The sequence below is a fragment of the Dendropsophus ebraccatus genome, chromosome 11 (assembly GCF_027789765.1).
Source record: "Dendropsophus ebraccatus isolate aDenEbr1 chromosome 11, aDenEbr1.pat, whole genome shotgun sequence".
In the NCBI taxonomy this organism is placed as follows: Eukaryota; Metazoa; Chordata; class Amphibia; order Anura; family Hylidae; genus Dendropsophus; species Dendropsophus ebraccatus.
Window position 1 is genome coordinate 3947161 of NC_091464.1, and position 144179 is coordinate 4091339.

The 144179-nt window shown below is 50.6% G+C and overlaps 1 protein-coding gene across 1 annotated transcript; it reads right to left on the reverse strand.

Annotated features, from left to right (window-relative positions):
- Positions 1 to 59884: 59884 nt before the first annotated feature.
- KCNC4 (potassium voltage-gated channel subfamily C member 4) lies at positions 59885 to 111396 on the reverse strand. Its single transcript, XM_069945553.1, has 3 exons — positions 110676 to 111396; positions 106351 to 107281; positions 59885 to 60325 (listed from the first exon to the last, which is right to left on the reverse strand). The coding sequence occupies exons 1-3, from the start codon at positions 111297 to 111299 to the stop codon at positions 60069 to 60071; spliced, it is 1812 nt and encodes a 603-aa protein (XP_069801654.1). The 5' UTR covers positions 111300 to 111396; the 3' UTR covers positions 59885 to 60068.
- Between the last annotated feature and the right edge of the window lie 32783 nt (positions 111397 to 144179).

Genomic DNA, 144179 nt, shown 5'->3' on the forward strand with positions numbered 1-144179 from the left:
AGTTACTGACATGGACAAAGGTGGCAGCAGAGAGCGTGGTGTGAGGCTGTAGAAAATACACCACTTCCTGCAGGACATATAGCAGCTGATAAGTACTAGAAGACTGGAGAGGATACACCACTTTCTGTAGGACATACAGCAGCTGATAAGTACTAGAAGACTGGAGAGGATACACCACTTTCTGTAGGACACACAGCAGCTGATAAGTACTAGAAGACTGGAGAGGATACACCACTTTCTGTAGGACATACAGCAGCTGATAAGTACTAGAAGACTGGAGAGGATACACCACTTTCTGTAGGACATACAGCAGCTGATAAGTACTAGAAGACTGGAGAGGATACACCACTTTCTGTAGGACATACAGCAGCTGATAAGTACTAGAAGACTGGAGAGGATACACCACTTTCTGTAGGACATACAACTCTCTGACACCAGTTGATTTGAAAGAATAAAGTTTTCACCGGAGTACCCCTTTAAGAAGCAGTAGCGTCCCTCCCTGCAGTCACATAAGTCTCCCAGGCTGTTCTATGATTACAGTATATACAGGTCACATGGGGACTAGCTTATATACTAACCCACATAGGATACTATGGAGAATATGCCAGTGTTACGTCCTAATTCCTAGAAATAATCGGCCTCTGGGTTAGTGTTCTCCTTTAATAAATGATGAGTGGTTCTGCGGCTCTTAGTACGTTTTCCTTGGGCAGATAATGGCGGCAGCAGCGTGTCAGGGGACGTTCTCCGTCCCTCCATTACCAGATGAATGGGAAGCACCTGTTTAAGGACGAATGCATTAACCAGCGGCCTGTACCGCTCCATGTATATTAATGGATGGAGACCGCCCCCCCCCCCCCCGGATCTCCGGCACTTTCCGAGAGGCCATTCATATTGATGAGAGACAATGGACTCTCCGTATCATTACCAGGTATGAACGTCCTAATGGTGAGATGGTTCCTCTAAGCTACGCGGGTTATTTTCCCCCATAGACTTTATTATTGCTGCGGCGCACACTCAGAGCCTCTCCTTACATCTTAAAGGGGCACTCCGGAGAGTCATGATTTTTATTATTATTTTTTATACATTACTTTGATACAGTTGTATGTGGAATCATTATAATAAACCGTATTCCACCTCCCCGTGCTGTGTTGGACGGCTGGTGGGCTCGCTACGTCACGGCCGCACAGTGGGATGGAGTGGTAAGATACTGTCGGAGGTCCCGGATCCGGCCAGGGTCCGGAATACAAAAAAAGTGGTCAAAGTGGATCCGTTTTTTTTTTTTTTTTTTTTACATAAACAACGTGATTGACTGTACTTTTCTGTCCGTTTACTGCTCGGACCTCAGCTTTCCAGCATGGCTCCTCTTTTCTTTGTCGCCATTTCCTAGAACTTTAACCCTTTCCCGCATATGGACGTACCGGCACGTCCAAATCTGCATACAGTTCCTGCAGATGGACGTGCCGGTACGTCCACGGGATGACAGGGGCGCAGGAGCTGCACTCCTGTCATCCTCGGCAGGGCCCGGCTGTCAGTGATAGCCGGGCACCCGCCGCAACTGCCGAGATCCGGGCCGTGCCCGGATCCCGGCAGTTAACCCCTTAGTGGCCGCCGATACGGCGGTCACTAACGGGCCGGCGCTGTACTGCATTTCATCTCCCCCCACCGTGAATCCACGGCGGGGGGGAGATGAAATAAGTCAATCAGACCCCAGATCAGCCCCCCTAGTGGGCTGGTCACTAACCCTCTCCCTCCCCGCGGCGGCCATCAGATCCAAGATGGCCGCCGCAATCACTGTGAACAGACTAATGTCTGTTCACAGTGATCAGAAAATAAAAATGAATGAAAGCCCCATGCTCTCCGCCACCGGAGGTAGCGGAGAGCATGGGGCAGTCATCGGGACCCCCCCTGCGGGGTCCCGGTACAAGCGATCAGCGGTATATACTATATACCGCTGATCGCTTGTGCCATGTGGAACCCGGCACTTTTTATCCCCTGTCACCATCAATGATTGGTGACAGGGGATAAAAAGTGTCACCCTGCCCCCCCCCCCCAAGTCGACCACCCCACCCCCCCCCCTGTCACCCTTGTCCCCCAGTCACCCCCCCCCCCCCTTCCCCATATACTCACCTGCTCCTGGAGCTCCTTCCTCCTCGACGTCCTGGCTGGTTATGAAGTGCGCATGCGCTCCACAACCAGCCAAGCTCTGAAAATTTAAAGTGACAGAGACCAATTTGGTCTCTGTCACTGAACTATGATTACTGAGATAGAAAATATCACAGTAATCATAGTAATACAGTGAAAATGAATGTGCAAAGTACAAAAAGTGACAAACATACAAAAAAATAAAACACACACTTTTTATTATAGTAATAATTGCAGTTTACTCCCAAATTACCCTTAACCCCCCAGATTACCCGTAACCGCCCCAGGTTGTCCGTAATCACGCCAGATTGCACGTAACCACCGCATGTTGCCCGTAACCACCGCCTGTTGCCCGTAACCACCGCACGTTGCCCGTAACTACCGCACGTTGCCAGTGACCCCCTCCAGATTGTCCATAATCACCCCAAATTACATGTACCCACCCCAGATTACCTATAAACACTTCAGTTTATCCATAACAATGCCAGATTGTCTGTAACCCCCCCCCCCCCCCAGTTTCCTGTGACCACCCCAGGTTGCCGTAATCATGCCAGATTACATGTAACCCCCCCCAGATTGCACGCAACCACCGCACGTTGCCTCTGAACACCGCAGGATGCCTCTGACCACCGCACGTCGCCTCTGACCACTTCACCTTGCCTCTAACCACCCCAAATTGCCAATGACCGCCTCCAGATTGCCCGTAACCACGCCAGATTACAGGTACCCACCTCAGATTACCTATGAGCACTTCAGTTTATCCGTAACCACCCCAGATTGCCCGTAACCACCCCAGATTGTCCGTAACCACCCCACGTTGCCCGTAACCACCCCACGTTGCCCGTAACCACAGCAGGTTGCCTGTAACCACCCTAGAATACCCGTAACCACCCCAGGTTGTCTGTAACCACAGCAGGTTGTCCGTATCCATGTCACGTTGCCCGTAACCACCCCAGGTTGCCGTAACCACCCCAGGTTGCCCGTAACCACCCCAGGTTGCATGTAACCACCCCAGGTTGCCTGTAACCACCCTAGGTTGCCTGTAACCACAGCAGGTTGTCCGTATCCATGTCACGTTGCCCGTAACCACCCCAGGTTGCCGTAACCACCCCAGGTTGCCTGTAACCACCCCAGGTTGCCTGTAACCACCCCAGGTTGCCTGTAACCACAGCAGGTTGTCCGTATCCATGTCACATTGCCCGTAACCACCCCAGGTTGCCCGTTACCACCCCAGGTTGCCCGTAACCACCCCAGGTTGCCCGTAACAACCCCAGGTTGCCTGTAACCACCCCAGGTTGCCGCGACCACCCCATGTTGACCGTATCCACCTCATGTTGACCGTATCCACCCCAGATTACCCGTTACCACCCCAGGTTGTCTGTAACCACAGCAGGTTGTCCGTATCCACCCCACATTGCCTGTAACCACCCCAGGTTGTCCGTGACCACCCCATGTTGACCGTATCCACCCCAGATTACCCATAATCACCCCAGGTTGTCTGTAACCACAGCAGGTTGTCCGTATCCACCCCACGTTGCCTGTAACCACCCCAGGTTGCCGGTAATCACCCCAGGTTGCCCGTGACCACCCCATGTTCACCGTATCCACCCCAGATTACCCGTAACCACCCCAGGTTGCTTGTAACCACCCCAGGTTGCCTGTGACCACCCCATGTTCACCGTATCCACCCCAGGTTGTCTGTATCCACCCCAGATTACCCATAAGCACCCCAGGTTGCCCGTAACCACCCCCAGATTACCTGGAACCACCCCAGACTGTCTGTAACCACCCCACGTTACCTGTAATCTCATTTTTTTTATTGTATTTTAGTAACTGCGCTATTCTAATAACCATTACTAGCTGCGGTTTTGCTCCAGCAAATTGGCACTCCTTCCCTTCTGAGCCCGGCTGTGTGCCCATACAGTGGTTTACGCCCACATATGGGGTACCGTTGTACTCAGGAGAACCTGCGTTACAGATTTTGTGGTACGTTTTTTCTCCTGTTTCTTGTGAAATTTAGAAATTTTAAACTAAATGAACATATTATTGGAAAAATTCGAGTTTTTCATTTTTACTAGCCAATTTTGAATACTTTCCTCCAATACCTGTTTGGGTCAAAATGCTCACCACACACCAAGATGAATTCTTTGAGGGGTGTACTTTCCGAAATGGGGTGACTTTTGGGGGGATTCTATTCTGCTGACACTACAGGGGCTCTGCAAACGCACCTGGTGCTCAGAAACTTCTTCAGAAAAATCTGCACTGAAAATGCTAATTGGCGCTCCTTCCCTTCTGAGCCCCGCTGTGTGCCCATACAGTGGTTTATGCCCACATATGGGGTACCGTTCTACTCAGGAGAACCTGCGTTACAGATTTTGCGGTGAACTTTCTCTCCTGTTCCTCAAGAAATTTAGAAATTTCAAACTAAAGGAACACATTATTGGAAAAATTCGCGTTTTTCATTTTTACTGTCTACTTTTGAATACTTTCCTCTAATACCTGTGGGGTCAAAATGGTCACCACACCCCAAGTTGAATTCTCTAAGGGGTGCACTTTCTAAAATGGAGTGACTTATGGGGAGATTTTACTTCGCTGGCACTACAGGGGCTCTGCAAACCCACCTGGCGCTCAGAAACTTCTTCAGCAAAATCTGCATTGAAAAAGCTAATTGGCGCTCCTTCCCTTCTGAGCCCTGCTGTGTGCCCATACAGTGGTTTACACCCACATATGGGGTACCGTTGTACTCAAGAGAATCTGCTTTATAAATTTTGGGGTAATTTTTTCTCTTGTTCCTCGTGAAATTGAGAAATTTCAAACTAAACGAACATATTATTGGAAAAATTCGAGTTTTTCATTTTTACGGTCTAATTTTGAATACTTTCCTCTAACACCTGTGGGGTCAAAATGCTCATCCTACCCCAAGATGAATTCTTTGAGGGGTGTACTTTCCAAAATGGGGTGACTTTGGGGGGGTTCTATTCTGCTGACACTACAGGGGCTCTGCAAACGCACCTGGCGCTCAGAAACTTCTTCAGCAAAATGTGAACTGGAAAAGCTAATTGGCGCTCCTTCCCTTCTGAGCCCCGCTGTGTGCCCATACAGTGGTTTACGCCCACATATGGGGTACCGTTGTACTCATGAGAACCTGTGTTACAAATTTTGGGGTGCTTTTTCTCTCATGTTCCTTTTGAAAATTAGAAACTTTACTCTAAACGTATATATTATTGGAAAATTTTAATTTTCCATTTTTTTACGGCCTAATAGTGAATACTTTGCTCCAGCCCCTGTAGGGTTAAAATGCTCATTATACCCCTAGATTAATTCTTTAAGGTGTGAAGTTTCCAAAATGGGGTCACTTATGGGGGTTTCCAGTATACAAGCCTCCTAAATCAACTTAAGATAAGAACTGGTCCCTAAAAAAATCAGTTTTGGAAACTTTCACGAAAATGTGGTAATTTGCTGATAAATTTCTAAGCCCCGTAACACCCTAAAAAATTAAAATATGTTTATGAAATGAAGCCAGAATAAAGAGGACATATCGGTAATGTGACTTAGTAACTAATTTATGTGCTACGACTTTCTTTTTTTAGAAGCAGAGAATTTCAAAGTTCATAAAATGCAAATTTTTTGAATTTTTCATGATATTTTGATGTTTTTCACAAAAAACACACAAAGTAGTGACCAAATTTTGCCACTAATATAAAGTGCCATATGTGACAAAAAAATAATCTCAGAATCGCTAGCATACGTTAAAGCATCACTGAGCTATAAGAGCATAAAGTGAGACAGGTCAGATTTTGAAAAATGAGCCTGGTCATTAAGGCTACAAACACACACACCGCATACGCAGCAAATACGCAGCAGATCTGCAGCAGATTTGATGGTGCAGATTTAATGCTGTGTTCAGTTATTTAGATCTAATCTGCTGCGTATTTGCTGCGTTTTGCAGCAGTAAATACGGTGCGTATATGGTGTGTGTGTTTGTACCCTTAGGCCCAAATAGGCTTAGTCTTGAAGGGGTTAATCAGAGTGAAATATGTAAATGAGCAGTAACGATCTAAGGTGCAGCTCACCTGTATCTAATTTGGCTGAGGTTAACTGGAATACACCAGCCAATGTACACAGTAACTAAAAAATTCTTAAACATACCAGTCCTCAAAGCAAAATCTGATAATATGTGTCAATTTATTGTAACAAAATGTAATAAAAATATATATAAATATATAATAAAAAGAAAAAAATAAATAAATCTTAAACCTGAAGTGTCTTTCTGTCTAGTCCAGGATAAAATACTCATAAACACATTAAAAGCATAAACCACACAAATACATAAGCCCCGGGGCCCTTATAGTACAATAGATGAACACAGAGGGTTAGGGAATGCGGTACAAAAGCATATGAAACAAATGGAAGAAAAAAGAAAACAAAACATAAAGGTGTAAAAGTGTATAAAACAACTAGATACTCATATAAATAGCCATATAGTCATTGTACTGCAATGCTTCAAATATATAATCAGCACAAAAAGTGGTAGAACTGGTCTTTTGGTTCAGACCAAGAGGGGGATTCCCATCATCCTCTCACTGACTTGCAGTAGAATCACACAGTGAAAGCAGGCAGATGGGGGTAGTAGTCCTGGCTCACTGGACTGATCCCACTTTGATGTTAAAATTCAAAAGTCAGTTCGTTTGTAGATTACGATCCAAAGTGAATGAACTCCTTGTGTGGAGTGTATAGTTATTAGACCAGTATAATAGATATCACTGATCCCTGGTGTTCTGTCTGAGAAAGCACTGGATCTGAGATGTACTGCAAGCACTGGATCTGAGATGTGCTGCAAGCACTGGATCTGAGATGTGCTGCAAGCACTGGATCTGAGATGTACTGCAAGCACTGGATGTGAGATGTACTGCAAGCACTGGATCTGAGATGTACTGCAAGCACTGGATCTGAGATGTACTGCAAGCACTGGATCTGAGATGTACTGCAAGCACTGGATGTGAGATGTACTGCAAGCACTGGATCTGAGATATACTGCAAGCACTGGATCTGAGATGTACTGCAAGCACTGGATCTGAGATGTACTGCAAGCACTGGATGTGAGATGTACTGCAAGCACTGGATCTGAGATGTACTGCAAGCACTGGATGTGAGATGTGCTGCAAGCACTGGATCTGAGATGTACTGCAAGCACTGGATCTGAGATGTACTGCAAGCACTGGATCTGAGATGTACTGCAAGCACTGGATCTGAGATGTACTGCAAGCACTGGATCTGAGATGTGCTGCAAGCACTGGATCTGAGATGTACTGCAAGCACTGGATCTGAGATGTACTGCAAGCACTGGATCTGAGATGTACTGCAAGCACTGGATCTGAGATGTACTGCAAGCACTGGATCTGAGATGTACTGCAAGCACTGGATCTGAGATGTAATGCAAGCACTGGATGTGAGATGTACTGCAAGCACTGGATGTGAGATGCACTGCAAGCACCGGATGTGAGATGTACTGCAAGCACTGGATGTGAGATGCACTGCAAGCACTGGATCTGAGATGTACTGCAAGCACTGGATGTGAGATGTACTGCAAGCACTGGATCTGAGATGTACTGCAAGCACTGGATCTGAGATGTACTGCAAGCACTGGATGTGAGATGCACTGCAAGCACTGGATGTGAGATGCACTGCAAGCACTGGATGTGAGATGCACTGCAAGCACTGGATGTGAGATGTACTGCAAGCACTGGATCTGAGATGTACTGCAAGCACTGGATGTAAGATGTACTGCAATCACTGGATGTGAGATGTACTGCAAGCACTGGATGTGAGATGTACTGCAAGCACTGGATGTGAGATGTGCTGCAAGCACTGGATCTGAGATGTACTGCAAGCACTGGATCTGAGATGTACTGCAAGCACTGGATCTGAGATGTACTGCAAGCACTGGATCTGAGATGTACTGCAAGCACTGGATCTGAGATGTGCTGCAAGCACTGGATGTGAGATGTACTGCAAGCACTGGATGTGAGATGTACTGCAAGCACTGGATGTGAGATGTACTGCAAGCACTGGATGTGAGATGTACTGCAAGCACTGGATGTGAGATGTACTGCAAGCACTGGATCTGAGATGTACTGCAAGCACTGGATGTGAGATGTACTGCAAGCACTGGATGTGAGATGTACTGCAAGCACTGGATCTGAGATGTACTGCAAGCACTGGATGTGAGATGTACTGCAAGCACTGGATCTGAGATGTACTGCAAGCACTGGATCTGAGATGTACTGCAAGCACTGGATCTGAGATGTACTGCAAGCACTGGATCTGAGATGTACTGCAAGCACTGGATGTGAGATGTACTGCAAGCACTGGATCTGAGATATACTGCAAGCACTGGATCTGAGATGTAATGCAAGCACTGGATCTGAGATGTGCTGCAAGCACTGGATGTGAGATGTACTGCAAGCACTGGATGTGAGATGTACTGCAAGCACTGGATGTGAGATGTACTGCAAGCACTGGATCTGAGATGTACTGCAAGCACTGGATCTGAGATGTACTGCAAGCACTGGATGTGAGATGTACTGCAAGCACTGGATGTGAGATGTACTGCAAGCACTGGATCTGAGATGTACTGCAAGCACTGGATGTGAGATGTACTGCAATCACTGGATGTGAGATGTACTGCAAGCACTGGATCTGAGATGTACTGCAAGCACTGGATGTGAGATGTACTGCAAGCACTGGATCTGAGATGTACTGCAAGCACTGGATCTGAGATGTACTGCAAGCACTGGATCTGAGATGTACTGCAAGCACTGGATGTGAGATGTACTGCAAGCACTGGATCTGAGATATACTGCAAGCACTGGATCTGAGATGTACTGCAAGCACTGGATCTGAGATGTACTGCAAGCACTGGATGTGAGATGTACTGCAAGCACTGGATCTGAGATGTACTGCAAGCACTGGATGTGAGATGTGCTGCAAGCACTGGATCTGAGATGTACTGCAAGCACTGGATCTGAGATGTACTGCAAGCACTGGATCTGAGATGTACTGCAAGCACTGGATCTGAGATGTACTGCAAGCACTGGATCTGAGATGTGCTGCAAGCACTGGATCTGAGATGTACTGCAAGCACTGGATCTGAGATGTACTGCAAGCACTGGATCTGAGATGTACGGCAAGCACTGGATCTGAGATGTACTGCAAGCACTGGATCTGAGATGTACTGCAAGCACTGGATCTGAGATGTACTGCAAGCACTGGATCTGAGATGTACTGCAAGCACTGGATCTGAGATGTACTGCAAGCACTGGATCTGAGATGTACTGCAAGCACTGGATCTGAGATGTACTGCAAGCACTGGATCTGAGATGTAATGCAAGCACTGGATGTGAGATGTACTGCAAGCACTGGATGTGAGATGCACTGCAAGCACTGGATGTGAGATGCACTGCAAGCACTGGATGTGAGATGCACTGCAAGCACTGGATGTGAGATGCACTGCAAGCACCGGATGTGAGATGTACTGCAAGCACTGGATGTGAGATGCACTGCAAGCACTGGATCTGAGATGTACTGCAAGCACTGGATGTGAGATGTACTGCAAGCACTGGATCTGAGATGTGCTGCAAGCACTGGATCTGAGATGTACTGCAAGCACTGGATCTGAGATGTAATGCAAGCACTGGATGTGAGATGTACTGCAAGCACTGGATGTGAGATGCACTGCAAGCACCGGATGTGAGATGTACTGCAAGCACTGGATGTGAGATGCACTGCAAGCACTGGATCTGAGATGTACTGCAAGCACTGGATGTGAGATGTACTGCAAGCACTGGATCTGAGATGTACTGCAAGCACTGGATCTGAGATGTAATGCAAGCACTGGATGTGAGATGTACTGCAAGCACTGGATGTGAGATGCACTGCAAGCACTGGATGTGAGATGCACTGCAAGCACTGGATGTGAGATGCACTGCAAGCACTGGATGTGAGATGCACTGCAAGCACTGGATGTGAGATGTACTGCAAGCACTGGATCTGAGATGTACTGCAAGCACTGGATGTAAGATGTACTGCAATCACTGGATGTGAGATGTACTGCAAGCACTGGATGTGAGATGTACTGCAAGCACTGGATGTGAGATGTGCTGCAAGCACTGGATCTGAGATGTACTGCAAGCACTGGATCTGAGATGTACTGCAAGCACTGCAAGCACTGGATGTGAGATGTACTGCAAGCACTGGATGTGAGATGTACTGCAAGCACTGGATGTGAGATGTACTGCAAGCACTGGATCTGAGATGTACTGCAAGCACTGGATGTGAGATGTACTGCAAGCACTGGATGTGAGATGTACTGCAAGCACTGGATCTGAGATGTACTGCAAGCACTGGATGTGAGATGTACTGCAAGCACTGGATCTGAGATGTACTGCAAGCACTGGATGTGAGATGCACTGCAAGCACTGGATGTGAGATGTACTGCAAGCACTGGATGTGAGATGTACGGCAAGCACTGGATGTGAGATGTACTGCAAGCACTGGATCTGAGATATACTGCAAGCACTGGATCTGAGATGTAATGCAAGCACTGGATCTGAGATGTGCTGCAAGCACTGGATGTGAGATGTACTGCAAGCACTGGATGTGAGATGTACTGCAAGCACTGGATGTGAGATGTACTGCAAGCACTGGATCTGAGATGTACTGCAAGCACTGGATGTGAGATGTACTGCAAGCACTGGATCTGAGATGTACTGCAAGCACTGGATCTGAGATGTACTGCAAGCACTGGATCTGAGATGTACTGCAAGCACTGGATCTGAGATGTACTGCAAGCACTGGATCTGAGATGTACTGCAAGCACTGGACCTCTTGCTCTATCACTGTTAGTTGTCATAGGGGAGGATTTATACACATTCACATAGTTTGGTGCATGTGCACCGCTCACCCATACAGGATCTGCGTCTTCTCCGGCGTCCCGGTCTGCCCACGGTGAATACGGTGACGTCACCAGTCTTGTTCCTGGTCTGTGTCAAAGCGTGGCTCTGCTGCCAGTAGTGCAGTAGACAAAGTCACTGTTGAGCCAGCTCCTCCCAGACTTAGAGAGATGGGGAATAGATCCAGGGGTATGTTCAGGAGACTGTTGAGGGGTGTAGGCCAATGTTAGGTGGTCACCGTATTCACCGTATACATCTCAGATCCAGTGCTTGCAGTACATCTCAGATCCAGTGCTTGCAGCACATCTCAGATCCAGTGCTTGCAGCACATCTCAGATCCAGTGCTTGCATTACATCTCAGATCCAGTGCTTGCAGCACATCTCAGATCCAGTGCTTGCAGTACATCTCAGATCCAGTGCTTGCAGTACATCTCAGATCCAGTGCTTGCAGTACATCTCACTTCCAGTGCTTGCAGTACATCTCAGATCCAGTGCTTGCATTACATCTCAGATCTAGTGCTTGCAGCACATCTCAGATCCAGTGCTTGCAGTACATCTCACATCCAGTGCTTGCAGTACATCTCACATCCAGTGCTTGCAGTACATCTCACATCCAGTGCTTGCAGTACATCTCACATCCAGTGCTTGCATTACATCTCAGATCCAGTGCTTGCAGTACATCTCAGATCCAGTGCTTGCAGCACATCTCAGATCCAGTGCTTGCAGTACATCTCACATCCAGTGCTTGCAGTACATCTCACATCCAGTGCTTGCAGTACATCTCAGATCCAGTGCTTGCAGTACATCTCAGATCCAGTGCTTGCAGTACATCTCACATCCAGTGCTTGCAGTACATCTCAGATCCAGTGCTTGCAGTACATCTCACACCCAGTGCTTGCAGTACATCTCAGATCCAGTGCTTGCAGCACATCTCACATCCAGTGCTTGCAGTACATCTCAGATCCAGTGCTTGCAGTACATCTCACATCCAGTGCTTGCAGCACATCTCAGATCCAGTGCTTGCAGTACATCTCAGATCCAGTGCTTGCAGCACATCTCAGACAGAACACCAGGGATCAGTGATATCTATTATACTGCTCTAATAACTATACACTCCACACAAGGAGTTCATTTACTTTGGATCGTAATCTACAAACGAACTGACTTTTGAATTTTAACAACAAAGTGGGATCAGTCCAGTGAGCCAGGACTACTACCCCCATCTGCCTGCTTTCACTGTGTGATTCTACTGCAAGTCAGTGAGAGGATGATGGGAATCCCCCTCTTGGTCTGAACCAAAAGACCAGTTCTACCACTTTTTGTGCCGATTATATATTTGAAGCATTGCAGTACAATGACTATATGGCTATTTATATGAGTATCTAGTTGTTTTATACACTTTTACACCTTTATGTTTTGTTTTCTTTTTTCTTCCATTTGTTTCATATGCTTTTGTACCGCATTCCCTAACCCTCTGTGTTCATCTATTGTACTATAAGGGCCCCGGGGCTTATGTATTTGTATGGTTTATGCTTTTAATGTGTTTATGAGTATTTTATCCTGGACTAGACAGAAAGACACTTCATGTTTAAGATTTTTTTTTTTCTTTTTATTATATATTTATATATATTTTTATTACAATAAATTGACACATATTATCAGATTTAGCTTTGAAATATGTAAATGAGCCTGTTAGGAGCCCTGGGGGAGGAGTCTCCTCCATACTCTCACCTCCTGCTATTGTTTCTTTTAGAATGGAATACGGAAAACATATCCATACACTGAATAGCTGATTTCTGGAGACTCTTCTGGCTGGCAAACTGTTATTCCCTATGGAGGTCCTTAACTAACGGCAGCAGCACATCCCCATAGAAAACTGCTCCTGCCCTGGACAGAGGTGGCAGCCGACTGGAGAGAATACACCACTTCCTGCAGGACATACAGCAGCTGGTACGTACTGGAAGACTGGAGATAATTCACCACTTCCTGCAGCACATACAGCAGCTGGTAAGTACTGGAGATGTTTATATAGAAGTATATTACAGATGAGTATAACTTCCTGAACCCTGTTGATTTGGCCTAGAGATGGAGCCAATCCACAGCCGGGGACTCATACTGTACATGAAACCTGGTCATAATTCTGGTAACAATTCACGTCCGGTTTCGGCCTCCGTGTCTGGGCGAGCAGGCTGAACTCTTGGAGACAATGCTGACACGACCAGTGATTTCCTTCGTTCTGTGACAAGATGATTTGTAGTTTGGATCCGGCCTCAGGAGACGGCTGTCACTAAGCTGCCAGTTGTTATGGTGGGCTGCGGCCGGCGTTCTGCATGGTGCACGTACAGAAGCATCGGGGTTCCCACCAAATCTATGAGCAGTGAGGGCCGAACCTTGTGCTTTCCCTGAGGTTACTCTGTCCATACAGCATACAGCAGTGAGATGATACTGAACCCCGTGAGCCGCATTATTTTACTCTAACCAAGGTACCAGACGGATTGTAAATAGACCCAACCGGTAAGGATTTACTCTCATAGAACAGACGGTGATAGTGGTTTGGTGGGGTGGTGGATACAGAGTCACTTTATTTCTTCTTTCTCCTTCCCCCAGTTCTGAGCTGCTGCTTTCTGCTGAAGACACAAAAATCTGTGTGTGAGCTTTTCCCTCTGTCTCCCCCTCTTCTCCCCTCCCTTCTGAGACAGATGATGTAACCAAGTCCCTGGCAGGCTGTATCTGCACTCTATAATGCAAGAGGGTAATCTGAGTTCAAGATAATTGGGACCGTACTGTGATTAACCCTCTTGAATTTGTTGGGTAACCCTCCTGGCATTTCAGAGTGCACAAACAGCCTGCCAGGGACTTGTTTACATCATCCGTCTCAAAAGGGAGGGGGGTGGAGGAGGAGACGGAGAGAAAAGCTCACACACAGATTGTGTCTTCAGCAGTAAGCAGCAGCAGCTGAGAACTGGGGGAAAGAGACAGAATAGATAGCAACAAGTATGGAAGGAATTGTTAGTCTCCAGGAGGGGGACGGTTCAGCCTGTGTTTTACCCCTTTAGGGTGCCTTCACACCTAGCGACTCGCAACGTAAATTACGCTGCGAGTCGGGTAGGTCCTGGCAGATCACTTTCCCTGCCGCAGCCACTGATTGGCCGGGCGGGAGAGCAGTACGCCAGGTAATGTATACAGCGGAGTGGGAGCCAGGCGGTAGCTGAAGGGGTTAAGCTGCCGGCAGAATTACATACACGCAGCGGTCGTTCAGACAGGTAGTAGTATGTAGTGAAAGTGATCTGCCAGGACCTACCCGACTAGCCTAGTCGGTATGTGTGAAGCTACCCTTAATGGGAGGGTTTTGTGTACGCTGAATGCTGTCCAATCCTACAGAAATGTATTATATGTGTGTGGTGTATTGCGGCAGGTTACTGTACCCTGTGATGGAGTCTTCACCTCTCATGTGTAGATCATTGTTAACACTCAGACCTCCTGGGGTCACCTCCTCCTTTCCGCTGTTTATCCCGGTGATGCCGTCGTCCGTCTCCATTTATTCCCTTTTCTTACAGTCACAGAAAGTTTTGTTGATGTATTTGTAGCAGGCCGGAGAGGGGGAGCGATCCCTGATACCGATGACCCATCTGACATCCGCTCGGCTGGGATTCAGCCTTCATCATATCGTACCTGGAAGAAGCAGCTTCATCCGGCCCAGGCCTCGTCCCCTCCAGCAGAGTCGCCATGGTAACCGCAGCTTCTCAAACACTGAATGGAAAGTGCTGGCAAAAGAAGCCGTGCTTCAGGAATACTGATTCATCCCGAGTCTGCAGACGCCGACATTACCCAGACGCACGCCGCGCGCAGCCACAGTGTTGGGCGACAGCCATCAAAATCATTTCCTCAAACATATGCTGCTAAACTATGAATAGTGGCCGTGAGGGTTCAGATCAGGAAACACAAATAGCCGACTCCTCGCCGCACGGCCGTGTGGGTTCTTATCAGGAAACACATATAGCCGACTCCCCGCCGCACGGCCGTGTGGGTTCTTATCAGGAAACACAAATAGCCGACTCCCCGCCGCACGGCCGTGAGGGTTCAGATCAGGAAACACAAATAGCCGACTCCCCGCCGCACGGCCGTGTGGGTTCTTATCAGGAAACACAAATAGCCGACTCCCCGCCGCACGGCCGTGAGGGTTCAGATCAGGAAACACAAATAGCCGACTCCTCGCCGCACGCCCGTAAGGGTTCAGATCAGGAAACACAAATAGCCGACGCCTCGCCGCACGGCCGTGAGGGTTCAGATCAGGAAACACAAATAGCCGACTCCTCGCCGCACGGCCGTGTGGGTTCTTATCAGGAAACACAAATAGCCGACACCTCGCCGCACGGCCGTGAGGGTTCTTATCAGGAAACACAAATAGCCGACGCCTCGCCGCACGGCCGTGAGGGTTCAGATCAGGAAACACAAATAGCCGACTCCTCGCCGCACGGCCGTGTGGGTTCTTATCAGGAAACACAAATAGCCGACTCCCCGCCGCACGGCCGTGTGGGTTCTTATCAGGAAACACAAATAGCCGACTCCCCGCCGCACGGCCGTGTGGGTTCTTATCAGGAAACACAAATAGCCGACTCCCCGCCGCACGGCCGTGTGGGTTCTTATCAGGAAACACAAATAGCCGACTCCTCGCCGCATGGCCGTGTGGGTTCTTATCAGGAAACACAAATAGCCGACTCCCCGCTGCGCGGCCGTGAGGGTTCCTACCAGGAAGCACAAATAGCCGACTCCCCGCCGCACGGCCGTGTGGGTTCTTATCAGGAAACACAAATAGCCGACTCCCCGCCGCACGGCCGTGTGGGTTCTTATCAGGAAACACAAATAGCCGACTCCTCGCCGCATGGCCGTGTGGGTTCTTATCAGGAAACACAAATAGCCGACTCCCCGCTGCGCGGCCGTGAGGGTTCCTACCAGGAAGCACAAATAGCCGACTCCTCGCCGCACGGCCGTGTGGGTTCTTATCAGGAAACACAAATAGCCGACTCCTCGCCGCACGGCCGTGTGGGTTCTTATCAGGAAACACAAATAGCCGACTCCTCGCCGCACGGCCGTGTGGGTTCTTATCAGGAAACACAAATAGCCGACTCCTCGCCGCATGGTCGTGTGGGTTCTTATCAGGAAATACAAATAGCCGACTCCTCGCCGCACGGCCGTGTGGGTTCTTATCAGGAAACACAAATAGCCGACTCCCCGCCGCACGGCCGTGAGGGTTCTTATCAGGAAACACAAATAGCCGACTCCCCGCCGCACGGCCGTGAGGGTTCTTATCAGGAAACACAAATAGCCGACTCCCCGCCGCACGGCCGTGAGGGTTCTTATCAGGAAACACAAATAGGGGGGCGGAGCCTGACATGGAGGAGGAAAGACGTGCTCACTAGGAGCTCCTGTGCTGGCCGGCGGAAAACGGGGGATCTGCTGACTATTCATGGGGCTGAAGAGAGCCAAATCGGCCAAGAAGAAGCTGGGGGTCCCCCTGATGCCAGTGACCCCAATCTCCAACTACTTTTCGCCAATCGCGGCGCACCAGGACGAGTTGGCAAGCGAGCCGGAGTAGCCCGGCTCTCCCTCGGCGACGGAGAAGCAGCTAAGCCGCTCTTAATCTGCCCGACGGGCGCCGCGTCCGCCCCCTTGAACAACAACAGCTGCCCAGCCGAGGCAGGACGACAGCTTCAGGGCCAAGCAGGGCGCAGTGAGAACCAGGAGCCCCCGCCAGTGAGGAGAGGAGCCCCCGCCAGTAACTGTGAGTGCCAGAGAGTGCCAGAGACTGTGTCACCACACACAGCCCACTGTCCCCCTGCCTGGTCCCCCAACCTTCTCTGACTGCAGGCATGAAGGACAGTGCATTGTCAGCATCAGCCCCTATGTCTGGCCCTCCACAGCCCGCTGACTCGGTCAGCACTGCAGACACGCAGCACTTCCCCCTTTGCCTCTGCCAGGGCAATCTGCCCCTAATACCCCACATGAGACCCGGGCCCCCTCTTACCAGCATTTTTCCAGCGCCTCACCAAGGCCCAGCTGTGCTCTAGCGCCACCTATGGAGACTGTGGATACTGCACCCTCCAAGAACACTGTCTCACTGCAACATCAAGAGGCTGCCGCCATCTTGAGGGCGCACCCGGAACTGCAGGCCCTGCTTACCTTGCTGCCCCCTAAGATGGATCTAGAATCAATGGCCTCAGATTTTAAGGTGGCCTGGCGCCAGGACTTGGGTGCGGTTAAATCGGACATCACTGTTCTGCAAGCTAAAGTGCGGGACCTGGAGTCCTTTAAAGCTTCGGTTCATCAGTCTCTGTCAGCTCTACAGACTGTGACGTCTCAAGCTACTCAACGTCAATTATGCTCTCAAATAGATGATCTAGAGAACCGCAATCGGCGGAACAATATTAGGATTAAAGGCCTACCGGAAGCCACCCGCCTGCCGGATCTTCACGCCACACTTACTGGTATCTTCAATACTTTGTTGGAGAAACCTCCGGATGCTCCACTGGAAATCGACCGAGCGCACAGAGCGCTGCAACCACAAAGCTCTGACCCTAATAAACCAAGGGACGTGATCTGCGGGGTCCACTACTATGCAGTGAAGGAAGAGATAATGAGGCGGGCGCGACCACTTCCAGAAATTGACTTTGATGGAGCTAAAATACAATTGTTCCCAGATTCGTCAAGGCGCACTCTCAGATTGCGCGTAGCCTTACGACCACCTCTCAGCCTGCTGCAAGCACGAAACATCCCGTATAGGTGGGCCTTCCCATTCGCACTGTCCGACAAGGCTCTACCGTGGCTACGCTGCGTACCCCGGAAGACCTGGGCCCATTTCTCACAGCGTTTGACTTACCTGCTGTCACCCTCCCTGAGTGGGAAAGCCTACTGAAAGATCCCAACACCGCTGCCTGGCAGGGGGAGTTTGCCAACCCCGGGACTGCTCCTAGATGGTCCCCTCCTTGCCCACAACGCACGAGGCGAAGGAGACGCAGTGGTTCTAGAACAGACTCTGAAGTCTGATGTGTTTGCTCTGCTCATGAGAGGACTCACGATTTTCTGAAATGTTATCTCTATATGTATGTTGTCCTAAAGCCGGCCCTCCACAATGTAGAACCTCACTAGGCCGACCACCATGTATCTGCCCCCAATAGGTACACTGGCGGGTTCTTACTGCCTGTTAAATGCAGACTTAATGCTGCTATTGTTAGTTGATTTGCTACCTCTCTCAAGGTGCTGTTCTGTCTATTTGTTGATGTTCTTTTTCTTCCCTAACTTTATCCTTTATCTTTACCAGCACAGTCCCATCATCCCTCCGGGGATCTTAAGGGTCCGTATCGCCACACGACCATGGCGCTGACGAATATTGTGTCCCTGAATATTCAGGGCTTCAATGTTCCGGAGAAGAGAGCGAAGGTCTTCTACTCTATGCATAAACAGAGAGCGCAGATCCTATGCCTTCAGGAGACCATTCCAGTCAGGCCAGTATGCCTACAATTTCTAATCCTTATTATCCCACCTGGCACCACAGTAGTAACCCTGACGGTAAGACCAAGGGGGTGGCGGTCTTTTTCCATAAATCCTTGCACTGCCAAGTTACGCGGTATATATTCATTAGATGCCTCATAGCCACCCAACCTTATACGGTGGCCAACATATATTCCCCTAACCTAAACCAACAGAGCTTTTTGGTCAAGGTGTTATATGGCAATATACGCTCAGGGTGCTATTATCCTGTGTGGCGATTTAAATGTGGCCCTGAACCCGGATGTGGATACATTGAATAAGATTTGCAGAGCCCTTCATAATATGCGACGTCTGGCGTCTACAGCACCAGAATGATAGAGACTATTCTTATTACTCCCGCCCACACGATAGGTACAGCAGACTTGATTATATTTTTGTACATCATTATCTCCTGCCTAGGGTTTCTTCCTCCTCCATTGGTCATATTCTTTATTCCGATCACACTCTGGCAATGCCAAATCTGCATAAGGGATCGTTTAATTGGAGGCTGAATGAAACTCTTCTGCGGGAGTCTCTCTGCCTGACTGACTTACGGACTGCTGGAGCTAACTTCCAACTAGACCACGCAAATGACCCCACTACACCCCAACTGAAATGGGATGCGCTGAAGTGTGTATTGAGAGGGGTGTTGATTAGACATGGGGCACGTCTCAAGAGGGAGGCGGCGGCGAAATTAGCGTGACTTCTATCTGACCTGCACTCTCTCAAAGTCTCGCACAAGGCCACACTGCGAGAGGAGACATATAGAGATTTGTTACGAGTGCGTCACAAAATCACTACCCTTTTAAATAAAAAACAGCAGAGATTTCGACAGGTCTGTACTAGTAGATTCTACGCGGAAGGCAATAAAGCGGGATGTATGCTAGCTCAAGCCTTGTGCGATGCCCTGACCCGTGAGGGCCACTCCGCAGTGCAGGTGTTACTAGCAGGCAGGAACCGGGGCAGCTGCAGGGTATAGAGTTGTCACGGTTAGGGCACGAGGGTGGCACAGCTGGAGGCCGGTCTGCGGTACTATGCGGGATACTGGCCATGCGATTCTTCGCTGTACCTAGTCGGGGCACCAGATATTGGACACCAATGCCAGGGTTCAGTAACAGCGGAGGTTACACTTTTTTTGTAACTGAGGTGACTGGTAGCAACAGTCTCTTCCGGATGCAACCGGGTATATAGCAGACTTATATAGACAGAGCTAAGGTGGTGCTGCATAGGCTGAGGTGAAGCGTGCCGGATGATGGGAGTAGTAGTGATAGAGGAATAGAGATGCTGGGTGGATTAGAATACTTGCGGTGAATATCTTGAGTTGATGAGGAGATAGAGAACAGGAACGACACCCAGATGAGAGGATACTCCTGGCACTTGAGCAGGCGGACAGCCAGGAACTGTTACAGCAGAGCACCAGCCACTCTTCTGCAGGTGAAGGGGGGGATACAGGAACACATCTGTCCTCTCTGAGATAGAGAACGGAACTGCCCAGCAAGGGGAAGTCACATGGTACTCCTGGCCAAAGCTAGACGGCCATTGGAGGAACCATGGTTACGGGGCACGATCACGGGATCACCAGCCTTTGCATACCACTGCACAAAGTTATACATGCAGGATATACACATGAACCTGAGAGTAATAGGGACTACACAGCAAACAGTTGTAGTGCATATAGTTTCCAGGACAGGCATGGCTATAGTAATAAAAGTAGACCCATAGTGAGAAGCAGACAGCCTGTTCTGGGACACTGCACTTGCGTGACAAGAGAGCTGTCTTATACATACAATCTATCAAGAACAGAGAGGGTGTTATTCAACGCTATACCTCTGAAATCTTCGCTTCCTTTAGATCCTACTACGAGACCTTATATAACCTAGAGCCATCTCCCGAGGCTACAGCAGACAGGGTATGGGACTACATAATTTGCAGCAAGCTGTCCAACCTAGACCCTGATTCGCTTGTGGCACTGGAGGACCCCTTTACTGCGGAGGAATTAGCTTACACAATTAAGAAAATGCCGTCCGGGAAAAGCCCAGGCCCTGATGGCTAGACTGCAACATTTTTTAAAGTAATGCAAGAGGTCATAAACCCATGCCTACTGGCTGCCTTTAATAATATATCTGCTACGTCCCCCCTACCCCCGTCCTTTCTATGTGCACATATGGTGGTCATACCAAAAGAAGGGAAGGACCCTAATATTTGCCCCAGTTACAGGCCCATCTCCCTTATCAACACGGACGTGAAATTATATGCGAAACTATTGGCCAATAGACTGGCTCCCCTCCTGGGATTCGCAGTCCACCCGGATCAGGTGGGATTTGTCCCCTTATGGGAGGCCCGAGAAGACCTTCTCCTTGATACATCATGTCCGCTCTATCAAGCTCCCATGCGTGATGCTCTCAGTAGATGCGGAGAAGGCATTTGATCGGGTGGGCTGGGCGTTCCTGGAGGGGGTATTACCTGCTCTGGGACTGGGGCCGTTAGCCTTGCACAGGATTCTAGCCTTGTATGACAACCCTTCGGCGCGGCTTAGAATTAATGGCTCCATGTCAGGCCCGTTTACAATAAAGAATGGCACTAGGCAGGGGTGCCCACTGTCCCCTCTGCTTTATGTCCTAGCAATGGAGCACCTCATGCAGGCTATACGACGGGACACGAATATCACTGGTGTACGCCTGGGTAACCTGCACTTTAAGTGTTCAGCGTTTGCTGATGACCTTTTATTGTATGTTACCCAACCCAACAAATCCCTGCCAGCCCTTATGTCGGTCCTGCAGGAGTATAGCTTGGTAAGCAACCATAAAATCAACCTTACTAAAAGTGTGGCCCTGGGTGTGACTCTCCCACCTGGTTGACGCTTCCCTTTTGTGTGGTCGGAGACCTGCTTTAAATACCTGGGAGTCCAAGTGCGAGCTGACCTAGCCCGCATTTATGACCTTAACTTTACCCCACTCCTAAATAGCTTTAAAGGTGACCTTACCAAGTGGGACCGCAAGGATTTTTCTTGGTTGGGGCGAATAAATATTAAGATGAATCTAATTCTGCGCCTCTTGTATCTATTCCAGACAATACCAATTGTCCTCCCGTGAGCACTTTACCTCACAATTACTAACTTGTTCTCACGCTTTGTTTAGGGGAGGGCCCAACCCAGGGGTACTCTCGCTCTGGCTAAGGTGAATGGTGGTCTGGCGCTTCCTGATCCGTTCTAGCACTATCTAGCAGCAGTTGCGGCCCGCACACTGGATGGATTTCATCATTCCTCAGCCAGACTGTGGGTCCAACTGGAAAACTCTATATCAGGGTATGCCCTTCCTGCAGCCCTGTGGGTTAGGCTCGGGGCCTGGCCAACTACTACCCTTAGACGAATGCCCTTGATTACACGCACTTCACTCTCTATAATGTGCAAGACACAGGCGCAGAAGCTCCTGTTTACCCCTGACGGACCCCTAACACCTCTCATGAACAATCCGGATTTCCCCTCCCGGCATTGATACGGATTTTCTAACGCATTCAGGGGGCAGCAGGTTTCTATTCGGCCAAGTCACAATGGCTTCAGCACTACTGTCTTATGAGGCACTGGTACCCGAAACAAGTCGTCATCAAAGATACCATTGGCAATATCTGCAACTGCAGCACTATTACCAAGTATCAGTCCGAGCACTTAAAATTCATAGACAGCTGCTGCCTTTTGGAGAGCTCTGTGTGTTGAGCGAAGCGCCTACTCATGTAGTGCCGCCTTCTGATGTCAAACTCCCGTACCAGGTCGGTTGGGAAACGGAACTGAACTGAACTTTTACGCGACTAGACTGGGATAAATCCTTTTTTCTATGTCATAAGGCGTCAGTGGCTACTAAGGCCCAGGAGACTGACTATAAGGTGCTCTCTCGGTGGTGTAGGGTTCCATCCTTACTGCACTATTTTACCCAACAGTGTCGGAGCTCTGTTGGAGAAGTGGGGATAGTCGAGGGACCATGAGCCATATCTGGTGGGAATGTGCGAAACTGAGAAGCTTTTGGGTAGCGGTGGTGGACTTAATTCAGTGGATCGCAGGTGTGACGTTAGCCGACCAGCCCTCTACCTTATTATCTATGATTCCAGGCACACTATCACCATGTAAGAAAAGTATAGTGCGGTTCCTCTTATTGGCAGCTAGAACTGTGATCCCTCGTAAATGGAAGTCGGAGACTCCTCCCTCTATCTCAGAATGGTTTTCGGAGATTCAATACCTTCACTGCATGGAGGAACTCAGAGCGGAACATATAGGTGCCCCCCCCAGCGGCTATGGCTATGTGGTCGCAATGGGTAGCGTTTATGGATACTTCCGTGTACCGCTCCTATACAACACCTTACACTATTGCGCCCCTACTGTGTGTGCCAAACGAGTGCCGGATTTAGGCTGGACGATAGCCACTACTCTCTACTAGCCGATAGCCACTACTCTCTACTAGCCGATAGCCACTACTCTCTACTACTCTGAAGGCTAATGCTCTCTCTCCTATCTGTGGGACTGTGCTGGTCTCTTCCTTCTTTCCTCTTCTTTTCCCCTTTCCCTAGTTTATTGTTCAGTTTATTTTGTTGTTGATTGTTATTTAGCATTGCTATGGTTGCTCAATCTGGGTATGTGGCTATGGACTCTGATGGTGATGGATGATGTATGTATATATATATACACACTACCGTTCAAAAGTTTGGGGTCACCCAAACAATTTAGTGTTTTCCATGAAAAGTCACACTTCTTCACCACCAGACGTTGTGAAATGAATAGAAAATAGAGACAAGACATTGACAAGGTTAGAAATAATGATTTGTATGTGAAATAACATTGTTCTTCCATCACACTTTGCTTCCGTCCCAGAATCCTCCTTTTGCAGCAATTCCAGCATTGCACACCTTTGGCATTCTAGCTATTAATCTGTTGGGGTAAGCTGGAGAAATTGCCCCCCACGCTTCTAGAAGCAGCTCCCACAAGTTGGATTGGTTGGATGGGCACTTCTGGCGTACCATACGGTCCAGCTGCTCCCACAATGGGGTGGTGATCTGGTGACTGCGCTGGCCACTCCATTACCTATGATAGAATACCAGCTGCTGCTTCTGCTGGAAATAGTTCTTGCACAATTTGGAGGTGTGTTTAGGGTCATTGTCCTGTTGTAGGATGAAATTGGCTCCAACCAAGCGCTGCCCACTGGGTATGGCATGGCGGTGCAGAGTGATAGCCTTCCTTATTCACAATCTCTTTTACCCTGTACAAATCTCCCACCTTACCAGCATCAACCCCAGACCATCACATGACCTCCACCATGTATAACAGATGGCGTCAGGCATTCTTCCAGCATCTTCTCATTCGTTCTGCGTCTCACAAACCTTCTTCTTTGTCATCCAAACACCTCAAACTTGGATTCATCCGTCCACAACACTTTTTTCCAGTCTTCCTGTCATGATCGCGCCTGAAAAGGCATCAGTGCCACCCTCTGCTGCGAAGATTAGACCTCTGCGCCAAAGACTGCGATTTTGGCCATAAGCTTCCATTTATTCTGTGTTTTGGTTGCCTTTGTTTTTGCCAGTCTGAACTGTGTCTTATTTCTTCTGGTCTGCTAATTGTTTTCCCTGCCCCACCCGTGTCTGTGCTGCAAAGTTTCCTCTGGTCATGTAACAGTTAACCTGCCTTGCCTCAGTGATTGACAGCTGGTCCCTCCAATCATCTTCTGGACTTGGTTCCTGGTGTCCTATTTAAGATTTCAGCTTCTGCCTGTGCCTGGCCGGTTATTGACTTAGTCTCTGCCTGCTTGTGGTTCTGTTTCTTTGCTTCTCCTGATTTCTGCCTTGTATCTTTTGGATCCTGATTTTGTACCTTTGCTGCCAGACTGTTGTGACCCGGATTGCTGACCATTCTCATTGTGTTTTGTCTGTCTGTCTTGTCTTTTTGTCCCACCTAGCCAGTGCAGGGACCGCCGCCCAGTTGCTGCCCTAGGGTTTAGCCTAGGGGGGCAAGTAGGTAGAGTCAGTGGGCGGGGCTGAGCTTAGGGCTCACTGTCTCTGTGTGTCTGGTGTCACCGGTTCCTGACATAATAACCGGCCCTACAATATTTTTTTAACTCCTTACCTGTGGCCAGTAATGGACTCAGCACAGGAGTTATCTGTCCGTTTTGAGGGTCTTGCTAACCTTGTTTTTGAGCTGGCCAAACAGGTCCAGCTATTTGTCCAGCAGCTACCAGCTACCACTCCTGCCACCCAAGTGGCCACACTCAAGGAGCCTGACAAGTGTTCTGGGGACCTGAACATATATGTGACGTTCAGAGATGCTTGGGTCAGTCACCCCACCCCTAGCTCCCTTGAAGAGGCCATTTCCCTGGAGATTACCATTGATCGCATGCTAATACCACGCCTAGACCACCCCTGTGTCATTAATCTTCCTACTTCTGTCCCCTCCAAACCTCTGCCTACTATGTCTCGTCCTCTGGTCACCATGGAGGAACCTTCAGAACTGGGCAAAATTAAAAGATCCCTGGCCCGTAAAGAACACAGAAGACTGAATGGACTATGTTTTTATTGCGGTGAAAGTGGACACTTCATCAGCTTTTGTGCCAAGCGTCCTTCAAGGCCAGATCATCAGCGTCCAGATGACTACCAGGAGGGTCATCTGGGCACCCAGGTGGGTGTAGTTGTTGTGCATTGTCCCGCTGATAACAAGTCAGTAAGTTCGGGCAATGTGGAAGTTGGCTCTGTGTGTCCCGCCGAGGATACCATGTCTGCTAATTTGTGTAAGGTGGAAATTGGCTCTGTATGTCCTGGTGATGGTACTAGGTCTGTGTCCTCATGTAAGGCAGAATTTGCATCTGTGTCTGGTATTGATTTGAGCAGTTATGGGAGATCTGTCAGACCGGTTACCTATCTCTTGGAGTCAGATTCTGATGAGTGGGAGACGGACGACGATATTTCTAGCGATGTTGAGACATGCATTGTAAGAGGTCCTTTCCCTCCTAGGTCTGGTTCATCTTGTGAGGGTCCGGAGGCCCCTCATAAAAGGGGGGGGTAATGTCATGATCGCGCCTGAAAAGGCATCAGTGCCACCCTCTGCTGCGAAGATTAGACCTCTGCGCCAAAGACTGCGATTTTGGCCATAATCTTCCATTTATTCTGTGTTTTGTTTGCCTTGTTTTTGCCCTGTCTGAACTGTGTCTTATTTCTTCTGGTCTGCTAATTGTTTTCCCTGCCCCACCCGTGTCTGCGCTGCAAAGTTTCCTCTGGTCATGTAACAGTTAACCTGCCTTGCCTCAGTGATTGACAGCTGGTCCCTCCAATCATCTTCTGGACTTGGTTCCTGGTGTCCTATTTAAGATTTCAGCTTCTGCCTGTGCCTGGCCGGTTATTGACTTAGTCTCTGCCTGCTTGTGGATCTGTTTCTTTGCATCTCCTGACTACTGCTTTGTGTTCTGACCATCCTTGCTTGCCGCCTGCCCCTGACCATATCGCTTGTTTGTTGACTCTGATTATAGGATTGTGATTTTGTACCTTTGCTGCCAGACTGTTGTGACCCGGACTGTCGACCATTCTTTATTGTGTTTTGTCTGTCTGTCTTGTCTTTTTGTCCCACCTAGCCAGTACAGGGACCACCGCCCAGTTGCTGCCCTAGGGTTTAGCCTAGGGGGGCAAGTAGGTAGAGTCAGTGGGCGGGCTGAGCTCAGGGCTCACTGTCTCTGTGTGTCTGGTGTCACCGGTTCCTGACACGTCCTCTGTCCAATCTCTGTGTTCTTTTGCCCATCTTAATCTTTTTCTTTTATTGGCCAGTCTCACATATGGCTTTTTCTTTGCCACTCTGCCCTGAAGCCCAAAATCCTGCAGCCGCCTCTTCCCTGTAGATGGTGACACTGGTGTTTTGCGGGTCCTATGTAATGAAGATGCCAGTTGGGGACCTGGGGACCTGTGAGGCGTCTGTTTCTCAAACTAGAGACTCTAATGTGCTTATCTTCTTGCTTAGTTGTGCAACCCGGCCTCCCACTTCTTTTTCTACTCTGGTTAGAGCCTGTTTGTGCTGTCCTCTGAAGGGAGTAGTACACACCGTTGTAGGAAATCTTCAATTTCTTAGCAATTTCTCGCATGGAATAGCCTTCATTTCTAAGAACAAGAATAGACTGTTCTCTTCTCTTTTTCTGGCTATTTTGAGCGTTTAATTGACCCCACAAATGTGATGCTCCAGAAACACAATCTGCTCAAAGGAAGGTCAGTTTTGTAGCTTCTGTAACCAGCTAGACTGTTTTCAGATGTGTGAACATGATTGCACAAGGGTTTTCTAATCATCAATTAGCCTTCTGAGCCAATGAGCAAACACATTGTACCATTAGAAGACTGGAGTGATAGTTGCTGGAAATGGGCCTCTATACACCTATGTAGATATTGCACCAAAAACCAGACATTTGCAGCTAGAATAGTCATTTACCACATTAGCAATGTATAGAGTGGATTTGTTTAAAGTTAGGACTAGTTTCAATGTGACCCCAAACTTTTGAACGGTAGTGTATATATGCGACCTGACATCCGCTGCAGATCAGTCACATGTGAATTTAGCCTCAGAGCAGTTTCATAATATTAGGAGCTGGCAGGTCAGCACAGTATAGGGGGGGGGGGGGAGTCCATGAAAGCCCGTGTAATGGCACAGCTAAGAGCCCGTGTAATGGCACAGCTAAGAGCCCGTGTAATGGCACAGCTAAGAGCCCGTGTAATGGCACAGCAAAGAGCCGAGGGTGGCACAGCTGTAGGCCGGTCTGCGGGACTATGCGGAACACTGGGCATGCGATTCTTCGCTGTACCTAGTCAGGGCACCAGATATTAGACACCAATGCCAGGGCTCAGTAACAGCGGTGGTTACACTTTTATTGTAACTGAGGTAACTGGTAGCAACAGTCTCATCCAGATGCAACCAGGTATATAGCAGACTTATATAGACAGAGCTAAGGTGGTGCTGCATAGGCTGAGGTGAAACGTGCCGGATGATGGGAGTAGTAGTGAGAGAGGAATAGAGAGGCTGGGTGGATTAGAGTACTTGCGGTGAATATCTTAGTTGATGAGGAGGTAGAGAGCAGGAACGACACCCAGATGAGAGGATACGCCAGGCACTTGAGCAGACGGACAGCCAGGATCAGGGAGGGCGAAACGGGCGCAGTATAGTGCAGCCCGTACATGACAGGGTGGGTAGGAAGGGGTTAAGCTAAGGAAGCTGACGGCGAGCAGGGTTGCTATAGTGAGGGGGCAGCAGCCGGTCAGAAGTGCAGGGCTTTAGGAACGGACCAATAGGGGTAGTGTTGGGAGCGTGGGGGAGGGCCATGGCTGGGGGGTAGAAATAGGTTGGGGGGGGAGGAGTTACCTTAGTCAGCAGCGTCCGGACCCGAGACAGGGAGCACCATGTCACGTCCATCCGGCGCAGAAACTTCCTTCCAAGCATCCTTGAGGGATGCTGCGGCACGTCACGGGGCTACCTGGCTGCAGGAGCAGCTCAGACAAGCCATTCAGGAGGCGGGGGTAGGTCCGGGTACCGGGGGGGGCCGACCGCCCGCACGCCGCCGGCGCCCGCCGGAGCGGCTCAGTCCTGATGCGCCCCGCCGCTCCCGGCGTGTAGGGAGCCCTCCACAGGACCCTCAAGCCCCCTCTGACCAGCCTGCAGCTCCTGGGCCCGGGAGGGAGGCTGGGAGGAATCCCTCAGCACGTCGGGCTTCCGGCCGGCGGGGGGGGGCTCACCCTGCTCCCTCCTCCTCCTCTGTGCCGGCATCACCACCCGGAGCAGTTGCGGCTGGCCCTTCACAGCAGCGCCAGCAGGGGGCAGTCCGGCATGTGATTCGCAGGGAGACTGGCTCCCGGAAGCAGCACAGGCAGGGGAGGCGGGGCTTAGCCCGGTCACGTGATCCCACCTTCCCTGTGCCTGTTCCTGAAAGCCGGGGGGTTAATATTCCGCCCCTACCGACAGTGCCTGCACGAGGGGGGGCCCACAGATCTGCAGCCCGTGCAGAACAAGAGCGACCTCCCACAGCCCGCTCTCCTGTCAGCGTCCGCCCAAATGTGCAGGCGCAGGGGCGGCGATCTGCTTCTCCTGGCGCGCTCGACGTCGGGGTTGTCGTGGGGCCCGAATCCGATGGAAGTGGCTCTGAGAGCCTGGAAGAAGGCGAAGTTTCGCCCAGTACCGTCCCGCTGCTGGATTCCACGGTCGCGGCTGTTCCGGCTCCTGTCCAGAGTCAGCCTGGTGAGTCTCTCCCTATGTCCGTGTCTTCTGTCTTGTCTTCAGCTGTGTCTGGAATGAGTGGCAGTGGTGTGCTAGGAGGTCAGGGGGTAGTGAGTGGGGGTCTGTTTCCGGGTGTGAGTGAGGCGGTGGTTCAGTTTTTGGCAAGCATGCGTGAATTGGTGCAGAATGCTAACCCTCAAGCTAACTTGCTAGTACCTGGGGGGAGTGCGCAAGCAATTCCTGGCGTGCCGGTCGTTGTTGGCGCGAATGTGGTGTCTGGTGCGCAAGCGGTGTCTGGCGCGCAAGCGGTTCCTGGCGTGCAAGCGGTGTCTGGCGCACAAGCGGTTCCTGGTGCGCAAGTGGTGTCTGGCGCGCAAGCGGTTCCTGGCGTGCAAGCGGTGTCTGGCGCGCAAGCGGTTCCTGGCACGCAAGCGGTGCCTAGGGCGCAGCTGTTGGCTAGTACGCAGGCAGGTCCTGTTGCACAGGCGGCTTCGGGGCAGGCGGTGTCGGGTCAAGCGACACCGGCTTCCGCGTGGCTCGGGGGTAGTGCGGTACCGGGTTCGGCGGTTTCGGCGGCGCCCGCGGTTTCAACTACGGGAGCGGATGCTTCACTCCGGCTGGATGATTCGGCCAGGGGTGAAGTATACGTTTGCTTTGATGGCCCCTTGGGGGCGCACCTAAAGCAAGAAGTCCGCGAAAAAATCTGGCGCGATGAATATGTAGAAATATTCTCCCTTCTCCCACTGGAGAAGTTTAACATCGACAAGGGCAAGGCTGACGAAAGCAAAAAGGAGGAGGAGGAGAAGCGCCGGTATCGCTTGATGCCTCGCACGTTCTCCAATTGGTTGCAGGCTTTCGCCATCCTCGCCAGTGTCGTTGGTGAAAGGGCCCCTCAGAATTGCTCGGCTCTGTTTTGCTACATGGATTCGATAGGCGAAGCCTATCGAGTCTATGGGGGTACAGCCTGGCTGAGATACGACGAGCAGTTTCGGCAACGAAAAGCTGTTCGCCCCTCGCTGCGCTGGGACCATAAAGATATTGCTTTATGGATGCGGCTCATGGCGGCGGCACGCGCGCCGTCCCAGCCGTTTCGTTGGGGGACCGGGGGATCGGCCACTTCGGCCGGGAACTCGGTCTCTCAGCGTCCAGGGTGCTGCTGGCAGTTCAACGAGGGCCGCTGCCGCTTCAACGCAGACTGTAAATTCAAACATGACATCTGCGGGGGTAATCACCCCCAGTCCCGCTGTTTCAAGAGACCAAAGGGGCGGCCCACTGAGGCTTCGCGCAAAGGGTCGGACGCCAGTGAATATCGAGGCGATGCTGCCTCATCTAAGTAGGTACCCCGACCGGTCGGCGGCCCTACTCTTGCGTGAAGGATTTCAGTTTGGCTTCCGGATCCCTTTCTCTCCTGGAGCACCAATTTTCCGCCCACCAAACCTGAAGTCGGCCAGGGTTCGGCCCGACCTGGTGAGTGAAAAACTGGCAAAGGAGGTAGCCCTGGGGCGTATGGCGGGCCCATTTGTGGATCCGCCGTGGCCTCACCTGCGGGTTTCTCCTTTAGGCTTGGTCCCCAAAAAAGAGCCCAACAAGTTCCGGCTGATTCATCACTTGTCCTACCCCTCTGGGGGGTCGGTCAATGACGGTATTGATCACGACACTTGTTCGGTTTCATATGTCTCATTTGATCGGGCGGTTGCCTGGGTGCGGCGGTGCGGACCAGGGTCACTAATGGCCAAAACGGACATTGAGGCGGCTTTCAGGTTGTTACCGGTGCATCCGGAGTGTTTTCACTTGTTGGGCTGTATGTGGGAGGGGCAGTATTATGTGGATTGTTGTCTACCAATGGGGTGCTCGATTTCTTGTGCTTACTTCGAGGCCTTTAGCACTTTTGTCGAGTGGGTCGTACGCGAGGAGTCGGGTTTGCAGTCCGTCTTGCATTACCTGGACGATTTCTTGTGCGTCGGCCCGGCAGGGTCTACTGTGTGTTCTGTTCTGCTACATACAGTCGAACGTGTGGCGGCTAGATTCGGCATTCCATTGGCACCGGACAAAACCGAGGGCCCGGCGACAGTTGTTCGTTTTTTGGGCATCGAGATTGACTCGGTTGCAATGGAATGCCGCCTACCCCAGGATAAGCTGAGGGACTTAAGAACGGTAGTGGGCTATTTTTTGGGTTTGCGCAAAGTGCGCTTGCGCCAGCTTCAGTCCTTGTTGGGCAAATTTAATTTTGCCTGCCGCATCATGCCGATGGGGCGCATATTTTGCCGCCGCTTGGCCTCCGCGACGGCGGGCGTCCGTTCCCCCCTTCATTTCATCCGGTTAACAGCTAATCATCGCGCTGATCTGCAAGTGTGGTCAGAGTTTTTGAAGCGCTATAATGGCCGTTCGATGTGGATGGATGATTGGGTGGAAAATGTGGATATGGAGCTGTTTACGGACGCGTCAGGTTCCGTCGGTTTTGGTGCTTACTTCGCGGGAGAATGGTTTGCAGGAGAGTGGCCTGTGGTTTGGCGTGAGTGTGGCTTCAGCCGGAACCTGACTTTGCTTGAACTATTCCCGATTGTGGCAGCAGTGGAGGTGTGGGGATCTCGGTTTCACAGCAGGAAGGTTCGTTTTTGCTGTGACAACCTCTCGGTAGTCCAGGCGATTAATAGCTTGTCTGCCTCCTCTCCGCCCGTTGTTAACTTATTGCGCCATTTGGTTTTGCGTGGGCTTGAGTTGAATGCGTGGCTTTCTGCTCGTCACCTGCCGGGTGTTCAGAACTCCATTGCTGATTCGCTTTCTCGTTCACAGTGGGATCGTTTCCGCGAGTTGGCCCCGGGAGCGGATCAGCAGGGGAGGACCTGCCCGGATTGCCTGTGGAGCATAGTCTCAGGAACGCCTTCTGTCTGATTGAACGTGCGGTTGGCAGTTCTACATGGAAGGGTCGTGTGTTGGCATGGCAAGAATGGTTGCGTTTTTGCAGTACGGTGGGATCGGATGGTCTGAGTGGGGATCTTGTGCCGCTTTTGTTGATGTTTGTGGGAGATGCTTTTAGTGAAGGGATTTCGGTCTCAGGTTTGGTTCGAAAGCTTTCAGGTCTGTCTTATTGGTTTCGTTTGCGGGGAATGCATGATGTGACAAGGGACTTTGTGGTGCGGCAAGCGGTTGCCGGGTACAAAAAATCTAGAATGTCGCGGGATGTTAGACGACCGGTGTCTTTTAGTATTTTGGTGAGTCTCCTGGGCGTGTTGGATGGCTTGTGTACGAATGGTTTTGAGAGTGCGTTGTTTCGGGCCGCTTTTTCTTTAGCCTTCTTTGGGGCATTTAGAATCAGCGAGCTGATCAGCCGGTCGTGTCTGTCTGATAATGGTATGTTGTGTGCGGATGTTTCCTGGGCATGTGATCGGGTGTCCTGCTTGCTTCGCCGCTCCAAGACTGACCAGGCTGGGAGAGGTAAGACGGTGGTACTTTACACGGTTGACGGCTCCCCCGCCTGCCCAGTCCGTTGTGTGGGTGATTACTTGGGGTTGAGGCCCCGGGGGCGGGGCGGCTCCTTGCTCGTCCATCAGGACGGCAGGGCTCTGTCCCGTTTTCAATTTATTGCAGTATTCCGACAGGGTCTGGAGCGGCTGGGCTTGCCGTCCCGTGAGTTCGCCTCCCATTCCTTCCGGATTGGAGCGGCGACAGAGGCAGTCAGATGTGGTCTGGACGAGTGTGTGGTTCGGCGAATTGGGCGGTGGGAATCTTCACGGTTCCGCTCGTATGTTCGTCAGGATTTGCTGTGATAGCTTTGTGTTTTTTCTTCCCCATACTTGTATTCGTGTTGTGTGTTTTGTTTTTTAGATGGTGCCTGCTTGGTGTGGATACTCGGTCACTCATATGTGCGTCGTGGGGCCCGGCGTGCTGACATTCGACCCGGGGGCCGGCAGTTAGGCTTCCCACGAAGCGAGGCGCACATTCGATGGATCGGTATCGGGGGGATGTTGTGGCGGGGGGTTTTACCGGAAATTCATTTTTATGCCCGGTTAGATCGCGCCCCTGATATTTTAACATTGCATGTTGGAGGGAACGACTTGGGTGCCCGTTCCTCCAGGGACCTCATACGAGACATCAAATTTGATCTGCTTCGGCTGTGGTCCCTGTTCCCGGGTATCATCGTAGTATGGTCCGAGATGGCGGCGCGTTTTGAGTGGCGCCAAGCCCGGTCCGTGGATCGGCTCAATAGTGCTAGGGGGCGGGTAAATAGGGAAGTATCCCGCTTCGTGGCGCGTAATGGGGGAATTCTTGTCCGGCACAGGGACTTTGAGGTCCCAAAATGGGGATTTATGGACGGGGATGGTGTTCACCTCAACGAGGTCGGCATGGACCTCTGGTCGTCTAATCTCCAGGATGGCATTGAGGCGGCGTTAAGGGTGTGGAGGGACTCGCAACCCCAAGGAGTCGGGCTTGCTCGCGGTGGCGGAGGGGTGGTCACGGATGGCCCTGAGTGAGTTGGCTTCAGGGGCTCATTTAAAGTGATGGGAAACCCCTGTTTTGTTATCTGCAGTTCGGTTTGGGATTTGGTGCAGGTGGTTACCGCTTAAGCGGTTATTCTGAGGTTCCATAGGAACCAGGTGGATAGCAGTACATGGCATATTTGCCATCCCTGAGCCGGCGCGGTGCGACTGGGGGTTCTATAGATTACTCCGTTACCTCCCTATTTTGTGGCTATGTTTACAAAGTGCAATTGAAAGTTATATATATATATAATGTTTACAGTTATTTATGTTTTCTACTTAATAAAGAGGCTGCTGTGGCCAGTATTTTCCAATGTTACTCAGTGTGGTGTCCGTTATTGGGGTGGGGGTGGGCAGAAAGGGAACTGTTAAAGTGTGGGTAATGCTGGGTATGGGGTTTGTTCTTCTACCCCGTAATCTGCCTTACCCGGGTCATGTTACAGGAATCAATGAGAAAAGGATGCTGATGTGCAGCCCGGCGTGTGACCGACGGCCCCATTGACTTGGATGGGCAGGAAATACGTTCTGTTCATCTGGCCGGCAGATACTTCTTTGTGCAGGATCGGGTCTACCACGCTTCTGAGTCCTGTACAAAAGAAGTATCCGCCGGCCAGATGAACAGAACGTATTTCCTGCCCATTCAAGTCAATGGGGCAGTCAGCCACACGCTGCACCTCAGCATCCTTTTTGCACTGAGTCCTGATGTGTAGCCCGATGTGCAGCAGGACACCATAGTGCCGCAGCAGGACACCATAGTGCAGCAGCAGGACACCATAGTGCAGCAGCAGGACATCATAGTGCAACAGGACATCATAGTGCAGCAGCAGGACACCATAGTGCAACAGGACATCATAGAGCAGCAGGACATCTCGGTGCAGCAGCAGGACATCATAGTGCAGCAGCAGGACACAGTGCACCAGCAGGACATCATAGTGCAGCAGCAGGACATCATAGTGCAGCAGCAGGACATCATAGTGCAGCAGCAGGACACAGTGCAGCAGCAGGACATCATAGTGCAGCAGCAGGACATCATAGTGCAGCAGCAGGACACCATAGTGCAGCAGCAGGACATCATAGTGCAGCAGCAGGACATCATAGTGCAGCAGCAGGACACCATAGTGCAGCAGCAGGACACCATAGTGCAGCAGCAGGACACCATAGTGCAGCAGCAGGACACCATAGTGCAGCAGCAGGACATCATAGTGCAGCAGCAGGACATCACAGTGCAGCAGCAGGACACAGTGCACCAGCAGGACATCATAGTGCAGGACATCATAGTGCAGCAGCAGGACATCATAGTGCAGCAGCAGGACATCATAGTGCAGCAGCAGGACACCATAGTGCAGCAGCAGGACACCATAGTGCAGCAGCAGGACATCATAGTGCAGCAGCAGGACATCATAGTGCAGCAGCAGGACATCACAGTGCAGCAGCAGGACATCACAGTGCAGCAGCAGGACATCATAGTGCAGCAGCAGGACATCATAGTGCAGGAGGACATCATAGTGCACCAGCAGGACATCATAGTGCAGCAGCAGGATATCATAGTGCAGCAGCAGGACATCATAGTGCAGCAGCAGGACATCATAGTGCAGCAGGAGGACACCATAGTGCAGCAGGAGGACACCATAGTGCAGCAGCAGGACATCATAGTGCAGCAGCAGGACATCATAGTGCAGCAGCAGGACATCATAGTGCAGCAGCAGGACATCATAGTGCAGCAGCAGGACATCATAGTGCAGCAGCAGGACATCATAGTGCAGCAGCAGGACATCATAGTGCAGCAGCAGGACATCATAGTGCAACAGGACATCATAGAGCAGCAGGACATCTCGGTGCAGCAGCAGGACACAGTGCACCAGCAGGACATCATAGTGCACCAGCAGGACATCATAGTGCAGCAGCAGGACATCATAGTGCAGCAGCAGGACACAGTGCAGCAGCAGGACATCATAGTGCACCAGCAGGATATCATAGTGCAGCAGCAGGACATCATAGTGCAGCAGCAGGACACAGTGCAGCAGCAGGACATCATAGTGCAGCAGCAGGATATCATAGTGCAGCAGCAGGACATCACAGTGCAGCAGCAGGACACAGTGCAGCAGGAGGACATCATAGTGCAGCAGCAGGACATCATAGTGCAGCAGCAGGACACCATAGTGCAGCAGCAGGACACCATAGTGCAGCAGCAGGACATCATAGTGCAGCAGCAGGACATCATAGTGCAGCAGCAGGACACCATAGTGCAGCAGCAGGACACCATAGTGCAGCAGCAGGACATCATAGTGCAGCAGCAGGACACAGTGCAGCAGCAGGACATCATAGTGCAGCAGCAGGACATCATAGTGCAGCAGCAGGACACCATAGTGCAGCAGCAGGACATCATAGTGCAGCAGCAGGACACCATAGTGCAGCAGCAGGACATCATAGTGCAGCAGCAGGACATCACAGTGCAGCAGCAGGACACAGTGCACCAGCAGGACATCATAGTGCAGGACATCATAGTGCAGCAGCAGGACATCATAGTGCAGCAGCAGGACACCATAGTGCAGCAGCAGGACACCATAGTGCAGCAGCAGGACACCATAGTGCAGCAGCAGGACACCATAGTGCAGCAGCAGGACATCATAGTGCAGCAGCAGGACATCATAGTGCAGCAGCAGGACATCACAGTGCAGCAGCAGGACACAGTGCACCAGCAGGACATCATAGTGCAGCAGCAGGACATCATAGTGCAGGAGGACATCATAGTGCAGCAGCAGGACATCATAGTGCAGCAGCAGGACATCATAGTGCAGCAGCAGGACATCATAGTGCAGCAGCAGGACACCATAGTGCAGCAGCAGGACATCATAGTGCAGCAGCAGGACATCATAGTGCAACAGGACATCATAGAGCAGCAGGACATCTCGGTGCAGCAGCAGGACACAGTGCACCAGCAGGACATCATAGTGCACCAGCAGGACATCATAGTGCAGCAGCAGGACACAGTGCAGCAGCAGGACATCATAGTGCAGCAGCAGGACATCATAGTGCAGCAGCAGGACATCATAGTGCAGCAGCAGGACATCACAGTGCAGCAGCAGGACACAGTGCAGCAGGAGGACATCATAGTGCAGCAGCAGGACATCATAGTGCAGCAGCAGGACACCATAGTGCAGCAGCAGGACACCATAGTGCAGCAGCAGGACATCATAGTGCAGCAGCAGGACATCATAGTGCAGCAGCAGGACACCATAGTGCAGCAGCAGGACACCATAGTGCAGCAGCAGGACACCATAGTGCAGCAGGAGGACATCATAGTGCAGCAGCAGGACATCATAGTGCAGCAGCAGGATATCATAGTGCAGCAGGAGGACACCATAGTGCAGCAGCAGGACACCATAGTGCAGCAGCAGGACATCATAGTGCAGCAGCAGGATATCATAGTGCAGCAGCAGGACATCATAGTGCAGCAGCAGGACACAGTGCAGCAGGAGAGGTAACAAATATACTTTATTTACTATGTACAGCAAGGTCTACACGGACATCACTAATGATATAAAGCACAAGGGCTGCCTGTTCTCCTAATGATACATGGAAGAATGATGGGATTGGAAAAGAGATTCACATATCAGATGGAACAATGTGCAGGGAAGGAAGCTAGATAACCAAACTCCATCACTAACAATGGGATGAAGACAGAGAATGGGAATTGCTGCCGATTATCCGCAGTACAGATGAGGAAGCACACAGCCTGGAGCGTGCGGATAACAGCACATAATGGCCAGGAGGAACAGCCATCAGTCTCTACATGATTTTTTTTTTTTTTTTTTTGCTGGACTCCCCCTTTAATGATAAAGGGGGAGTCCAGCAAAAAAAAAAAAAAAATCTTTGAAATTATCTGGTGCCAGGAAGTTATACAGATTTGTTTTTTACTTCTATATAAAAATCTCCAGTCTTCCAGTACTTCATCATTATCACAATCTATATCACCTCAGGAGAACAAGTACCATCATCACCATCTATAACACCTCAGGGAGAACTACAAGTACCATCATCACCATCTATAACACCTCAGGGAGAACTACAAGTACTATCATCACCATCTATAACACATCAGGGAGAACTACAAGTACCACAAGCTACCTTGTCATGTCGTTCCTGTCATAGAGGGGAGACCGCTGGGTCAGGTGTCCCTTTGCCAGACAGGAGATAACCCCTACACTGGGACACAGTGTTACTGGTCTATACACCCCCTGCAAAAGTGGTAATAAAGTTGTACCTAAGATTTGCCACTAGATGTCGCTACTATTTGTACATGTACTTGTATATTGCACAGCTGTAGTGAACAAGGGGTTATTGTTTGTTGGTAATCTGTGCACCAATAAGAGCTCTTTTCTGTTCTCCACCTATCTCTATTCTCCTTTCTTTCTCTGCACTCTTCTCCTCCACCACTCACAGGAGGTATTACACACCCTGTAGGATGTTGTCACATGGGGAGAGGAAGTGTTAGTCTTAGTTAAGTCTTGGTAGAGAGAGGACGCATGACAAGATGGTCCCAGCTGTAATCCAGCTGGGCCCTGGCCCTGGACAGAGGTATGGGAGACACAGAGACTCTTTTGTACTGCAAAGCAACACTTACCCTTATTGTGCAATGCTAAACCACACAGGAGAGGAAAGAGGACAAGTCAGAGATCCCCCAACCCACGCCGTGAACATTTCTAACAGTGCAGGACAGTATCCTGAACCAATAGGAACTGTTCCGGATAGAGCAAAGTTGCTACAAGCCTACATATCTCGCAGCGCAGGAGTAACCAGATAAACTTGGCCACCTTGCTCAACTCACTTAAAGTCTGGGGCTTGGGTCACCCAACACTGTAGGGCAACAGGTGGTACAACGTCAACAAAGGTTGAAACACGGGCACAAGTAGTCTTTTATTTTCAAGTATTCTTCAGTATTCTACTTCTTCTTCTAGAGTTCCGGTAGAGCACACTCTGTGCTGAGAGTCCCAACCCAGGGTAAACTCCTCTCTACTGCTCTAAACTCGCTCTACTTCTCTACTTCTGCACAGCCAACTCAGCACAGCTCTTCTGCTCCAAAAGCGCTTGATGCAGATTGTGTCTAGTCCTGTCAGAAGTCTATGAGCAGCTACTGTATAGAGCATTCTCCAAGTAAAGATTTTATTTATGGTAACTGGACTGTTCCGAAGAGATAGGGGTGCACAGCAGGAATATTCGGTGCTATTTGCGGACGGATATTTTATCCAAACATAATCCAATAGAAAAAATCCAAAGCACTCGTTTTTCATATGCAAAAAGTGTTCATAAGTTTATTAATAGCAAAGGGTAAGGCCAGGAAAATAACAATGCAAGACAATAAATGGTTTATGGCTTGTAGCGACTGTGGATGTTTCGATCCTATCCAGGACCTTTATCAACGTCGCTGTGAAGAAAAAAATACGTCTGTAAGTAACCAAATATATACAGTGGTTGATACATGTATGTGAGTTCTGTCATAGATGAAGTTATAGATGAGATGACAAGTGGTGAGACTATTATAATGATATCAGTAGTGTAGTCCTAGTGTGGGTAAGTATACTATAATATGTGTAGACTGTGGGCTGGATATATGTTGTAATATCATGTATATGTAATAGGATACAATACAAATATTACAGTAAGCAAAGCAGAAGTAGGGAGAGATGTCGCAGGTAGAAAGCATACCAGAGCAGATGCAATGCATATTGAACAGAATAAAAAACAATACAGAGTCATTAATCAGATATACGCACAATATGGTAAAAAGCATGCTATAAAACAATGGGTATGGGCATGCTGGACAGTATGGGGGACATGGAAGGAGGGTAGGGTAACATGGAGGAGGGGCAAACCGGGCGGGAGTAGGAGAAGCAAGGGTTAAGTATAGAGTCGGGGAGAGTGGAGCGATGCGGTCCGAGAGAGTGCTGGTGGCTAACCTGTGGTATGGTCTGACGGGGAGCACTCCTGGCGCTATCCTGGGGCGTATCAAGCGCTGTGTGAGGATCATGGCTGTATGCGGGCTTAAAAACACTAGGACCGCAAGTTCGGCGCGTCACTTCCAGTGCGCGTCACCATGCGTTCCACCGTGGAACGCATGTCGGAAAAACACGCATGCGCTCTCTGTGCGGGATCGTAAACTGTAGAAAGTAGCTCAAGAAGTCTACAGGAGTGAAGTAAGGCAAAGGGGAGGAGCTAATCTGATGTGTGTATATGGGATAGCTACATGGAGGAATGTGTGTCCTATGGAAATGAGGTCTCCATATATCCAAATAAATATGTATGTCTGGGTCTGCATGTAATGTACTAGAATGGAGGATCGAGGGTGAGGTAGAGTGGACAAAAGGAGGAGGGAGAAAAAAAAGGGGGGAAAAAGAAGAGAGAGGGAGTGATAGAAATGGGGGGGGGGAAGACATAGAGGATAGATGGAGAGGTATAAACAAAACAAAGAAGGGGAAAACAGGGGGGGAGGGAGGGAAAGGGACAAGATATACACAGGAAGGTAAAAGGGTGGGAGGGGGAAATCCTACTACCTCACAGGTTCTGAGGTTGGAGTGCTTATGGGACCTAGGAGGCAAGGCAACAAAATTGTCAATGCACAGAATCACAACATATGATAATAGTATAATACAGACTCATATTCTCGATTCAGACCGTTCGGTGTAAGAGTTTGTAAAGTGTGGATCCAGTAGGATTCTCTTCTCCTCAGTAATAGATTCATGTTGCCGCCCCTGCGGGGGTAGGTAACCTGTTCCAGTATCTGGAATCTAAGTTGCGCAATAGTGTGTCCTTTGTCATGAAAATGTTCCGGGATCGGGAGCCACGTCTTCTTACAGCGAATCGTCTTTTGTGGCTGCTGATCCTGTCTTTGACCCGCCGCGAAGTCTTACCAACGTAGGCGAGACTGCAGGGGCATTTAATAAGGTAGATCACATTACGGCTGTTGCAAGTGTGGTGTCCTTTGATGTTAAACGATTTACCCGTGTGTGGGTGTGTGAATCGGTCTCCTTTGATGACATTGGAACAACACATACAGCTTAAACATGGGAAGGTGCCGTTATTCTTGGGATTAAGTAGAGTTTGTCTGGGATTTCCTTTAAAGCTACCTACGTCTGCCCTGATGAGAGTATTTCGGATGTTGGGTGGGCTCTTAAGGCACATCAGGACCGGTTCGGAGAATTCCTTGATTTGTGGATAAGACCTACTTAAAATGGGCCAATGCTTTCTCACCACCTGTTGTATTCTTGGGATTATGGGGTGTAACGTTTGGGAGTGGGGGGTTGAGGATTTAGGCATAGGGATTTTTCTTTTTCAAGTAATGCCCTGGGGTATCCCCTTTCCTGAAACTTGTTGGACATGTTGTCAAGGCGTTGAGGTAGGAGTGTGTCGTCTGAGACTATTCTGGAGACCCGTTTGTATTGGGATCTGGGAAGAGATAATTTAGTGGCTTTGGGATGGCAGCTTCTATAGTGAAGCAGGCTATTGCGATCTGTGGGTTTGGAGTATATATCTGTGGTGAGTAGGCCTTCGGTATTTTTGATCACTAGTGTCTAAAAAACAAATCTTGGTTGGTCTTGATGTACTGTAAACTGTAGTTCTGGACGGACATTGTTAAGGGCTGTAAAAAAATCCTCTCAATGTGTCTTCGCTACCATTCCAGATGCAGAACACGTCATCTATGTATCTATACCAACGTAGGGCGTGGGTTTGGAATAGTTGGTGGTTGTAGACGTGTTCTTTCTCAAATAGGGCCATGTAGCTGTTAGCGTACGGGGGCGCTACGTTAGAGCCCATGGCTGTTCCACATTGTTGTATGTAATATGTGTCACCAAATAAGAAGAAATTCTCATGTAGCACTGTATGTAGTAGTTCAATGCAGAATTCTATAGATTGGTTAGACAAGTCTGTTTCTGCAAGAAGGGTTTTAACCGCATGTATGCCCTTATCATGGTGTATGGAAGTGTAAAGGCTATTTACATCAAGTGTAACCAGGAGACTTGAGGGCGGGACTTGTTTAAGATTCTTGAGATTTTGTAAAAAGGATAAAGGATGGAGTGTTCTTAATCAGAGGTGTGATGATTTTTTCCAAAAAGATGGATAAGGGTGACAGGATCGAGTCTGTTGATGCTACTATGGGACGTCCTGGTGGTTTGTCCAGGGACTTGTGTATCTTGGGTAACACATAAAAAACTGGTGTGATGGGATGTGGGTTTGTCAAAAATGATTGTGTTTTGCTGTCTAGGATTTTGTTTTGTACGGCTTTGTATATTCATGATGCGGTTACGGATTGAAGGAGTGGGGTCATGGGGCAATGGTGTGTAAGTAGTTGTGTCTCCCAGTTGTCGGTGGATTTCTGATATATAATCTAGCCGATCCTTGACAACTGTAGCACCCCCTTTATCCGCTGGCTTAATTTGTGTATTTGTGTATTGGATTGGAGTGACCTGAGTGCTTGTCTCTCAGATGCTGGAAGGTTATTGTGGAACCTCTCTGGGTGTCCTTAATGATGTTTCAGTTGCGTGAAATGTTTTCGGAGGATTAAATGGGCTCCGATTGCGGAGACCCATGGTAGTGATAGACAGTTGAGAAACACACTAGACACGCCAGAACTGAGGTTGGGTGGTTAAAGAACCAAAATGTGTCTTAAGTATTAAGGTTCTATAAAAGTTATTAAGTTCTTGTTCTAACAAAAAGGTGTTGAGTGGGCAGGTAGGGTAGAACGACCGGCTTTTCTGGAGGACCTGTAGTTCTGCGGGGGATAGGATGCAGGAGGAGATGTTGACAACCAGGTTCGTGGGCTTACCTGGGACCGGGTCTGCATTCTTGGCTCGTAGTCTCTGTTGCCTCTTCCCCCGCCCTCCTCGTCGGTTTCGTTGTCCTCGTTGGCCTAAAAAATGCTGCTGTTGGCCGCGGGATGAAGAGTCGCTGCTGGAGCTGCTTGGATCTCTCCATTGTTGATGTCGTCTTGGTGGGCCAAATTGTGAGGATTGTGATGATTCCTGCCATTTATAGACCTGATTGTTGAGGTAATCCTCTGCGTCACGATGGAATTTCTCTCTTTTACGATGTTCTAGGGTTTGTCTGTACTCGCTGATATTCTTTTGGGTTCTGGTTTTGAGGGTTTCCCACTCTTCTGTGTTCAATGATGTTGATAGTTGTTCTTCTGTTGCAGTGACTTTTTCTCTAGTTGCAGTTATGGATTTTTGTAGAAATTCGAGAGTTAAGAGGATAATATCCAGCGAACTTTTGTTTAACCCCTTCACGTCAGCCATCTGTATATATACGTTCCTATTGCACATGCCCCGTGCAGTAGGAATGTACATATACGTTCCGGCTTTGACGGGGCTTTGTGATGAGAACGGGATCTCTGAAGGGACAGCGATCCCGCTCTCATCTGTGTACAGCACCGGAGATAATGAGGATCAGCTGCGATTCCGCAGCTGACCCCCATTAACCCCTTAGTGACCGCCGAAACGGCGGTCACTAATGGGCCGGTGCCGCCGCTGTATTTCATCTCCGCCCACCGTGAATCCACGTGGGGGGAGATGAAATAAGTAAAAATCAGACCCCAGATCAGCCCCCTAGTGCCCCAGTCACTAACCCCCCCCTCCCGCGGCGGCCATCGGATCTAAGATGGCCGCCGCGATCACTGTGAACAGACTAATGTCTGTTCACAGTGACCAAAAAAGAAAAATGAATGAAAGCCCCATGCTCTCCGCCACAGGAGGTAGCGGAGAGAATGGGGCAGTCATCGGGACCCCCCCTGTGGGGTCCCGGTACAAGCGATCAGCGGTATATACTATATACCGCTGATCGCTTGTGCCATGTGCCGCCGGCACTTTTTATCCCCTGTCACCATGAATGATTGGTGACAGGGGATAAAAAGTGATGTCCCCCCACCCCCCTGTCACCCCCGTCCCCCAGTCACCCCCCCCCCTTCCCCATATACTCACCTGATCCTGGAGCTCCTTCCTCCTCGACGTCCTGGCTGGTTATGAAGTGCGCATGCGCTCCACAACCAGCCAAGCTCTGAAAATTTATTTGGTCTCTGTCACTGAACTATGATTACTGTGATAGAAAATATCACAGTAATCATAGTAATACAGTGAACATGAATGTATAAAGTACAAAAAGTGACATACAAAAAAATAAAACACACACTTATTATAGTAATAATTGCAGTTTACTCCCAAATTACCCCTAACCCCCCCACCGCACGTCGCCTCTGACCACCGCACGTCGCCTCTGACCACCTCACGTCGCCTATGACCACCGCACCTTGCATCTGACCACCGCAGGTTGCCTCTGAACACTGCACCTTGCCTCTAACCACCCCAAATTGCCAGTGACCCCCTCCAGATTGCCCGTAACCACGCCAGATTACAGGTACCCACCTCAGATTACCTATTAGCACTTCAGTTTATCCGTAACCACAGCAGGTTGCCTGTAACCACCCCAGATTGTCTGTAACCACCCCAGATTGTCTGTAACCACCCCAGATTGTCTGTAACCACCCCAGATTGTCCGTAACCACCCCAGATTGTCCGTAACCACCCCAGATTGTCCGTAACCACCCCAGATTGTCCGTAACCACCCCAGGTTGTCCGTAACCACCCCAGGTTGCCCGTAACCACCCCAGGTTGCCCGTAACCACCCCAGATTGCCCGCAACCACCCCAGATTGCCCGCAACCACCCCAGATTGCCCGCAACCACCCCAGATTGCCCGCAACCACCCCAGATTGTCTGTAACCACAGCAGATTGTCTGTAACCACAGCAGGTTGTCCGTATTCACCCCAGGTTGCCCGTAACCACCCCAGGTTGCCTCTAACCACCCCAGGTTGCCTCTAACCACCCCAGGTTGCCTGTAACCACCCCAGGTTGTCGTAACCACAGCAGGTTGCCTGTGACCACTCCATGTTGACCGTATCCACCCCAGATTACCCGTAACCACCCCAGATTACCCGTAACCACCTCAGACTGCCCGTAACCACCTCAGACTGCCCGTAACCACCTCAGACTGCCTGTAACCACCTCAGACTGCCCGTAACCCCTTTTAGATTACCCGGAACCACCCCAGACTGTCCGTAACCACCCCACATTACCTGTAATCTAATTTTTTTTTATTGTATTTTAGTAACTGTGCTATTCTAATAACCATTACTAGCTGCGGTTTTGCTCCAGCTAATTGGCGCTCCTTCCCTTCTGAGCCCCGCTGTGTGCCCATACAGTGGTTTATGCCCACATATGGGGTACCGTTGTACTCAGGAGAACCTGCGTTACAGATTTTGGGGTACATTTTTTCTCCTGTTCCTTGTGAAATTTAGAAATTTCAAACTAAACCAACATATTTTTGGAAAAATTCAAGTTTTTCATTTTTACTGGCCAATTTTGAATACTTTCCTCTAATACCTGTGGGGCCAAAATGCTCATCCTACCCCAAGATGAATTCTTTGAGGGGTGTACTTTCCGAAATGGGGTGACTTTTGGGGGGATTCTATTCTGCTGACGCTACAGGGGCTCTGCAAACGCACCTGGCGCTCAGAAACTTCTTCAGAAAAATCTGCAGAGAAAATGCTAATTGGCGCTCCTTCCCTTCTGAGCCCTGCTGTGTGCCCATGCAGTGGTTTATGCCCACATATGGGGTACCGTTCTACTCAGGAGAACCTGCGTTACAGATTTTGGGGTGAATTTTCTCTCCTGTTCCTCGTGAAATTGAGAAATTTCAAACTAAAGGAACATATTATTGGAAAAATTCGAGATTTTCATTTTTACTGTCTACTTTTGAATACTTTCCTCTAATACCTGTGGGGTCAAAATGCTCACCACACCCCAAAATGAATTCTTTGAGGGGTGCACTTTCCAAAATGGGGTGACTTATTGGGAGATTTTACTCCACTGGCACTACAGGGGCACTGCAAACCCACCTGGCGCTCAGAAACTTCTTCAGCAAAATCTGCATTGAAAAAGCTAATTGGCGCTCCTTCCCTTCTGAGCCCTGATGTGTGCCCATACAGTGGTTTATGCCCACATATGAGGTACCTTTTTACTCAGGAGAACCTGCATTACAAATTTTGGGGTACTTTTTTTCTCTTTTTCCTCGTGAAATTGAAAAATTTCAAACTAAACGAACATATTATTGGAAAAAATTAAGAGTTTTTCATTTTTACTGTCTAATTTTGAATACTTTCCTCTAACACCTGTGGGGTCAAATTGCTCATCCTACCCGAAGATGAATTCTTTGAGGGGTGCACTTTCCAAAATGGGGTGACTTATGGGGGGTTTTCTCTCTGCTGACACTACAGGGGCACTGCAAATGCACCTGGCGCTCGGAAACTTCTTCAGCAAAATCTGCAATGGAAAAGCTAATTGGCGCTCCCTTCCTTCTGAGCCCTGCTGGGTGCCCATACAGTGGTTTACGCCCACATATGGGGTACCGTAGTACTCAAGAGAACCCGTGTTACAAATTTTGGGGTGCTTTTTCTCTCATGTTCCTTTTGAAAATGAGAAACTTTAATCTAAATGTATATATTATTGGAAAATTTTAATTTTTTTTTTTTTTACGGCCTAATAGTGAATACTTTCCTTCAGCCCCTGTAGGGTTAAAATGCTCATTATACCACTAGATTAATTCTTTAAGGTGTGTAGTTTCCAAAATGGGGTCACTTATGGGGGTTTCCAGTATACAAACCTCCTAAATCAACTTAAAATAAGAACTGGTCCCTAAAAAAATCAGTTTTGGAAACTTTCACGAAAATGTGGTAATTTGCTGATACATTTCTAACCCCTGTAACACCCTAAAAAAGTAAAATATGTTTATGAAATGAAGCCAGAATAAAGAGGACATATTGGTAATGTGACTTAGTAACTAATTTATGTAATACAACTTTCTTTTTTTAGAAGCAGAGAATTTCAAAGTTCATAAAATGCTAATTTTTTAAATTTTTCATGATATTTTGATGTTTTTCACAAAAAACACACAAAGTAGTGACCAAATTTTGCCACTAATATAAAGTGCCATATGTGACGAAAAAACTGTCTCAGAATCGCTAGCATACGTTACAGCATCACTGAGCTATAAGAGCATAAAGTGATACAGGTCAGATTTGGAAAAATGAGCCTGGTCTTTTAGGTGCAAATAGGCTTGGTCTTGAAGGGGTTAATATCGCCTGGAATCTATCACAGTATTCCTTGTCTTCGATGAACAAGGTTGGTCTCAGATTGCTCCTGAGACCCCGTGGAATCCGACTTGCTCGGTGATATTCTGCTAGGGTAGCGCTATGAAGTTCATGGGCTACCAGTCGGCGGGATTCCTTCTCGTAATGGCGAGATCTCAGCTCATGTGAGGGAATTCTCAGGAAATCACTTGATGTGGTTATTTGTGATAATATGGAGTTGGCGGTGAGGTCATCATAATTGACCGTAGGGGTAGACATCTAGAATCCTGGTGCACTGCTCCACAGATAGAAGAGATAGGGGTGCACAGCAGGAATATTCGGTGCTATTTGCGGACGGATATTTTATCCAAACATAATCCAATAGAGAAAATCCGAAGCACTCGTTTTTCATATGCAAAAAGTGTTCATAAGTTTATTAATAGCGTGCAAAGGGTAAGTTACTTACAGACGTATTTTTTCTTCACAGCGACGTTGATAAAGGTCCTGAATAAAATCGAAACGTCCACAGTTGCTACAAGCCATAAACCATTTATTGTCTTGCTAAAAAAGAGAGCATTGTTATTTTCCTGGCACGCTATTAATAAACTTATGAACACTTTTTGCATATAAAAAACGAGTGCTTCGGATTTTTTCTATTGAACTGGACTGGACTGTTCCAGCACGTCTGTCTACTACCACGCTCTAGACTAGACTACACTGGACTGACTGCGTGTGGGTCTACACTTCCTCTCCCCATGTGACAACTTCCTACAGGGTGTGTAACAGCTCCTGTGAGTGGTGGAGAAGAGAGTGAGAAGAGAAAGGAAGATAGAGATAGGCAGAAGGAAAGAGCAGCTCTCATTGGTGTGCAGATCCCAAACAAACCATTAACCCTTGATTCACTACAGCTGTGCAACGTTCAGAGATAAATATACAAATTAGTGACATCTAGTAGCAAAACTTATACATGACTTCATTACCACTTAAACTTGAGTTACAGGCTTTTGTGAGGGGTGTTCAAAGTAGCAACACTCATGGTGGGACACCACACAGAGACTGTGCAGGGAATGGTTTCTACACTGGCACATACAATTAGCTTTAAATGACTTATAGTCGTATTGTCTCTGACTAATCTGAATCCCGGAGCACAATCCAGCCTAACAATGTAAGACACCGCCTGGGACATTGTAAAGAATATTGGAAACGGTTCCAATTTCTATGTCTTACTGATGTATTTCCATTAGTGCTGAGAGTTAATGCAGCCTTGGGGCATTATAAATGATTGTACAATCAGATCCACTATAGTTTATACCAACAGAACATAAAAACACATAGAAAAAACAGAACAGGCACAAAACAGAAAGATATATATTGATACCACCACCCCACTATGACTACAGACCCAAGAAGACAATGCAGCTACATCCAGTGACTCACAGGGGGCGTCTTCTCTGATCACAAGCCAAGGAAAGAAAACTAAAAACTCAACTACCGTCCAGCAATTATTATAAATAACACTATTTTATTGTTATTATTATTATTATTATTATTATTGGAATTCTTATTAGAAATAATCTGAAAAGCAATAAATAAAACCTTTAAAAAAAAAAAAAAAAAATTAGTGTTGATAGATATAATTACAATACATTGTGAAAGTCTTCAGACCCTTTGACATTTTTCTCTCTTTATTACGTTGGCGTCTTTTCTGTAATACAAGGGGTCCCGGGGTGGGGTGGGGGGCATTTAGTACACTAGGGGCATCCTGCCCCTAGGGGTTAACTACAATACTGTCCAGAGCAGCAGCAAATCCCCATAGGAAACCTCTCCCGCTATGGACACTTTCTGACACGGACAGAGGTGGCAGCAGAGAGCACTGTGTCCGACTGGTGAGAATACACCACTTCCTGCAGGACACACAGCAGCTGATAAGAACTGGAAGACTGTTGATTTTAAAATAGAAGTAAATTGTGACTTCCTCCCTGAGACCGGGGTCTCAATTACAGCAGCGGACCCGCCCGGCACGCCGAAGCTGCGGCCTTCAGAGGTATGCATTGAGGGACAGCAGGGGCAGCCATCAGCGGCGGCGCAGGGGGTCCGGGCTGGTCCGCTGCTGTAACTGAGGCCCCAGGTCTCAAAGAGTTGTCTCTCTGCTCCGCCACTCGCACAGTCTCTCTGCTCCGCCACTCGCACAGTCTCTCTCCGTTCCGCCACTCGCACAGTCTCTCTGCTCCGCCAGTCACACAGTCTCTCTCTGCTCTGCCGCTCGCACAGTCTCTCTCTGCTCCGCCAGTCACACAGTCTCTCTGCTCCGCCAGTCACACAGTCTTTCCGCTCCGCCAGTCGCACAGTCTCTCTGCTCTGCCACTTGCACAGTCTCTCTGCTCTGCCACTCGCACAGTCTCTCTGCTCTGCCACTTGCACAGTCTCTCTGCTCTGCCACTCGCACAGTCTCTCTGCTCCGCCAGTCACACAGTCTCTCTCCGCTCCGCCACTCGCACAGTCTCTCTCCACTTTGCCACTTGCACAGTCTCTCTGCTCCGCCAGTCACACAGTCTCTCTCTGCTCTGCCACTCGCACAGTCTCTCTCTGCTCCGCCACTCGCACAGTCTCTCTGCTCCGCCAGTCACAGTCTTTCTGCTCCGCCAGTCGCACAGTCTCTCCGTTCTGCCACTCACACAGTCTCTCTCTGCTCCGCCACTCACACAGTCTCTCTGCTCCGCCACTCACACAGTCTCTCCGCTCTGCCACTCGCACAGTCTCTCCGCTCTGCCACTCGCACAGTCTCTCCGCTTTGTCAGTCGCACAGTCTCTCCGCTCTGCCACTCACACAGTCTCTCCGCTTTGTCAGTCGCACAGTCTCTCCGCTGTGATTTCAGCCCTTTCTGCTCCGCCACTCCCACAGTCTCTCTCTGCTCTGCCACTCGCACAGTCTCTCCGCTCTGCCACTCGCACAGTCTCTCCGCTTTGTCAGTCACACAGTCTCTCTGCTCTGCCACTCGCACAGTCTCTCTGCTCCGCCAGTCACAGTCTTTCTGCTCCGCCAGTCACACAGTCTCTCCGCTCTGCCACTCGCACAGTCTCTCTCTGCTCTGTCACTCGCACAGTCTCTCCGCTTTGTCAGTCGCACAGTCTCTTTCTGCTCCGCCAGTCACACAGTCTTTTTGCTCCGCCAGTCGCACAGTCTCTCCGCTTTGTCAGTCGCACAGTCTCTCCGCTCTGCCACTCACACAGTCTCTCTGCTCCGCCAGTCACTTTTGTGGCTGCTTCTGCCTCTGCTCACAAGAGATTTCAGCCCTATAGGAACGGACTAATGGCCAAGTGCAGCCAGTGTGGTAGAACTTTCCGGAGCGTCACTCTCTGTAATTCTCTCATCCTTTCCCTTTCATCGTTTTCTTACCGTTAATATCGGACACGGAGACTTTGATCCTCACAGGAATAATCCGGTTGTTTTCTTTAATCCCTATAAGAGGTTTTATAGAAAATCATCTCCCAGATTATAGGAATTCTCTGATCTTCGGAAAGTTTCTGGTCTTAAAGGGGAACTCCAGATTTAAAGAGGTTGTCTGGGCAAAATTAACTAAGAGATGGCGGGGAAGGAGGGGGTGGGAGAAGGAGGAGGAGGTCCGTTCTCCGTACCCCCCCACCACCACCACCACCAATCTTCATATCGGACCCCCGGCTTCTTTGTTATCAATATAGCTGCGGTCCGGCTCCTTCCTGCGGCTGCCGCATCGTCGGTCATGTGCCGTATCTGCAGCTGTATACATCACAGGTATACGGCAATGTACGGCAGTGGGCCCCATCCATATCAGCCATCCTTGTCCCCTATGCTGTATGCGCCGGCAATAACGCAGCAGACTACAATATAAGCCGTCGCCATCGCCGTCCCACATGGGTCTGTAGGGGAAGAAACGCCAGAAGGAGGAGGAAAAAAATGGGCAAAATGAAAATGTGCTCAGTCCTTAAGAAATGTGACGCCTGTCCGTGCTAAAGTGATGGTGGAAAGACGCCGTGTGAACAGAGCCTTAAATTCCCTCCTCTCATGCTGTCACAAGGAGAACGTCCGGGCTAGGGTCACACACAGTAAAATAATGAGGACGTTATTTATATGAACGGTACTATCAATTACAGCCGGTATTCTGTGCAGTGTCTGCCCCACCATCCAACTTCTCATTGACTTCAATGGAGCTCATTATTATACTGAGAATCCAGCCGTATACATGGCGTCCTTGGAAATACATTGCATTGACAACAGTCCGTGAAGTGATGAGACATTTTTACCTTTTTTTTTCCATTTTCAGATTTTGACCCAAATTCTATAGCAGAAAAGTCCTCCTGATTTTTTAGTTGACTTTTTGAGCTAACATTTTTAGGCTATGTTCACACACAGTATTTTACAACCATAACCAGGAGTGGATTGGAGACACAAAAAGGCTATGTTCACACACTGCTGAAATTGAGTGGATGGCAAATAATTATTGTGATTTTAAAACAACGTCCGTTATTTGCCATTAATTGGTGGACATCCACTCAATTTCAGCAGTGTGGGAACATAGCCTTTCTGGGTTTTCAATCCACTCCCGGTTTTGGTTGCAAAATACTGTGTGGGAACATGGCCTGATGGTGGTTTTGCAACCACTTGGTCAGGGCCCAGGAGGACGGGACAAGCGGGCCCTTAAGCTAGTGTCCCCTACATTGTCCCTGCCCACTTGCAGAGCAGGTCCTAAAACACGGACTAAAACAGGACACGGAATAGAATGGTCAGACCGGCAACAGAGAGGGTGGGCAAGGTACAATGACGGCAGACAAAGGCAAAGTCACAGAAACAGGCGGAGGGTCAGAACCAAGAAGGATGAGTATTCAGAAACAGGGAAATGGAGGACGAAAGTCGGAGACGGTAACAAGGTAACACAGGACTAAAGCCAGAGACGGTAACAAGGTAACAGAGGACTAAAGCCGGAGACGGTAACAAGGTAACAGAGGACTAAAGCCGGAGACGGTAACAAGGTAACAGAGGACTAAAGCCGGAGACGGTAACAAGGTAACACAGGACTAAAGCCTGAGACGGTAACAAGGTAACGGAGGACTAAAGCCGGAGACGGTAACAAGGTAACAGAGGACTAAAGCCAGAGACGGTAACAAGGTAACGGAGGACTAAAGCCAGAGACGGTAACAAGGTAACAGAGGACTAAAGCCAGAGACGGTAACAAGGTAACGGAGGACTAAAGCCGGAGACGGTAACAAGGTATCAGAAGATGAAAGCCGGAGACTGTAACAAGGTAACGGAGGACTAAAGCCGGAGACTGTAACAAGGTAACGGAGGACGAAAGCCGGAGACGGTAACAAGGTATCGGAAGATGAAAGGCGGAGACTGTAACAAGGTAACGGAGGACGAAAGCCGGAGACGGTAACAAGGTATCGGAAGATGAAAGGCGGAGACTGTAACAAGGTGAGGAAGGGGATGGAGAACCTTTTAAGGCTCATAGGTTCAGGCAGAAAAACACAGAACAGAGGAGGAGAGACCTGTCCATCACAGAGACAATTAGTGACAACAGCAAAGAGGTGCCGGAGACCCGAGAGACACGGAGATGAGACCCGAGAGACACGGAGCGGAGACCCGAGAGACACGGAGCGGAGACCCGAGAGACACGGAGCGGAGACCCGAGAGACACGGAGCGGAGACCCGAGAGACACGGAGCGGAGACCCGAGAGACACGGAGCGGAGACCCGAGAGACACGGAGCGGAGACCCGAGAGACGCGGAGCGGAGACCCGAGAGACGCGGAGCGGAGACCCGAGAGACGCGGAGCGGAGACCCGAGAGACGCGGAGCGGAGACCCGAGAGACGCGGAGCGGAGCCCCGAGAGACGCAGAGCGGAGACCTGAGAGACACAAAATGGAGACCTGAGAGACACGGAGCAGAGGGGGGCGACACTGATGTCTTATCAGACACGGACATAACACTTTTTTAGTGATTACGTTACAGTGTTTATAGATTGCAATGGACGTCCCAGAACAAATGACTAAGAACAAATGACATTTTACAATTTGGCCATCTATATGAATTATAGTGTAATGCTGGGCGCCAGTGCTGGAGTGTTACCGGTATCCTATACAGATACAGAATATGAGTGGGTGATATAAAGTCTTGGCTGTATCACATCATGAAAGAGCTCGTTATACATAATCATCATCATCATCATCATCATGTTACATATCAGGAGAAGGCGGCTGTCTGGTTATACAGACGGCTGCTAATAATGATAGCTACAGCTGTGGCGGCCACCACCACACCGTCCTCCCGGTCTCCGAGGTCAGCAGATGCCAGAGCCCATGTGGGAGAGTCCGCCGCTGCCTGATTTTCGGCCCGGCAGTGCTGGAGTGTGTCCCCCCGGTAGTGCTGGAGTGTGTCTCCCCGGCAGTGCTGGAGTGTGTCCCCCCCGGTAGTGCTGGAGTGTGTCCCCCCCGGTAGTGCTGGAGTGTGTCCCCCCCGGTAGTGCTGGAGTGTGTCCCCCTGGCAGTGCTGGAGTATGTCCCCCTGGCAGTGCTGGAGTATGTCCCCCCGGTAGTGCTGGAGTGTGTCCCCCAGGCAGTGCTGGAGTGTGTCCCCCCGGTAGTGCTGGAGTGTGTCCCCCAGGCAGTGCTGGAGTGTGTCCCCCCGGTAGTGCTGGAGTGTGTCCCCCCGGTAGTGCTGGAGTATGTCCTGGAATATAAAGCATCTGGCCGGCACATACAGCGGCTCCTAAGATATTAGTACATCTGGAACATGGAAGGCCTTACAACCAACATTTTCAAGACAATCTGGAATCTGGGAGGTTAACCCTTTGTTACCCTCCTTGTAGTGCCTCCTTCCTGCACAGCACCCTGCTCACCTCTCCTACCTTCCTGCACAGCACCCTGCTCCCCCCTCCTACCTTCCTGCACAGCACCCTGCTCCCCTCTCCAACCTTCCTGCACAGCACCCTGCTCACCCCTCCTACCTTCCTGCACAGCACCCTGCTCCCCCCTCCTACCTTCCTGCACAGCACCCTGCTCACTCCTCCTACCTTCCTGCACAGCACCCTGCTCCCCCTCCTACCTTCCTGCACAGCACCCTGCTCACCCCTCCTACCTTCCTGCACAGCACCCTGCTCCCCCCTCCTACCTTCCTGCACAGCACCCTGCTCCCCCTCCTACCTTCCTGCACAGCACCCTGCTCACCCCTCCTACCTTCCTGCACAGCACCCTGCTCCCCCTCCTACCTTCCTGCACAGCACCCTGCTCCCCTCTCCTACCTTCCTGCACAGCACCCTGCTCACCCCTCCTACCTTCCTGCACAGCACCCTGCTCCCCTCTCCTACCTTCCTGCACAGCACCCTGCTCACCCCTCCTACCTTCCTGCACAGCACCCTGCTCCCCCTCCTACCTTCCTGCACAGCACCCTGCTCACCCCTCCTACCTTCCTGCACAGCACCCTGCTCCCCCTCCTACCTTCCTGCACAGCACCCTGCTCCCCTCTCCTACCTTCCTGCACAGCACCCTGCTCACCCCTCCTACCTTCCTGCACAGCACCCTGCTCACCCCTCCTACCTTCCTGCACAGCACCCTGATGGCCCCTCCTACCTTCCTGCACAGCACCCTGCTCACCTCTCCTACCTTCCTGCACAGCACCCTGCTCCCCCCTCCTACCTTCCTGCACAGCACCCTGATGACCCCTCCTACCTTCCTGCACAGCACCCTGCTCCCCCCTCCTACCTTCCTGCACAGCACCCTGCTCCCCCCTCCTACCTTCCTAAACAGCACCCTGATGACCCCTCCTACCTTCCTGCACAGCACCCTGCTCCCCCCTCCTACCTTCCTGCACAGCACCCTGCTCCCCCTCCTACCTTCCTGCACAGCACCCTGATGGCCCCTCCTACCTTCCTGCACAGCACCCTGCTCCCCCCTCCTACCTTCCTGCACAGCACCCTGCTCCCCCCTCCTACCTTCCTGCACAGCACCCTGCTCCCCCCTCCTACCTTCCTGCACAGCACCCTGCTCCCCCTCCTACCTTCCGGCACAGCACCCTGCTCCCCCTCCTACCTTCCTGCACAGCACCCTGATGGCCCCTCCTACCTTCCTGCACAGCACCCTGCTCCCCCCTCCTACCTTCCTGCACAGCACCCTGCTCCCCCTCCTACCTTCCTGCACAGCACCCTGATGGCCCCTCCTACCTTCCTGCACAGCACCCTGCTCCCCCCTCCTACCTTCCTGCACAGCACCCTGCTCCCCCCTCCTACCTTCCTGCACAGCACCCTGCTCCCCCTCCTACCTTCCTGCACAGCACCCTGCTCCCCTCTCCTACCTTCCTGCACAGCACCCTGCTGGCCCCTCCTACCTACCTGCACAGCACCCTGCTCCCCCCTCCTACCTTCCTGCACAGCACCCTGCTCCCCCTCCTACCTTCCTGCACAGCACCCTGCTCACCCCTCCTACCTTCCTGCACAGCACCCTGCTCACCCCTCCTACCTTCCTGCACAGCACCCTGCTCACCTCTCCTACCTTCCTGCACAGCACCCTGCTCCCCTCTCCTACCTTCCTGCACAGCACCCTGCTCCCCCCTCCTACCTTCCTGCACAGCACCCTGCTGGCCCCTCCTACCTTCCTGCACAGCACCCTGCTCCCCCCTCCTACCTTCCTGCACAGCACCCTGCTCCCCCCTCCTACCTTCCTGCACAGCACCCTGCTCCCCTCTCCTACCTTCCTGCACAGCACCCTGCTCCCCCCTCCTACCTTCCTGCACAGCACCCTGCTCCCCTCCTACCTTCCTGCACAGCACCCTGCTCACCCCTCCTACCTTCCTGCACAGCACCCTGCTCCCCTCTCCAACCTTCCTGCACAGCACCCTGCTGGCCCCTCCTACCTTCCTGCACAGCACCCTGCTCCCCCTCCTACCTTCCTGTCCAGCACCCTGCTCCCCCCTCCTACCTTCCTGCACAGCACCCTGCTCCCCCCTCCTACCTTCCTGCACAGCACCCTGCTCCCCCCTCCTACCTTCCTGCACAGCACCCTGCTCACCTCTCCTACCTTCCTGCACAGCACCCTGCTCACCTCTCCTACCTTCCTGCACAGCACCCTGCTCCCCCCTCCTACCTTCCTGCACAGCACCCTGCTCCCCCTCCTACCTTCCTGCACAGCACCCTGCTCACCCCTCCTACCTTCCTGCACAGCACCCTGCTCCCCTCTCCAACCTTCCTGCACAGCACCCTGCTGGCCCCTCCTACCTTCCTGCACAGCACCCTGCTCCCCCTCCTACCTTCCTGTCCAGCACCCTGCTCCCCCCCTCCTACCTTCCTGCACAGCACCCTGCTCCCCCCTCCTACCTTCCTGCACAGCACCCTGCTCACCCCTCCTACCTTCCTGCACAGCACCCTGCTCACCTCTCCTACCTTCCTGCACAGCACCCTGCTCCCCCCTCCTACCTTCCTGCACAGCACCCTGCTCACCTCTCCTACCTTCCTGCACAGCACCCTGCTCACCCCTCCTACCTTCCTGCACAGCACCCTGCTCACCTCTCCTACCTTCATGCACAGCACCCTGCTCACCCCTCCTACCTTCCTGCACAGCACCCTGCTCCCCCCTCCTACCTTCCTGCTCAGCACCCTGCTCACCCCTCCTACCTTCCTGCTCAGCACCCTGCTCACCCCTCCTACCTTCCTGTCCAGCACCCTGCTCACCTCTCCTACCTTCCTGCACAGCACCCTGCTCCCCCTCCTACCTTCCTGCACAGCACCCTGCTCCCCCTCCTACCTTCCTGCACAGCACCCTGCTCCCCTCCTACCTTCCTGCACAGCACCCTGCTCCCCTCCTACCTTCCTGCACAGCACCCTGCTCACCTCTCCTACCTTCCTGCACAGCACCCTGCTCACCTCTCCTACCTTCCTGCACAGCACCCTGCTCACCTCTCCTACCTTCCTGCACAGCACCCTGCTCACCTCTCCTACCTTCCTGCACAGCACCCTGCTCACCTCTCCTACCTTCCTGCACAGCACCCTGCTGGCCCCTCCTACCTTCCTGCACAGCACCCTGCTCCCCCCTCCTACCTTCCTGCACAGCACCCTGCTCACCCCTCCTACCTTCCTGCACAGCACCCTGCTCCCCCCTCCTACCTTCCTGCACAGCACCCTGCTCCCCCCTCCTACCTTCCTGCACAGCACCCTGCTCCCCCCTCCTACCTTCCTGCACAGCACCCTGCTCACCTCTCCTACCTTCCTGCACAGCACCCTGCTCCCCCCTCCTACCTTCCTGCACAGCACCCTGCTCACCTCTCCTACCTTCCTGCACAGCACCCTGCTCCCCCCTCCTACCTTCCTGTCCAGCACCCTGCTCACCTCTCCTACCTTCCTGCACAGCACCCTGCTCCCCCCTCCTACCTTCCTGCACAGCACCCTGCTCCCCCCTCCTACCTTCCTGTCCAGCACCCTGCTCACCTCTCCTACCTTCCTGCACAGCACCCTGCTCCCCCCTCCTACCTTCCTGCACAGCACCCTGCTCCCCCTCCTACCTTCCTGCACAGCACCCTGCTCCCCCTCCTACCTTCCTGCACAGCACCCTGCTCACCTCTCCTACCTTCCTGCACAGCACCCTGCTCACCCCTCCTACCTTCCTGCACAGCACCCTGCTCCCCCCTCCTACCTTCCTGCACAGCACCCTGCTCACCTCTCCTACCTTCCTGCACAGCACCCTGCTCCCCCCTCCTACCTTCCTGCACAGCACCCTGCTCACCTCTCCTACCTTCCTGCACAGCACCCTGCTCCCCCCTCCTACCTTCCTGCACAGCACCCTGCTCCCCCTCCTACCTTCCTGCACAGCACCCTGCTCCCCCCTCCTACCTTCCTGTCCAGCACCCTGCTCACCTCTCCTACCTTCCTGCACAGCACCCTGCTCCCCCTCCTACCTTCCTGCACAGCACCCTGCTCCCCCTCCTACCTTCCTGCACAGCACCCTGCTCACCTCTCCTACCTTCCTGCACAGCACCCTGCTCACCCCTCCTACCTTCCTGCACAGCACCCTGCTCCCCCCTCCTACCTTCCTGCACAGCACCCTGCTCCCCCCTCCTACCTTCCTGCACAGCACCCTGCTCACCTCTCCTACCTTCCTGGGAATAAAAATATATATATATTAAAAAATAAAATATATAAAAAAGCCTATAACAGTAACAGAATACCAGAAGTGTCACTTGGAATGTCCCCGGATTTGACAATATTCTGTGAATCCCCATCAGTAACGGACCCCCCCCCCCCCCCCTTACATAAACATACACATACAGCATTGGCAGGTTTAATGCGACAATGCACAATAATTCCAGCTACAAGTACCTGTGCGTCCAGATGACTCTCCTGGTTGTGGCCGATGATCTGGCCGTGGGGTCGTTTGGTACAGAAGACGATGTAGCGCTCCCCACCATAGAAGAGTCTGTCCCTTCTTCTTTACGTGCCAGGGATTTCTTAGCTCGGCCCAGTTCCGAGGGTTTCTCCAGGGTTACAGAGAATGGAAAGAGATAGATGGAGGCTCAGGGGGGACAGGGCGGGGTCTTGGCTTGATCTATGATCGCTGAGCGTGGGATCAATACAGATCACCAGAGAAATGGCCGCTTCATGGGCGGTAGGGACGGGATGACTGAGCCAGGCAGTGACCCCGGGGGAACGGTAGCAGATTGTTAGTGTGGGGCCAACAGCTGGACTTTCTTGGCAGATAACTCTTGTGTGGAGTCCATAACGGGTCTCAGGCAAGAAGGAGAAGTAGTTTTAAAGTGACAGTGTCCCCCTTTCTGCAGGATGACGTCTCTGCACAGGTGTAAGGGGTGAATGTTGCAGTTTTCATACCTCATTTTATATCATACGTCATGCTGCTCGTTCCAGTAAAAAGTGATGTTTTATCATCTGTGGATTGTGCTATCTGGACAGGGCTTCACCGGTGGGCGGGGCTAAGTGGCACTTTGGATATGAAGCCCCGCCCAGGTAGTACAATCCACAGATGATAAAACATTACTTTTTACTGGAACAAGCAGCATGGCGTCTGATATAAAATAAGGTATGAAAACTGCAACATTCACCCCTTACACCTGTGCACAGACGTCATCCTGCAGAAAGGGGGACACTGTCACTTTAAGGCTGAATATTCTGTCATGACTGGATAGTGTTACCACCTGCTCAGGGAAGAGACGGGGAAGACCTAAACAGGGGACCCTGCACCAGTCAACACCCACTGTCTCCGTCCACTGTCCCCACCTACTTGCCACGGTCAGCCCTAACCGGCTGTGGACAACTGGGCGACCGTCCCTGCTCTGGGTAAGTGAAGAAGACAAGACAGAAAAATAACGGAGGGTCAGGAAGCCGAGGACAACAGACTTACAAAATCATAGGTAAATGGATAGTCAGGTAACATATGGTGAATGGTCTGGGCAGGCGGAATAGTCAGAGAGCAAATGCAATGGGGTGAGAAGAGGTAACGGAAATCCCCAGGGAACCGCAGAGGAGCTGGGCTGGCGAGGAGGGATCCAGCATATCCAGCACTGGAGAAGCTTTAGAGGAGGCCACAATGTACTGGACCCTGATCTCCAACCACAGACACCTGCTAACAGGAGACCCGCCAGTCACAGAATAACGAAACCAAGTTAACTCCATAGTGTCCAGAAGGAACTCAGCAGAGCAGACGCGGGTCCTCAACATTAAACGGACTGCGAGAACACAGTGTGAACCCGGCCGAAACCCTTTAAGTCTATTAAATATGGAGAAGCTGGAAGATGTCTCAGCTGATCTTCGGTCTGGTGGTATATATAAGTGTATAAGGGTGTCCCTCCCCCGCTAGTCATGCTCCAGATTTCCTTCTCCTTCTGTCGTCATCTTATCTTTGTATTTCAAAGGATTGAATTGTTATCTCCAAAATTGGTATCGACAACTTAAAGGGGGAGTTTCTTTTTAAATAAAATTATCAATTGTATCTATGTATTTATTTATTCTGTCTATTAAAAAATCTCCAGTCTCACAGTACTTATCAGCTGCTGTATGTCCTGCAGGAAGTGGTGTATTCTCTCCAGTCTGACACAGTGCTCTCTGTTGCCACCTCTGTCCATGTCAGGAACTGTCCAGAGCAGCAGCAAATCCCCATAGGAAACCTTTACTGCTCTGGGCAGTTCCTGACATGGACAGAGGTGGCAGCAGGGAGCACTGTGTCAGACTGGAGAGAATACACCACTTCCTACAGGACATACAGCAGCTGATAAGTACTGGAAGACTGGAGATTTTGTTAATAGAAGTAATTTACAAATCTCTGGCACTTTCTGGCACCAGTTGATTTAACAGAATTTTTTTTTCTGGGTGAACAATCCCTTTAACGTAAAATATAGGTAAAAACAAATAAACAAAACCAAAAAACCTACCAAAACATATAATTTTATTACTGTTTTTTGCACAGAATGAACTTTATTCAGCTTTTTGTTCGGACAAAGATAAAAGATACAAATCAGAAACATTTGAGCCGACAGGTGAGCAGGAAGGATGGCGGCAGGTCACCTCTCTCATCCGCTGTCTATGGGAAGACTGATCGCTAATGTGACACCCAGAAGATTTAGGAGGAACCCAGCAGAATGTGGGAGTCCATCTCGATGTCGATCTCTCGGATGGCCTTCTTTATCCCCCCATCAGCAGCCGCACAGCTATAATCTCCGGAGCTGAGCAGGAAGCACGAGGCCCCCGACTTGGTCTTGTCTTTGGCGCTGGCCCGACGGAAAATTCTCTTGTCTTCAAGCGCCTGGAATGGTGGCGGCTCCTGGTGGTCCTCATCTGCCTGCATGACTGTATTGGCATCGCCATTCTGCTTAGAATCTGTGAGATTATAGAAATATAATAATATAATAACTTACATATTATATATACTGATCCACATCCCTAATCCCTTCATGACCCCCAAACCAAAATGGTGTAAATGACCCCCAAACCAAAATGGTGTAAATGACCCCCAAACCAAAATGGTGTAAATGACCCCCCAACCAAAATGGCCTTCATGACCCCCAAACCAAAATGGTGTAAATGACCCCCAAACCAAAATGGTGTAAATGACCCCCCAACCAAAATGGCCTTCATGACCCCCAAACCAAAATGGCCTTCATAACCCCCAAACCAAAATGGTGTAAATGACCCCCAAACCAAAATGGTGTAAATGACCCCCCAACCAAAATGGCCTTCATGACCCCCAGCCCATAATGGTGTATTTGACCCCCAAACCAAAATGGCCTTCATGACCCCCAGCCCATAATGGTGTATTTGACCCCCAAACCAAAATGGCCTTCATGACCCCCAGCCCATAATGGCCTAAGCGTCCTATTACACGGAGCGATTTTTAATGATTAACCACTAACGATAAACGATTGCAAACGAGATTGTTTATCGTTAACCTGAAGTCGTTCACCATATTACACAGAAAGAAAATCGTTATTGCGATCGTTACTATGATCGTTTATTCCTTCTGATCTCAGAAAAACAATGGGCAATGTGCAATTACACTGAACGATTAGTGAACAAATGCGGAACTTGAGCGAACGATTAACGATAATTTTAGGTTCAGATCTAAATCAACGATCAACGACATATGAACGATTTTACGATCGTTGCCTGCAATTACACAGAGCGATTATCGTTTAAATTCAAACGATATAACGCTTTTTCGCACGATAATCATCCTAAATGACCCCCAGCCCAAAATGACCTTAATGACCCCCTAATGGCCTTAATGACCCCCTAATGGCCTTAATGACCCCCCTAATGACCCCCCTAATGGCCCTAATGACCCCCCTAATGGCCCTAATGACCCCACTAATGGCCCTAATGACCCCACTAATGGCATTTTTTTTTTGTTCTTTCAGGAAATAGTTTCACCTCTTACTATCTGACTGATTGCTATTGCCCCCGGGTATTGGTCCCTCCCCCCAGGGGGCAGTACACTATAATCCTGGGGTACTGCCGACCTCCATACAGTCACTCACGACAACGTTTAATCAGACGTTATTCACCACCGATTGGATCCCGGCTTCTCCTGGTGGTACACCTCACTTTATTATTTCGTCTTCCTATAATTTTGCAGCTGGATAAGGGGGATAATATACAGGAAGAGAGGAAGAGCGGACGGAGGAGCTTCATCCCGAGCTACCAGAGAGGCTATCTGCAGCTGGGTAATAACTGGGGACTGGTGCACAAAGCAACTAGAGGGACAGACGGCCGTCACCCACCTCAGCTGCCCAGATGGACCGCTCCAGTATCCTGCCTCTCATCAATGCAGGAATCAGTTCATAAAGGGGAACTCCAGCGAAAAGAACATTTCTTTCAAATCCACTGTTGCCAGAAAATACCAGAGATTTGTAATTTACTGCTATTAAAAATCTCCAGTTTTCCAGTACTTATCAGGTGCTGTATGTCCAGAGCAGCAGCAAATCCCCATAGAAAACCTCTCCTGCTCTGGACAGTTCCTGACATGGACAGAGGTGGCAGCGGAGAGCACTGTGTCAGACTGGAGAGAATACAGCACTTCCTGCAGGACATACAGCAGCTGATAAGTACTGGAAGTCTGGAGAGAAGACACTACTTCCTGCAGGACATACAGCAGCTGATAGGTACAGGAAGACTGAAGATTTTTAATAGCAGTAAATTACAAATCTCTGGCACTAGTTGATTTGAAAGAAAAACATTTTTGGTGAACTACTGGTGTAACAGTTAAGGTGTTAGTCTCACCGCTAAAACTTTAGCTCTTTAGCTAGTTTAGCATTTTGTCCCTCCTGTCTCCCTGTAGGTTGCCTGGGTTCCTGACCACCGCTCTCCGCTCTGTAAGGGGTGGCCGGGCTCCAGGGCTCTTAGATTGTCCCTGGCGGCCTGTCTAATTCAGCTCAGCAATGCTGCTTCTTGTCCTCAATTAATATAACATTGTGTCCTATGGAATCCCGGCTGGAGTGTATATACTCTGTATATACTCTGTATACACTCTGGCCGGGATTCTATGCAGCCGTATAGAAAACTGTCATGTCATGTGCGCACAAAACTGACAGTGCAGAAAATGTAAAGTGCAGCTCTGGCCAAACTTTACATTGTCTGCTATGGTGATTTGGACACCCGAATGTGCCCACATTCCAAATCAAAAGAAGTGAAGTTCATCCGGCCGGTACTGCTGTATCGGCCGGCGTGAACTTCACTGACAGCGGCCTTTCTGTAACACTGCTGTGTCACAGAACGGCCGCTGTCATACACTGTGTGAACCTGGCCTTAAAGGGAATCTGTCAGTTCTCTGTCCCTGCCTAAGGTGCTGGCAGGCCCCTAGTGAGCATGGTATCTTTCAGTCATTTGTCTGTGGAGTGGATTGTGCACATTATCTCAGGTCTTCTACTGAAATGAAGAGTCAGTGAGGAGTTGAGGCTAAATGCTTGTGCCGCACTCTGGCCGCCTCACCACTGCTTCCTCCTCCCTCTTCTTCATGCATAATCAATGCTGCCTGACCTCCTGCTCGCTCAGCTGTCAGTCAGTGTCTCTGCTGCCCGGCCTCCTGCTCGCTCAGCTGTCAGTCAGTGTCTCTGCTGCCCGGCCTCCTGCTCGCTCAGCTGTCAGTCAGTGTCTCTGCTGCCCAGCCTCCTGCTCGCTCAGCTGTCAGTCAGTGTCTCTGCTGCCCGGCCTCCTGCTCGCTCAGCTGTCAGTCAGTGTCTCTGCTGCCCGGCCTCCTGCTCGCTCAGCTGTCAGTCAGTGTCTCTGCTGCCCGGCCTCCTGCTCGCTCAGCTGTCAGTCAGTGTCTCTACTGCCCGGCCTCCTGCTCGCTCAGCTGTCAGTCAGTGTCTCTGCTGCCTGGCCTCCTGCTCGCTCAGCTGTCAGTCAGTGTCTCTGTTGCCCGGCCTCCTGCTCGCTCAGCTGTCAGTCAGTGTCTCTGCTGCCCGGCCTCCTGCTTGCTCAGCTGTCAGTCAGTGTCTCTGCTGCCCGGCCTCCTGCTCGCTCAGCTGTCAGTCAGTGTCTCTGCTGCCCGGCCTCCTGCTTGCTCAGCTGTCAGTCAGTGTCTCTGCTGCCCGGCCTCCTGCTCGCTCAGCTGTCAGTCAGTGTCTCTGCTGCCCGGCCTCCTGCTCGCTCAGCTGTCAGTCAGTGCAGGGCCGGCCTCCTGCTTGCTCAGCTGTCAGTCAGTGTCTCTGCTGCCCGGCCTCCTACTCGCCCAGCTGTCAGTCAGTGTCTCTGCTGCCCGGCCTCCTGCTTGCTCAGCTGTCAGTCAGTGTCTCTGCTGCCTGACCTCCTGCTCGCTCAGCTGTCAGTCAGTGTCTCTGCTGCCCAGCCTCCTGCTCGCTCAGCTGTCAGTCAGTGTCTCTGCTGCCCAGCCTCCTGCTCGCTCAGCTGTCAGTCAGTGTCTCTGCTGCCCGGCCTCCTGCTCGCCCAGCTGTCAGTCAGTGTCTCTGCTGCCCGGCCTCCTGCTCGCTCAGCTGTCAGTCGGTGCAGGGCCGGCCTCCTGCTCGCCCAGCTGTCAGTCAGTGTCTCTGCTGCCCGGCCTCCTGCTCGCTCAGCTGTCAGTCAGTGCAGGGCCGGCCTCCTGCTCGCTCAGCTGTCAGTCAGTGCAGGGCCGGCCTCCTGCTCGCTCAGCTGTCAGTCGGTGCAGGGCCGGCCTCCTGCTCGCTCAGCTGTCAGTCGGTGCAGGGCCGGCCTCCTGCTGGCTCAGCTGTCAGTCAGTGCAGGGCCGGCCTCCTGCTCGCTCAGCTGTCAGTCGGTGCAGGGCCGGCCTCCTGCTCGCTCAGCTGTCAGTCGGTGCAGGGCCGGCCTTTGGGGTGTGCGAGCTGTGCGATTGCACAGGGCGCCTCACTCCCGGGCAGCAGGGGGCGCTCTGGCAGACAGCTGCACATCTAACTTAGAAAAAGAAGTCGGATGTGCTTTTTGTCTGTCTCCTGGAGCCCCCGGCCTCCTCCTCACATAGTAGTTGGTTTGGGGCGCTCCAGCAGACAGACAGAAAGCTCATGTAACTTCTATTTCTAAGTTAGATGTGCAGCTGTCTGCCAGAGCGCCCCCCTCCTGCCTCCTGCAGTGGTATAATCCTCCTCTCCACTCTCCTGCTTGCTGCAGGGCATCCTTGTTGCTGATTGGTGGAACAGTACGAGCTCCCCTGCTGTTCCACCAATCAGCTTAGCTGCTCTGTGAAGAGAGACAGGCGGCCACAGCAGAGAGAGAGAGAGGAAGGGCCCCTCCCCCGCTGACCCGTCCTGACAGAACAGCAGCAGACTGTGAGTAATGTCTCTGTGTTACCTCTGTCTCTGCTCATGCCGTGATCCTGTCAGGTAGCTGGGAGTGGGCTGTGAGGTGGGGGCAGCACAGCACTGAGGTGGGGACAGCACAGCACTGAGGCGGGGGCAGCACAGCACTGAGGTGGGGGCAGCACAGCACTGAGGTGGGGGCAGCATAGCACTGAGGTGGGGGCAGCATAGCACTGAGGTGGGGGCAGCACAGCACTGAGGTGGGGACAGCACAGCACTGAGGTGGGGACAGCACAGCACTGAGGCGGGGGCAGCACAGCACTGAGGCGGGGGCAGCACAGCACTGAGGTGGGGGCAGCATAGCACTGAGGTGGGGGCAGCATAGCACTGAGGTGGGGGCAGCACAGCACTGAGGTGGGGGCAGCACAGCACTGAGGTGGGGGCAGCACAGCACTGAGGTGGGGGCAGCATAGCACTGAGGTGGGGGCAGCACAGCACTGAGGTGGGGGCAGCACAGCACTGAGGTGGGGGCAGCAGTCCTGTCACAGCCGGATGGAGGAGCAGAGGGGGATGAGACCATTGTCCTGCTGTGTCTCCTTAGGCCTTATGCACACGTTCAGTATTTTTTTCTGGAACTGAAACAACCCGTGAGAAATTGCGGATTGGACATCCGTATTCCATCCGTATTCCATCCGTATTTCCGTAATTCCATTTTTTTACTACTCATTGCTTTTCAATGCACTTCATCCGGAGTTTTTTGCGGAAATACGGATGCCAACATGTTACAATCCGTAACCAATTGATTTCAATGAGAGGATCCGCAAAAAAAAATGGGTCCGCACCCGGTCCGCACTAGGACATGTCCTTTTTTTTTTACGGATTGATTTTCATCCATTTCTGCTACTGATCGTGTGAATAGCCCAATAGACTTCAAAGTGCACTAACTCGGATACGGAATACGGATCCGTAAATTACGGAACGTGTGAATAAGGCCTTATCTGTAACTTTGATTTATTGGGGCAGGAGAGGTTTAACCCTTACACTGCAGCTAATGACACAGAAATATATGGGGAAAAGCAGTGAAAGAGTTAAACCTGACTTGCTGTAATAAATAAAAGTCACAGCTAAGGAGGCAGGAGAGGCCATAGGTGTGTACACTATGGGGGTCCTAATACACAGGACATGATGAGTGCAGCCAGGGCCATACAGCAGCAGCAGCAGCAGCCCACCCCAAGACAGATCCCATTCACTTTCATTGTAGTCAGCCAGTGACTGGTCAGGCCACTTCCCATTGATATACACAAATGTAACTGGACTGAATAGTGGGATATGCTGCACTATTGTGTCCTGTTACATGTGCGTATACCAGCAGGACGCGGTCTGACCATAGTCACCTGCTGAGGTGACGGGAACGCGGCCCAATTATGGTGGGAGGCTGAGAGCTAAGATACACTGCATACATGCTGCAGCAATCTAATATATATATATGTGTGTGTGTGTATATATATATGTGTGTGTGTGTGTGTGTATATATATATATACACACTGGTGCCTTGGGTTACGAGTATAATTCATTCCGGGACGGCACTTGTAATCCAAATCCACTCTTAAACCAAAGCAAATTTTCCCATAAGAAATCACTGATCTGCAGACAATTGGTTTTACCCCCCAAATATACTGATTATTATTCTGAATAACATGTAGAGGAGATGAAACAATGAGAAGCAGCTGGATATGTGATATATAAGTTACTGTACAGTAATGGAGAGAATGGGAAACACAAGGGCGGACAGAGACTGCAGGAAGGAATGAGCAGGGTATAGGGTGAGCACAGTATAGCAGCGCTCTCTGTCCGGGGAGAGAGGGGTTACAGCTATGGAGAGATTACCCCCCACAGTCCTGTCCCCTGATGTAAGCCCCAGCCTGAAGTGGATCTGCTATGACTATGAGGTGAGGGAGACTTCCTGGGTCAGAGTACAGGGCTGTAGACCCCGCTATGCAGACCATGCCCCTCCCCCCTCCCCCTCCCACCCAGTACAGAGAGCTCTTACACCAAAGCAATGCTCTTAAACCAAGTCACAATTTCGAAAAACTGTGAGCTCTTAAACCAAAACGCTCTTAAACCAAGTTACTCTTAAACCAAGGTACCACTGTATATGTATATATGTGTGTATTATAAAATAGCCCTTACATGTCACAGAGCATTTTTCAGAAAAACTACCCATTTGTTTCCAGTGTTTTTCCCCCTTTTGTGGCCAGCAGGGGGTGTCAGGCTGTTCCCACATTGGTGTCCAAACATGGATGACATGGCGCTTTCCTCTCCAATAGCCGTGCAATGTGCTGGGGATTATGGGCAATATTCCACGGCTCTTGCAATAGGGACGTTGTTTTCCATGTGTTTATAAATGTATTCTGGATGCAAATATGGAAACTCAGCATTAGATGTACATTGTACTTGCTGAGGAGGATATCTGTAAGGGTGACTTTACACAGACAGATTTATATAACAGATTATTGAAGCCAAAGTCAGAAACAGACTATAAACAGAGAACAGGTCATTAAGGAAAGACTGAGATTTCTCCTCATCTCAAATCCATTCCTGGCTTTGGCTTTAAAGTTTGTAATTGTGTGGGGGCTGGGGGGGTACTTGTTTGTATGGCTGGGGGGTAGTTGTGTGCAAGGCTGGGGGATAGTTTTGTGCATGGGGGAGGGGTAGGGTAGTTGTGTGTATGGCTGGGGGGGTAGTAGTGTGTATGGCTGGGGGGGTAGCAGTGTGTATGGCTGGCAGGGGTAGTAGTGTGTATGGCTGGCAGGGGTAGTAGTGTGTATGGCTGGTGGGGGTAGTAGTGTGTATGGCTGGCAGGGGTAGTAGTGTGTATGGCTGGTGGGGGTAGTAGTGTGTGGCTGGGGGGGTAGTAGTGTGTATGGCTGGGGGGGTAGTAGTGTGTATGGCTGGGGGGGTAGTAGTGTGTATGGCTGGGGGGGTAGTAGTGTGTATGGCTGGGGGATAGTTTTGTGCATGGGGGGAGGGGTAGGGTAGTTCTGTGTATGGCTGGCGGGGGTAGTAGTGTGTATGGCTGGCGGGGGTAGTAGTGTGTATGGCTGGGGGGGTAGTAGTGTGTATGGCTGGGGGGTAGTAGTGTGTATGGCTGGGGGGGGTAGTAGTGTGTATGGCTGGGGGGGGTAGTAGTGTGTATGGCTGGGGGGGTAGTAGTGTGTATGGCTGGGAGGGTAGTAGTCTGTATGGCTGGGGGGTAGTAGTGTGTATGGCTGGGGGGGTAGTAGTGTGTATGGCTGGGGGATAGTTTTGTGCATGGGGGGAGGGGTAGGGTAGTTCTGTGTATGGCTGGGGGGGTAGTAGTGTGTATGGCTGGGGGGGTAGTAGTGTGTATGGCTGGGGGGGGTAGTAGTGTGTATGGCTGGGGGGGTAGTAGTGTGTATGGCTGGCAGGGGTAGTTGTGTGCAAGGCTGGGGGATAGTTTTGTGCATGGGGGAGGGGTAGGGTAGTTGTGTGTGGCTGGGGGGGGTAGTAGTGTGTGGCTGGGGGGTAGTAGTGTGTATGGCTGGGGGGGGTTAGTAGTGTGTATGGCTGGGGGGGTAGTAGTGTGTATGGCTGGGGGGGTAGTAGTGTGTATGGCTGGGAGGGTAGTAGTCTGTATGGCTGGGGGGTAGTAGTGTGTATGGCTGGGGGATAGTTTTGTGCATGGGGGGAGGGGTAGGGTAGTTCTGTGTATGGCTGGCGGGGGTAGTAGTGTGTATGGCTGGGGGGGGGGTAGTAGTGTGTATGGCTGGGGGGGTAGTAGTGTGTATGGCTGGGGGGGTAGTAGTGTGCATGGCTGGGGGGGGTAGTAGTGTGTATGGCTGGGGGGGGGTAGTAGTGTGTATGGCTGGGGGGGGTAGTACTGTGTATGGCTGGGGGGGTAGTAGTGTGTATGGCTGGGGGATAGTTTTGTGCATGGGGGGAGGGGTAGGGTAGTAGTGTGTATGGCTGGGGGGGTAGTAGTGTGTATGGCTGGGGGGGTAGTAGTGTGTATGGCTGGCAGGGGTAGTAGTGTGTATGGCTGGCAGGGGTAGTAGTGTGTATGGCTGGCAGGGGTAGTAGTGTGTATGGCTGGTGGGGGTAGTAGTGTGTATGGCTGGCAGGGGTAGTAGTGTGTATGGCTGGTGGGGGTAGTAGTGTGTATGGCTGGTGGGGGTAGTAGTGTGTGGCTGGGGGGGTAGTAGTGTGTATGGCTGGGGGGGTAGTAGTGTGTATGGCTGGGGGGTAGTAGTGTGTATGGCTGGGGGGGTAGTAGTGTGTATGGCTGGGGGGGTAGTAGTGTGTATGGCTGGGGGATAGTTTTGTGCATGGGGGGAGGGGTAGGGTAGTTCTGTGTATGGCTGGCGGGGGTAGTAGTGTGTATGGCTGGCGGGGGTAGTAGTGTGTATGGCTGGGGGGGTAGTAGTGTGTATGGCTGGGGGATAGTAGTGTGTATGGCTGGGGGGGGTAGTAGTGTGTATGGCTGGGGGGGGTAGTAGTGTGTATGGCTGGGGGGGTAGTAGTGTGTATGGCTGGGAGGGTAGTAGTCTGTATGGCTGGGGGGTAGTAGTGTGTATGGCTGGGGGATAGTTTTGTGCATGGGGGGAGGGGTAGGGTAGTTCTGTGTATGGCTGGGGGGGTAGTAGTGTGTATGGCTGGGGGGGGTAGTAGTGTGTATGGCTGGGGGGGGTAGTAGTGTGTATGGCTGGGGGGGTAGTAGTGTGTATGGCTGGCAGGGGTAGTTGTGTGCAAGGCTGGGGGATAGTTTTGTGCATGGGGGAGGGGTAGGGTAGTTGTGTGTGGCTGGGGGGGGTAGTAGTGTGTGGCTGGGGGGTAGTAGTGTGTATGGCTGGGGGGGGTTAGTAGTGTGTATGGCTGGGGGGGTAGTAGTGTGTATGGCTGGGGGGGGTAGTAGTGTGTATGGCTGGGAGGGTAGTACTCTGTATGGCTGGGGGGTAGTAGTGTGTATGGCTGGGGGATAGTTTTGTGCATGGGGGGAGGGGTAGGGTAGTTCTGTGTATGGCTGGCGGGGGTAGTAGTGTGTATGGCTGGGGGGGGTAGTAGTGTGTATGGCTGGGGGGTAGTAGTGTGTATGGCTGGGGGGTAGTAGTGTGCATGGCTGGGGGGGGTAGTAGTGTGTATGGCTGGGGGGGGGGGTAGTAGTGTGTATGGCTGGGGGGGTAGTACTGTGTATGGCTGGGGGGGGTAGTAGTGTGTATGGCTGGGGGATAGTTTTGTGCATGGGGGGAGGGGGAGGGTAGTTCTGTGTATGGCTGGGGGGTAGTAGTGTGTATGGCTGGGGGGGTAGTAGTGTGTATGGCTGGGGGGGTAGTAGTGTGTATGGCTGGCAGGGGTAGTTGTGTGCAAGGCTGGGGGATAGTTTTGTGCATGGGGGAGGGGTAGGGTAGTTGTTTGTATGGCTGGGGGGGTAGTAGTGTGTATGGCTGGGGGGGTAGTAGTGTGTATGGCTGGTGGGGGTAGTAGTGTGTATGGCTGGCAGGGGTAGTAGTGTGTATGGCTGGCAGGGGTAGTAGTGTGTATGGCTGGCAGGGGTAGTAGTGTGTATGGCTGGTGGGGGTAGTAGTGTGTATGGCTGGTGGGGGTAGTAGTGTGTGGCTGGGGGGGTAGTTGTGTGTATGGCTGGGGGGGGTAGTAGTGTGTGGCTGGGGGGTAGTAGTGTGTATGGCTGGGGGGGGTAGTAGTGTGTATGGCTGGGGGGGTAGTAGTGTGTATGGCTGGGAGGGTAGTAGTCTGTATGGCTGGGGGGTAGTAGTGTGTATGGCTGGGGGATAGTTTTGTGCATGGGGGGAGGGGTAGGGTAGTTCTGTGTATGGCTGGCGGGGGTAGTAGTGTGTATGGCTGGGGGGGTAGTAGTGTGTATGGCTGGGGGGTAGTAGTGTGTATGGCTGGGGGGGTAGTAGTGGGCATGGCTGGGGGGGGTAGTAGTGTGTATGGCTGGGGGGGGTAGTAGTGTGTATGGCTGGGGGGGGTAGTAGTGTGTATGGCTGGGAGGGTAGTAGTCTGTATGGCTGGGGGGTAGTAGTGTGTATGGCTGGGGGATAGTTTTGTGCATGGGGGGAGGGGTAGGGTAGTTCTGTGTATGGCTGGCGGGGGTAGTAGTGTGTATGGCTGGGGGGGTAGTAGTGTGTATGGCTGGGGGGTAGTAGTGTGTATGGCTGGGGGGGTAGTAGTGTGCATGGCTGGGGGGGGGGTAGTAGTGTGTATGGCTGGGGGGGGTAGTAGTGTGTATGGCTGGGGGGGTAGTAGTGTGTATGGCTGGGGGATAGTTTTGTGCATGGGGGGAGGGGTAGGGTAGTTCTGTGTATGGCTGGCGGGGGTAGTAGTGTGTATGGCTGGGGGGGTAGTAGTGTGTATGGCTGGGGGGTAGTAGTGTGTATGGCTGGGGGGGTAGTAGTGTGCATGGCTGGGGGGGGGTAGTAGTGTGTATGGTTGGGGGGGGTAGTAGTGTGTATGGCTGGGGGGGTAGTAGTGTGTATGGCTGGGGGGTAGTAGTGTGTATGGCTGGCATGTGCATGGGAGGGGTAGGGTAGTTGTGTGAATAGCTGGGGGGTTAGTTGTGTGTATGGTGGAGGAGGGGGTCGAGTGATGGGTGTTCCATGTCGTCTGCAGTAAGGATGGTCCGAATCTTCCGAGGTTCGGGTTCGTATGAATCCGAATGCTCGGCATCAGATTCCTGCTGTCTGCCCGCTCCGTGGAGAGGGTGGATACAGCCGGAGGACCGCCATAGGCTGTATCCCAGTTTTCCAGGCGGTCCTCCGGCTGTATCCACCCTCTCCACGGAGCAGGCAGACAGCGGGAATCATTGCCGAGAGTTCGGGTTCGTACAAGGCTGTAGGAGCTTTATGTTACCTTTAAAAGGGGGGGGGGCTATTTACCTTAAGGCCGGCCCTGAGTCAGTGTCTCTGCTGCCTGACCTCCTGCTCGCCCAGCTGTCAGTCAGTGTCTCTGATTGCAGATCAGTGCTCTGTAGGCAGGTTATGCCTAAAAGAAATGGTGCGTTTACACGTAACGATTATCATACGAATTTGCATGATAACGATCGAATTCGAACGATAATCGTACGTGTAAACGCAGCGAACGATCAAACGACGAACGATACATCGCTCATTTTGATCTTTCAACATGTTATCAAATCGTCATTCGTTCCGATTTAACCAATGTTTGCGATAGGCTTAAGCGTTCGCAAAACGATCGCAAAACGAATTTTCCGTACGATATATGAAAAAGAAATTGTTACTCCGACATCGTTAATGGTACGATCGGGCCAATTATCGCTACGTGTAAACGCACCAAAACACTCAGATCTAGAGGAATCTCCTAGCCCAAGTGTTTTGGAGTTGTGGTCTAGGGGTAAATCACCTGTGTAGAGACCACCAGCATTTTTTCCTGGGTTGGATTCCCCTGATGGAAATGAAATATAGTTAGTTATTTTTCAGTTTTTTATACAATGATGAGAAAAAATAAATAAAACTAGGTAGGAACTGATTGGGTATTCTTTGCACTTTTAAAAATGATACAATAATGAGAAAAAAAAATAATTACATTTCATTTCCATCAGGGAAATCAAACCTAGGAAAAAATTGCTGGTGGTCTCTACCCAGGTGACTTAGCCCTAGACCACTGTTCCAACACACTTGGGCTTGTGGCTGGAAGTATAATGCTGCCTCCGGGCAGGGTCGGGAGCCAATGGCTCCCTGCTCTGTCAATTACAGTGTCGCATTTAACTGCATGTGCTGATGATAAGAAGCATGTACAGTTAAAGGGCCAGGGTCAGCACAGTGCCGCGCCTGCCCGGGGGCTGGCTCAGACTGCCATGCAATGCATCCGGAATTCCGGACTGATTCTAGATGTGCATCCAGAGCTGTCTTTAATTCTGAATTCCCCCATAGGGTTCTATTTGGCATGGATCCCCTTTAGGATTCTTCCAGAAGGTTGTCCATTTTGGAAAATAGCTCCAAAAATAAATAGGACATGTTCTATATTTGTCAGGAATTCTGGCAGGGACACCTTTCAGGAAAAATCCTAAAGGGTATCCCTGCCCAATAGAACCGTGTGAGTCTGGAAATTTCCCCAGAATTCGGGGTAATCATAGTTGCAGGTAAAGGTTTGGCTGGAGCTTCCCTATGTTTTTGTCTGCTTGTAGACATGGAGTACACGGGGTCCCCCTTTATGCAGGACGGGTATACAGCGCGTTACAGCGCGTTCTCTTTGCTTTCTCGGTCTAATATGATTATGATAATTTTAAGCTTTCTTACCCTCCAAGCTATTTCTCACTAATCTTCCTTTGAAACTGTACGGAATTAGGGCTTCATTTTCTCGACAGATTACGCGGCGACATCAGAGCCCACCAGACCGCACGTTTATAATGACTTTGACTTGTTAGTAATATCAATATAATTTCATCATCCAATCCAGGCCGACAGATGTGACTATGCTCGGACGTACAATGATCAGACGATGATCAGACGGTCAGGTATCCCGGGGACAATAGAGATAATTACAGCTATGACCTCCCCTTACACCCAGGTCCATTGGATTAACCCTCCCATGGATGCCGCACCACTGCAAACCGGCAATTACACTGCTATATACCCACGCCATTCACTCTGCTATATGCTATATACTATATACTCATCAATCCCGTACACTTGGGAAGAATTCGCCTCACACCAGGGCCTCACCCTCCACCACAATTCTGCTTCTCATTTTCATAAGAGAAACATAACCCAGCGGATCCGTTCATCCTCCCATTTATATTAATGGGTTTCTATTGTGTTCCGTTTTTTGGACGGACATAAAATCTGTCCTTAAAGTGACTCTGTACCCACAATCTGACCCCCCAAACCTCTTGTACCTTCAGATAGCTTCTTTTAATCCAAGATCTGTCCTGGGGTCTGTTCGGCAGGTGATGCAGTTATTGTCCTAAAAAACAACTTTTAATCCTGCAGCGCTGTGTCTAACGGCTGGGGCTTACATTTGTATGTGCATTAGGCTGGCACCACCTCTCTGTACTTCCTCCCCACCCTCCTCAGCATTAGGAATGCTCCAGGCAGATTGCTTCCTATTTCCCACCTGTGTGTATAATGAACATGGGCTGGATCGTTAATACACCTGTGCAAAGCTCAAACAGCAGTAAATGTTCCTAGATCATTCCGAATGATGAGGAGGGTGGGGAGGAAGGACAGAGAGGTTTTGCCAGCCTAATGCATATACAAATGTAAGCCCCGGCCGTTAGACACAGCGCTGCAGGATTAAAAGTCGTTTTTAGGACAATAGCTGCATCACCTGCTGAACGCATCCCAGGACTGATCTTGGATTAAAAGCAGCTATCCGAAGGTACAAGAGGTTTGGGGGGTCAGATTGTGGGTACAGGGTCGACCAATTTTTTTACCTGTCCCCAAAAAAGTAACACTTTTTTTTTTTTTTATAGTCAGTGATGAGGATATCCTGTTCACGTCCATTTGCAATTCAGGCTATGTTCACACATGGGGGACAGTTACTTTTGAGTCTAAAACGTGATTTTTCTACAGAGAATTCATCTGGGTTTATGTGAATAGGACTACTTTAACAATATGGCCAAAAATTTGTGCACAATCTCCTGGCACTGACCAGACCTCGGCCTGCACCAGTTTGTATACAAATAATAAATTGGGTGCAAACTCCGGGTTATCCACAATGTAAAAATAAGGGTAAATAACGTCCGTTGTTGCAAAACAACGGCTGTTATTTATGATCATTATAATCAACAATGGCCATTATTTACCACTATTTTTACATTGGGTGAATAGTCAAAACATTATCACTATTACACGGAGCCATGTATCACTATTACACGTAGCCATGTATCACTATTACACGTAGCCATGTATCACTATTACACGTAGCCATGTGTCACTATTACACGTAGCCATGTATCACTATTACACGTAGCCATGTATCACTATTACAGGTAGCCATGTATCACTATTACACGTAGCCATGTGTCACTATTACACGTAGCCATGTATCACTATTACACGTAGCCATGTATCACTATTACACAGAGCCATGTATCACTATTACACAGAGCCATGTATCACTATTACACGTAGCCATGTGTCACTATTACACGTAGCCATGTATCACTATTACACGTAGCCATGTGTCACTATTACACACAGCCATGTATCACTATTACACGTAGTATCACTATTACACGTAGCCATGTATCACTATTACACGTAGTATCACTATTACACGTAGCCATGTATCACTATTACACGTAGCCATGTATCACTATTACACGTAGCCATGTGTCACTATTACACGTAGCCATGTATCACTATTACACGTAGCCATGTATCACTATTACACGTAGCCATGTATCACTATTACACGTAGCCATGGGTCACTATTACACGTAGCCATGTGTCACTATTACACAGAGCCATGTATCACTATTACACGTAGCCATGTGTCACTATTACACGTAGCCATGTATCACTATTACACGTAGCCATGTGTCACTATTACACGTAGCCATGTATCACTATTACACGTAGCCATGTATCACTATTACACGTAGCCATGTATCACTATTACACGTAGCCATGTATCACTATTACACGTAGCCATGTGTCACTATTACACGTAGCCATGTATCACTATTACACAGAGCCATGTATCACTATTACACGTAGCCATGTATCACTATTACACGTAGCCATGTATCACTATTACACGTAGCCATGTATCACTATTACACGTAGCCATGTGTCACTATTACACGTAGCCATGTGTCACTATTACACGTAGCCATCACTATTACACGTAGCCATGTATCACTATTACACGTAGCCATGTATCACTATTACACAGAGCCATGTATCACTATTACACGGAGCCATGTATCACTATTACACGTAGCCATGTATCACTATTACACGTAGCCATGTATCACTATTACACAGAGCCATGTATCACTATTACACGGAGCCATGTATCACTATTACACGGAGCCATGTATCACTATTACACGTAGCCATGTATCACTATTACACGGAGCCATGTATCACTATTACACGGAGCCATGTGTCGCTATTACACGTAGTATCACTATTACACGTAGCCATGTGTCACTATTACACGTAGCCATGTATCACTATTACACGTAGCCATGTATCACTATTACACGTAGCCATGTGTCACTATTTCACGTAGCCATGTGTCACTATTACACGGAGCCATGTATCACTATTACACGTAGCCATGTGTCACTATTACACGTAGCCATGTATCACTATTACACGGAGCCATGTGTCACTATTACACGTAGCCATGTATCACTATTACACGTAGCCATGTGTCACTATTACACGTAGCCATGTATCACTATTACACACAGCCATGTATCACTATTACACGTAGCCATGTGTCACTATTACACGTAGCCGTGTGTCACTATTACACGTAGCCATGTATCACTATTACACGTAGCCATGTATCACTATTACACGTAGCCATGTATAACTATTACACGTAGCCATGTGTCACTATTACACGTAGCCATGTGTCACTATTACATGTAGCCATGTATCACTATTATACGTAGCCATGTGTCACTATTACATGTAGCCATGTATCACTATTATACGTAGCCATGTGTCACTATTACACGTAGCCATGTATCACTATTACACGTAGCCATGTATCACTATTACACGTAGCCATGTATCACTATTACACGTAGCCATGTATCACTATTACACGTAGCCATGTGTCACTATTACACGTAGCCATGTATCACTATTACACGTAGCCATGTATCACTATTACACGTAGCCATGTATCACTATTACACGTAGCCATGTATCACTATTACACGTAGCCATGTGTCACTATTACACGTAGCCATGTATCACTATTACATGTAGCCATGTATCACTATTACACGTAGCCATGTGTCACTATTACACGGAGCCATGTATCACTATTACACGTAGCCATGTATCACTATTACACGTAGCCATGTATCACTATTACACGTAGCCATGTGTCACTATTACACGGAGCCATGTATCACTATTACACGTAGCCATGTATCACTATTACACGTAGCCATGTATCACTATTACACGTAGCCATGTATCACTATTACACGTAGCCATGTATCACTATTACACGTAGCCATGTATCACTATTACACGTAGCCATGTATCACTATTACACGTAGTATCACTATTACACGTAGCCATGTATCACTATTACACGGAGCCATGTATCACTATTACACGTAGCCATGTATCACTATTACACGTAGCCATGTATCACTATTACACGTAGCCATGTGTCACTATTACACGTAGCCATGTATCACTATTACACGTAGCCATGTGTCACTATTACACGTAGCCATGTATCACTATTACACGTAGCCATGTATCACTATTACACGTAGCCATGTATCACTATTACACGTAGCCATGTATCACTATTACACGTAGCCATGTATCACTATTACACGTAGCCATGTATCACTATTACACGTAGCCATGTGTCACTATTACACGTAGCCATGTATCACTATTACACGTAGCCATGTGTCACTATTACGCGTAGTATCACTATTACACGGAGCCATGTATCACTATTACACGTAGCCATGTATCACTATTACACAGAGCCATGTATCATTATTACACGGAGCCATGTATCACTATTACACGTAGCCATGTATCACTATTACACGGAGCCATGTATCACTATTACACGTAGCCACGTATCACTATTACACGTAGCCATGTGTCACTATTACACGTAGCCATGTATCACTATTACACACAGCCATGTGTCACTATTACACGTAGCCATGTATCACTATTACACGTAGTATCACTATTACACAGAGCCATGTATCACTATTACACGTAGCCATGTATCACTATTACACGTAGCCATGTGTCACTATTACACGGAGCCATGTGTCACTATTACACGTAGTATCACTATTACACGTAGCCATGTATCACTATTACACGTAGCCATGTATCACTATTACACGTAGCCATGTATCACTATTACACGTAGCCATGTGTTACTATTACACGGAGCCATGTGTCACTATTACACGGAGCCATGTGTCGCTATTACACGTAGTATCACTATTACACGTAGCCATGTATCACTATTACACGGAGCCATGTATCAACTATTACACACAGCCATGTATCACTATTACACGTAGCCATGTATCACTATTACACGTAGCCATGTATCACTATTACACGTAGCCATGTATCACTATTACAGGTAGCCATGTATCACTATTACACGTAGCCATGTGTCACTATTACAGGTAGCCATGTATCACTATTACACGTAGCCATGTATCACTATTACACATAGCCATGTGTCACTATTACACACAGCCATGTGTCACTATTACACGTAGCCATGTGTCACTATTACACGTAGCCATGTGTCACTATTACACGTAGCCATGTGTCACTATTACACGTAGCCATGTATCACTATTACACGTAGCCATGTATCACTATTACACGTAGTATCACTATTACACGTAGTATCACTATTACACGTAGCCATGTGTCACTATTACACGTAGCCATGTGTCACTATTACACGTAGTCATGTGTCACTATTACACGTAGCCATGTATCACTATTACACGTAGCTATGTATCACTATTACACGTAGCCATGTGTCACTATTACACGTAGTATCACTATTACACGTAGCCATGTATCACTATTACACATAGCCATGTATCACTATTACACGTAGCCATGTATCACTATTACACGTAGCCATGTATCACTATTACACGTAGCCATGTGTCACTATTACACGTAGCCATGTATCACTATTACAGGTAGCCATGTATCACTATTACACGTAGCCATGTATCACTATTACACGTAGCCATGTGTCACTATTACACGTAGCCATGTATCACTATTACACGTAGCCATGTGTCACTATTACACGTAGCCATGTGTCACTATTACACGTAGCCATGTGTCACTATTACACGTACCAAGTATTACTATTACACGTAGCCAAGTATCACTATTACACGTAGCCATGTATCACTATTACACGTAGCCATGTGTCACTATTACACGTAGCCATGTGTCACTATTACACGTAGCCATGTATCACTATTACACGTAGTATCACTATTACACGTAGCCATGTGTCACTATTACACGTAGCCATGTGTCACTATTACACGTAGCCATGTATCACTATTACACGTACCAAGTATTACTATTACACGTAGCCAAGTATCACTATTACACGTAGCCATGTATCACTATTACACGTAGCCATGTGTCACTATTACACGTAGCCATGTGTCACTATTACACGTAGCCATGTATCACTATTACACGTAGTATCACTATTACACGTAGCCATGTATCACTATTACACGTAGCCATGTATCACTATTACACGTAGCCATGTATCACTATTACACGTAGCCATGTGTCACTATTACACGTAGCCTTGTATCACTATTACACGGAGCCATGTGTCACTATTACACGTAGCCATGTGTCACTATTACACGTAGCCTTGTATCACTATTACACGGAGCCATGTGTCACTATTACACGTAGCCATGTATCACTATTACACGTAGTATCACTATTACACGTAGTATCACTATTACACGTAGCCATGTGTCACTATTACACGTAGCCATGTGTCACTATTACACGTAGCCATGTGTCACTATTACACGGAGCCATGTATCACTATTACACGTAGCCATGTATCACTATTACACGTAGCCATGTATCACTATTACACATAGCCATGTATCACTATTACACGTAGCCATGTATCACTATTACACGTAGCCATGTATCACTATTACACGTAGTATCACTATTACACGTAGCCATGTATCACTATTACACATCTCCATGTATCACTATTACACGTAGCCATGTATCACTATTACACGTAGCCATGTGTCACTATTACACGGAGCCATGAATCACTATTACACGTAGCCATGTATCACTATTACACGTAGCCATGTATCACTATTACACGTAGCCATGTATCACTATTACACGTAGCCATGTATCACTATTACACGTAGCCATGTGTCACTATTACACGTAGCCATGTATCACTATTACAAGTAGCCATGTATCACTGTTACACGTAGCCATGTATCACTATTACACATAGCCATGTATCATTATTACACGTAGCCATGTATCACTATTACACGTAGTATCACTATTACACGTAGCCATGTATCACTATTACACGTAGCCATGTATCACTATTACACGTAGCCATGTGTCACTATTACACGTAGCCATGTGTCACTATTACACATAGCCATGTGTCACTATTACACGTAGTATCACTATTACACGTAGCCATGTATCACTATTACACCGAGCCATGTGTCACTATTACACGTAGCCATGTATCACTATTACACAGAGCCATGTATCACTATTACACGTAGCCATGTATCACTATTAAACGTAGCCATGTGTCACTATTACACGTAGCCATGTGTCACTATTACACGTAGCCATGTATCACTATTACACGTAGCCATGTATCACTATTACACGTAGCCATGTGTCACTATTACACGTAGCCATGTATCACTATTACACGTAGCCATGTATCACTATTACACGTAGCCATGTGTCACTATTACACACAGCCATGTATCACTATTACACGTAGCCATGTATCACTATTACACGTAGCCATGTATCACTATTACACATACTGATGTATCACTATTACACGTAGCCATGTGTCACTATTACACGTAGCCATGTATCACTATTACACGTAGCCATGTATCACTATTACACGTAGCCATGTATCACTATTACACGTAGCCATGTGTCACTATTACACACAGCCATGTATCACTATTACACGTAGCCATGTGTCACTATTACACATAGCCATGTATCACTATTACACGTAGCCATGTGTCACTATTACACACAGCCATGTATCACTATTACACGTAGCCATGTATCACTATTACACGGAGCCACGTATCACTATTACACGTAGCCATGTATCACTATTACACGTAGCCATGTATCACTATTACACGTAGCCATGTATCACTATTACACGTAGCCATGTATCACTATTACACGTAGCCGTGTATCACTATTACACGTAGCCATGTATCACTATTACACGTAGCCATGTGTCACTATTACACACAGCCATGTATCACTATTACACGGAGCCATGTGTCACTATTACACGTAGCCATGTGTCACTATTACACGTAGCCATGTATCACTATTACACGTAGCCATGTGTCACTATTACACGTAGCCATGTGTCACTATTACACGTAGCCATGTATCACTATTACACGGAGCCATGTATCACTATTACACGTAGCCATGTGTCACTATTACACGTAGCCATGTATCACTATTACAAGTAGCCATGTATCACTGTTACACGTAGCCATGTATCACTATTACACATAGCCATGTATCACTATTACACGTAGCCATGTATCACTATTACACGTAGTATCACTATTACACGTAGCCATGTATCACTATTACACGTAGCCATGTATCACTATTACACGTAGCCATGTGTCACTATTACACGTAGCCATGTGTCACTATTACACATAGCCATGTGTCACTATTACACGTAGTATCACTATTACACGTAGCCATGTATCACTATTACACAGAGCCATGTGTCACTATTACACGTAGCCATGTATCACTATTACACAGAGCCATGTATCACTATTACACGTAGCCATGTATCACTATTAAACGTAGCCATGTGTCACTATTACACGTAGCCATGTGTCACTATTACACGTAGCCATGTATCACTATTACACGTAGCCATGTATCACTATTACACGTAGCCATGTGTCACTATTACACGTAGCCATGTATCACTATTACACGTAGCCATGTATCACTATTACACGTAGCCATGTGTCACTATTACACACAGCCATGTATCACTATTACACGTAGCCATGTATCACTATTACACGTAGCCATGTATCACTATTACACATACTGATGTATCACTATTACACGTAGCCATGTGTCACTATTACACGTAGCCATGTATCACTATTACACGTAGCCATGTATCACTATTACACGTAGCCATGTATCACTATTACACGTAGCCATGTGTCACTATTACACACAGCCATGTATCACTATTACACGTAGCCATGTATCACTATTACACGGAGCCACGTATCACTATTACACGTAGCCATGTATCACTATTACACGTAGCCATGTATCACTATTACACGTAGCCATGTATCACTATTACACGTAGCCATGTATCACTATTACACGTAGCCGTGTATCACTATTACACGTAGCCATGTATCACTATTACACGTAGCCATGTATCACTATTACACGTAGCCATGTATCACTATTACACGTAGCCATGTGTCACTATTACACGTAGCCATGTATCACTATTACACGTAGCCATGTATCACTATTACACGTAGTATCACTATTACACGTAGCCATGTATCACTATTACACGTAGCCATGTATCACTATTACACGTAGCCATGTGTCACTATTACACGTAGCCATGTGTCACTATTACACATAGCCATGTGTCACTATTACACGTAGTATCACTATTACACGTAGCCATGTATCACTATTACACAGAGCCATGTGTCACTATTACACGTAGCCATGTATCACTATTACACAGAGCCATGTATCACTATTACACGTAGCCATGTATCACTATTAAACGTAGCCATGTGTCACTATTACACGTAGCCATGTGTCACTATTACACGTAGCCATGTATCACTATTACACGTAGCCATGTATCACTATTACACGTAGCCATGTATCACTATTACACGTAGCCATGTATCACTATTACACGTAGCCATGTATCACTATTACACGTAGCCATGTGTCACTATTACACACAGCCATGTATCACTATTACACGTAGCCATGTATCACTATTACACGTAGCCATGTATCACTATTACACATACTGATGTATCACTATTACACGTAGCCATGTGTCACTATTACACGTAGCCATGTATCACTATTACACGTAGCCATGTATCACTATTACACGTAGCCATGTATCACTATTACACGTAGCCATGTGTCACTATTACACACAGCCATGTATCACTATTACACGTAGCCATGTATCACTATTACACGGAGCCACGTATCACTATTACACGTAGCCATGTATCACTATTACACGTAGCCATGTATCACTATTACACGTAGCCATGTATCACTATTACACGTAGCCATGTATCACTATTACACGTAGCCGTGTATCACTATTACACGTAGCCATGTATCACTATTACACGTAGCCATGTGTCACTATTACACACAGCCATGTATCACTATTACACGTAGCCATGTGTCACTATTACACGTAGCCATGTGTCTGGGCTGCGGCGGGATTGGCTCTGCCAGGCCTCTCACATGGGTTATAAGGAAAGACTGTTGCCATGGCTGCTTCCACATTTGCTCCTGGAATACTTAGCATTTCAATGGCGTTAAAATGCCCAAGTGGTGGTCCATGGGGGGGGATCAGCTGCCCGCAATGCGATAGCAGAAAACTCAGGCTATCCTTGCAGCCCGAGGCCTCTCCTAGGGTTCGGATCCTTTTCCAGGTAGCAATCGAGTGCTGAGACGCAGTAAAGCATTGATCTCTATAGGCAATCTTTGTATTGCCCATAGATGTTCCCTTGGAGAGACTACAACTAAAAGTAAAAAATATATATTTAAAAAAAAATCCCTTGATAAAAGTTTAATTCCCTCCTTTTCCCTATTTTTTCAAATAAAAAATAAACAAAAAATGAATAACAAACATGTTTAGTATCAGCGTGCGGAATCTCCCAAACTATTAAACACATTCCTCACACAGTAAGGCTAGATTCACACTGCGTTTTCAGCATCCGTTTAACGCATCCGTTTTTTGCAAAAAACGCATGAAAAACGGATTGCAAAAAACGGATTCATTTGTGTGCATCCGTTTTTCCATTGACTTCCATTATAAAAAAAACGGATCCGTTTTTTTTGGCAGACCAAAAAACGTTGCTGACCCTATTTTTCTGGACGTTAAAAAAGACGGATCCGTTAAACGGATGCTGAAAACGCAGTGTGAACGTAGCCTTATCGGTGTAAACCCCAAAAGATATCAAGACGCAAAGAAAGAATAAAAAGTGACCAAAAAGTAGAGATGACGGCCCCACAGATCAAACAATAGAAACATTACAAGGGTCACAATACGAACGCAGAGTACAGTAGTAAAATAGCACAAAAGTCCTGAAAGTTTCCTATCATTGTAATTGTTCTCAATTCAGAAACATAGATAACTTGCGAACAGCGTAATTGATAAATAAAAGCTTTTATTTATTTTTTTCAATTTCACCACAAATATTTTTTTCAGTGTTCTTTTTCACCAAGTTTAAGGCTTTGGTTTCCTGACATGGACAGAGGTGGCAGCAGAGAGCTCTGTGTCAGACTGGAGAGAATACACCACTTCCTGCAGGACATACAGCAGCTGATAAGTACTGGAAGACTCAGGATTTCTAAATAGAGGTAAATGACAAATCTTTATAGCTTTCCGACAGCGGGTGATTTCGAAGTTTCTTTTTTTGTTTTGCTGAACTTCCCCTTTAACTGTAGGCAGAGTGATCAGATGAATTGCATAAACAATTACACGGCCGTTTCTTGCCAGGAAAAATTATTTAATCAGAAAAAAAAGATAATTTCCACTGTATTTCAACCCTGCTAGAAAGTGGCTGCTAATCTCCTCTAAGTGACCTTCTCATCATCTGGGGAGGGAGCGTTACCACGGACGAGGCCGCTGATCACTCCGTCATGCTGACTGAATTAGAAGGGCAGGACGGCTATTTTTAAAAGGGGGGATGGTAAAGCATGGATACCCCTGAGGAAGCCGCTGCAGCCATCATTGCTTGGAGTCAGAGGGGCTCCATAGGCAAAGACATCAATCACTGCCTGTAATCAGCCATTTATCGGACAATCAAGGACGTCGCTGCCTGTAATCAGCCATTTATCGGACAATCGAGGACGTCGCTGCCTGTAATCAGCCATTTATCGGACAATCAAGGACGTCGCTGCCTGTAATCAGCCATTTATCGGACAATCGAGGACGTCGCTGCCTGTAATCAGCCATTTATCGGACAATCGAGGACGTCGCTGCCTGTAATCAGCCATTTATCGGACAATCGAGGACGTCGCTGAGGACGTCGCTGCCTGTAATCAGCCATTTATCGGACAATCGAGGACGTCGCTGCCTGTAATCAGCCATTTATTGGACAATCAAGGACGTCGCTGCCTGTAATCAGCCATTTATCGGACAATCGAGGACGTCGCTGCCTGTAATCAGCCATTTATTGGACAATCGAGGACGTCGCTGCCTGTAATCAGCCATTTATTGGACAATCAAGGACGTCGCTGCCTGTAATCAGCCATTTATTGGACAATCAAGGACGTCGCTGCCTGTAATCAGCCATTTATTGGACAATCAAGGACGTCGCTGCCTGTAATCAGCCATTTATTGGACAATCAAGGACGTCGCTGCCTGTAATCAGCCATTTATCAGACAATCGAGGACGTTGCTGCATGTAATCAGCCATTTATCGGACAATCGAGGACGTCGCTGCCTGTAATCAGTCATTTATTAGACAATCGAGGACGTCGCTGCCTGTAATCAGCCATTTATCGGACAATCGAGGACGTCGCTGCCTGTAATCAGCCATTTATCGGACAATCGAGGACGTCGCTGAGGACGTCGCTGCCTGTAATCAGCCATTTATCGGACAATCGAGGACGTCGCTGAGGACGTCGCTGCCTGTAATCAGCCATTTATCGGACAATCGAGGACGTCGCTGCCTGTAATCAGCCATTTATCAGACAATCGAGGACGTCGCTGCCTGTAATGAGCCATTTATCGGACAATCGAGGACGTCGCTGCCTGTAATCAGCCATTTATCGGACAATCGAGGACGTCACTGCCAGTAATCAGCCATTTATCGGACAATCGAGGACGTCGCTGCCTGTAATCAGCCATTTATCGGACAATCGAGGACGTCGCTGCCTGTAATCAGCCATTTATCGGACAATCGAGGACGTCACTGCCTGTAATCAGCCATTTATCGGACAATCGAGGACGTCTCTGCCTGTAATCAGCCATTTATTGGACAATCAAGGACGTCGCTGCCTGTAATCAGCCATTTATCAGACAATCGAGGACGTTGCTGCATGTAATCAGCCATTTATCGGACAATCGAGGACGTCGCTGCCTGTAATCAGCCATTTATCGGACAATCGAGGACGTCGCTGCCTGTAATCAGCCATTTATCAGACAATCGAGGACGTTGCTGCCTGTAATCAGCCATTTATCGGACAATCGAGGACGTCGCTGCCTGTAATCAGCCATTTCTCGGACAATCGAGGACGTCGCTGCCTGTAATCAGCCATTTCTCGGACAATTGAGGGCGTTGCTGCCTGTAATCAGCCATTTATCAGACAATCGAGGACGTTGCTGCTTGTAATCAGCCATTTATCGGACAATCGAGGATGTCGCTGCCTGTAATCAGCCATTTATCGGACAATCGAGGACGTCGCTGCCTGTAATCAGCCATATATCGGACAATCGAGGACGTCGCTGCCTGTAATCAGCCATTTATCGGACAATCGAGGACGTCGCTGCTTGTAATCAGCCATTTATCGGACAATCGAGGACGTCGCTGCCTGTAATCAGCCATATATCGGACAATCGAGGTGAGAATAGGTGAGCACTACCACATGTCCTTTGCCGGGCCAGCAGTGTGTGGTCTTCTATCACTCACACTATTCCCTGAGAAGACATTGCTAGGAAATCGGGGTCGCCTCTAAACACCCTCACAATGTACCGATACCGCAGCAATTTGGTGATAATACTTCTTCCAACATGATGAAGCATCAAGTCACTGGGAAGAGCGGTAACTAAGGGATAAGTGGCTCAGTGAGCAAAACATTGAAATTTGGGGTCCATGGCCCATTTGATAACCTGCACTGATCCCACCACTGCGGCGTTACCGCCCGACTACCGACTGTACATAATACACCCAAACATTGCCAAGTACAATAAAAAAAAACAAACTTCACACATCACTCACACGCCTCATTCACTCTCGAGACAAGAGTCACAACAGCCTGCTCAGCCAATCACTGGCCGCGTTGCTGTCCTGTCTCAGTCAGTGATTGGCTGAACAGGCTGGAGGCGGGTGGAGGCCCCAGAGACCTGGAGGAGGACACTGGGGGAGCGTAGACAGGTAGATGTGTGGCCACTAGAGACGAACCTGGAGCATGCTGGAGTCCATCCAAACCCGAGCGTGCAGCATTTGATTAGCGGTGGCTGCTGAAGTCAGACAACCTTAGAGCTTTATCCAAGTTCAGCAGCCACCGCTAATCAAATGCAGAACGTTCGGCTTCAGATGGACTCCAGCTGCTCCAGGTTCACTCATCTCTAGTGGCCACCATCTTTCTGAACTTGATCTGAACTTGGCAAAAACTTTGTCTTAGTACTGGACCAACCTTATTGCAAAGCTCTGCACAAATCTCTATTCGCTCATCTCTACCTCCCAGTGTGTCACTCACAGGACTGAAGCCATCTTAGATCCATGATGCCTGCCACCTAGTTCTAGTCTCTCTGAAGCCATCTTAGATCCATGATGCCTGCCACCTAGTTCTAGTCTCTCTGAAGCCATCTTAGATCCATGATGCCTGCCACCTAGTTCTAGTCTCTCTGAAGCCATCTTAGATCTATGATGCCTGACACCTAGTTCTAGTCTCTCTGAAGCCATCTTAGATCTATGATGCCTGCCACCTAGTTCTAGTCTCTCTGAAGCCATCTTAGATCCATGATGCCTGCCACCTAGTTCTAGTCTCTCTGAAGCCATCTTAGATCTATGATGCCTGACACCTAGTTCTAGTCTCTCTGAAGCCATCTTAGATCCATGATGCCTGACACCTAGTTCTAGTCTCTCTGAAGTCATCTTAGATCCATGATGCCTGCCACCTAGTTCTAGTCTCTCTGAAGCCATCTTAGATCTATGATGCCTGACACCTAGTTCTAGTCTCTCTGAAGCCATCTTAGATCCATGATGCCTGCCACCTAGTTCTAGTCTCTCTGAAGCCATCTTAGATCCATGATGCCTGCCACCTAGTTCTAGTCTCTCTGAAGTCATCTTAGATCTATGATGCCTGCCACCTAGTTCTAGTCTCTCTGAAGCCATCTTAGATCCATGATGCCTGCCACCTAGTTCTAGTCTCTCTGAAGCCATCTATTCTACAGCGTTTTTTTCAAGTGACAGCAATAATACCGCTCTGCTAGTCCTTGGGGCCGTATATGTAAGTGAGCGCCCATCTGATCAAACATATTAAACGGCTTGATGATCGTGCAACAAGGGCTATATATATATCATTAGTGATGTCTGCGTAGTCCTTGCTGTGTGTATATCATTAGTGATGTTCGTGCAGCCTTTGCTGTATATAGAAAACTAGAAAATGTACCCGCTGCTGCCCGGGTGTAAAGTCTCAGTGTTAATTCTATTTGTTCCAAGGTGCCCAGGAGGCCAATCTATGCCAGGTCAGGGGTGTGTGTGTGTGTGAGTGCGTGAGGGGTGTGTGGTCAGGTGTGTGTGTGAGGAGGGGTGTGGTCAGGTGTGTGAGGAGGGGTGTGGTCAGGTGTGTGAGGAGGGGTGTGTGGTCAGGTGTGTGAGGAGGGGTGTGTGGTCAGGTGTGTGTGTGAGTGCGTGAGGGGTGTGTGGTCAGGTGTGTGTGTGAGGAGGGGTGTGTGGTCAGGTGTGTGAGGAGGGGCTTGCGGTCAGGTGTGTGAGGAGGGGTGTGTGGTCAGGTGTGTGTGTGAGGAGGGGTGTGTGGTCAGGTGTGTGTGTGAGGAGGGGCGTGTGGTCAGGTGTGTGAGGAGGGGCGTGTGGTCAGGTGTGTGTGTGAGGAGGGGTGTGTGGTCAGGTGTGTGTGTGAGGAGGGGTGTGTGGTAAGGTGTGTGTGTGAGGAGGGGTGTGTGGTAAGGTGTGTGAGGAGGGGTGTGTGGTCAGGTGTGTGTGTGAGGAGGGGTGTGTGGTCAGGTGTGTGAGGAGGGGCGTGTGGTCAGGTGTGTGAGGAGGGGCGTGTGGTCAGGTGTGTGAGGAGGGGTGTGTGGTCAGGTGTGTGAGGAGGGGCGTGTGGTCAGGTGTGTGAGGAGGGGTGTGTGGTCAGGTGTGTGAGAAGGGGGGTGTGGTCAGGTGTGTGTGTGAGGAGGGGTGTGGTCAGGTGTGTGAGGAGGGGGTGTGGTCTGTGTGTGTGGAGGGGGTGTGGTCTGTGTGTGTGGAGGGGGTGTGGTCTGTGTGTGTGTGGAGGGGTGTGGTCTGTGTGTGTGGAGGGGTGTGGTCTGTGTGTGTGTGGAGGGGTGTGGTCTGTGTGTGTGTGGAGGGGGTGTGGTCTGTGTGTGTGGAGGGGGTGTGGTCTGTGTGTGTGGAGGGGGTGTGGTTGTACACTGACATCACCTTTGTGAGGTAAAATCTAATCTCCAGAACAATTTGCCATGTATTTCTATCGGTGTGAGACACCTGTGCATTGCTGGGGGGGGACACCTGTGAATTGCTGGGGGGGAGGGAGACACCTGTGCATTGCTGGGGGGGGTACACCTGTGCACTGCTGGGGGTACACCTGTGCATTGCTGGGGGAGGGGGACACCTGTGCATTGCTGGGGGTGACACCTGTGCATTGCTGGGGGGGGACACCTGTGCATTGCTGGGGGGGGGGACACCTGTGCATTGCTGGGGGGGGGACACCTGTGCATTGCTGGGGGGGGACACCTGTGCATTGCTGGGGGGGGGACACCTGTGCATTGCTGGGGGGGACACCTGTGCATTGCTGGGGGGGGGGGGACACCTGTGCATTGCTGGGTGCAGACACCTGTGCATTGCTGGGGGGGGGGGGGACACCTGTGCATTGCTGGGTGCAGACACCTCTGCATTGCTGGGGGGGGACTCCTGTGCACTGCTGGGGGGGGGGCACCTGTGCATTGCTGGGGGGAGGGGGGCACCTGTGCATTGCTGGGGGGAGGGGGACACCTGTGCATTGCTGGGTGCAGACACCTGTGCATTGCTGGGGCGGGACACCTGTGCATTGCTGGGGGGAGGGGGACACCTGTGCATTGCTGGGGGGGGGGACACCTGTGCATTGCTGGGGGGGACACCTGTGCATTGCTGGGGGGGGGACACCTGTGCATTGCTGGGGGGGGGGCACCTGTGCATTGCTGGGGGGGGGGACACCTGTGCATTGCTGGGTGCAGACACCTGTGCATTGCTGGGGGGGGGGGACACCTGTGCATTGCTGGGGGGAGGGGGACACCTGTGCATTGCTGGGGGGGGGAAACTGTGCATTGCTGGGGGGGACACCTGTGCATTGCTGGGGGGGGGGGGGGAAACTGTGCATTGCTGGGGGTGACACCTGTGCATTGCTGGGGGGGGACACCTGTGCATTGCTGGGGGGGACACCTGTGCATTGCTGGGGGGGGGACACCTGTGCATTGCTGGGGGGGACACCTGTGCATTGCTGGGGGGAGGGGGACACCTGTGCATTGCTGGCAGGAGGGGGGCACCTGTGCATTGCTGGGTGCAGACACCTGTGCATTGCTGGGGGGAGGGGGACACCTGTGCATTGCTGGGGCGGGACACCTGTGCATTGCTGGGAGGAGGGGGACACCTATGCATTGCTGGGGGGAGGGGGACACCTGTGCATTGCTGGGGCGGGACACCTGTGCATTGCTGGGGGGAGGGGGACACCTGTGCATTGCTGGGGGGGGGGCACCTGTGCATTGCTGGGGGGGACACCTGTGCATTGCTGGGGGGGGGACACCTGTGCATTGCTGGGGGGGACACCTGTGCATTGCTGGGGGGGGACACCTGTGCATTGCTGGGGGGAGGGGGACACCTGTGCATTGCTGGGGCGGGACACCTGTGCATTGCTGGGGGGAGGGGGACACCTGTGCATTGCTGGGGCGGGACACCTGTGCATTGCTGGGGGGAGGGGGACACCTGTGCATTGCTGGGAGGGGGACACCTGTGCATTGCTGGGGGGGGACACTGTGCATTGCTGGGGGGGGACACCTGTGCATTGCTGGGGGGGGACACCTGTGCATTGCTGGGGGGAGGGGGATACCTGTGCATTGCTGGGGGGGGGACACCTGTGCATTGCTGGGTGCAGACACCTCTGCATTGCTGGGGGGGGGGGACACCTCTGCATTGCTGGGGGGAGGGGGACACCTGTGCATTGCTGGGGGGGGGGGACACCTGTGCATTGCTGGGGGGAGGGGGACACCTGTGCATTGCTGGGTGCAGACACCTGTGCATTGCTGGGGAGGGACACCTGTGCATTGCTGGGGGGAGGGGGATACCTGTGCATTGCTGGGGGAGGGGGACACCTGTGCATTGCTGGGTGCAGACACCTGTGCATTGCTGGGGGGAGGGGGACACCTGTGCATTGCTGGGTGCAGACACCTGTGCATTGCTGGGGGGAGGGGGACACCTGTGCATTGCTGGGGGGAGGGGGACACCTGTGCATTGCTGGGGGGAGGGGGACACCTGTGCATTGCTGGGGGGAGGGGGACACCTGTGCATTGCTGGGGGGGAACCTGTGCATTGCTGGGGGGAGGGGGACACCTGTGCATTGCTGGGGGGAGGGGGACACCTGTGCATTGCTGGGGGGAGGGGGACACCTGTGCATTGCTGGGGGGAGGGGGACACCTGTGCATTGCTGGGGGGGGGGGCACCTGTGCATTGCTGGGGGGGACACCTGTGCATTGCTGGGGGGGGGACACCTGTGCATTGCTGGGGGAGGGGGACACCTGTGCATTGCTGGGTGCAGACACCTGTGCATTGCTGGGGGAGGGGGACACCTGTGCATTGCTGGGGGGAGGGGGACACCTGTGCATTGCTGGGGGGGAGGGGACACCTGTGCATTGCTGGGGGGGGGGGACACCTGTGCATTGCTGGGGGGGGGACACCTGTGCATTGCTGGGGGGGACACCTGTTGCATTGCTGGGGGGGACACCTGTGCATTGCTGGGGGGGGGACACCTGTGCATTGCTGGGGGGGGGACACCTGTGCATTGCTGGGGGAGGGGGACACCTGTGCATTGCTGGGTGCAGACCACCTGTGCATTGCTGGGGGGAGGGGACACCTGTGCATTGCTGGGGGGGAGGGGGACACCTGTGCATTGCTGGGGGGAGGGGGACACCTGTGCATTGCTGGGGGGGGAACCTGTGCATTGCTGGGGGGAGGGGGACACCTGTGCATTGCTGGGGGGAGGGGGACACCTGTGCATTGCTGGGGGGAGGGGGACACCTGTGCATTGCTGGGGGGAGGGGGACACCTGTGCATTGCTGGGGGGAGGGGGACACCTGTGCATTGCTGGGGGGGGGGACACCTGTGCATTGCTGGGGGAGGGGGACACCTGTGCATTGCTGGGTGCAGGACACCTGTGCATTGCTGGGGGGAGGGGGACACCTGTGCATTGCTGGGGGGAGGGGGGACACCTGTGCATTGCTGGGGGGAGGGGGACACCTGTGCATTGCTGGGGGGAGGGGGACACCTGTGCATTGCTGGGGGGAGGGGGACACCTGTGCATTGCTGGGGGGGGGGGACACCTGTGCATGCTGGGGGGGGGACACCTGTGCATTGCTGGGGGGGGACACCTGTGCATTGCTGGGGGGGGACACCTGTGCATTGCTGGGGGAGGGGGACACCTGTGCATTGCTGGGTGCAGACACCTGTGCATTGCTGGGGGGAGGGGGACACCTGTGCATTGCTGGGGGGGGGGAAACTGTGCATTGCTGGTGGGGGACACCTGTGCATTGCTGGGGGGGGGGGGACACCTGTGCATTGCTGGGGGGGACACCTGTGCATTGCTGGGGAGGGGGACACCTGTGCATTGCTGGGGGTGACACCTGTGCATTGCTGGGGGTGACACTGTGCATTGCTGGGGGGGGACACCTGTGCATTGCTGGGGGGGACCCCTGTGCATTGCTGGGGGGGAGGGGGACACCTGTGCATTGCTGGCAGGAGGGGGGCACCTGTGCATTGCTGGGGGGGGGGGGGGACACTGTGCATTGCTGGGGGGGAGGGGGACACCTGTGCATTGCTGGGTGCAGACACCTGTGCATTGCTGGGGCGGGACACTTGTGCATTGCTGGGTGCAGACACCTGTGCATTGCTGGGGGGCACACCTGTGCATTGCTGGGGGGGGGGACACCTGTGCATTGCTGGGGGGGACACCTGTGCATTGCTGGGGAGGGGGACACCTGTGCATTGCTGGGGGTGACACCTGTGCATTGCTGGGGGGGACACCTGTGCATTGCTGGGGGGGACACCTGTGCATTGCTGGGGGGAGGGGGACACCTGTGCATTGCTGGCAGGAGGGGGGCACCTGTGCATTGCTGGGTGCAGACACCTGTGCATTGCTGGGGCGGGACACTTGTGCATTGCTGGGGGGAGGGGGACACCTGTGCATTGCTGGGGCGGGACACCTGTGCATTGCTGGGGGGAGGGGGACACCTGTGCATTGCTGGGGAGGGGGACACCTGTGCATTGCTGGGGAGGGGGACACCTGTGCATTGCTGGGGGTGACACCTGTGCATTGCTGGGGGTGACACCTGTGCATTGCTGGGGGGGACACCTGTGCATTGCTGGGGGGGGGACACCTGTGCATTGCTGGGGGGGACACCTGTGCATTGCTGGCAGGAGGGGGGCACCTGTGCATTGCTGGGGCGGGACACCTGTGCATTGCTGGGGGGAGGGGGACACCTGTGCATTGCTGGGGCGGGACACCTGTGCATTGCTGGGGGGGGGGGGGGACACCTGTGCATTGCTGGGGGGGGGGGGGACACCTGTGCATTGCTGGGGGGGGACACCTGTGCATTGCTGAGGATTTTAAAACCTTTTGAAAGCCAACTTTCAGCCGGTGATTGGCTCCTCCTTATTACGCAGGGTGATATCTACCTGATTGGGCAGATAATTGTCCAATGTGATAGGGCCCTAACAAAAAGGTTACACTATGTGGGACATGTACTAAGATGCACCCATGGAGTAGCGGCAGATTGGCCCCTCATGGGCAGGCAGGGGGGATGTGGTTAGGTGGGGAGGAGGTGCGCCCCCCCCCCCCCCTCCGGTGCCTGATTTATCATGATCCGCACCGCTCACAGGTATAAATCATGATATATTTGTTGCGCAGAGGCTGCACCAGGCGCAGGGATGTCCGGCGTATGCCTCTTAGTATATCCGTCCAGGGGCTTTACGACGGGCATAGCAGGACACCAGTCCCCTATATGTATTGGTTGTTCCTATAGGTAAGAATTTATATGCAGATCCCCGTAATACATCACATACTAATCTTCACGGTCAGCATCACATGAACCGATCCCCGCCGGCTCACAGCCGACTGACAACCGACTTGGTAAGAGGAAAATCACGTCTTGTATTGTTCCTGGCGAATTTCTGGCCCTTGTGACTAATATTACTCATATAGACAATTACAGCCGACAATTATTACCAATGATGAGTCAGTGTGAGGCGGCACCTGGGCTAATGCGCCTCTGCAGCTGGATTATAACATTGCTGTCAATGGAGATTCCTTCTGCCATATTCCTGGAGATTGTCTGAATCGTTATTATCCTACAATCCAGCGGCCGTTCTCCCAGGCCGAGCCTGCCCATTGCAGTGATTGTTCTGTACGCCGCTGGTGCCGCACACCCGATCATAGTGAGTATGGAAGAATCTGTCCTCCAGGTTTTACTGTGTAAAGAAGGGGCAGATATGAGAGGAACTCTGTGACCGCGTGGCCCCCAGTGAGACGCTCAGTTACTGCAATACGACCAAAGTTTAGGCTTGTTTATTTACATCTTACGAGCCAACAGAAGCAAGTATGTGACTGATTGATTAAAGGGCAGGGGAGGGGCATAGTCTGCATAGCGGGGTTCACAGCACTGTACTTTGACCCAGGAAGTCTCCCTCATCTTCCAAATCATAGCAGATCAACTTCAGGCTGGGGCTTACATCAGGGGACAGGACTGCGGGGAGAGAGGGGTTACAGCTATGGAGTAATTACCCCCAGACAGAGAGAGCTGCATGTATCTGCCCTGCTCATTCCTTCCTGCTCCCTGCAGTCTCTGTCCGCCCTTGTGTTTCCCATCCTCTCCATTCCTGCTATAACTATACACCACATGCTGCTATACTGTACAGTAACTTATATATCACATATCCAGCTGCTGTGTTATCAGGGTTATACCGTTACTATACATTACACACCACATGCTGCTATACTGTACAGTAACATATATCACATATCCAGCTGCTGTGTTATCAGGGTTATACAGTTACTATACATTATATACCACATGCTGCTATACTGTACAGTAACTTATATATCACATATCCAGCTGCTGCTGTGTTATCAGGGTTATACAGTTACTATACATTATATACCACATGCTGCTATACTGTACAGTAACTTATATATCACATATCCAGCTGCTGTGTTATCAGGGTTATACAGTTACTATACATTATATACCACATGCTGATTGCTATGCTATACAGTAACTTATAATATCACATATCCAGCTGCTGCAGTGCTATCAGGGTTATACAGTTACTATACATTACACACCACATGCTGCTATACTGTACAGTAACTTATATATCACATATACAGCTGCTGTGTTATCAGGGTTATACAGTTACTATACATTATATACCACACGCTGCTATACTGTACAGTAACTTATATATCACATATCCAGCTGCAGTGTTATCAGGGTTATACAGTTACTATACATTATATACCACATGCTGCTATACTGTACAGTAACTTATATATCACATATCCAGCTGCTGTGTTATCAGGGTTATACAGTAACTATACATTATATACCACATGCTGATTGCTATACTGTACAGTAACTTATATATCACATATCCAGCTGCTGTGTTATCAGGGTTATACAGTTACTATACATTATATACCACATGCTGATTGCTATTCTGTACAGTAACTTATATATCACATATCCAGCTGCTGTGTTATCAGGGTTATACAGTTACTATACATTATATACCACATGCTGCTATACTGTACAGTAACTTATATATCACATATCCAGCTGCTGTGTTATCAGGGTTATACAGTTACTATACATTATACACCACATGCTGCTATACTGTACAGTAACTTATATATCACATATCCAGCTGCAGTGCTATCAGGGTTATACAGTTACTATACATTATACACCACATGCTGCTATACTGTACAGTAACTTATATATCACATATCCAGCTGCTGTGTTATCAGGGTTATACAGTTACTATACATTATATACCACATGCTGCTATACTGTACAGTAACTTATATATCACATATCCAGCTGCTGTGTTATCAGGGTTATACAGTTACTATACATTATACACCACATGCTGCTATACTGTACAGTAACTTATATATCACATATCCAGCTGCTGTGTTATCAGGGTTATACAGTTACTATACATTATACACCATATGCTGCTATACTGTACAGTAACTTATATATCACATATCCAGCTGCTGTGTTATCAGGGTTATATAGTTACTATACATTATACACCACATGCTGCTATACTGTACAGTAACTTATATATCACATATCCAGCTGCTGTGTTATCAGGGTTATACAGTTACTATACATTATATACCACATGCTGCTGTACTGTACAGTAACTTATATATCACATATCCAGCTGCTGTGTTATCAGGGTTATGCAGTTACTATACATTATACACCACACGCTGATTGCTATACTGTACAGTAAGTTATATATCACATATCCAGCTGCTATGTTATCAGGGTTATACAGTTACTATACATTATATACCACATGCTGCTATACTGTACAGTAACTTATATATCACATATCCAGCTGCTGTGTTATCAGGGTTATACAGTTACTATACATTATACACCACATGCTGATTGCTATACTGTACAGTAACATATATATCACATATCCAGCTGCTGTGTTATCAGGGTTATACAGTTACTATACATTATACACCACATGCTGCTATACTGTACAGTAACTTATATATCACATATCCAGCTGCTGTGTTATCAGGGTTATACAGTTACTATACATTATACACCACATGCTGATTGCTATACTGTACAGTAACTTATATATCACATATCCAGCTGCTGTGTTATCAGGGTTATACAGTCACTATACATTATACACCATATGCTGCTATACTGTACAGTAACTTATATATCACATATCCAGCTGCTGTGTTATCAGGGTTATACAGTTACTATACATTATACTCCACATGCTGCTATACTGTACAGTAACTTATATATCACATATCCAGCTGCTGTGTTATCAGGGTTATACAGTTACTATACATTATACACCACATGCTGCTATACTGTACAGTAACTTATAATATCACAGATTCTGCTGCTTCTCATTGTTTTATCTCTTCTACATGTTATTCAGAATAATAATCAGTATATTTGTGGCGTGGAACCAATTGTCTGCAGATCAGTGATTTCTTATGGGGAAACTTGCTTTGGTGTAAGAGTGGATTTGGATTACAAGCGCCGTCCCAGAATGGATTATACTCCTAATCCAAGACACCACTGTAAAGGTAACACGTGGTGCTGTATGTCCTGCAGGAAGTGGTGTATTGTCTCCAGTCTTCCAGTACGTATCAGCTGCTGTATGTCCTGCAGGAAGTGGTGTATTCTCTCTGACACAGTGCTCTCTGCTGCCACCTCTGTCCATGTCAGGAACTGTCCAGAGCAGTAGCAAATCCCCATAGAAAACCTCTCTTCTTCTCTGGACAGTTCCTGACATGGACAGAGGTGGCAGCAGAGAGCACTGGGTCAGACTGGAGAGAATACACCACTTCCTGCAGGACATACAGCAGCTGATAAGTACTGGGAGACTGGAGAGGCTACATATTATAGGATAATAATATTAATTATAATAACATTGTTTGTTTTGTACTAATTAGTTTTCTATTAAGTGGTTGAAAGTGATAATCCTCATCTAGATCTATTATATACTATATCTGTTAGGCTATGTTCACACAGCGTGAGAGACCGGCCGTTCCGTGACCCCGGCCGGGTCACTGAACGGCCAGTCTCTACCCGGATCATCGCTTAAGTACCGTCCGGATGGTCTGTCCGGCCGCAGAGCTCTGATACGGAGAGCACACTGCACACCTATGCACACTATGAAGCAAGAGGCTGGAGCCGCTCGCTTCATAGTGTGAACTGACAGGGTTTCCTACGGCCGCAATGCATTGCATTGCGGCCACAGAAAACTGGCATGTCAGGTATTTCCGGCCTCGTACGGGATCCCAGCCGGAGCGCATACGATGTGTACGCTCCGGCCGGGATCCCACTGAAAGTAAGGCATTGTTCCACCACGCCAAAAGTATGGCTGTACTTTTAAGTAGTGTGAACATAGCCTTATATTGTATCTATCATTTCTATTATATCTACTATATAAACCATATGAGCGATGCTAGAACACACAGAATGGGTTTATTGAGACATACACAGTATATATATATATTAGTGACAAGACACAATGATCAGACATATACCGCACGAGAGACACAATACACAGCACAATGATCAGACATATATACCGCACAATGATCAGACATATATACCGCACAATGAGAGACACAATACACAGCACAATGATCAGACATATATACCGCACAATGATCAGACATATACTGCACAATGATCAGACATATATTCCGCACAATGATCAGACATATATACTGCACAATGATCAGACATATATACCGCACAATGATCAGACATATATACCGCACAATGATCAGACATATATACTGCACAATGATCAGACATATACCGCACAATGATCAGATGTATACCGCACAATGATCAGACATATACTGCACGAGAGACACAATACACAGCACAATGATCAGACATATATACCGCACAATGAGAGACACAATACACAGCACAATGATCAGACATATACCGCACAATGATCAGATGTATACCGCACAATGATCAGACATATACTGCACGAGAGACACAATACACAGCACAATGATCAGACATATATACCGCACAATGATCAGACATATATACCGCACAATGAGACACAATACACAGCACAATGATCAGACATATATACCGCACAATGATCAGATGTATACCGCACAATGATCAGACATATACTGCACGAGAGACACAATACACAGCACAATGATCAGACATATATACCGCACAATGATCAGACATATATACCGCACAATGATCAGACATATATACCGCACAATGAGAGACACAATACACAGCACAATGATCAGACATATATACCGCACAATGATCAGACATATATACCGCACAATGATCAGACATATATTCCGCACAATGATCAGACATATATACTGCACAATGATCAGACATATATACCGCACAATGATCAGACATATATACCGCACAATGATCAGACATATATACCGCACAATGATCAGACATATATACTGCACAATGATCAGACATATACCGCACAATGATCAGATGTATACCGCACAATGATCAGACATATACTGCACGAGAGACACAATACACAGCACAATGATCAGACATATATACCGCACAATGATCAGACATATATACCGCACAATGAGAGACAATACACAGCACAATGAGAGACACAATACACAGCACAATGATCAGACATATATACCGCACAATGATCAGACATATATACCGCACAATGATCAGACATATATACCGCACAATGAGAGACAATACACAGCACAATGATCAGACATATACCGCACAATGATCAGACATATATACCGCACAATGATCAGACATATATACCGCACAATGATCAGACATACACTCACCAGCCGCTTTATTAGGTACACCTGTCCAACTGCACGTTACCACTTAATTTCTAATCAGCCAATCACATGGCGGCAACTCAGTGCATTTAGGCATGTAGACACGGTCAAGACAATCTCCTGCAGTTCAAACCGAGCATCAGTATGGGGAAGAAAGGTGATTTGAGGCCTTTGAACGTGGCATGGTTGTTGGTGCCAGAAGGGCTGGTCTGAGTATTTCAGAAACTGCTGATCTACTGGGATTTTCACGCACAACCATCTCTAGGGTTTACAGAGAATGGTCCGAAAAAGAAAAACCATCCAGTGAGCGGCCGTTCTGTGGGCGGAAATACCTTGTTGATGCCAGAGGTCAGAGGAGAATGGGCAGACTGGTTCCAGCTGATAGAAAGGCAACAGTGACTCAAATAGCCAACCGTTACAGCCAAGGTAGGCAGAAGAGCATCTCTGAACGCACAGTACGGCCAACTCTGAGGCAGATGGGCTACAGCAGCAGAAGACCACACCGGGGGCCACTCCGCTCAGCTAAGAACAGGAAACTGAGGCTACAATTTGCACAAGCTCATCGAAATTGGACAGTAGAAGATTGGAAAAACGTTGCCTGGTCTGATGAGTCTCGATTTCTGCTGCGACATTCGGATGGTAGGGTCAGAATTTGGCGTCAACAACATGAAAGCATGGATCCATCCTGCCTTGTATCAACGGTTCAGGCTGGTGGTGGTGGTGTCATGGTGGGGGGAATATTTTCTTGGCACTCTTTGGGCCCCTTGGTACCAATTGAGCATGGTTGCAATGCCACAGCCTACCTGAGTATTGTTGCTGACCATGTCCATCCCTTTATGACCACAATGGACCCAACATCTGATGGCGACTTTCAGCAGGATAATGCGCCATGTCATAAAGCTACAATCATCTCAGACTGGTTTCTTGAACATGACAATGAGGTCACTGTACTCCAATGGCCTCCAGTCACCAGATCTCAATCCAATAGAGCATCTTTGGGATGTGGTGGAACGGGAGATTGGCATCATAGATGTGCAGCCGACAAATCTGCGGCAACTGTGTGATGTCATCATGTCACTATGGACCAAAATCTCTGAGGAAGCTTCCAGCACCTTGTTGTATCTATGCCACCAAGAATTGGGGCAGTTCTGAGGGCAAAAGGGGGTCCAACCCGTTACTAGCATGGTCTACCTAATAGAGTGGCCGCTGAGTGTGTATACCGCACAATGATCAGACATATATACCGCACAATGATCAGACATATATACCGCACAATGATCAGACATATATACCGCACAATGAGAGACACAATACACAATGAGAGACACAATACACAATGAGAGACACAATACACAGCACAATCTTCACCTCATCATGATACTTTATATTGAGCAAAATGAACATTACAGAAGTGAAGAAAATAACATTGGAGACATCATCATCGTATCCACAGCCGGGTGTTACCAGGTGTATCCACAGCCGGGTGTTACCAGGTGTATCCACAGCCGGGTGTTACCAGGTGTATCCACAGCCGGGTGTTACCAGGTGTATCCACAGCCGGGTGTTACCAGGTGTATCCACAGCCGGGTGTTACCAGGTGTATCCACAGCCGGGTGTTACCAGGTGTATCCACAGCCGGGTGTTACCAGGTGTATCCACAGCCGGGTGTTACCAGGTGTATCCACAGCCGGGTGTTACCAGGTGTATCCACAGCCGGGTGTTACCAGGTGTATCCACAGCCGGGTGTTACCAGGTGTATCCACAGCCGGGTGTTACCAGGTGTATCCACAGCCGGGTGTAAGGTACAGGAGAAGTGACCGACTTAGATACAATAGACCTATTTACCCCAGTGACAGGTATGTGGACATTTTCCATCAGTAGATTGTGCCATATCAGCCCGAGGGGGGGGGGGGGGGAATATTAGGCTCAAGCTCAGAATATTCCAGCTTAGGCTAGGTTCACACTGCGTTTTCAGCATCCGTTTAACGGATCCGTTTTTTTTTAACGTCCAGAAAAATAGGGTCAGCAACGTTTTTTGGTCCGCCAAAAAAAACGGATCCGGTTTTTTTATAATGGAAGTCAATGGTAAAACGGATGCACACAAATGAATCCGTTTTTTGCAATCCGTTTTTCATGCGTTTTTTGCAAAAAAACTGATGCGTTAAACGGATGCTGAAAATGCAGGGTGAACCTAGCCTTATCAAAATCCGTCATATATATCAGGATAGGACCACCCAGGACTACACACACAGGATAGGACCACCTAGGACTACACACACACACAGGATAGGACCACCCAGGACTACACACATACAGGATAGGACCACCCAGGACTACACACACACACAGGATAGGACCACCCAGGACTACACACATACAGGATAGGACCACCCAGGACTACACACACACACAGGATAGGACCACCCAGGACTACACACACACAGTATAGGACCACCCAGGACTACACACATACAGAATAGAACCACCCAGGACTACACACACACACAGGATAGGACCACCCAGGACTACACACACACAGTATAGGACCACCCAGGACTACACACACACACACAGGATAGGACCACCCAGGACTACACACACACACACAGGATAGGACCACCCAGGACTACACACACACAGGTTAGGACCACCCAGGACTACACACACAAAGGATAGGACCACCCAGGACTACACACACAAAGGATAGGACCACCCAGGACTACACACACAGGATAGGACCACCTAGAACTACACACATACAGAACTACACACACAGGATAGGAGCGGCCAGGACTACACACACAGGATAGGAGCGGCCAGGACTACACACACAGGATAGGAGCGGCCAGGACTACACACACAGGATAGGACCACCCAGGACTACACACATACAGGATAGGAGCGGCCAGGACTACACACACACACAGGATAGGACCACCCAGGACTACACACATACAGGACAGGACCGGCAGTGATGGAGTGGTGGAGAGCATAGCACTAGTGGACTCCATACATATCAGCAAAATGATTGTTCAGCCCTCAGTTATTTGCCCCGATTTCCTCATACACGTGGAAGTTCGGCAGCCAGGCAGCGCTGGCAACGGCTTATCCTTCTGAGAACAATAGAGTCAGGCATAAAAACCCATCATGTCGGATCCTTCTATCCACCATCATCTGTCTGTAGAGAGTCAGGAGGCCCCCATGCACCTTATCCTCGGTGGTGGCAGCAGATTCGGCTGAGGTTAGGATGAAGAGGATGGATACAGGCTGTTTGGATAGTGACGCTTATTTCCAGTAAAGGGAAAGTCATCAAACAAATGTAAAGTTCTGTCGCATAGGGCTTAAAACAGTGCGATAATACATACTGCTGTAATACGTACTGCTACAATACGTACTTCTACAATACGTACTTCTACAATACGTACTGCTATAATACACAGTGCTATAATACGTACTGCTATAATACAGTTCTATAATACGTACTGCTATAATACACAGTGCTATAATACGTACTGCTGTAATACGTACTGCTATAATATACAGTGCTATAATACGTACTGCTGTAATACACAGTGCTATAATACGTACTGTTATAATACACAGTGCTATAATACGTACTGCTATAATACACAGTGCTACAATACGTACTGCTACAATACGTACTGCTACAATACGTACTGCTACAATACGTACTGCTACAATACTTACTGCTACAATACTTACTGCTACAATACTTACTGCTATAATACACAGTGCTATAATAAGTACTGTTATAATACACAGTGCTATAATACGTACTGCTATAATACACAGTGCTATAATAAGTACTGTTATAATACACAGTGCTATAATACGTACTGCTATAATACACAGTGCTATAATACATCGCGCTATAATACATAGCCTTATAATACGCACTATAATACACAGTGCTATAATACGTACTGCTATAATATACAGTGCTATAATATGTACTGCTGTAATACACAGTGCTATAATACGTACTGTTATAATACACAGTGCTATAATACATCGCGCTATAATACATAGCCTTATAATACGCACTATAATACACAGTGCTATAATACGCACTGCTATAATACACAGTGGTATAATACACACTGCTATAATGCTATAGTACAAACTAAAAAAACAAGTGTAATATGGACAAACTTGACAGAGAGCCCAGAGCTCAGCTTGGTAGATGGTGTCTGGTAGGTGGTGGGGTCTGGTAGGTGGTGGTGTCTGGTAGGTGATGGGGGGGGGTCTGGTAGGTGATGGGGGGGGGGTCTGGTAGGTGATGGGGGGGGTCTGGTAGGTGATGGGGGGGGTCTGGTAGGTGATGGGGGGGGTCTGGTAGGTGGTGGTGGTGGTCTGGTAGGTGGTGGGGTCTGGCAGGTGGTGGGGTCTGGCAGGTGGTGGGGTCTGGCAGGTGGTGGGGTCTGGCAGGTGGTGGGGTCTGGCAGGTGGTGGGGTCTGGTAGGTGGTGGCGTCTGGTAGGTGGTGGCGTCTGGTAGGTGGTGGCGTCTGGTAGGTGGTGGGGTCTAGTAGGTGGTGGGGTCTGGTAGGTGGTGGTGTCTGGTAGGTGGTGTCTGGTAGGTGGTGGGGTCTGGTAGGTGGTGGTGTCTGGTAGGTGGTGATGTCTGGTAGGTGGTGGTGTCTGGTAGGTGGTGGCGTCTGGTAGGTGGTGGTGGGGTCTGGTAGGTGGTGGCGTCTGGCAGGTGGTGGGGTCTGGCAGGTGGTGGGGTCTGGTAGGTGGTGGTGGGGTCTGGTAGGTGGTGGCGTCTGGTAGGTGGTGGCGGGGTCTGGTAGGTGGTGGCGGGGTCTGGTAGGTGGTGGCGGGGTCTGGTAGGTGGTGGTGGGGTCTGGTAGGTGGTGGTGGGGTCTGGTACATGTCTTGTAGATGATATGAGGTGAATGGATCCAGATTCACAGGCCAGTTTGGTGGAAAGTCTTCTGATTCCTTATTCACCCAGACAATATCATTTATTCACCCAGGTGATATAATTTGCGGGTGCATTCGGAATAAGAGGTTCTAGACACATGGATGAATATGACACAACACAAATAACACTGACTTTTACCAATAATTAGAAGTAAATTTTAATATACTCGTTGTATGTAAAGTTAAAGGGGTTCTCCGCTGCTCCCCCCCTTCTGGGCCCCTAGTGATTAGCTGTAATCTGTAGGGAAACCTGGCAGAAGGTATGAAGTTTCCCTACAGCGCCACCACAGGGGAAGCAAGCCCATTGGGTTGTTTGTGTTAGGCCAAGTTCATACTGCGTCTTTAGCCCCCAAAAAACTGCTGTATTTGTGTGCATTTGTTTAGATCTGTTTTTAATTAATTTCATTATAAAAAAGGACCAGAAATGGATCAGAACGCATCCTTCTTATTAACATACATAAAATGTGGTCAACCAAGGACGCTAAAAAACGGAAGCCTTCAGATACGTCTTTGATTCTTGTTTTGTAATGGAAAAATAGATCAGAACAGATGCACACAAATGCAGCAGTTTTTTCATCCTTTTTTTGCAAAAAATGCATGAAAAAACAGACTGCAAAAAAATGCAGTGTGACCCCGGCCTAACCCAGGCAAGGACGGGAGCGGCAGAGAAGCAGACCCTCTTGGTAGTCCCTCTCCAGTCCCAGCAGAAGGACAATTCCCTGAGAGTAGCTTCACGGGATATGCTGCCGTTCTCCAGCCCGATGTGTGGATTACTGCAACAGCTGCAAAGTGGCCGATATTTTATGTGACATCCACCACACGTCCACGCTCTGCAAAAAACCCACCAGCAGATAACGTAGCGGACTGGCCGCAGATTTTCCGCATCCTGTGAACATACTCTGGTAATCCAATGTAGGAGAAACTCGCTGTCCTCTTCGCAACGCAACTGAGCAGCAGTACCAGGCCCTACTGTGTGCCACGGACATATAAGACCAGCAAGCTCTGGGGATCCCATTGTGGAGGGTACTAGGATCCCTATGATTTTACTGGCGTAGCCTTAGAATCAGCCATCAGTATTGCAGTCTCGGGAAATCCCCTCTAACATTGCAGTACCTATCTAATAACTGCCCACCTGTAGCACTACTGATTAAAGTGATGCCGTACCTCATGTTTAAAGGGAAATTGTTACCTAGACAATGCTAACTAATCTATTGTTATCATGTTATAGAGCAGGAAGAACTGAGCAGACTGATATATAACTTTGTGGGAAAATATTCTGTATAACTTTAACAATCCCTGATCATTTTGTGTTAAGGAGTCAAGTGGGCGGTATCATTCAGAGATTTCAATCAATAAATTAAGTTACACTAAATATTTTCCCATAAAGATATATATCAATCTGCTCAGCTCCTCCTACTCTATAACATGACGCTGATAGCTGAGGTAGCATTTTCATCATACCAGGTTCCCTTTAAATTTATTCCTGAGACTGTTTATAGGCCACAGTGAGAAAAGAACATGAATAAACTATAGAAAAGTCTTGTTGTGTTACATAGAAGATTGTCGGCAGAAAAAGACCACTAGGTCCTTCTAGTTCGGTCCCTGCACAAGTCTGTTCATCTTACCTGTCCTCTTTTCTATGGCATCCTCTCCAGCCAATGGGCAGGACTCACTTTGCGTGCTGTTGCGATGTGACGTGTCCTCAGATTTAGCTGTAGTCGGAGAGTCCAGCTGAATAGGCTTTGGGACATGTTTCTTTTTCTTCTTTGGAAGCTTTTGTTTGGCCATAGCAAGAGAGTAATACATTCCAAAATTATTCACAATGACTGGGACGGGCATAGCGATGGTCAGCACACCGGCCAGGGCGCACAAAGCCCCCACCAGCATGCCGGACCAGGTCTGTGGGTACATGTCCCCATACCCCAGAGTGGTCATGGTTACCACCGCCCACCAGAATCCAATGGGAATGTTCTTGAAGTGGGTGTGGTTGCTTCCCGTCGGGTCGGATGCCTTTGCACCGATTCGTTCTGCATAATAGATCATGGTGGCAAAAATGAGAACCCCTAAAGCTAAAAAGATGATTAGAAGCAGAAATTCATTAGTGCTGGCACGAAGCGTGTGCCCGAGAACCCGCAGACCGACAAAATGTCTCGTCAGTTTGAATATACGCAGAATCCGGACAAAGCGGACGACGCGCAGGAAGCCCAGAACGTCCCGGGCGGCTTTGGAGGACAAGCCGCTGAGACCCACCTCTACGTAAAACGGCAGAATGGCCACAAAGTCGATGATGTTCAGAAGGTTCTTCACGAAGACCAACTTATCGGGGCAGCAGGTGATTCGCACAATAAACTCCAGTGTAAACCAGAAGACACAAACCCCTTCTATGTAGGTCAATATGGGGTCGGTCTCCAGCTCCTTCACCACCAGGACCTCCGTCACGTTCCCCACAATCACCAGCTCCGTCACATTTCTGTCCACGATAAAAGCCTCGTGAGTCTCCAAACAGAAAGTGGTGATGGACATGAGGATGAAGAAGAGGGAGGTAAAGGCCACCGCCTGCAAGAGAAACAGAGAGCCATGGACCTTCCATCTGCACATTCAAATGATGGGAACATCTACGGAACGAGACGGCCGCCAGCAACACCTATCATATATATCATCCTGGGGTCAGACTACTGGGCAGCCAGCCTACAGCAGAGAGACAGACCGCCAGCCAACTGACAGACTGCCAGCCAACAGCAGAGACACAGACCGCCAGCCAACTGACAGACCGCCAGACAACAGCAGATAGACAGACCGCCAGCCAACTGACAGACCGCCAGCCAACAGCAGTGACAGACCGCCAGCCAACTGACAGACTGCCAGCCAACAGCAGAGAGACAGACCGCCAGCCAACTTACAGACCGCCAAACAGCAGAGAGACAGACCGCCAGCCTACAGCAGAGTGACAGACCGCCAGCCAACTGACAGACCGCCAAACAGCAGAGAGACAGACCGCCAGCCAACTGACAGACTGCCAGCCTACAGCAGAGACAGACCGCCAGCCAACTGACAGACCGCCAGCCAACAGCAGAGTGACAGACCGCCAGACAACTGACAGACCGCCAGACAACTGACAGACCGCCAGACAACAGCAGAGAGACAGACCGCCAGCCAACAGCAGAGTGACAGACCGCCAGACAACTGACAGACCGCCAGACAACTGTCAGACCGCCAGACAACAGCAGAGAGACAGACCGCCAGCCAACAGCAGAGACAGACCGCCAGCCAACTGACAGACTGCCAGCCAACAGCAGAGAGACAGACTGCCAGCCAACTGACAGACCGCCAGACAACAGCAGAGAGACAGACCGCCAGGCAACTGACAGACCGCCAGCCAACAGCAGAGAGACAGACCGCCAGCCAACTGACAGACTGCCAGCCAACAGCAGAGTGCCAGACCGCCAAACAGCAGAGTGCCAGACCGCCAGCCAACAGCAGAGTGCCAGACCGCCAAACAGCAGAGTGACAGACCGCCAGCCAACTGACAAGACTGCCCGCCTACAGCAGAGTGACAGATCGCCAGATAACTGACAGACCGCCAGCCTACAGCAGTGACAGATCGCCAGATAACTGACAGACCGCCAGCCTACAGCAGAGTGACAGACCGCCAGCCAACTGACAGACTGCCAGCCAACAGCAAAGAGAGACTGCCAGCCAACAGCAGAGAGACAGATCACCAGCCTACAGCAGAGAGACAGATCGCCAGCCTACAGCAGAGTGACAGACTGCCAGCCAACAGCAGAGAGAGACTGCCAGACAACAGCAGAGACAGACCGCCAGCCAACAGCAGAGTGACAGATCGCAAGCCAACTGACAGACCGCCAACCTACAGCAGTGACAGACCGCCAGCCTACCGCAGAGCGACAGACCGCCAGCCTACAGCAGAGCGACAGACCGCCAGCCTACAGCAGAGTGACAGACCGCCAGCCAACTGACAGACTGCCAGCCAACAGCAAAGAGAGACTGCCAGCCAACAGCAGAGAGACAGATCGCCAGCCTACAGCAGAGTGACAGACCGCCAGTCAACTGACAGACTGCCAACCAACAGCAGAGCGACAGACCGCCAGCCTACAGCAGAGCGACAGACCGCCAGCCTACAGCAGAGCGACAGACCGCCAGCCTACAGCAGAGCGACAGACCGCCAGCCTACAGCAGAGCGACAGACCGCCAGCCTACAGCAGAGCGACAGACCGCCAGCCTACAGCAGAGCGACAGACCGCCAGCCTACAGCAGAGCGACAGACCGCCAGCCAACAGCAGAGTCCCAGACCGCCAGCCTACAGCAGAGCGACAGACCGCCAGCCTACAGCAGAGCGACAGACCGCCAGCCTACAGCAGAGCGACAGACCGCCAGCCTACAGCAGAGCGACAGACCGCCAGCCTACAGCAGAGCGACAGACCGCCAGCCTACAGCAGAGCGACAGACCGCCAGCCTACAGCAGAGCGACAGACCGCCAGCCTACAGCAGAGCGACAGACCGCCAGCCTACTGCCCTAGGGGGCAGTATTAGGGCTGGAGCAGTTATGTAGGGGGCAGTATTAGGGCTGGAGCAGTTATGTAGGCGGCCGCTTGCTGGGGCAGTTATATAGGGGACAGCTTTGCTGGGGCAGTTATATAGGGGGCAGTATAAGGGTTGGGGCAGTTATATAGGGGGCAGCTTTGCTGGGGCAGTTATATAGGGGGCAGCTTGCTGGGGCAGTTATATAGGGGGCAGCTTGCTGGGGCAGTTATAAAGGGGGCAGCTTTGATGGGCCAGTTATAAAGGGGGCAGCTTTGATGGGGCAGTTATATAGGGGGCAGCCATATAGGGGGCAGCTTGCTGGGGCAGTTATATAGGGGGCAGTATAAAGGTTGGGGCAGTTATATAGGGGGCAGTATAAAGGTTGGGGCAGTATAAAGGTTGGGGCAGTTATATAGGGGGTAGTATAAAGGTTGGGGCAGTTATATAGGGGGCAGTATAAAGGTTGGGGCAGTTATATAGGGGGCAGTATAAAGGTTGGGGCAGTTATATAGGGGGCAGTATAAAGGTTGGGGCAGTTATATAGGCAGTGGCGGTCTTTGGCACCAAGCACCCCAAGCGATCGCTTGGGGCCCCCAACATCCAAGGGGGCCCCCACGCCCCGCTCTTGTGGACAGGGCCGCTGCCCCGCTCGCTGCTGCCATCTGAACTGTAACTATGAGCACTCGTAATGAGCGCTCACAGTTACATGCAGCAGCACTGACAGGGCGGGAGCCATTGGCTCCCTACCTGTCAGTCACTCTTGTGGCTGCAGAAAGTGTTTTTCCTGCGGTCACAAGTGGCCACTTTGTCCTTGTGGTGCCGGTGCTGCAGTGACATCACTGGAGCATCGGCGCCAGAACAAGGGGAGTGCGGCCTCTTGTGACCGCAGGGAAACTGGAGGAGCACACAAGAGGTCTATATCCAAGTGGGGGAGCACACAGTTCTATATACTTCTGGGGGAGCACACGGGGGGCTATATATAACTGAGGGAAAACATAGGGGGCTATATACTACTGGGGGAAGCACACAAGGGGTATATACTACTGGGGGGCAGGACACAAGAGGTATATACTATTGGGGGCAGCACATGAAGAGTATATATTACTGGCGGTAGTGCACAAGGGGTATATACTACTGGGGGCAGCACACAGCGGTCTATTGTTGTGGAGCGCGTGTTGAGGGGGGGGGGGCCCAGACATAACTTCGCTTGGGGCCCCAGAAATGCCAAGACCGCCCCTGTATATAGGGGTCAGTATAAAGGTTGGGGCAGTTATATAGGGGGCAGTATAAAGGTTGGGGCAGTTATATAGGGGCAGTTATATAGGGGGCAGTATAAGGGTTGGGGCAGTTCTATAGGGGTCTCCCTTACTCCGAGTATATGACAAGTTGCTGATCGCAGCGTGCTCACCCTGGCGGCCCGGGAGGAGTAGGGGTCCTCACAGAGCGCCCACAGCCGGGCCTGCCCCCTCCGCCAGCGCCCCCGGGACCGCTCCGGCCTCTCCTCCAGGCACAGTAACTCGGGGCTCGGCTCCTTCTCATCGTCTCCATCTTCCGCTTCTACGTTCTCGAAGATATCGAGCGCCTCCTCCGCCTCCCGGTGCTGCCGGTAAGTCATCCAGCAGCACGGCTCCACGTCGGTCTCATCGATGCCCCAGAACGCCAACTCCTCCTCGAAGAGCGGCCCGCAGATGTCCGCCGGGCAGTGCAGCTTCCCGGTGCGGTAATAGTTCAGCACGTACGAGAAGATGCCCGGGTGGCGGTCGAAGAAGAACTCGTCGGTGTGAGGCGGCGGCTGCGGGGGGTCGGAGTCCGGAGGGCTGCACGGCTCCGGGTCCGCCAGCCATGCCAGCCGGGTGCCGGGCAGCGTCCTCAGGGTGCTCCGGTACGTCTCATGCCGGGTGCCCCCCACATTGATGGTGATCTTGCCCGAGTCTTCCCCCTTCGCCATCTCCTCCTTCAGACATGATTTGGAGGGGGGTTTGTTCCCAGACTTCCGTCCTCGGTAAGATGAGACACACACCGAACTAATCATAGATCCGGTCTCCGGGTGAGACCCCTGCAGACCGGGGACCGGAGACAGCACCGAGCTTCTGCCAACGGAGGATGAGCACCGAGCTTCTACCAACAGGTGACGGGAGAGGAGGAGTGACAGGAGGAGGATGAGCACCGAGCTTCTACCAACAGGTGACGGGAGAGGAGGAGTGACAGGAGGAGGATGAGCACCGAGCTTCTACCAACAGGTGACGGAGGAGGGGGAGCGGGGAGGAGGGAGTGACGGAGGAGGAGGAGGATGAGCACCGATTACCAATGGCATCAGCAGCACGGGGACAGAGGAAAACAAACACCGGAGGGAGAGAGGAAGAGGGCAACAGGTGACGGGAGAGGAGGAGGATGAGCACCGAGCTTCTAGGGGGAGGAGGATGAGCACCAAGCTTCTACCAACAGGTGACGGGGAGGAGGATGAGCACCGAGCTTCTACCAACAGGTGACGGGAGAAGAGGAGAGCAGAGGGGGAGGAGGGAGTGATGAGGAGGATGAGCACTGATTACCAATAGCATCAGCAGCACGGGGACGGAGGAAAACAAACACAGACACCGGGGGGCAAGAGGGAGAGAGGAAGAGGGCAACAGGTGATGGGAGAGAGGGGGAGTGACAGGAGGAGGATGAGCTCTGAGCTTCTGCCAACAGGTGACGGGAGAGGAGGAGGATGAGCACCGAGCTTCTACCAACAGGTGACGGGAGAGGAGGAGAAAGAGTGACCAGGAGGAGGAGGATGAGCACCAATCAGCAGCACGGGGACAGGGAAAAACAAACAGTCAAAGGAAGGCAAGACGGAGAGGGCACCGTGTCATTGCTGGGAGTTGTAGTGCTCCGATACATGCTCTTACACCTGTGCTTACAGCAATAGATGTACTGACATTGTGACAGCCATCCGCTTTCTGTGCCGTCACCTTTAAGCAGGCTGTGCCGTCACCTTTAAGCAGGCTGTGCCGTCACCTTTAAGCAGGCTGTGCAGTCACCTTTAAGCAGGCTGTGCCGTCACCTTTAAGCAGGCTGTGCAGTCACCTTTAAGCAGGCTGTGCCGTCACCTTTAAGCAGGCTGTGCAGTCATTTTTAAGCAGGCTGTGCAGTCACCTTTAAGCAGGCTGTGCCGTCACCTTTAAGAAGGCTGTGCCGTCACCTTTAAGCAGGCTGTGCAGTCACCTTTAAGCAGGCTGTGCAGTCACCTTTAAGCAGGCTGTGCAGTCACCTTTAAGCAGGCTGTGCAGTCACCTTTAAGCAGGCTGTGCCGTCACCTTTAAGCAGGCTGTGCAGTCACCTTTAAGCAGGCTGTGCCGTCACCTTTAAGCAGGCTGCTGGCTTCTTCAGATTCCTTCCCACACAAATCTTCAGCCTTTTTTCTCCTGGCAGGCAGCGCGTAGGCCCCTCTCTATAGGTGAGGAACAGGAGCACAGGATGGAAGTTGCTGAGATGGAAAGAACAGGATTCCTGGAGCTGCCGAAGCCGAATCAACAATTGATCGCAGCCTCCGAGTCCTAAAGGTTCCGTCTGATGTCAGAGGTTCTCACCGTCCTCTCTAATCCAAGATGGAGGCTAGATGCCTGCTCTGTGCCGTATACTTTATCAGCAGAATATAGATGCCTGCTCTGTGCCGTATACTTTATCAGCAGAATATAGATGCCTGCTCCGTGCCGTATACCTCATCAGCAGAATATAGATGCCTGCTCCGTGCCGTATACCTCATCAGAAGAATATAGATGCCTGCTCCGTGCCGTATACCCCATCAGCAGAATATAGATGCCTGCTCAGTGCCGTATACCCCATCAGCAGAATATAGATGCCTGCTCCGTGCCGTACACCTCATCAGCAGAATATAGATGCCTGCTCCGTGCCGTACACCTCATCAGCAGAATATAGATGCCTGCTCTGTGCTGTATACCCCAGGAGCAGCGGCTGATGTTCCTCCCAGCAGTGTCAGCCCCTTCCCGGGAGCGTAGGAGATGCAGCTGTCCTTGGAGACTCGGGATCCTTCTGGCTGTGGAGGCTTCTGGCTGTGCCCTCATCTGCTTCTCTGCCGCCTGTCATATATATATATATATATATATATATATATACTGTACACACCTGTGGGAGGAACCCCGGAGTTTTGCAAGGGCAGCAGAATGTGCAAATCAATACCTCGTTGCTCTGATAAAGTGGCCTGTCCTCATTAGGAAAGCTTTCAGATAGGATGATGAAGTCTAAAGAGATGATGGATGGGGAGATGACAGCTGCTCTGTGCTCCCGTCTTACAGAAGAACAAGTAAGAGCTTTGTTAAGTGACAGAACACTCAGCACACCTGGACCAATGGGGCAGGTCAGGGACGGTCACTGGGTCAGACTAGGGACAGCCACCAGGGCAGGTCAGGGATGGTCACTGGGTCACACTAGGGACAGCCACCGGGGCAGGTCAGGGACGGTCACTGGTTCAGACTAGGGACATCCACCAGGGCAGGTCAGGGATGGTCACTGGGTCACACTAGGGACATCCACCAGGGCAGGTCAGGGATGGTCACTGGGTCACACTAGGGACATCCACCAGGGCAGGTCAGGGATGGTCACTGGGTCACACTAGGGACATCCACCAGGTCAGGGATGGCCACTGGGGCAGGTCAGAGATGGTCACTAGGTCAGACTAGGGACATCAAGCAGGGCAGGTCAAGGATGGTCACTGGGTCACTCTAGGGACAGCCACTGGGGCAGGTCAGGGACGGTCACTGGGTCAGACTAGGGACAGCCACCAGGGCAGGTCAGGGATGGTCAACGGGTAAGGTCAGAGATGGCCACTGGGTCAGACTAGGGTTGGCCACCGGGGCAGAGAAGCACAGCCACCAACTATGGTTACCAGGACAGCCAACTACACAACGTTACTACAGGACAGGACGTAAGTACAGGACAATACTACAGGACAGGACGTAACTACAGGGCCTTACTACAGGACAGGACGTAACTAGAGGGCCTTACTACAGGACAGGACGTAACTACAGGGCCTTACTACAGGACAGGACGTAACTACAGGACATTACTACAGGGCAGGACGTAACTACAGGACATTACTACAGGACAGGACGTAACTACAGGACATTACTACAGGGCAGGACGTAACTACAGGACATTACTACAGGGCAGGACGTAACTACAGGACAGGATGTAACTACAGGACATTACTACAGGGCAGGACGTAACTACAGGACAGGACGTAACTACAGGACAGGACAGGACATAACTACAGGGCCTTACTACAGGACAGGACGTAACTACAGGACAGGATGTAACTACAGGACAGGATGTAACTACAGGACAGGATGTAACTACAGGATATTACTACAGTACACAACATAACTACAGGGCCTTACTTCAGGACAGGATGTAACTACAGGGCCTTACTACCGGACAGGACGTAACGACAGGACCTTACTACAGGGCCTTACTACAGGACAGGATGTAACTACAGGACCTTACTACAGTACACAACATAACTACAGGGCCTTACTTCAGGACAGGACGTAACTACAGGGCCTTACTACCGGACAGGACGTAACGACAGGACCTTACTACAGGGCCTTACTACAGGACAGGATGTAACTACAGGACCTTACTACAGTACACAACATAACTACAGGGCCTTACTTCAGGACAGGACGTAACTACAGGGCCTTACTACCGGACAGGACGTAACGACAGGACCTTACTACAGGGCCTTACTACAGGACAGGACGTAACTACAGGACATTACTACAGGGCAGGACGTAACTACAGGACAGGATGTAACTACAGGACATTACTACAGGGCAGGACGTAACTACAGGACAGGACGTAACTACAGGACAGGACAGGACATAACTACAGGGCCTTACTACAGGACAGGACGTAACTACAGGACAGGATGTAACTACAGGACAGGATGTAACTACAGGATATTACTACAGTACACAACATAACTACAGGGCCTTACTTCAGGACAGGATGTAACTACAGGGCCTTACTACCGGACAGGACGTAACGACAGGACCTTACTACAGGGCCTTACTACAGGACAGGATGTAACTACAGGACCTTACTACAGTACACAACATAACTACAGGGCCTTACTTCAGGACAGGACGTAACTACAGGGCCTTACTACCGGACAGGACGTAACGACAGGACCTTACTACAGGGCCTTACTACAGGACAGGACGTAACTACAGGACCTTACTATAGGGCCTTACTACAGAACAGGATGTAACTACAGGACATTACTACAGGACAGGAGGTTACTACAGGGCCTTACTGCAGGACAGGACGTAACGACAGGGCCTTACTACCGGACAGGACGTAACGACAGGACCTTACTACAGGGCCTTACTACAGGACAGGACGTAACTACAGGACCTTACTATAGGGCCTTACTACAGAACAGGACGTAACTACAGGACCTTACTACAGAACAGGACGTAACTACAGGACAGGACGTAACTACAGGACATTACTACAGGACAGGACGTTACTACAGGGCCTTACTACAGGACAGGACGTAACGACAGGACCTTACTACAGGGCCTTACTACAGGACAGGACGTAACTACAGGACAGGACCTTAGTACAGGACATTACTACAGGAAAGGATGTAACTACAGGGCCTTACTACAGGACAGGGTGTAACTACAGGGCCTTACTACAGGACAGGATGTAACTACAGGACCTTACTACAGGACAGGACGTAACTACAGGGCCTTACTACAGGACAGGACGTAACTACAGGGCCTTACTACAGGACAGGACGTAACTACAGGGCCTTACTACAGGACAGGACGTAACTACAGGGCCTTACTACAGGACAGGATGTAACTACAGGGCCTTACTACAGGACAGGATGTAACTACAGGACATTACTACAGTACACAACCTAACTACAGGGCCTTACTTCAGGACAGGACGTAACTACAGGGCCTTACTACCGGACAGGACGTAACGACAGGACCTTACTACAGGGCCTTACTACAGAACAGGACGTAACTACAGGACCTTACTACAGAACAGGACATTACTACAGGACAGGATGTAACTACAGGACATTACTACAGGACAGGACGTAACTACAGGACATTACTACAGGACAGGACGTTACTACAGGGCCTTACTACAGGACAGGACGTAACGACAGGACCTTACTACAGAACAGGACGTAACTACAGGACCTTACTACAGGACAGGACGTAACTACAGGACATTACTACATGGCAAGACATTACTGCAGGACGTTACAACTGGGCCTTTCTACAGGACAGAACATAACTACAGGACGTTACTACAGGACAAGGCCTTAGTACAGGACAGGATGTAACTACACAACATTACTAAAGGACAAGATGTAACTACAGGACAGGACGTAACTACAGGGCCTTACTACAGGACAGGACGTAACTACAGGGCCTTACTACAGGACAGGACGTAACTACAGGGCCTCAGTACAGGACAGGACAGAACTACAGGGCCTCACTACAGGACAGGACGTAACTACAGGATGTTACTATATGACAGGGCCTTAGTATAGGACATTACTACAGGACAGGGTGTAACTACAGGGCCTTACTACAGGAGGTTACAACAGGGCCAGTGGCGTAGCTGCTGCGACCAGGCCCGCCACGAAGGGGGGCCCTCCCGATCAATCACTCTTGTGACCGCAAGCATTGTTTTGCTTGCGGTGACAAGAGTCCGGCTCCGTCTTCCCCCGGCTGCTGCACGGCTGCCGGGGGTGTCGTGTCTTATCCCTGGCAGCGCGTGCATCCCAGAGCTCCCTGCGCACCTTGGGCCCTGACTTCCGGTTCCGGCGCCCAGGGAGCTCTGCGATGCGCGCGCTGCCGGGGATAAGACGCGACACCCCCGCCAGCCGCGCAGCTGGGGACAGACCAGGAGGAGAGAGGATCAACGTGGGAGCGCGATGTCAGGTGAGTTACGTTTTTTTTTGGTTTTTTTTTATCAGCCTGCACAGGGGTGGGGGGAAAGAGGGGGCCATCTATGAGGGTGGGGGGAAAGAGGGGGGCCATCTATGAGGGTGGGGGGAAAGAGGGGGGCCATCTATGAGGGTGGGGGAAAGAGGGGGGCCATCTATGAGGGGGGCATCTATGAGGGTGGGGGGAAAGAGGGGGGCCATCTATGAGGGTGAGGGGAAAGAGGGGCATCTATGAGGGTGGGGGGAAAGAGGGGGGGCATCTATGAGGGTGGGGGGAAAGAGGGGGGCCATCTATGAGGGTGGGAGGAAAGAGGGGGGCATCTATGAAGGTGGGGGGAAAGAGGGGGGCATCTATGAGGGTGGGGGGAAAGAGGGGGCATCTATGAGGGTGAGGGGGAAGAGGGGGGCATCTATGAGGGTGAGGGGAAGAGGGGGACATCTATGAGGGTGAGGGGGGCATCTATGAGGGTGGGGGAAAGGAGGGGGGCATCTATGAGGGTGGGGGGAAAGAGGGGGCCATCTATGAGGGTGGGGGGAAAGAGGGGGGCATCTATGAGGGTGGAGGGAAAGAGGGGCCATCTATGAGGGTGGGGGGAAAGGGGACCATCTATGAGGGTGGGGGGGAAAGGGGACCATCTATAAGGGAGGGGGGGGAGAGGGGGGCCATCTATAAGGGAGGGTGGGGGGAGAGGGGGCCATCTATAAGGGAGGGTGGGGGGAGAGGGGGCCATCTATAAAGGAGGGGGAGAGGGGGCCATCTATGAGGGTGGGGGGAAAGAGGGGGCCATCTATGAGGGTGGGGGGAAAGAGGGAGCCATTTATGAGGGTGAGGGGAAAGAGGGGAGCATCTATGAGGGTGGGGGGAAAGAGGGGGACATCTATGAGGGTGAGGGGAAAGAGGGGAGCATCTATGAGGGTGGGGGGAAAGAGGGGGGCATCTATGAGGGTGGGGGGAAAGACGGGGGCATCTTTGAGGGTGGGGGGAAAGAGGGGGCCATCTATGAGGGTGGGGGGAAAGAGGGGGCCATCTATGAGGGTGGGGGGGAAAGAGGGGGCCATCTATGAGGGTGGGGGGAAAGAGGGGGGAATCTATGAGGGTGGGGGGAAAGTGGGTGGCATCTATAAGGGAGGGGGGAGAGGGGGCCATCCATAAGGGAGGGTGGGGGGAGAGGGGGCCATCCATAAGGGAGGGTGAGGAGAGAGGGGGCCATCTATAAGGGAGGGGGTAGAGGGGGCCATCTATAAGGGAGGGGGTAGAGGGGGCCATCTATAAGGAGGGGGGAGAGGAGGCCATCTATAAGGGAGGGGGTAGAGGGGGCCATCTATAAGGGAGGGGGTAAGAGGGGGCCATCTATGAGGGTGGGGGAAAGAGAGGGGCATCTATGAGGGTGGGGGGAAAGAGGGGGCCATCTATGAGGGTGGGGGGAAAGAGGGGGCCATCTATGAGGGTGGGTGGAAAGAGGGGGCCATTTATGAGGGTGGGGAGAAAGAGGGGGCCATCTATGAGGGTGGGGGGAAAGAGGGCCATCTATGAGGGTGGGGAGAAAGAGGGGGCCATCTATGAGGGTGGGGAGAAAGAGGGGGGCCTCTGAGGGTGGAGGGAAAGAGGGGCCATCTATGAGGGTGGGGGGAGAGGGGGCCATCTATGAGGGTGGAGGGAAAGAGGGACCATCTATGAGGGTGGGGGAAAGAGGGACCATCTATGAGGGTGGGGGGAAAGGGGACCATCTATAAGGGAAGGGGGAGAGGGGGCCAACTATAAGGAAGGTTGGGGGTAGAGGGGGCCATCTATAAGGGAGGGTGGGGGGAGAGGGGGCCATGCATAAGGGAGGGTGGGGGTAGAGGGGGCCATCTATGAGGGTGGGGGGAAAGAGAGGGGCCATCTATGAGGGTGGGGGGAAAGAGGGGGCCATCTATGAGGGTGGGGGGAAAGAGGGGGCCATCTATAAGGGTGGGGGGAAAGAGGGGGCCATCTATGAGGGTGGGGGGAAAGAGGGGGCCATCTATGAGGGTGGGGGGAAAGAGAGGGCCATCTATGAGGGTGGGGGGAAAGAGGGGGGCATCTATGAGGGTGGGGGGAAAGAGGGGGCCATCTATGAGGGTGGGGGAAAGAGGGGGCCATCTATGAGGGTGGGGGGGAAAAGAGGGGGCCATCTATGAAGTGTGGGGGAAAGAGGGGGCCATCTATGAGGGTGGGGGAAAAGAGGGGGCCATCTATGAGGGTGGGGGGAAAGAGGGGGGCATCTATGAGGGGGGGGGGAAAGGGGGCCATCTATGAGGGTGGGGGGAAAGAGGGACCATCTATAAGGGAGGGGGGGAAAGAGGGGGCCATCTATAAGGGAGGGGGGGGAAAGGGGACCATCTATAAGGAAGGGGGGAGAGGAGAAGGGGCCATCTATATAGGAGGGGGGGGAAAGGGGACCATCTGTAAGGGAGGGGGGGGGGAGAGGGGGCCATCTATAAGGGAGGGTGGGGGGAGAGGGGGCCATCTATAAAGGAGGGGGGAGAGGGGGCCATCCATAAGGGAGGGTGGGGGAGAGGGGGCCATCTATGAGGGTGGGGGGAAAGAGGGGGGCATCTATGAGGGTGGGGGGAAAGAGGGGGGCATCTATGAGGGTGAGGGGAAAGAGGGGGGCATCTATGAGGGTGGGGGAGAGGGGGCCATCTATAAAGGAGGGGGAGAGGGGGCCATCTATGAGGGTGGGGGGGATAGAGGGGGGCATCTATGAGGGTGGGGGGAAAGAGGGGGCCATCTATGAGGGTGGGGGGAAAGAGGGGGGCATCTATGAGGGTGAGGGGAAGAGGGGGACATCTATGAGGGTGAGGGGGGCATCTGTGAGGGTGGGGGAAAGGAGGGGGGCATCTATGAGGGTGGGGGGAAAGAGGGGGCCATCTATGAGGGTGGGGGGAAAGAGGGGGGCATCTATGAGGGGGGGGGAGAGAAGGGCATCTATGAGGGTGGAGGGAAAGAGGGGCCATCTATGAGGGTGGGGGGAAAGAGGGGGCCATCTATGAGGGTGGGGGGAAAGAGAGGGGCATCTATGAGGGTGGGGGGAAAGAGGGGGCCATCTATGAGGGTGGGGGAAAAGAGGAGGGCATCTATGAGGGTGGGGGGAAAGAGGGGGCCATCTATGAGGGTGGGGGGAAAGAGGGGGCCATCTATGAGGGTGGGGAAAAGAGGGGGGCATCTATGAGGGTGGGGGAAAAGAGGGGGGCATCTATGGGGGTGGGGGGAAAGAGGGGCCATCTCTGAGGGTGGGGGTAAAGAGGGGGCCATCTATGAGGGTGGGGGGAAAGAGAGGGCCATCTATGAGGGTGGGGAGAAAGAGGGGGCCATCTATGAGGGTGGGGAGAAAGAGGGGGGCCTCTGAGGGTGGAGGGAAAGAGGGGCCATCTATGAGGGTGGGAGGGAAAGAGGGGGCCACCTATGAGGGTGGAGGGAAAGAGGGACCATCTATGAGGGTGGAGGGAAAGAGGGACCATCTATGAGGGTGGGGGGAAAGGGGACCATCTATAAGGGAAGGGGGAGAGGGGGCCAACTATAAGGAAGGTTGGGGGGAGAGGGGGCCATCTATAAGGGAGGGTGGGGGGAGAGGGGGCCATGCATAAGGGAGGGTGGGGGTAGAGGGGGCCATCTATGAGGGTGGGGGGAAAGAGGGGGCCATCTATGAGGGTGGGGGGAAAGAGGGGGCCATCTATGAGGGTGGGGGAAAGAGGGGGCCATTTATAAGGGTGGGGGGAAAGAGGGGGCCATCTATGAGGGTGGGAGGAAAGAGGGGGCCATCTATGAGGGTGGGGGGAAAGAGAGGGCCATCTATGAGGGTGGGGGGAAAGAGGGGGCCATTTATGAGGGTGGGGGAAAAGAGGAGGGCCATCTATGAGGGTGGGGGGAAAGAGAGGGCCATCTATGAGGGTGGGGGGAAAGAGGGGGCCATTTATGAGGGTGGGGGAAAAGAGGAGGGCATCTATGAGGGTGGGGGAAAGAGGGGGCCATCTATGAGGGTGGGGGGAAAGAGGGGGCCATCTATGAGGGTGGGGGAAAAGAGGGGGGCATCTATGAGGGTGGGGGAAAAGAGAGGGGCATCTATGGGGGTGGGGGGAAAGAGGGGCCATCTATGAGGGTGGGGGTAAAGAGGGGGCCATCTATGAGGGTGGGGGGAAAGAGGGCCATCTATGAGGGTGGGGAGAAAGAGGGGGCCATCTATGTGGGTGGGGAGAAAGAGGGGGGCCTCTGAGGGTGGAGGGAAAGAGGGGCCATCTATTAGGGTGGGAGGGAAAGAGGGGGCCATCTATGAGGGTGGAGGGAAAGAGGGACCATCTATGAGGGTGGAGGGAAAGAGGGACCATCTATGAGGGTGGGGGGAAAGGGGACCATCTATAAGGGAAGGGGGAGAGGGGGGCCAACTATAAGGAAGGTTGGGGGTAGAGGGGGCCATCTATAAGGGAGGGTGGGGGGAGAGGGGGCCATGCATAAGGGAGGGTGGGGGTAGAGGGGGCCATCTATGAGGGTGGGGGGAAAGAGAGGGGCATCTATGAGGGTGGGGGGAAAGAGGGGGCCATCTATGAGGGTGGGGGAAAGAGGGGGCCATTTATAAGGGTGGGGGGAAAGAGGGGGCCATCTATGAGGGTGGGGGGAAAGAGGGGGCCATCTATGAGGGTGGGGGGAAAGAGAGGGCCATCTATGAGGGTGGGGGGAAAGAGGGGGGCATCTATGAGGGTGGGGGGAAAGAGGGGGCCATCTATGAGGGTGGGTGGAAAGGGGGGCATCTATGAGGGTGGGGGAAAGAGGGGGCCATCCATAAGGGTGGGGGGAAAGAGGGGGCCATCTATGAGAGGGGGGGAGAGGGGGGCATCTATGAGGGTGGGGGGAAAGAGGGGGCCATCTATGAGGGTGGGGGGAAAGAGGGGGCCATCTATGAGGGTGGGGGGAAAGAGGGGGCCATCTATGAGGGTGGGGGGAAAGGGGGCCATCTATGAGGGGGGGGGGGGAAGAGGGGGGCATCTATGAGGGGGGGGGGAAGGGGGCCATCTATGAGGGTGGGGGGAAAGAGGGACCATCTATAAGGGAGGGGGGAAAGAGGGGGCCATCTATAAGGGAGGGGGGGAGAGGGGGCCATTTATAAGGAAGGGGGGAGAGGATAAGGGGACCATCTATAAGGGAGGGGGGGGAGAGGGGGCCATCTGTAAGGGAGGGTGGGGGGAGAGGGGGCCATCTATAAAGGAGGGGGGAGAGGGGGCCATCCATAAGGGAGGGTGGGGGGAGAGGGGGCCATCTATGAGGGTGGGGGAAAGAGGGGGGCATCTTTGAGGGTGGGGGGAAAGAGGGGGGCATCTTTGAGGGTGGGGGGAAAGAGGAGGGCATCTATGAGGGTGGGGGGAAAGAGGGGGACATCTATGAGGGTGAGGGGAAAGAGGGGGGCATCTATGAGGGTGGGGGGAAAGACGGGGGCATCTTTGAGGGTGGGGGGAAAGAGGTCCATCTATGAGGGTGGGGGGAAAGAGGGGGCCATCTATGAGGGTGGGGGGAAAGAGGGGGCCATCTATGAGGGTGGGGGGAAAGAGGGGGCCATCTATGAGGGTGGAGGGAAAGAGGGGAATCTATGAGGGTGGGGGGAAAGTGGGTGGCATCTATAAGGGAGGGGGGGAGAGGGGGGCATCTATAAGGGAGGGGGCCATCCATAAGGGAGGGTGGGGGGAGAGGGGGCCATCCATAAGGGAGGGTGAGAAGAGAGGGGGCCATCTATAAGGGAGGGGGTAGAGGGGGCCATCTATAAGGAGGGGGGAGAGGAGGCCATCTATAAGGGAGGGGGTAGAGGGGGCCATCTATAAGGGAGGAAGTAGAGGGGGCCATCTATGAGGGTGGGGGGAAAGAGAGGGGCATCTATGAGGGTGGGGGGAAAGAGGGGGCCATCTATGAGGGTGGGGGTAAAGAGGGGGCCATTTATGAGGGTGGGGGAAAGGGGGCCATCTATGAGGGTGGGGGGAAAGAGGGGGCCATCTATGAGGGTGGGGGGAAAGAGGGGGCCATCTATGAGGGTGGGGGGAAAGAGGGGGCCATCTATGAGGGTGGGGGGAAGAAGGGGGGCATCTATGAGGGTGGGGGGAAAGAGGGGGCCATCTATGAGGGTGGGGGAAAGAGGGGGGCATCTATGAGGGTGGGGTAAAGAGGGGGCCATCTATAAGGGTGGGGGGAAAGAGGGGGCCATCTATGAGGGTGGGGGGAAAGAGGGGGCCATCTATGAGGGTGGGGGGAAAGAGGGGGCCATCTATGACGGTGGGGGAAAAGAGGGGGCCATCTATGAGGGTGGGGGAAAAGAGGGGGGCATCTATGAGGGGGGGGGAAAGGGGGCCATCTATGAGGGTGGGGGGAAAGAGGGACCATCTATAAGGGAGGGGGGGAAAGAAGGGGCCATCTATAAGGGAGGGGGGGAGAGGGGGCCATCTATAAAGGAGGGGGGAGAGGGGGCCATCCATAAGGGAGGGTGGGGGAGAGGGGGCCATCTATGAGGGTGGGGGGAAAGAGGGGGGCATCTATGAGGGTGGGGGGAAAGAGGAGGGCATCTATGAGGGTGGGGTGAAAGAGGGGGGCATCTATGAGGGTGAGGGGAAAGAGGGAGGCATCTATGAGGGTGGGGGGAGAGGGGGCCATCTATAAAGGAGGGGGAGAGGGGGCCATCTATGAGGGTGGGGGGTAAAGAGAGGGGCGTCTAAGGGTGGGGGGAAAGAGGGGGCCATCTATGAGGGTGGGGGGAAAGAGGGGGGCATTTATGAGGGTGAGGGGGGCATCTGTGAGGGTGGGGGAAAGGAGGGGGGCATCTATGAGGGTGGGGGGAAAGAGGGGGCCATCTATGAGGGTGGGGGGAAAGAGCGGGGGAATCTATGAGGGTGGGGGGAAAGAGGGGGCCATCTATGAGGGTGGGGGGAAAGAGGGGGACAACTATGAGGGTTGGGGGAAAGAGGGGGACATCTATGAGGGTGGGGGGAAAGAGGGGGCCATCTATAAGGGTGGGGGAAAAGAGGGGGTCATCTATGAGGGTGGATGGAAAGAGGGGGGCATCTATGAGGGTGGGGGGAAAGAGGGGGCCATCTATGAGGGTGGGGTGAAAGAGGGGGGCATCTATGAGGGTTGGGGGAAAGAGGGGGCCATCTATGAGGGTTGGGGGAAAGAGGGGGCCATCTATGAGGGTGGAGGGAAAGAGGGGGCCATCTATGAGGGTGGGGGGAAAGAGGGGGCCATCTATGAGGGTGGATGGAAAGAGGGGGGCATCTATGAGGGTGGGGGAGAAAGAGGGGGGCCTCTATGAGGGTGGAGGGAAAGAGGGGCCATCTATGAGGGGGGGGGGAAAGAGGGGGCCATCTATGAGGGTGGGGGGAAAGAGAGGGGCATCTATGAGGGTGGGGGGAAAGAGGGGGCCATCTATAAGGGTGGGGGGAAAGAGGGGGGCATCTATGAGGGTGGGGGGAAAGAGGGGGCCATCTATGAGGGTGGGGGAAAGAGGGGGCCATCTATAAGGGTGGGGGGAAAGAGGGGGCCATCTATGAGGGGTGGGGGAAGAGGGGGCCATCTATGAGGGTGGGGGGAAAGAGGGGGCCATCTATGAAAGTGTGGGGAAAGAGGGGGCCATCTATGAGGGTGGGGGAAAAGAGGGGGCCATCTATGAGGGTGGGGGGAAAGAGGGGGGCATCTATGAGGGTGGAGGGAAAGAGGGACCATCTATAAGGGAGGGGGGGAAAGAGGGGGCCATCTATAAGGGAGGGGGGGAAAGGGGGCCATCTATAAGGAAGGGGGGAGAGGAGAAGGGGCCATCTATATGGCAGGGGGGGGAAAGGGGACCATCTGTAAGGGAGGGGGGGGGGAGAGGGGGCCATCTATAAGGGAGGGTGGGGGGAGAGGGGGCCATCTATAAAGGAGGGGGGAGAGGGGGCCATCCATAAGGGAGGGTGGGGGAGAGGGGGCCATCTATGAGGGTGGGGGGAAAGAGGGGGGCATCTATGAGGGTGGGGGGAAAGAGGTGGGCATCTATGAGGGTGAGGGGAAAGAGGGGGGCATCTATGAGGGTGGGGGGAGAGGGGGCCATCTATAAAGGAGGGGGAGAGGGGGCCATCTATGAGGGTGGGGGGGATAGAGGGGGGCATCTATGAGGGTGGGGGGAAAGAGGGGGCCATCTATGAGGGTGGGGGAAAAGAGGGGGGCATCTATGAGGGTGGGGGAAAAGAGGGGGGCATCTATGGGGGTGGGGGGAAAGAGGGGGCCATCTATGAGGGTGGGGGTAAAGAGGGGGCCATCTATGAGGGTGGGGGGAAAGAGGGGGCCATCTATGAGGGTGGGGAGAAAGAGGGGGGCCTCTGAGGGTGGAGGGAAAGAGGGGCCATCTATGAGGGTGGGAGGGAAAGAGGGACCATCTATGAGGGTGGGGGAAAAGGGGACCATCTATAAGGGAAGGGGGAGAGGGGGCCAACTATAAGGAAGGTTGGGGGGAGAGGGGGCCATCTATAAGGGAGGGTGGGGGGAGAGGGGGCCATGCATAAGGGAGGGTGGGGGTAGAGGGGGCCATCTATGAGGGTGGGGGGAAAGAGAGGGGCATCTATGAGGGTGGGGGGAAAGAGGGGGGCATCTATGAGGGTGGGGGAAAGAGGGGGCCATTTATAAGGGTGGGGGGAAAGAGGGGGCCATCTATGAGGGTGGGGGGAAAGAGGGGGCCATCTATGAGGGTGGGGGGAAAGAGAGGGCCATCTATGAGGGTGGGGGGAAAGAGGGGGGCATCTATGAGGGTGGGGGGAAAGAGGGGGCCATCTATGAGGGTGGGTGGAAAGAGGGGGGCATCTATGAGGGTGGGGGAAAGAGGGGGCCATCCATAAGGGTGGGGGGAAAGAGGGGGCCATCTATGAGAGGGGGGGAGAGGGGGGCATCTATGAGGGTGGGGGGAAAGAGGGGGCCATCTATGAGGGTGGGGGAAAGAGGGGGCCATCTATGAGGGTGGGGGGAAAGAGGGGGCCATCTATGAGGGTGGGGGGAAAGAAGGGGCCATCTAAGAGGGGGGGGGAGAGGGGGGCATCTATGGGGGGGGGGGAGGGGGCCATCTATGAGGGTGGGGGAAAGAGGGACCATCTATAAGGGAGGGGGGGAAAGAGGGGGCCATCTATAAGGGAGGGGGGGAGAGGGGGCCATCTATAAGGAAGGGGGGAGAGGATAAGGGGACCATCTATAAGGGAGGGGGGGGAGAGGGGGCCATCTGTAAGGGAGGGTGGGGGGAGAGGGGGCCATCTATAAAGGAGGGGGGAGAGGGGGCCATCCATAAGGGAGGGTGGGGGAGAGGGGGCCATCTATGAGGGTGGGGGAAAGAGGGGGGCATCTATGAGGGTGGGGGGGAAAGAGGAGGGCATCTATGAGGGTGGGGGGAAAGAGGGGGACATCTATGAGGGTGAGGGGAAAGAGGGGGGCATCTATGAGGGTGGGGGGAAAGACGGGGGCATCTTTGAGGGTGGGGGGAAAGAGGTCCATCTATGAGGGTGGGGGGAAAGAGGGGGCCATCTATGAGGGTGGGGGGAAAAAGGGGGTCATCTATGAGGGTGGGGGGAAAGAGGGGGCCATCTATTAGGGTGGGGGGAAAGAGGGGGAATCTATGAGGATGGGGGGAAAGTGGGTGGCATCTATAAGGGAGGGGGGAGAAGGGGGGCATCTATAAGGGAGGGGGGAGAGGGGGCCATCCATAAGGGAGGGTGGGGGGAGAGGGGGCCATCCATAAGGGAGGGTGAGGAGAGAGGGGGCCATCTATAAGGGAGGGGGTAGAGGGGGCCATCTATAAGGGAGGGGGTAGAGGGGGCCATCTATAAGGAGGGGGGAGAGGAGGCCATCTATAAGGGAGGGGGTAGAGGGGGCCATCTATAAGGGAGGGGGTAGAGGGGGCCATCTATGAGGGTGGGGGGAAAGAGGGGGCCATCTATGAGGGTGGGGGGAAAGAGGGGGCCATCTATGACGGTGGGGGAAAAGAGGGGGCCATCTATGAGGGTGGGGGGAAAGAGGGGGGCATCTATGAGGGGGGGGAAAGGGGGCCATCTATGAGGGTGGGGGGAAAGAGGGACCATCTATAAGGGAGGGGGGGGAAAGAGGGGGCCATCTATAAGGGAGGGGGGAGAGGGGGCCATCTATAAAGGAGGGGGGAGAGGGGGCCATCCATAAGGGAGGGTGGGGGAGAGGGGGCCATCTATAAGGGAGGGGGTAGAGGGGGCCATCTATAAGGGAGGGGGTAGAGGGGGCCATCTATAAGGAGGGGGGAGAGGAGGCCATCTATAAGGGAGAGGGTAGAGGGGGCCATCTATAAGGGAGGGGGTAGAGGGGGCCATCTATATGGAGGGGGGAGAGGAGGCCATCTATATGGAGGGGGGAGAGGAGGCCATCTATAAGGGAGGGTGGGGGGAGAGGGGGCCATCTATAAGGAGGGCAAAATGGGGGGAGAGGGGCCATCTATTTGGGGGGGCAACATAGGGGGAGAGGGGGGCATATATTATTAGTGGGTCACATAGAGTCAGGGCTACCCACTAAATGAGGGAGTAAAGGGGCCAGTACAGATGTGCAGTGTGTATAGAGATAAGGATGGTGCCGGAGTGAGGAGACTAATATGTCTGTCTGGCAGATTCTGTGGATTCGTGGCTCGGAGAAGTTCTCATAACGGCCCAGGACGGATGGAGAAGAAGATGAAAAGGGAAGAACTCCGATCAGAAAAGACGGGGTGGTAGTGGCCTAGTTGGAGGCGTGGGGTCGAGCTGAGCACTATGGGAGGAGCCGTGGACCTAGGATGCTTGATTACCTAAGAAATTTAAATAATGAGTAAGTTTTAATATCAGTGAATAACTTCCAGTTAAAGCATAATAGGGGTGATACGGAGAGCCCTTGGTTCTTTATATATGGATCGGGGCTTGAAGTGATGCCCTTGAGTCTGGGAGTTTACTATTATTGATATCAGTTAAGGTTCACAACGATAAACTGGAGTGTGATTTAGGGGGAGTAATAACGGGGTTTAGTGGTTCATTATATATGCACTTCTGCCTCGGAGTGAAGATCCACTATATATATGCGTATATGTACTTTTTTAGTTTAATAGTTTTTTTATTTTACTTTTTTATTTATTTATTCTTTATTTCAAATATATGTATACCAGGTATAAAACCATAAAAAATCAGCACAAAGTTCAAGTACTAGTAAAGGTATTACAGCATACCCAGCAATTCCTGTGCCCCCTTCCACCCCCACCCATGGGCATGGCAGAGAGAAAAAAAACCCAAAGAGAAAATGAATGGCTTAGCAAAGAAAAAAAAAAAGGACGAAGCTAAGACCCCCTCCACTTCCCCCATACTCTTCCGTAGCGGCGGGAAGCCTTAATTGAGGAGCGCAATGCAATGAGCTTATAGCTTTTAACTTTATCCACTAAATTTACCCATTCTTTCAAGTGTGGCGCACTGACATCCATCCATCCAGTGTCTAACAATCAAGCCTCTTGCGCAACCAAGGACCTTCAGTAAAAGGGTCCCGTTTTTCCCATCGTCATTTATTCCCCCCAAAGCCACTTCCGCGGCCGAAAGCTGAAGGGAATTTTCCAAACATTGTTCCATATGTGATATCACATCCCTCCAAAAGACTCTAATCTTCGGGCAGTCCCAGGCCAGATGTACCATATCTGCCATTTCCATCCCACATTTTTTACAACATATAGTTTCTTCCTGGAACCTTGACAAAGACCTCGGCGTATAATAAAGCCAATAGATCCATAAAAAAAAACTTATCCTGTGCAGCATACTACTGGATCCCCTACTGATGTTCATAACACACAGTTTCCAAGTGTCATCAGAGAATTGTCCCATTGCGTATTCCCATCTCCCTCTTGCTCTGTCTATCTGCGGCGTCTTAGCCTCTAAGATCAATAGTCTATAGAGTTTGGTTAGAAGTTTCCGTTTATCCCCACCCTCTAAACACTCTATCACCTCATGTGAACTAACCACTACTTTACTTTTATCCTCCATTGTGTTAAACGCATGTGCAATTTGCATGTACCACATATTTTTTTAACCCTTTTCCAAATTTTTAAGAAATAAAGTGAGAAAGAAAAAAAACTCATTCTCTCCACAATAACCCTCCCCAATTCTAATAGTTCAAATATATTTCTACCCATCGCGGAAGTCCCCCTCGCCAGCCTCCGGGCTCTGGATGCAATGAAATAGAGACCGAAGTCGGGCAAGGACAGACCCCCGTCGCCCCCTTGCCTAGTCAACACCCGATACTTTATTCTAACCTTCTTCCTTCCCCAGAGCAATTTATTCAATCCTCTTAAACCACAAGTCCGGGATCCATCCCGGGGATGACTGAATAAAATATAAGATCTGAGGGAGGAGAATCATCTTAATTATTGCGGCTTTGTCGGCCATCGAGAGAGGTAACTTAAGCCAAATATCTATTTTTCGTTCTACTTTCTTTAGTAATGGTCTAAAATTCAAATCCAAGTATTTCTCTACATCTGCTGTAATCTTAATACCAAGGTACTCTATCACCTCAATCTGTGCCAGACGCAAATCCCCCTGTCCTACCCCCTCCTCCCCCATAACTATGGGGAGAGCAGCAGATTTAGGCCAATTTATTTTCAAACCCGCCATTTGTCCGAACTCAGAAATAATTTTAACTATTTTAGGAATACTCACAACGGGATTTTTAATAAACAACAGTACGTCGTCCGCATAGAGCAAGATTTTATCTTTGTTACCCTCAATCCCAAATCCTTCTATATCATGGTCAACTCTAATTTTTTCCGCGAGGTGTTCAATGTATAAATCAGGGGTGGGGAACCGCAGCTCCCCTGTGATGCGCGCCGCTCTGGAGGAGGAAGGAGCCGGCATACACAGCATCCTCCGGTGTCTTTGACAGCTGCCGGATACAGGAGGATGCTGTCTATGCCGGCTTCTTCCCCAGCAGAGCGGCGCGTGTCTTCAGTCTCCTGCGGGCCGCGCGATGACGTCATTTCATCGCGCGCCGCCTGCAGGAGAAGACCGGCACAGAGGACCTGGGACAGAAGAGGACATGGGCAGCGTGGGAGCGGAGGTAAGGTGAGTGGGATGTTTATTTTTTTTATTTGGGGGTTAACTAGGCCACCAGGGACATGCCTGATGGGGGTTAACTAGGCCACCAGGGACATGCCTGATGGGGGTTAACTAGGCCACCAGGGACATGACTGATGGGGGTTAACTAGGCCACCAGGGACATGCCTGATGGGGGTTAACTAGGCCACCAGGGACATGCCTGATGGGGGTTAACTAGGCCACCAGGGACATGCCTGATGGGGGTTAACTAGGCCACCAGGGACATGCCTGATGGGGGTTAACTAGGCCACCAGGGACATGCCTGATGGGGGTTAACTATGCCACCAGGGACATGCCTGATGGGGGTTAACTAGGCCACCAGGGACATGCCTGATGGGGGTTAACTAGGCCACCAGGGACATGCCTGATGGGGGTTAACTAGGCCACCAGGGACATGCCTGATGGGGGTTAACTAGGCCACCAGGGACATGCCTGATGGGGGATAACTAGGCCACCAGGGACATGCCTGATGGGGGTTAACTAGGCCACCAGGGACATGCCTGATGGGGGTTAACTAGGCCACCAGGGACATGACTGATGGGGGTTAACTAGGCTACCAGGGACATGACTGATGGGGGTTAACTAGGCCTACCAGAGGCATCACTGGGGGGGTTAACTAGGCCACCAGGGACATAACTTGGGGGTTAAATAGACTACAAGGGGCATCACTGGGGGGGTTAACTACAATAGCAGGGGCATCACTGGGGGTTAACTACAATAGCAGGGGCACTAGGGGAACAATACTTTGCCTTGCCCCGGGTGCTGCAAACCCACACTACTAACTGCCGCACACGGTATGCGGCCCTCGAATGATTTTATTAATGCCCGACCGGCCCTCGACATGGAAAAGGTTCCCCACCCCTGGTATAAATCATAAAGAAATGGGGAAAGAGGGCAACCTTGCCGAGTACCACGGGTTAGTTCAAATTTCTTGGTTTCCCCATCATTCACCATGACTCTGGCCGTTGGGCTTGAATACAGAAGCTTCACCCAATCCACAAACTTAGGACCCAAACCGAAGGCTTCCAGTGCCTTCCAGAGGAAGCCCCACTCCACCCTATCAAAAGCTTTTAGTTTAATAGTTGCTATAATGAGTATTTCAAGTGACAAAGGGTACCTGGCGTTAGAATGGTGACCTGACTCGACCTTACGACCCTGTGGGTCCGTGTCCTTCCGTCCTCCGGCCCAACTTATGGAGATAGGATTCTCTTATTCTGTGCTCTTTTTTCTATTTTTCTGGGGCTGTCTAGGTTACATCATGGGTGAATAACTAGTAGGATATACTTAAAGGATTGGGGGGGGGGGGGCTCCGAAACAGTCTCTGGTAGGTTGTACAGTGTTATGGTAATTGAGTATAGGAATAGACCAATGAAAGATCAACTCAATGTCTTTGTAATGGGAATCAATGGCAGAGAGAAAATCTGAGAGGATAATGTCCAGAAAGAAGAATGGAAAATATTCAAAGTGTAAATGTTTGTGGTTTGGATTTTGCCTTTTTTACATATTTATTTTTTTTATTTATTATTTATTTATTTTTTGGGGGGGGGGAGGGAGGGGGGAAGGGAGAGGTAATTTTGTTGTAATATATTGTGATATGGCGTTTTTTTTGCCTTAAAATGTAAGTAAGGATAAAATATTTAAATAAAGATTTATAAAAAAAAACAACTACAAAATGTTACTACAGGACAGGACGTAGCTACACAACGTTACTACAGGGCCTTACTACAGGACAGGACGTAGCTACACAACGTTACTACAGGGCCTTACTACAGGACAGGACGTAGCTACACAACGTTACTACAGGGCCTTACTACAGGACAGGACGTAGCTACACAACGTTACTACAGGGCCTTACTACAGGACAGGACGTAGCTACACAACCTTACTACACGCCTTACTACAGGACAGGACGTAGCTACACAACGTTACTACAGGGCCTTACTACAGGACAGGACGTAGCTACACAACGTTACTACAGGGCCTTACTACAGGACAGGACGTAGCTACACAACGTTACTACAGGGCCTTACTACAGGACAGGACGTAGCTACACAACGTTACTACAGGGCCTTACTACAGGACAGGACGTAGCTACACAACGTTACTACAGGGCCTTACTACAGGACAGGACGTAGCTACACAACGTTACTACAGGGCCTTACTACAGGACAGGACGTAGCTACACAACGTTACTACAGGGCCTTACTACAGGACAGGACGTAGCTACACAACGTTACTACAGGGCCTTACTACAGGACAGGACGTAGCTACACAACGTTACTACAGGGCCTTACTACAGGACGTAGCTACACAACGTTACTACAGGGCCTTACTACAGGACAGGACGTAGCTACACAACGTTACTACAGGGCCTTACTACAGGACAGGACGTAGCTACACAACGTTACTACAGGGCCTTACTGCAGGACAGGACGTAAGTACAGGACAATACAACAGGGCCTTACTACAGGACAGGATGTAGCTACACAACGTTACTACAGGGCCTTACTACAGGACAGGACGTAGCTACACAACGTTACTACAGGGCCTTACTGCAGGACAGGACGTAACTACAAGGCCTTACTACAGAACATTGCTACAGGGCCTTACTACACGACGGCCTTACTACAGAACGTTACAGGATAGGATGTACCTACAGGACGTAACTACTGGACCTTACTACAGGGCCTTACTACAGGACAGGACGTAACTGCAGGACATTACTACAGGATGTTACTACATTACAGGATGTTACTACAGGACATAACTACAGGGCCTTACTACAGGACAGGACGTAACTACAGGGCCTTACTACAGGACAGGACGTAACTACAGGGCCTTACTACAGGACAGGATGTAACTACAGGACATAACTACAGGGCCTTACTACAGGACAGGATGTAACTAGAGGGCCTTACTACAGGATGTTACTACATTACAGGATGTTACTACAGGACATAACTACAGGGCCTTACTACAGGACAGGCGTAACTACAGGACCTTACTACAGGATGTTACTACATTACAGGATGTTACTACAGGACATAACTACAGGGCCTTACTACAGGACAGGACGTAACTACAGGGCCTTACTACAGGACAGGATGTAACTACAGGGCCTTACTACACAACATTACTACTGGACAAGATGTAACTACAGGGCCTTACTACAGGACAGATAACAACAGGGCCTTACTACACGACAAGACATAACTAAAGGGACTTACTACAGGACAAGACGTAACTACACAACGTTACTACAGGGTCTTACTGCAGTGTCCCAGAACAGCCCTTCTCATGCTCACACTTGTATTATAACCAGTTCTGTTCTGGAAAGCTATGGTCCACTGCAAACTGCGTGTATTGTGTTACCCTTCTCAGTATTCAGGTCTGCTATTCCATTCACTTCTTGTAAATATATTCAGGTATCAGTGCCCAATAGTATTATGTCGCCCCCCAGTGTTCAAGTATGGTACTTCTCATGTATATTTCTCTATATGCCTAATGGTATGATGATGCAATGGCTGGATGTCACGTGACTGTGCCCTGCTTCCATGGTAACTCCAATGGTGATCAGCTTTGGCTGGGGTTACCATGTGACTTCCTGTTCTACCTCAGTCTATCTTCTACCCCAGAGGGGATAGGGTGTGTTGCTCTGCTGTTCCTGTCAGTCTTGTCTTGTCCTCCACCTTCAGGAGACAAGTTCTGTGTCTGTCCTCTCTCCCTGCTAAGAGAGAGGCCTGCGTGTGCTCTGCTGCTCCAGTCCACTGGCTGTGTTCCTGTCTCAAGTCTCAAGATTCTCATCTGGGTGTCGATTCTTCAGTCATTCTTCAGTTCCTCTCATCATCATCTTCTCAAATCATCAACAGCAAGTATTTCATTCCAGTCTCATTCCACCCAGCATCTCAACTTCAGTATCACTACTACTCCCATCATCCAGCACGCTACTCTCACAGCCTATTGCAGCATCACCCATTACTCTGCTTTATTCAAGATTGCCTTATTCCCGGTTGCATCCGGAGAGACGGTTACTACTAGTTACCACCGTTACAATAAATATACAACTACCGTTGTTTCTGAACCTTGGCATTGGTGTGATAATTGGTGCCCTGACTAAGGACAACAAAGAATCGCATGCCCAGTATTGCCGCATGGTCAGGAGCCCGGTTTCCAGCTGTATCACCCTCGTGCCTACACCGTGACAACCCTATATCCTACAGCTGCCCCGGTTCCTGCCTGTTAGCACCATCTATACTGCAGAGTGGCCCCTAGGGGCCAGGGCATCGCATTACTACAGGACAGGACGTAGCTACACAACATTACTACAGGGCCTTACTACAGGACAGGACTTAATTACAGGGCCTTACTACACAACATTACTACTGGACAAGATGTAACTACAGGCATACCTCCCAACTTTTGCAAAGAGCAAAGAGGGACATGTGCGCCGCGGTCCCCATAGCCACGGCCTCATAGCGACCCTCCATAGCCACGCCCCCTTAGTAACCCTCCATAGCCACTCCCCTACAGTCACCACATGCTGCTGACTGAAAAGTGCCCCACATAGTATCCAATCCCCTCAAAAATGCCCTATATGGTATCCAATCCCCCATTATAGTGCCCCACATAGTATCCAATCCCCCCAATAGTGCCCACATAGTATCCAATCCCCCTATATAGTGCCACACATAGTATCCAATGCCCCATATAGTGCCCCACATAGTATCCAATCCCCCCGTAGTGCCCCACATAGTATCCAATGCCTCATATAGTGCTCCACATAGTAGCCAATGCCCCCATATAGTGCCCCACATAGTAGCCAATGCCCAGATAGTGCCCCACATAGTAGCCAATGCCCCATATAGTGCCCCACATAGTAGCCAATGCCCCCATATAGTGCCCCACATAGTAGCCAATGCCCCCATATAGTGCCCCACATAGTAGCCAATGCCCCCATATAGTGCCCCACATAGTAGCCAATCCCCATATAGTGCCCCACATAGTAGCCAATCCCCTTATAGAGTGCCCCACATAGTAGCCAATCCCCCATATAGTGCCCCACAAAGTAGCCAACCCCCATATAGTGCCCCACATAGTAGCCAATCCCCTTATAGAGGGCCCCACATAGTAGCCAATCCCCCATATAGTGCCCCACATAGTAGCCAATCCCCATATAGTGCCCCACATAGTAGCCAATCCCCTTATAGAGTGCCCCACATAGTAGCCAATCCCCCATATAGTGCCCCACAAAGTAGCCAACCCCCATATAGTGCCCCACATAGTAGCCAATCCCCTTATAGAGTGCCCCACATAGTAGCCAATCCCCCATATAGTGCCCCACATAGTAGCCAAGGCCCCCATATAGTGCCCCACAAAGTAGCCAAAGCCCATATAGTGCCCCACATAGTAGCCAATGCCCCCATATAGTGCCCCACATAGTAGCCAATGCCCCATATAGTGCCCCACATAGTAGCCAATGCCCCATATAGTGCCCCACATAGTAGCCAATCCCTATAGAGTGCCCCACATACTAGCCAATCCCCCATAAAGTGCCCCACATAGTAGTCAATCCCCCCATATAGTGCCCCACATAGTAGCCAATCCCCATATGGTGCCCCACATAGTAGCCAATCCCCCATATAGTGCCCCACATAGTAGCCAATCCCCCCATATAGTGCCCCACATAGTAGCCAATCCCCCATATAGTGCCCCACATAGTATCCAATCCCCCATATAGCGCCCCACATAGTAGCCAATGCCCCATATAGTGCCCCACATAGTGGCCAATGCCCCATATAGTGCCCCCCCATTACAGGATGTTACTACAGGGCCTTACTACAGGACAGGATGTAACTACAGGGCCTTACTACAGGACAGGATGTAACTACAGGGCCTTACTACAGGACAGGATGTAACTACAGGGCCTTACTACAGGACAGGATGTAACTACAGGATGTTACTACAGGACATTACTACAGGACAGGATGTAACTACAGAACCTTACTACAGGACAGGATGTAACTACAGGGCCTTACTACAGGACAGGACGTAACTACAGGACATTACTACAGGACAGGATGTAACTACAGGGCCTTACTACAGGACAGGACGAAACTACAGGACATTACTACAGGACGTTACAACTGGGCCTTACTACAGGACAGGACGTTACTACAGGACAGGACGTAACTTTAGGGCCTTACTACAGGACGTTACTACAGGGCCTTTCTACAGGACAGGACGTAACTACAGGGCCTTACTACAGGACAGGACATTATTACAGGACCTTACTACAGGACAGGACGTAACTACAGGACATTACTACAGGACAGGACAAAACTACAGGGCCTTACTACAGGACAGGACGTAACTACAGGGCCTTACTACAGGACAGGACGTAACTACAGGATGTTACTATAGGACAGGGCCTTAGAGTACTATTCCACGGGCCGAGGAGGGCCCGATCAACGATGTAAACGAGCGGCGATCTGCTAGATCGCCGCTCGTTTACTGGGCCTATTCCACAGCCTGATGATCGTTGAGCGAGGGCTGCAAGGAGATCGTTACTGATCTCCTTGCAGCAGCAGTAATACATTACCTGTCCAGGCTTCTCCGCGCTGTCTTCATCCCAGGGTCCCGCGCGCTCTATCTTCTGAATGGCCGGTCAGCTGACAGGCCACACTCAGCCAATCACAGGCCGCGGCGGTAACGGCCTGTGATTGGCTGAGCACTCCGTCAGCTGACCGGCCATTCAGAAGATAGAGCGCGCGGGACCCGGGGATAAAGACAGCGCGGAGAAGAAGCCTTGACAGGTAATGTATGATGATGATGATGATGATGCTGTCAAATCGTCGGTCGCCCGCCGGGCACCGCTATTCAACCGTAGCAATGCGCGGTGGGGGAACGATGATTTTAGGTCTGGCCCTAAATGAACGATCATCCGATGACACGATCCTGGGGCCTTAGTACAGGACAGGACGTAAGTACAGGGCCTTAGTACAGGACAGGATGTAACTACAGGGCCTCACTACAGGACAGGGCGTAACTACAGGGCCTTACTACAGGACAGGACGTAACTACAGGACCTTACTACAGGACAGGACGTAACTACAGGGCCTTACTACAGGACAGGATGTAACTACAGGACATTACTACAGGACAGGACGTAACTACAGGGCCTTACTACAGGACAGGGTGTAACTACAGGGCCTTACTACAGGACAGGACGTAACTACAGGACAGGATGTAACTACAGGGCCTTACTACAGGACAGGGTGTAACTACAGGGCCTTACTACAGGACAGGATGTAACTACAGGGCCTTACTACAGGACAGGACGTAACTACAGGGCCTTACTACAGGACAGGATGTAACTACAGGACAGGATGTAACTACAGGACATTACTACAGGACAGGACGTAACTACAGGGCCTTACTACAGGACAGGGTGTAACTACAGGACCTTACTACAGGACAGGATGTAACTACAGGACAGGATGTAACTACAGGGCCTTACTACAGGACAGGGTGTAACTACAGGGCCTTACTACAGGACAGGATGTAACTACAGGACCTTACTACAGGACAGGACGTAACTACAGGGCCTTACTACAGGACAGGATGTAACTACAGGACCTTACTACAGGACAGGACGTAACTACAGGGCCTTACTACAGGACAGGACGTAACTACAGGGCCTTACTACAGGACAGGACATTACTACAGGGCAGGACGTAACTACAGGGCCTTACTACAGGACAGGACGTAACTACAGGGCCTTACTACAGGACAGGACATTACTACAGGGCAGGACGTAACTACAGGGCCTTACTACAGGACAGGACGTAACTACAGGACATAACTACAGGACATAACTACAGGGCCTTAGCAGTCACAGCAGCTGCTACAGGGCCTGCAGGGTTAGGGGTGGTTGGGCATTATCCTCCCAGATTATAAGAGAAGCAGCCAAAGTATATAGAAATAGGGATGTATAGTATCTACATACAATCATAACTATGCAACAAACAGGAAGAAAAAGCTAAATTTGAGCGGTACACTAACATCAGCTCTAGCCACAGTACATGTAGGACCTCACTGACCTTTAATGATGTCATCAAAGTTTCCTGCAGCTCTAACTACAGCCCATCTGAAGAGGAGGAGGTAATAACGGGGGCAGGAGGGGGCAGTGAGCAGCAGTATACATAGAGAGAGAGACATGAGCCGCAGTATATATATGAGAGGGGGCCATGAGCAGAGTCTATATGAGAAACAGGGGATTTACTGCTGCTCTGGACAGTTCCTGACATGGACAGAGGTGGCAGCAGAAAGCACTGTGTCAGAATGGAGAGAATACACCACTTCCTGTAGGACATACAGTAGCTGATAAGTACTGGAAGACTGGACATTTTTATATAAAAGTAATTGTACAAATCTATATAACTGACACCAGTTGATTTGAAAAAAAAAACAAAAAAATTTGACAAAGTTCCCCTTCAAATACTACATTCAGATTGTGACTGCTGCATGTAAGTTCTGTGTCCGCCATTTACTTCATAAATATGCAAGAAACATAAAAGTAGTAGGCCGTCCTTGTATCCATATAGAGCTGGTGGGATCGGTGCACAACCCTGCGGGCCACCTCCTCACCACTTAGTATTCAGATAATCAATAATCAAGCGAGTCAGCACTTAGACGGGAGTTTTCAAATGCTTTAATTTCTATTGATCCATCAGAAAGAAGTGGCTGCGTGCGGATGATATTCGGCAGCCAATACCGTGATGGAACATGTGATGGAACATGTGATGTAGGGTCGTCTGCGTGATGAATCTTCTTCCTCAGGACCCAAGATCAGAGGGGGGTTTATCCAGACTGGCCTATCTGTACATCAGCCTAACTAAATCCTCGTCCTGATGCCCCCGCCGCCTCCCAGTAAATCCAACGGGTCTATACAAGCTCTGGAGGGGACGTGACAAATCAGGGTCTGGGGGAGGCCAGGAAAACAGACTAAATTTTCTTATTTACATTTCTTCCATATAATTATATACAGTAGCTTAGCCACCATGGAGGCAGACCACACAACTGCTACAGGACCTGTGCAGCAGGGGGGCCCGCCTCCTTGGTGGCTACAGCTCACAGCACCCACAGGCAGGGAGTTCTTGTGTTGTGTAACAGAGGCAGTATTGCATCTCCAGGCACAAGAGCCCCCTACCCCGATGCACACACTCCTGACGGCCTGCAAAGTCTCCTGTTGGTCCGTTTCCGCTGCTCCCTGGCACGCCAATGACATCACTCATGTACCAGGGGTCTCAGAGAACAGTCGTGGGACTGTCCTGGCCGGGTATTATGAGTGTGTGCATCGGGGGGAGAAGGGGGGTTGGCTGTGGGTGTACAGGATTTATGGGGCCTTAAGAATTGCAGCTATGCCCCTAGTTATATTACTTTATTTAATGAGTGAGCCAGGAACTGCAGGGCTTCAGAAGCCCTGGTCCCGGCACAGTTAGCATGCAGCAGTGTTAGCGATTCTGAGCCTCCCCTGGTCTCCATTCTTATATGTATTAGCATTCGAATAGACATTACTGTAGAGTCACCGCACAGTGTAGTACAGAGAGCAGGGATAACTTTATATAGTAACAAACCCTCATATGGCTGTATAGATGGAGACACAACAAAAGCTGCAGCCAAAGCAACAATAAAACAATTAAGAAGACATCATCAAGGGGTATATAGAATATATTAAAGGGGCACTCCAGCTAAATATGTTTTCTTTCAAATCAGCAGGTGTCAGAAGTAATTCAAATCTATATAACTTTCTAATTAAAAATCCCCAGTCTTCCAGTACTTCTCAGCTGCTGTGTGTCCTGCAGGAAGTGGTGTATTCTCTCCAGTCTGACACAGTGCTCTCTGCTGCCACCTCTGTCCATGTCAGGAACTGTCCAGAGCAGCAGCAAATCCCCATAGAAACCGTCTCCTGCTCTGGACAGTTGTCATCACCAAGGATGGAGGTTTGTGCCTGACATGGGGATTTATGGTGGAGCTGGATTGTGTATGCACCTATTATTATAAGCTGCAGCTTTTCTGCACAGATGCATTGCTTACTTTCGAATTTCAATAGGCCTGGGGGGGGGAGTGATGGGGCGGTGTTGGAAGCGGCAGAGGGGGAACCAGCAGAAAAACCTAGAATCGTGCCTGGTAATTACACACACATCTGTCTATGCAAACTCCAGCCTGCTGCGTGTGTAAAATAATAAAATAAACTATACTCACATCACCACAGTATCATCAGCAGAGCAGGGGAAGCACATCATCAGATAAGTGCCAGATAAGTAGTATAAATCTCTGTATACAGCCATATAGTAGTTAGGCCTCTGTATACAGCCATATAGCAGTTAGGCCTCTGTATACAGCCATATAGCAGTTAGGCCTCTGTATACATCCATATAACAGTTAGGCCCCTCTGTGCATCCGTATAGTAGTTAGGCCCCTCGTTGCATCCGTATAGCAGTTAGGCCCCTCTGTGCATCCATATAGCAGTTAGGCCCCTCTGTACCTTCATGTAGTAGTTAGGCCCCTCTGTACCTTCATGTAGTAGTTAGGCCCCTCTGTGCATCCATATAGCAGTTAGGCCCCTCTGTGCCTTCATGTAGTAGTTAGGCCCCTCTGTGCATTCATATAGCAGTTAGGCCCCTCTGTGCCTTCATGTAGTAGTTAGGCCCCTCTGTGCATCCATATAGCAGTTAGGTCCCTCTGTGCATTCGTATAGCAGTTAGGCCCCTCTGAGCATCCATATAGTAGTTAGGCCTCTGTATACATCCATATAATAGTTAGGCCCCTCTGTGCATCCTTATAATAGTTAGGCCTCTGTATACATCCATATAGTAGTTAAGCCCCTCTGTGCATCCATATAGTAGTTAGGCCCCTCTGTGCATCCATATAGTAGTTAGGCCCCTCCGTACATCCGTATAGCAGTTAGACCTCTCTGTGCATCCATATAGCAGTTAGGCCTCTCTGAGCATCCATGTAGTAGTTAGGCCCCTCTGTATACATCCATATAGCAGTTAGGCCTCTCTGTGCATTCATGTAGTAGTTAGGCCTCTGTAGACATCCATATAGAAGTTAGGCCTCTCTGTGCATCTATATGCGATGCCCTGGCCCCTGGGGGCCACTTCCGCAGTGCTGGTGTCATGAGCGGGCAATGACCGGGGCAGCTGCAGGGGTTATACTTGTCACGGTATAGGCCTGAGGGCGGCACAGCTGTAGGGCCGGTCTGTGGAATCTGCGGGTGATGATGGGCATGCGATTCTTCGCTGCACTTAGTCAGGGCACCAGTTAGTGGACACCAATGCCAGGGTTCAGTAACAGCGGTTTTATTATAGATGAGGTAACTAGTAGTAACAGTTCTGTCCGGATGCAACCGGGTATATAGCAGGCTTTGACAAATAAAGCAGGAGTGGTGCTGCATAGGCTGTGAGAATACGTGCCGGATGATGGGAGTAGGAGTATGAGAGGAATAGCGTTGCTGGGTGGATTAGCTTGAGAGTAATACTTGCTGTGAATCCTTGCAGCGATGAGGAGAGATAACGGAATGACACCCAGATGAGAGGAAAAGAATCCGGTCACTTGAGCAGGCAGAAACAGCCGAAGACTGGTATATAGCAGCAGACTTAGTCACTCTTCTGTGGGAGAGGATAGAACCACACAACCTCCTTGCTTGGAAGCAGGGGGAAGACTAACTTGTTAGGAGGAAGTGGGAGGTCACATGGTTGCTCCTGGCCAGAACTAGTCGGCCATTGGAGGAACCATGGTTACAGGTCACGTGATCAACAGCCTTGCATACCACTGTACACTGTAATAATACACAGGAATACATGAGAATACACATTACCAGAGAATACTAGGGGAAAACCAGCAGCAGTTGCAGTGCAAACACTTACCAGAACAGGCATTGATACAGCAATAGAAATGGGCATAATAGGAGTAGTAGTCTGCATGTTCTGGGACACTGCATACCTCCCTAGCAAATTTGAGCCGACCTCGGCGAATCTAGAAGGCAGCAAACATGAATAGACTGGACAATCAAACAACAGGAATGAATGATGAGAGTGAGTGTGATGAGGTGTGTGTTTCCCACGCCCAAGGTACAGGTGAGAAGAGAGAGAATGAGAAACCCTAGTGGCAGGACTTCACCTAGGGGTGCCTAACGTACTCTGGCGACCAGGTAGCTAGTGCGTGAACCATCTGACGTGTAAGCCAGGACAACTTAACTGCTGGCGGGTGACCCTCAATATTCCAGCCAGTTAGACAGTAGGTTTTCTGTTAAATGTGTTACCCTACTGGAAGAGAGAACTGTGAAGACCTGTGTACTACCTTGGCGTGTCTGAGTAGTGTCTTGGATACCTGGAAGAGAAAAGAGCAAAATAATAAAAGCAAACATACATGGGGAGCTCCCTTTCATACCACTCAATCACACCACAAGCACTCCACAGGCCAAACACACGAAAAGGTATCCAAGGTGCGATATGTATGGACCAGTGTGAATGTTGGAGTATGACTATGTGTGATAACTACTGTGTTGGGACAAGACAGAGGTGAACAAATACTGGAAACAAAAAGGAAGGGAAACACAACAGACAACAAATACTGCGAGGTCTTGAGGAGAACTGGCTCACATGAATCTGAATGAAACCTGAGAGAAATCTGAATGAAAATCTGAGAAAAATCTGAATGAAAATCTGAGAAAAATCTGCATACGAACTGGCTCAACTAAATCTTTCCAGCTATAGATATGATAATAATACACAATACTGAGACTGGATGAGAAAATACACTCCTACATAAACTGAACTTTCTCTGAGGTATATGTAAACTGACTTCTCTTACTCAGAGGAGGAGCTATCTGTCTTAGACACTGGAAAATATACTGTTTTACAAAAGAGGCGCTCTACTCTGAGGCAATCTATGTAACCTTTTGCTTACTCAGAGGAGGAAATACAAAGACTTTGATAACACTGAAATGCAATAGTAGAAAAAAAAATGCAATAATGAAATAAGTGCAATAATACCCTGTGTGGAACACACAATCACAGGAAAGTGCATTAGGAAGGAATGGGTTAAGTGTCTCTGTTAGGTAGAGTCTCTTTTAGGCAATTAGACATCGTCCATGTAAAAGGCTCTGGGACAGGCACTAGAGAACCTTTTGTTACTGTAAGTGTCCATCAGCTCATGGCTGGTTAGTACAGGGAACTTGGTCAGGAGGACCAGGCACAAACCTTAAACGTTGCAGGAACTGGAACAAAACAGTTAGACAACAAAAACAGTTTAAGGGCTCTGGTCTCTGTAGCGAAGTGGAGGAATTCCTCTGGTAGAGCGCTCAGACCGTCTCAGCGGAGGATCCTCTTCAACAGTGATTGGTGCAGGTACCGGTGGAAGATCACCCCCAGTGTCTGGTTGTAAAGATGGAGTCGTTGGAGGCACAATTGGAAGTGGAGAAACCGCTGAAACGGGTACAGGGAACGCTGGATAGCCTACGGCCATGAGGAACGGTTCAACTTGGAACATTTCTTCCAGAGAGAGAGGTTTAGCTGGAGCTGCTGGGGGAGCCGGAGGCGTGGATGCAGGTACCGGACACGGTGCTGTAAGGCCCTGTAGGTCCTCCTTAGTGCAACGTTTTATCCTATTCCGATGCACCGTCTGTGGGGCTAGCCCAGGCTTTTTGACTTCATACACATCAGTCTCTGGGTAAGGGATAGAGGAGATGACATAGGGCTCAGGCTCCCAAAGGCTTTCAAGTTTGTGAGAGCGATGATATTTCTTTAG

Bases quoted from the DNA above. Each gene is read 5' to 3' on its own strand.
- KCNC4 (XM_069945553.1), bottom strand. From the start codon at position 111,299: ATGATTAGTTCGGTGTGTGTCTCATCTTACCGAGGACGGAAGTCTGGG. The intron at 107,282-110,675 runs GTGAGCACGCTG...TTTCTCTTGCAG, and splicing joins ACTCCTCCCGGGCCGCCAGG to GCGGTGGCCTTTACCTCCCT. The intron at 60,326-106,350 runs GTAAGATGAACA...ATAATCTCACAG, and splicing joins TGCCATAGAAAAGAGGACAG to ATTCTAAGCAGAATGGCGAT.